The 138,125-nt window shown below is 53.6% G+C and overlaps 6 protein-coding genes across 8 annotated transcripts in view; 4 read left to right on the top strand and 2 right to left on the bottom strand.

The window, feature by feature from the left end:
* VAV2 (vav guanine nucleotide exchange factor 2) overlaps positions 1 to 4,019 on the top strand; it is a 122,606-nt gene extending 118,587 nt beyond the window's left edge. For both annotated transcript variants that reach the window (XM_041406870.1, XM_041406871.1), the window contains 2 exons: positions 790 to 944; positions 1,624 to 4,019. In XM_041406870.1, coding sequence (XP_041262804.1) covers positions 790 to 944; positions 1,624 to 1,671 — 203 coding nt within the window. In that variant the 3' untranslated portion in view covers positions 1,672 to 4,019. The remainder of the gene's footprint in view (positions 1 to 789; positions 945 to 1,623) is intronic.
* Positions 4,020 to 7,264: 3,245 nt separating this feature from the next.
* On the top strand, positions 7,265 to 30,351 carry SARDH (sarcosine dehydrogenase). The gene is made up of 21 exons (XM_041406761.1): positions 7,265 to 7,329; positions 7,982 to 8,297; positions 8,826 to 9,004; positions 9,450 to 9,629; positions 9,971 to 10,094; positions 10,279 to 10,379; positions 11,496 to 11,600; positions 11,989 to 12,118; positions 14,095 to 14,181; positions 14,297 to 14,387; positions 16,429 to 16,570; positions 18,031 to 18,114; positions 19,129 to 19,242; positions 19,769 to 19,907; positions 20,422 to 20,535; positions 22,315 to 22,462; positions 22,991 to 23,084; positions 27,184 to 27,346; positions 27,579 to 27,747; positions 28,917 to 29,052; positions 30,068 to 30,351. The coding sequence occupies exons 2-21, from the start codon at positions 7,988 to 7,990 to the stop codon at positions 30,191 to 30,193; spliced, it is 2,736 nt and encodes a 911-aa protein (XP_041262695.1). The 5' UTR covers positions 7,265 to 7,329; positions 7,982 to 7,987; the 3' UTR covers positions 30,194 to 30,351.
* Positions 30,352 to 34,665: 4,314 nt separating this feature from the next.
* On the bottom strand, positions 34,666 to 45,998 carry DBH (dopamine beta-hydroxylase). The gene is given in 13 exon segments (XM_041406810.1): positions 34,666 to 34,854; positions 34,856 to 34,889; positions 34,891 to 35,064; positions 35,488 to 35,615; positions 36,296 to 36,355; positions 37,162 to 37,200; positions 37,295 to 37,438; positions 38,138 to 38,304; positions 39,520 to 39,622; positions 40,388 to 40,564; positions 41,937 to 42,194; positions 43,426 to 43,572; positions 45,567 to 45,998. Coding segments are annotated over 13 exon segments (2,052 nt in total).
* A 31,652-nt stretch (positions 45,999 to 77,650) lies between these two features.
* On the top strand, positions 77,651 to 78,401 carry FAM163B (family with sequence similarity 163 member B). Its single transcript, XM_041406990.1, has 3 exons — positions 77,651 to 77,743; positions 77,826 to 78,008; positions 78,210 to 78,401. The coding sequence occupies exons 1-3, from the start codon at positions 77,651 to 77,653 to the stop codon at positions 78,399 to 78,401; spliced, it is 468 nt and encodes a 155-aa protein (XP_041262924.1).
* A 2,455-nt stretch (positions 78,402 to 80,856) lies between these two features.
* On the bottom strand, positions 80,857 to 111,036 carry ADAMTSL2 (ADAMTS like 2). 2 transcript variants are annotated; one of them, XM_041406625.1, is made up of 20 exons: positions 110,639 to 111,036; positions 110,502 to 110,513; positions 108,998 to 109,109; positions 108,027 to 108,169; positions 107,403 to 107,478; positions 106,939 to 107,041; positions 105,225 to 105,370; positions 104,999 to 105,122; positions 103,959 to 104,039; positions 102,676 to 102,851; positions 101,423 to 101,765; positions 100,363 to 100,744; positions 95,433 to 95,536; positions 93,434 to 93,560; positions 89,388 to 89,601; positions 86,066 to 86,221; positions 84,651 to 84,821; positions 83,995 to 84,171; positions 82,960 to 83,104; positions 80,857 to 81,497 (listed from the first exon to the last, which is right to left on the bottom strand). In XM_041406625.1, exons 1-20 carry the CDS (start codon positions 111,034 to 111,036, stop codon positions 81,379 to 81,381), a joined length of 3,309 nt encoding a protein of 1,102 aa, XP_041262559.1. In that variant the 3' UTR covers positions 80,857 to 81,378. The 2 variants fall into 2 exon arrangements, with proteins under 2 accessions (XP_041262559.1, XP_041262558.1); XM_041406624.1 differs by lacking the exon at positions 110,502 to 110,513 and having other exon boundaries at positions 110,653 to 110,676.
* An 8,417-nt stretch (positions 111,037 to 119,453) lies between these two features.
* MYMK (myomaker, myoblast fusion factor) lies at positions 119,454 to 126,969 on the top strand. Its single transcript, XM_041406873.1, has 5 exons — positions 119,454 to 119,625; positions 121,940 to 122,054; positions 124,539 to 124,687; positions 125,602 to 125,718; positions 126,725 to 126,969. Exons 1-5 carry the CDS (start codon positions 119,491 to 119,493, stop codon positions 126,869 to 126,871), a joined length of 663 nt encoding a protein of 220 aa, XP_041262807.1. The 5' UTR covers positions 119,454 to 119,490; the 3' UTR covers positions 126,872 to 126,969.
* The last annotated feature ends 11,156 nt before the right edge of the window (positions 126,970 to 138,125 follow it).

The raw sequence follows: 138,125 nt of genomic DNA, 5'->3' as shown, positions 1-138,125 counted from the left end.
GGGCAGGAATGCTGAGTGCTGCCCCTGCCTTCCCCCTCCTTGTGCTTCCCCTGAGCATCCCCTGCCTGAAGTGATGGAGATCCCTGTGGCTGGGGCTGTGCTGGTGCAGCTCAGCTCCTGGGATGGCTCCTGGGGTCATCTCCTCATCCCAAGGTGCTGGTCAGTGTCAGGGTTTGGCACCATTTGGTCTCCAATGGGACCAAGTTGCCAAGGTTTCTCCCTGGCAGGGACAGGAGCAGGGGAGTTCTAGGTTAGGAGCTGGTTCCTCCTCATGGCAAAGCACCCAGGATTCACTCAACACCTCTAGGAGAACCCATTCCAGCTGTGGTTTTGAAGTAGCTTAAATCCAGGCTGATTTACAAAAGTGGTTCCATCAGGTGCCGGGAGCTGAGTGGCAGCTCCACAAGGCAAATCTCCCAGACCTGACGCTGAGAGCTGAACAGGATTTTCCCATGATTTCTTTGCTAATGGTTGTGCATTCCTATGAAATCCTTCCTTTTACCACCTCCCAGTAGTGCCCTTCACCCCAGTGACCCCCACCCAACCCCTGACCAGCAGAGAGGAGCTCCCCAAACCCTCAGAACCCTTCAAACCCAGCAGGAACCCGCTTTAACCCCAACCACCCCACCCGCGCGGGGCTGAGCAGCTCGGGTGATGCCGCCCCTCCATCTGAGCAGCTCCAGCTCTTGGTGCCGTGCTGAAAAACCCAGGTTGAACCTGTGCAAGCTTTCCCCAGGCTTCAGCCGGCGTGGGGCAGCCGCTGAGGCGCTGTGCTTTGTCCCCTGGCAGTGTTCACCCCCCGGGTCATAGGCACGGCCGTGGCACGGTACAACTTCGCGGCGCGGGACATGCGGGAGCTGTCGCTGCGGGAGGGGGACGTGGTGAAGATCTACAGCAGGATTGGAGGGGACCAGGGATGGTGGAAGGGGGAGACCAACGGAAGGGTGAGTGCGTCCAGGGGGATTCCTGCAGCGGGATGTCCTCCCTGCTGTCAGGGTGGTGAAGGGAAGGGGGGGTGTCCCTTGTCCTGCTTTTTCCTGGGTTCTGGGTGGGCTGCCACCTCGTGAGAGCCACCTCTGTGTGGCCATTTGCTGCTTTGTGACAGTGGCAGTGATATCCAGGGCACACAGGTGGGTGGGAGCACGTGGTGGGAGGGTCTGATCTTCCCTAAACCTGCCCGTGAAGGATGTCTGCAGGCCCTGCAGGGCTCAGCAGCTTGGGAAAAACACAGCCTGGTGGCTTGGCCTGGTATCCCACAGATTCTGTAGCACTGGAGACAGATTCTTCCTGCCTGATGCCTCGCGGGCAGGGTGTCCAAGGTGATGTGCTCCATCCCAAATTAGAGTGATTAGGGCTCACACCATCAGGATCTGGCACATCCAGGACTGGCAACAGCACTTGACGGCAGGGCAGTAATCCCAGTGCCAGGACAGGAGCTCTCTTATAAAACCAGAGTTGGAAGGGCCCCGCAAGGATCGCGGTGTCAACTCCTGGCCCTGCACAGGACACCCCAACAACCCCACCCTGTCCCTGAGTTCTCCCAAGTCCTTAAACTCCAACAAGCTTTGTGCTGTTCCCCTTGAGCTCCCCAGCCCCCAGCTCACCTGTCCTGTCCCCCCACAGGTGGGCTGGTTTCCCTCGACCTACGTGGAGGAGGAGGGCGTGCAGTGAGCGCGGCCGTGGCCGCTGGAAGTCGTCGAGCGCCCGGAGCCAGCAGCTGCAGCCTGAGCACACTGTCCCCGTGCTGGACACCTCCCAGGACTGCCCCTGCAGCCCCTCACGACCCCCCCTGCGTGCAGGCTGCCCCGGCCTGGCCCCTGTTCCGTGTACAGAAGATTGCTGGGCTGTGGGATGGCGCCGGTGGAGAGCCCCGGGAGAGCCGCGCTCTCCCCGATGGACAGAGCTCAGAGACTCTGGGTGCCCAGCAGGGCCTGGGCACTGCACCCCTCTTGTGCCAGGGGGTTTTAAAAGCCACCCTAGGCATGCTGGAGGGAGGCTGAGGCTGAAGGTTTTGTGCCTGGGTGAGAATTTGGGGGGTCTGGGGAGGGAGCCCCAAGGAGGCAATGCAGACCCCCTGCCACAGCACTCGGGGGGTTCCCAGGTCAGGATTTTGGCAGTGGCCCTGGCAGCCATGGGCAGCACTGTGCTGTGGCCAGGGTGAGGGGCAGGGTGGGGACACCTGGCCCGGCAGGAGGAGAGGGCTGTGACCATTTTAACCCTCAGGTGTGGGCTGGAAGTGGACCTCCAGGTCAGCCAGGAGGGCAAAAAGCCATTTTGGCACCCCGAGCCCATTTTCTTTACAGTCACCTCAGTCCCACCAGCCTTGCTGCAGGCAGTGGGGTGCCCAGGGAGCAGACTGGTCCCACTGGTGAGCAGGAGGTCTCAGTGCATTGCAGGACTGGAGATGTGCTCCACACAAGGGCTTCAGAGGCCACCAAGGCACCAGGTCCATGCAGAGGACGTGTCCCTGGGTCTGTCCTCCCCAGGCCAGGCTGATTTTCCTTGCAGCTGTGACAATTCCCACCTCATGAGCTCAGGGTGAACCCACCTGAATAAGGGCTATGGTATCAAGTCCTAAATCCTGTCCCTGAGCTGTGAAAGCATCTCCTCTTCCCAGCTGTGTGCACTTTTGGGGGCTGGCAGCGTTGCCCCTGCTCTTCCTCCCACAGGCTGTTCCTGCTGCTGCTGTCAAGTAAAGGTCCATGTGTTGTGACATTCCCACTGTGTCCTGAGCACCCTCTGTCCTTCCCAAAGTGCAAATACAAACAAAATACACGTGTGGGAGCGTGGCAGGGAACAGCTTCCCTGTATCTGAGCCCCAGGAGCTGCCTCTCTGAATTCGTGGCATTTTGAGCTGGTCCTTCCATGCCCTGATGTTGTTCCCCTGGGATTTGGGGTGTTCCTGCTGTGGGATCCTGCTGCAAGTCTGGGAGATGCCAGCGTTGGCTGGGTGAGCAGTGCTGCTGGCACGGGGCTCTGCAAACAGAGCAGCAGAGCCATGTTTGGGGTGAGAAATGGAAGAGTTTGAATCTCTCAAGGATGAGGAAGTGATGCTAACTTGGGAATTCCATGCTGCTGCTCAGTGAGAAGCCCAGAGCCACCCTGCTTTGCTCCTGGAGCTCTGGGTGTGAGGTGGGTGCAGCGGGGTCAGGCCAGGGCAGACGGGAGGTGACAGGGACATGGGGGGCTCAGGGCATTCCCAAGGTACTGTTTGGTGCTAACCCCTCCCAGCCAGCCCCTCCGTGCTCAGCTGGAGGGGAGCAGCCAGCAGGGAGCTGACAATGCCCTGTGCAGAGCAGAGGGTGCCATTGTCCCATTGCAGGGGCTGTGCTGGAGCTGAGGGCACAATTTGGGTGGGTGGGACACACAAACTCCTGCTGGCTCCTGTTCTGCCTCGCAGCCTAAAGCCTTACAGCCCCTCCTGTTTAACGTGGCCGAGTCTGTAAGGTGGCAAGGGCATCACCTGGGGTGAGCACAGCCCTGTCACAGGGACCAGGGCACCTGTGTCCCCCATAGGGACCCCCACCCTCTGCCTGCCCTGCCAAACCCCCCCACCCTCCCGAGAGCTCTCCCTCTTGTGTTTACTGGTGTAAGAAACTTGTTAAAAAAAAAGATTGTTCTGTTTGTAAGTAATTATTCAGCCATTTGCCACAAATATATCTGTGAATAAGAAAGGGAAATGTTTTTTTTATGATGGCGAGGAAATTGGATGTATTATTTTAGGTCGTCGCAGATCATTCGGAATTGCAATGGGATATGTTGGAAAATAATATGTAAATTCCTTGGGTTTTTCCTTTGCACTGCACTAACTGGGGTAGGGTGGAGGGGGTTTAAAGATAAAACTGTTTGTTTAATGGAATAGTTTATAGCTGGGAATTTGGAAATCATTTGGAATAGCTTGTAATGCTGGAATAGAATCTTTAGCTGCTACTTAGAAACCCTTTTGCATGTGTTTTTTCCAGGCCTTTTTTTTTAAGTTACAATTCATCAAAGTAAATTCCCCAACGGAAAAAAAAAAAAAAAAAGAAAAAAAAAAAAAAAAAAAAACACCAAAAAAAAAAAAAAAAAAAAAATAAAAACCAAAACCCCAAAATAAAGTGTAATTTTGCTGATAGGTTTTTTTTTCCAGCCATGGTTTTTAATGTGCCAGGGGTGTCAGGGTCAACCCCCTTGGCTGCACTGGGGCTCAGGGGTGGCTTGGCCCTTCCAGGGAAGACGGCTGCTCCCAGGAATGGATCCTTCCCGATTCCTGGCATGAACAGTAAGTGCTTTTACCCCTCCAAAATTTGGAGTAGATCCCCCCTATGGTGCCTGTCAGGCTCCTTCTCATTCCTGGAGCAGCTGCCACTCCTGCAGTTGTCCCATCCAGGAGCTTTCCTGTGACTCCTCTCCTTTTCTGAGCTGGACCCCTGCAGGGTGAAGGAAAGAGGCTGATTTTCCATGGCTTATAGTCACTCCTGGATATCATATTCCAGAATCCCACCTGGCCCTGCAGGCAGCAGCGTGTTCCAGAGCAATAAATAAGCTGCAGAGCTTTTTATAAAAACCTGAGGTGTTCAAGAGACCTCACCTTGAGCAGGGATGTGATGTCCCTGCGAGCTGCCGTGTCATTTCATTGAGAACATTCATTTTTCCCACCCTTGGAGTCCCCAGTGCTTCACTTTTCCCAGGGTCAGCTGGAAGGGGTTGTAGCAGTGAGCAGAGGGGTTGTACTCAGACAATCAGGACTAAATTTTGGATGCTGGTTTTGGAAGGTGCTGCCCAGCCAGGTGTTAAGCCTTGGTCCAGGTGCTGACCCTGTCTGGGATAAGCCCTTTCCTCGTGGCTGTTTGGTCTATTTTAGTGGTGAATCTCCCCAACACTGACCACTAAAATACCAGGTTTAGGTGCCCCTGCTGCTGCTGAGCCCCAGCCTGGCCCTGGGTGGGTGGGATGGCACAGCTGGGCTGTCAAAAGCAGCGCTGGAACCTGCAACCAAGGGCTGGGCAGTGCAAAAATCTGTTCCCATTCTGTCCTGCCTCTGGGGACATCCCTGCCAGCCCGGGGCTGGGGACACTGAGCCCTTGGGGAGTGGCTGGAGCTGGCAGGTGGGTGCCTCCACAGTGGCTTCATGCCAAAATCTTCTCCTGGGGGTTGCTGCAGTGCAGGGTCTGACACTCAGGAATGAATGGGGCATTGATGCAGCGTGCCCAGCCACGGCCAGGTGCAGTAACCAGAGCAGCAGCGGCGTTCCAGGGGCATTAACAGCAGAATAAATTCCAGCCAGCACAGCTGGTTCCATCCTGCACAGCCCCTGGCCTGTCCCAGGAGTGGGGGGACACACCAGGCACGGGGTTTTATTTATTATTCTGATTGTTTTTCCCCCCAGCTAGAGCAGCTGCTGATGAAATCCCAGCCATGAGCAGGGCTCTGAGCAAACAAGGCCTGGGGGCTGCTGGCTGCCCCAGGAACTCCTGCTCCTGTCACAGTGTGACAGCCACCTGCCCTGGCCCTGGCACTGCCCCTCCAGCCCCCAGGCCACCAGCCAGAGCGTGGCCACCTCCCTGTGAGCTCACTCAGCCCAGCCCAGGGCACCCCAAAACCAGGGGCCAAACTGCTGTGCCACCAGGGTGGGGAAACTGAGGCAGGGGGAGAGCTCAGCACAGCCCTGCCCAGCAGCACTCTGTGGGATTGGGGTGCTTTTGGTTCAGTGCTTCCCAAGCCCAAACAGGTTGTGGGGCAGAGCTGCTGAGGATGAGGGTGGGGATGAGGGCTGGGGTGGCAGAGGCAATGTTGACAGTGTGCAGCACGCCTGGCTGCCTCAGCCCTGCATTCACCACGTTTTCTGTGACCTAGAAAACTCCAGCTGGCGCCTGAGCTGCTGCGCTGCTTTATTTTAGAATTAACCTAAAAATTATAGGGGGAGATTGAACTGTGTAGGCTCCCTCTACACTGCACTGATCACCCCAAAAATTAACCCCCCTCATTCCTGCTCTGGAGTCACATCAGGGCTCCCAGGGGCTGCAGGAGCTGCCACTTTCCCCACTGTCCATCCTGAGCCTGGTGAAGGGCTCAGGCTGCTGAAGTGGACTTGGGCTTGTATTGTTCTAGGTCTGGTCTAACCCAAAGGTCATATTTATAAATTTGGACATGCTGATGAAACGGTTCTGGCCTGTCAAACAGAAACACTCCACTGCAAACAGGAGTTTAGACTTGTTTGCAGCCCTGTGGTTGTTCTGAGCAATTTAGTCCGTGGAGAAGCCTGCAGGAACTGGGGCTCTCTCTGTAACACTGAGAAACCGGTTTTGTCCTTGGGAGAAGGAGGGGAAATGCTGCTGGAGAGAGGGGATAAAGCTGGAATAAGGGAACCCCTCAATTCCTGTTCAAACCCTTCCCAAGCTGGGGCAGTTTGGATGCACACTGGGTACCACAGGCTGTCCAGCAGGCAAGAGCAGAGGGATTGGTATTGGTGAGGAGCAGAAAAGGGGCACTTCCACTTAAACTGGATGCTTAAAATCCCCCATAAAACCATCCCATGGCTGCTCAGAGCTCTGCAGGGGTGGGAGATGCTGCCTGGGGGACCATGATGCTGCTGGGACCCCAATCCCTCCCAACCACCAGCCAAAGCCTGACTCCACCCCGACTTCTGCTTCTCTGAGATACCAGCACAAGGCCCTGTAGCAGGACTTCTGTGTCCTGCCCAAACAGGCCCTAATTCCAGGGCTGAAGGAACAACAAACTTTCAGGTTTACAGATCAAAATCAAACCCTTTTTTTCCTACCCAACTCCAATTTAATATATATATATTTTTTTTTTAATTTTTTTTTTTTTTTTTTTGGTGTTGCCACCTTCACTTTGAGCTCTTGGGTCTGGCTCGGGAGGGGTGTAAATTAATTTTATCTCTGTTATTTGACTGGAGCCACTGGGAACTGCAGCAGGGAGGTCAGATGGTGCCTTTCCTCACCGTGTTTGCTCTCTGGCATCCAGCTGACAGCTCCAGCCAGCCCGGGAGGCTGCGAGTCCCTCTGGCCCCAGCTGGGCTGTTTGTTCTCTGCTGGGCACCCAGCCGGGGAGAAAAGCAGCATTTTCCTCCCTGTTTTGAATTTCTCCGCTCTGCCAGACTTTTTGTCTTGCCTGGGAAGCAGCAGAGCCACGAGGAGGGAGACAAGGAGGTAAGTCCCTCTTTTCTGTTGGCTCAGGCTGGCTCTGCTCGCCTCCAAGTGCTGGTTAATATTTTTTGCAGCAGGGGCCAAGAGGACGGAAGAGGAGGAGGAGGAGGAGAGCATCAGAGGAAGGCAGGGGCCCCACCACATCCCGGCAGGGAAAGCCAGCCCGGAGAGAGCCTTGCTGGTGAGTGGTGCCTGGTGGGAATGTGCCGTGGGCTGTCACCAAGGGGGAGTCTGAAGCTTGGGGGACACTGGGGGGACAGCGGGTGCTCTGGTGGCCACGTGGCAGCAAGCAGGGGGTCCCAGAGGGGGGATCCCCAGAAAACACCTTGGTCATGGCCTGTGGCTTGTGTAGGGGGGTCTGTGTTGGCTCCACTGCACCCCAAAATCTTGTTTCAGCAGCAGATCCCCAGCCGTGTCCTCAGCCAGGAGCTGCGCAGGGGTTGCAGTGTCCACAGGCAGGACCTGTCCCCAATTCTCCCTCAGCAGCCACTGCCCCACCCTCTGATCCAGAGCAAACCTGGCACCTTCTCTGTGGCCAAACAGCTCCTGAATTCCAGTGGGGAAGAAAAAAAAAAGAAAAGAAAAGTGATTTTTGAGTCATGAACGAGCACAGGGCGCCGTGCCCTGGGAATTCCCAAGCCCCTTCTTAAAGGAGGGTGCTTGGGAGCTGCACACACGTGCAACTGGGATCCCAAATCCTGCTGGGAAAGAATCCCAGCTGCTGGAAAAGGATCCCAGGATGTGCCCAGGGCTCACCAAACCTCCGCCCAGCACCCAGAGAGGTGAGCAGAGGGGCAGCCAGGGATCCAGCCAGGCGCTTTTGGGATGTGCAGGTGGAGATGTCCTACCTGAGCCGTGCCTGGCGGGTCCCCCACCGCCTGCCAGCCCCCTGGAGAAGCCCCCGGCCCTTCAGCAGCTCCTCGGGCCCCACGGCCAAGAAGAGCGTGCCGTACCAGAAGACGCTGCAGGAGGAGGGAGCCGGGAGCGGCCAGCCCAGCCGACCCCCGCCCGCCTCGGCTCAGGTGGTGGTGGTGGGAGGGGGCAGCCTGGGCTGCCAGACCACCTACCACCTGGCCAAAATGGGGCTGAGCGACGTGCTGCTGCTCGAGAGGGACCGCCTGACCTCGGGCACCACCTGGCACACGGCGGGTGAGTGGCGGGCACGGCTCGGCTGCTGCCCGGGAGGGATGCTCGGCTTTGGGATGCGCTGCGTGAGAGTTTTGGGCTGTAAATGCCGAGAATTTGTGGTTTTTCTTCTGCTGTAATGGTTTTTTAAAGCCCCCTAAATTTGCTTTTTTCGCTCCCAAGGTTTATGTGGCTGCAGGAAAAGGAAACATTTTATTTCCACAGTTTCCACCCCTTTTTAAAAGTCGCTTTTATATGGCAGGGAGGCAGAGCTACATAAGATTTTTTCTATTTTTTTCCCACACTTTTGTGGCCCATCCACTCCATAACCCCTTTCCCCCATCCATTTAACGCCCGAAGGGAGCAAAACCCGATGGTTTGTAGCATTCCCACAAATCCACGAGATGGAGCACGAGCCCCGCAGGGTGACACAGGACACACGGGGACCCTGCAGGGTGACACAGGACACACGGGGACCCCTCCCCTGCATCCCGCTCCGGGTGATGGGGAGGTGACAGAGCGCCTGTGGCACCCTGTGCGTGTCCCCCGCAGGTCTCCTGTGGCAGCTGCGTCCCAGCGATGTGGAAGTGGAGCTGCTGGCACACACCCGGGATGTGGTCAGCCGGGATCTGCCGGCAGAGACCGGGCTGCACACGGGCTGGGTGGAGAACGGGGGGCTCTTCATCGCCTCCAACAAGCAGCGGCTGGATGAGTACAAAAGGCTCATGTCGGTAGGGAGGAGCCCCGGGGTGTGTTCCCCATCAGGGTGGGCTGCAGGAGGGGTTTGTTGTGGTCTCTGAATGTTCCATCCCTCACTGCTTTCCCACCCGGACAGCAGGTCCCTTCCAGGGCAGCTTGCTGACTTGAATAAGGCGGCCAAAATCTGTCAAATTCCTCCAAATTTGGCGAAATCAAATCCAGCCTCGGATTTTTGACTGTTTAAATAGTGGTAGCATCGTTTTCCCCATTGTGCAGCATCATTTTTCCAGCTGCACAGGCAGCTTGAATTCAAAAACAGGGTCACAGTCCCTGAAATCTAAGCATCACACCATGCTGGATTTCGGGTTTGGGAGACAAACATGTCCCGGGAATCTCCTCCTCCTCCTCCTTCAGCAGCAAGTGGTGAACAAAGCTTTTGTTCCTTACTGAGCTCTGGGTTTTGCTGTCCCTTGGCAGCTGGGGAAGGTGTATGGTGTGGAGTCCCACGTGCTGACCCCGTCACAGACCAAGGACCTGTACCCTCTGATGAACATTGATGACCTGTATGGCACCCTGTACGTCCCCAAGGATGGCACCATGGACCCCGCTGGCACCTGCTCAACTCTGGCCAGAGCAGCGACTGCCAGAGGCGCTACGGTAGTTCTTAATTAGTGATTTACTCATTAATGCCTCTTGGTTTCATCCTCTGCCTTCCTCACCTCCTGCTTTCCCACCGGGGCAGAGCTGCTCCTGCAGATTTGGGTCGTTCCCAAGGAGGGTGTTTTCCTCTTGGCTGGGTGACAGTGACAAAGCTGGCAGGAACCATCAGACCCAGGGAAAACAGAGGGTGGAAAAAAGACCTTTAGGAGCAACACAAGGCGCTCAGAACGCTGCTTAGGTTCTCTTTTCCCAGATTTGGAGGCTGCATGTCAGGTGAGGTGGGCTGTCCCTGCCCTGGTGACCCTGCTGTGACTCTGCCCCCCTTCCTGTGCCACCAGATCATCGAGAACTGCCCGGTCACGGGCATCCAGGTGAGAACTGATGATTTTGGGGTGAAGAGAGTGCATGCAGTGGAGACAGCCCACGGGACCATCCAGACTCCCTGCGTGGTGAACTGTGCAGGTACGTGGGACAGAGCGCAGGGGAAGGGGTGGCACAGGGACAGCGGCCACAACTCACGGCTGGCTTTGCTCCCGTGAGGAGGAAAATCTGCATCAGCCCTTGTCCCTTTCGTGGCTGTCCCCTGCAGCTGCGTGGGGGCGTGGGGGATGGAGAGGAGCTCAGCACGGGGCTGTTGTGTCTGCAGGAGTGTGGGCACGGGCGCTGGGCCGGCTGGCAGGAGTGCACGTGCCGCTGGTGGCGATGCACCACGCCTACGTGGTGACCGAGCGCATCGAGGGCATCCAGGTCAGTCCTGCCCCTGCAGCTTGGCTTCTCTGCTCCGGGGGACAGGGATGGAGAGGCAGAAAGACCCCTGCCCCTTCCAGGGACCCCCAGAGCTGTGGGACCTCCTGATTCCTGCCAGGTCAGGCTCTGCTGTCAGGGGAGTGCACACCCTCAGCAGGGCTGTCAGACACCTTGAACAGAGCCAGATTTAATATTTAACGAGGTCACAACTGGCAGGATGGTTTTTTCCCCCTCAAGATCTCTGTGTTTGGTGTCTGATGGCAGCATTCATAAAGACCCCAGACCTTTCTGAGCAAGGCCCAGACCTGGCAGGCAGACGTGTAGCTCTCCAAGCATTTCTAGACTGCCCTTATAAATCTGTTCCTGCCATCTGGCTGCGGAGAATTGCTTGGGAGTTGAAGGAGCCTTCATCCTCCCATGCCCCAGTGCACTGGGGGTGACACATTAATTAGTTTCCATCCTGCTGACACAGTCTGTGCCTGCCCTTTCAGCACCAGTTGCCTCGTTGTAAAAAGTGCTGTGGTCCACGGTTGCATTTCTGTCCCAGTGACTCCACCGTGCCCTACACAGCAAGAAAGGCTCCAGAGGAGAGGCTGCAGCTCGCAGACCTCAGTGCCTCCTGCTCAATCCACTTAATTCCACTTGTCAACACGGGTTGCAGTAGGCCCTACACCGATTCTTCAGTGTTATCTAAACGTTTCCCCATCCATTATTCACAAGAACAAATCCCTCATTCTTCGTGCACCGCTGCCTGCACCTCGAGCTGCTGCATCCTCCTGCGGAGGCGGGTGGCAGAGGAGTGATGATTCCTGAGCCAGGATCAACCACAGGGGCTGCTCCCCGTCCCCAGGGCACCCTTGGATGCTGCTCAGGTGTCTGTGTAAGCTGCTCTGCTCATGCTTTGGCCAAGTTAGCTGGAGCTGAGCTGGGTGCTTTCCTCTTAGGCTGCCAGATTTCGGTGCTGAGGGAGCACCCACAGAGCCATCGTGTCCCATCCTTGACAGGTCGTTGCTGCAGGTGCCCACCTTGTGCCCTGGACTTTTCTGGGTGCCACAGGGGTGTCCCCACGGCTCTTGGCCTCCTCTGACCCCTGCACTCCCCCTGCCCGTGTTTCAGAACATGCCAAACGTTCGTGATCACGACGCCTCGGTCTACCTGCGTCTCCAAGGCGATGCCCTCTCCGTGGGTGGATATGAGTCAAACCCCATTTTCTGGGAGGAGGTGAGTGGAGCCGGGAGGTTTTCTGGGGCAACGAGGCAGGTTTCCAGGGAAGCCACCTCGGAGGAGTGGGCGCAGGCACAGCCCCTGAATTCTGCAGGCACCAACCTCTGGTGGCTGGTGGGGAGAGCAGGGTGAGCATCTCCCCTTTGGGGCTGTCTGTGACACAGATATGCAGTGCAGAGGCAACAGGAGAGCCAGAAGCTGCTGTGCCCATCCCTCTGTCCTTAATTCAGACTACTCTTTTGTCTGCGTTGTACAAGAAAAATCCAAAATCCCAGAGATTTAATGCAGCCTTGATTTATCTTCTCCGAGGCTGCCGGAGATGAGGTGGTCTCACACAGTCAGCCATCCTCTGTTCTGTGCCCTGATTCTTTTTTCTCCTCTTTAGGTATCTGAAAAATTTGCTTTTGGCCTCTTTGACCTGGACTGGGATGTTTTTATGCAACACATTGAAGGTGCTGTCAACAGAGTGCCAGTCCTGGAGAAAACAGGAATTAAATCCACTGTCTGTGGGCCAGGTAACATGGCTGTGGTGACCACCGTGGTGGCACCATGGTGGCTGGGTTTTTCTGAAGATTTTGCTGGAGGAAAAGGGAAACTTTATAACATGAGGAGAAGAAAAACTCTCTAAATGCAGAGAAAGTGCTGCTGGTCTGGCTGCAGTGGTGGCATCTTCCAAGGGGTGGCATTCCAGGCCTTGCCTGGGTGGAGAAATAGAATCACACGTTCAGAGACTCACAGAATGGTTTGGCTTGGAAGGGATCTTCAAAGATTATCTAATTCCAGCTCCACTGCCATGGGCAGGGACACCTTTCACCATCCCAGGGTGTTCCAAGCCCCATCCAACCTTGCGTTGAACACCTCTAGGGATGGGGCAGCCACAGCTTCTCTGGGCAACCTGTGCCAGGGCCTCCCCACCCTTGTTGTAAATAACTTCTATCTTAGAATTTCGTATAATCTTCTCAATTTCTTATAATCTCAATTGTCCCTCTTTCTGTTTAAAACCATTTCCCTGGGGAGCTGACTGCCTTGATTTAGTCTGGTAATGAATGGATCTCCAGCTGATGGTGTGGCTGCTGGACTGGAAAATTAAGAAGCAGATGTTTTTAAGCAGTGGCTGTTATGTCACCAAGTGTTATCTCCTAAAATTATTTTTACTACTTGCTCCTGGTCTAGTGAGGTTAGATTTACCCAGATTCACATCCCTGGTGTGGAGTTAAAGCCATCCCTGCAGTGGCAGCTGGAGGTGGTGCCAGACATTGAGCCCGAGCCTTGTGCACTTGGTTTGCCCTTAAAATCCACTATACACCAAGAAATCAACTATGATAAAAGTCCTTTTTGCTGAGGCACTTAAAGGGAAACTCTTTGGGTTGTGTGAGGGGAAAGTAGGGCATGTCTCGTGCCCTGCAGCAGATCAAACATGATTTGTACGAGGTGGAGACCTTGGCCCTGGGTCCACTGGTTTGATTGCACTGTGAGCAGAGCAGAACTGGCTGCTGGTGGGTGAATGTCTCCTCTTTGTCATGCAATAATGTCATTTTCCAAGGCTCAGCTCTCCTCCTTTTCTCCTTCATGATTGAAACCAGCAGCCTGTGGCAGCTGAGTCATGCTGGGCTGATCAAATGGCAAAGGCTTTGTCCCCTCTGCTGTGGTCACTGTGCCAAGGTCCCTGGAGCCCTCCCCACCCATCCAGGGCAAAGTCAGCTGTGCTGGCAGGAGAGGTGCTTTGGCTGTTGCTCCATTAACTCCCTGAGTTTGTAGCCTGGAATATCTGTACAGGGATACTGGCATGTGAGGAGCTGCTCTGGTGGCAGTGGAAATATCCTGGCTCTGCTGCGTCCTCTGGAGCAGTGGGATCAGGGGAAACAAAGTGGGCATTGCTAAGTGGGGGAAAACCACACTGAACTCAGTTTTCCCTCTCTCCTTTTCCATGGATGGATGGATGCACCATCCAACAGGGAGGAGGATTGCACACCTCTGTCAGGGGCTTGCTGTTCTCCCTGGTGAGGATTTATAGAGGGATTGCCATGGCTGATGGCCAGTAGAATAGCACTGGCAGCAGGAGACATTATGAGGACAGGAGAGACATCCCCGGCTGAACCAAGTGGCTCAAAGTTATGGAATTTCCCAGCAGGAATTGGCAAAGGTGGAATACACCATCAGGAAACAGGGCCCAGATGTTAAAATGGCTACAAACAGATCAGTGCAGCCCCCTTGGTTGGGGGATTGGGAAGGAAAAAAGAGCTCTCACAGTGCCTCGTTCACCTTCTCTTGGGGAATTAATTTTGCTTCCCAAATTTTCAGTCTAACTCCAAAAACCTGTGCTGGGCAGTGCTTGGTGTTGGTCCAGTGTGCCCCCACTGACCTCTCTGGCAGCAGGACGAGGTCAGCACGGGAGGCTGCAGGAAACCTGTTTGTAAAGTGTGTGACATCTCCCCAAATGTGTGATCCCCCTGTCCTGGCCTCGCTGGCACATCCCCTCCCTGTTTTCCAGAGTCATTCACAGCTGACCACAAACCACTCATGGGAGAAGCTCCAGAAGTCCGAGGCTTCTTCCTCGGCTGTGGCTTCAATAGCGCCGGTAAGAGAGACCTGAGGGGGCCACACCCTGCTGGCATGGGATGCCAGGGATATCCTGGCATTCCCCAGCCCTGCTTGGCCTCCTGGCCCCATTTGCATCCTGCCCTGTTCCCCAGGGATGATGCTGGGAGGTGGCTGTGGTAGGGAATTGGCTCACTGGATCATCCACGGCCGGCCGGAGAAGGACATGTACGGCTACGACATCAGGCAAGTCACCCAGCTGCCTCCATGGGCATCCCTCATCCCTGCTGGCCCTTGGGGATGCCTTCAAGGCAGGGCTGGCATCAGGAATGGGTGTCCAGGCAGCGTGTGTGTCCCTCCAAGGAGCTGGAATCAATTACAGGCAGTGGCTTTAATGAATGCACACGTGGGGTTCGTCTCGTTTGCCTCATTCCACTCCCACACAAACAGCTTCCATCAGGCACAAGGAGATCGTGGTGGTGGGGAAGGATGGGGTAATTATGTTTGGGTTTTGTTGTTCAATTAGAGCCGTGCCTAATCCTCTGAGTTAATAATCAGGGGGATGATTTCAACAGCACAAAGATTAGCTCGGCCCCCCTCTGCAGCACCGCCTGGGCTGGGAGTTGTGACCGTGCAGATGTTGGCTCAGTAATTGCTTTTGACTTGCTTGATTGTCTTTGATTGGGTTTGGGCTTTCTTACAAGGCTGTAGTGACAGCAACCACCTTCAGTGGTGGTTGCTGTCACTTCACAGCTTTGTCCCTTCAGTCAGGGACAAAGCTGTGAAAACCTCACGTTGCTTTAGTGGCCGAGCTGGTAAATGCCACCTTGGCTTGGGCTGTGGGAGTGAGGGAGCTGCAGAGATGGGGAAGATGCCTCCAGCTGCCCCATTCCACCAGCTGGGCTCGGGATGGGGATGGAGAGATGGAGAAATGCCAGTCTGGGCACTGGGTTGGCACCAGCACAGCCCTCCTGACCCCAAGGGACCCCAGCCCTGCTCAGAGCAGCCAGAGGCTTTCCACCCAAACATCTCCCATGTCCCATGTGCCCTGTCATCAAGCTGTCAGTCCCATTCCTTCCTTTTGGTGACAATTACCAAGCTCCTCTTTAAATAACTCCCTTTTCTACACATTTCAATATTTATCCTCTCAGAACATTTGCTTGTAAATATTTCATCTGGCAGCTGTTGCCTGCTTGCTGCTGTCAAAAATTCAGCTCGGTGGTGAAGGGGCTGAGGCTGATGGGGCAACCAGAGGTGCTGGTGACATGCCATGTGCCACCTTGTGCCAGCAGAAGAGGCAGCTGCTCTCACAGCTCTTGGGGAGCATCACTTGTATTCCTTGCAGGGCTCAGCCTCATGCCCTGCCTCTCCTCTGCACCCTGTCAGCCAGGAGGGAAGCTGAAAGTAAAAAAAAGTCCATAGAAAATGGAATTTTGTCCTTTCATCTGGCAGCTGTTGCCTGCTTGCTGCTGTCAAAAATTCAGCTCGGTGGTGAAGGGGCTGAGGCTGATGGGGCAACCAGAGGTGCTGGTGACATGCCATGTGCCACCTTGTGCCAGCAGAAGAGGCAGCTGCTCTCACAGCTCTTGGGGAGCATCACTTGTATTCCTTGCAGGGCTCAGCCTCATGCCCTGCCTCTCCTCTGCACCCTGTCAGCCAGGAGGGAAACTGAAAGTATAATTTTTAAAGTCCCTAGAAATGGAATTTTGTCCTTCATGCCCAGCCTGGCTCCCTTTCTGCAGCCCTGGGAAAGGTGCCACTTGTGCCCAAGGCTGCTCCCCATGAATTACAGGTCTCTGGGATTAACAGCCTGACCATGGGCTGAGCTGGCACATTCCTTCAAGGAGATTTTCTGTTTCAAAGATGGGAATACTTCAAATGAATTAAAGATTTTGGGTTTTGTTTGTATTTCAGCCCGGGAAGAATTGGGTGAAAAATATAAGGAATGTCCAGGGCTCATTCCCTCATCACGGCTGTGTTTAAGCCTGAGGCTTTTCCCATGCTGAAGTGGGGCAGAATTAACCCCAAATTTCTTTTTTTTTTCCTATTTCTCTCCTCAGCAGGGCTGTTTTCTGCTTCCACTTGCTCTGGGGTGGGGCAGCTCCGATGGTCAGCACCGCGGCGTGGCCAGCACCGAGCCCTGCTTGCCTCCTCTGCTCCTACCCATGAAACTGGAGCAGGAATAGCAATTTTAAACCAGCAGCTGCATCCACCCACACCTGGCTCTGGTCCAGAAGGCCATGAGCTGGTGGGCTCATCCAGGTGTTGCCATCTCCTTGCCTTCCAGGAGGTTTCACCACTCCCTGACCGACAACAACCGCTGGATGCGGGAGCGCAGCCACGAGTCCTACGCCAAGAACTACTCCGTGGTCTTCCCCCACGATGAGCCCCTGGCAGGACGCAACATGAGGAAGGATCCCCTGCACGAGGTGAGGACACGGCCTGGGCTGGCCCTCACAGCAGCAAAAAGGAGCTCACAAGGAGTGGCTGCTGCTGTGTCATTGCCCAAAGCCTCTGTGCTGCCATTTATCCATCCTGGGAGATCCCTGCTAGATCCCAAAGCTCACTGTGAGGGTTCTGGTGCCGTGGGTGGTTTAATGGTAGAGAGCCTGAGAATTCCCATATTTAACTCAGCAGATGTGGATTAAGAACCTGGTGATGATCAGTGGGCAAGGGAAAAGGGGACAGGAGAGCCCCGAGGTTGAGTCCATCCCAGAGGAGCTGAGAGGGCTGAGGGTGCTGAATGCTCACAGGAATCTCCTGCCCCTGCTCACCGTGTCCTGCTCACAATTTAGCAGCAATTTCTCCCCAAAACAATGTCTCTCATCGTGGAGTGAGGCTGGGCACAAGGGAAGAGGGATGTGCCTCTGTGGAGGTGGTTTTGCCAGCACCCCCTAAGTGGCTTTGCTCCCTGGAGCCACCAGGGCTCCCTCCTGCTCCAGTCCCTTCTTCACACAAATATCCATAGGTGAACACTCTCAAGATGCAGCACTTGAGACAAAAGCCCAATTCCCAGCATTTTGCTGCACCAGCAGCTCAGAACCCCCCAAATCCCTCGAGACACTCAGCTTGACTCAGCACCGGAGCCTCATCCCACTGCCAGCCCCAGCCCCAGCCCTGGCAAAGCCACATTTCCCAAGCCCATTCCTGCTTCTCTCTGACTGACATCACACCATTCCCTTTCCAACTGGAGGACAGAGGCTCGAGCAGTAAAACAGACACCCCTGCCCGCCAGCCCCCGGTGTTTGGTTGACAGCTCAGTTGTTTTCTGTCACTGAGGATGCAATTTATTTTTTAATAGCACGTCTAATAAGTGATGCCCACTTGACTGACAGGCTGGTATTTATCCATGCAGCTCCAGAACATGTGCTGTGTTTTATAAATAGGCACTGAATGATTTCTGAGATGTTCAACAAAATCTATTCTTTTCCGAATTGAGGCTCCAAACAAAAATGTCTTAATGGATCCCTAATTAATTGCATGCAGAGAGGTTTTCCTGTGAGCTCAGAGGAGGAATGAGAAGGTTGCTGTATAAATATTAAATGTTGTTATATAATTACTCTGTAAACATGGTGGGGAATCTTGCTCTCTGCATGTAGCATCTCTTGGTCAGCAATTTGGGCACCCCAGGGCAGGTTTTGGTGGGGTGCTCTCTGCCTCTTGACCCCCCTTGAGGAAAATATCCTGCCTGAGAGGGACAAAAATCAGGCAAATTTTAAGTTTGACACTGTTTTAAAAGGCAGTTTGGCTGTTGATAGCCAAACCAAGGGGTCACAAATCTGGTCTTGAGCCCACATCTGCACCCCAGGAGGGCAGCTTGAGTGCTGCTCAAAAAGCTGTGAAGGGAATTTTTAAATAAAATCTGTTTGCTCCCATTTCTCCTGTGCAGGAGCTGCTGCGACAGGGCTGTGTTTTCCAGGAGAGGCACGGCTGGGAGAGACCTGGCTGGTTCAGCCCTGGGGGAGCAGCCCCAGTAAGAACACCTGGGGTTTCGGGGGGTCTTCAGCCTGGAGAGACCAGCTGTGGGAGAACCCATCACCATGGGCAGGGATGGGTGGGCAGCCATCACTGAGAGCAGGGATTTTTGGGTGGGGACCCCTCACCATGACAGGGATGCTGAGGGTGGGGATCCATCACTGAGGGCAGGGATATTAGGATGGGGATCCATCACCGAGGGCTGGGATGTTGGGATGGGGATCCATCACCGTGGCAGGGATGTTGGGATGAGGATCTATCACCAAGTGCAGGGATGTTGGGATGGGGATCTATCACTAAGGGCAGGGATGTTGGGATGGGGATCCATCATCATGAGCAGGGATGTTACACTGTGGCTGGGATGTTGGGATGGGGATCCATCACCGTGGCAGGGATGTTGGGATGAGGATCTATCACCAAGTGCAGGGATGTTGGGATGGGGATCTATCACTAAGGGCAGGGATGTTGGGATGGGGATCTATCACCAAGGCCAGAGATGTTGGGATGGGGATCCATCACCATGGGCAGGGGTGCTGTGGACTCCTCCCCATGGGCAGGGATGCTCTGGTTGGACCCATCCCCATGGGCAGGGAGGTTGGGATGGGGATCCATCACTGTGGCTGGGATGTTGGGATGGGGATCCATCACTGAGGCTGGGATGTTGGGATGGAGATCCATCATCATGAGCAGGGATGTTGGGATGGGGATCCATCATCATGAGCACAGATGTTGGGATGGGGATCTATCACCAAGGGCAGGGATGTTGGGATGGGGTTCCATCCCCATGGGCAGGGATGCTCTGGCAGGACCCATCCCCATGGGCAGGGAGGTTGGGATGGGGATCCATCCCCATGGACAGGGATATTGGGGTGAGAACCCATCTCCCTGGTGATCAGGGATGCCAGGGTGGGGACCCACCACCCAGCCATCTCTCCAGGAGCGGGGTGAATGTGACAAAGAGTCCTTTGGCTTCAGCCTCACATCCTCTTCCTCCCTGTGCCCCTGTCCCCAGGTCCTGGACTATGATTACTACGGTGCCTACGGCCACCAGCGCCACAGGGACTACGCCTACAACCGCCTGCTGGGGGACGAGTACACCTTCGACTTCCCCCCTCACCACCACATCGTGAGTGGGGCTGGCAGCCCCTCCTGCCCTGCCAAAACTCCCAGAGCGAGCTGGGGGGACATGGAGGCAGCAGAATTTGTGCCCCATCGCTGCTTTTGGGGGAGTTGGTGATGCTGGGAGGGAGGGGAAGCTCTGAAACGGTGAAAAATGTCTCAAAAATATGAAGGGAAATGTGTAGCCCGTGCTCAGAAACCTCAGGGGAGAGGCCATGGGAGTTATGTTGCTGCTTTCCTGAAGTGATGAGAGCAGCTTGGGGGGAAAAAAATCCAATCTGATAAAATTTGGGTGTTATTAATGACAACTGTCACTGAGTCAGCGAGGTGAGGAATGGGATCAGGCACTCAGGATGGCCTGTCAGGCTGGCTCCAGCAAATACCTGATTCTTTCAGGAGCCTTTTGAAGCCTTTAAAGGCACCAGGAGAGTGTCCTGGCATCATTTCCCATTATGTAAATGGTTTGATTTGTGTTTCCCTTTGTGGGCTGAGAGCACGGCTCAGCCTCAGCGCTGTGTTTGCTCTAATTGCAGATCAAGAAGGAATGTTTAACGTGCAGGAACGCCCTGGCTCTCTTTGACATGTCTTATTTTGGGAAATTCTACCTGGTTGGACCTGAAGCTACGAAAGCAGCCGACTGGCTGTTCAGTGCTGATGTGAGCAAAGCTCCAGGTACAGCCTCAGCTCCTCCTTTTGCTGGGGAAATCTCACCCCAAAGCAGCCCAGGGGAACCCAGACTGGCTTTTCCTCTCAGTGCTGCCTTCGCAGAGGGTTTGGGAAGAGGCTGCTCTGCCTGTCCTCACCCCTGGGTTCTGCCTCCTTCACACAGGGGCTCAGTGCTCTGAGCTGGGGGATGAAGGAGGGAGGTTCCAGCTGTGGCTCACATCTGGAGGTGCGATGAGTGCTGAGTAAATCAAGCACAACCCTCAAACAAGCCAGCTGTGGCTTGTTGTCCCTTTTCCTAGGCTGGGAAGCAGCTTTGGGCATTTCCAAGGATGCAACATCAGCTCCTCACACAGGAAAGGGACAAAACCATCATTCCTTTCCCCATGCCGGTGCTGGCACACGCAGGCTCGGTCAGGGCAAAGCCAGGATCGGTGATTTAATGTCGGGCACACCTTTTCCCGCTGCCCAGCGGCTCCGTGCCGGGCTGGCTGATGGGCAGCGGTGCCCGTGTGCCCCGCAGGCTCCACCGTGTACACCTGCATGCTGAACCGGCAGGGCGGCGTGGAGAGCGACCTGACCGTCAGCAGGATCAGCCCCGGCACCCCGGGCTCCCCCCTGGCCCCCGCTTTTGAAGGTAAAAACCCCGACTTCTGGCTGGGTTCACCCTCCCTGAATTCCCAGGTTTTCCCGCTGTCTTTTCAGCCGTGTCAATGCACACAGAGAGTTTTCCAGTCCTGGGCAGGTTTGTGCCAGCATCTCCTCCCTCTCTGCCCCGCTGGAGGGGCTGCAAGCACAGGGCTGATTGGATTTTCCTAATGGCAGCCACCTGGCTTTTTCCACCTCTCTCCTCCGGTGCCTGTAACCCGATTATGGCCCCTGTCCCCAGGGCCCTGCGCTGCTCATCGCTGTTATTGGGTTTGTCCAGCCCTGCCTGGCAGCTCTGACCTCTGTCCCAGCCCTTATCAGCTGCAATTAAGGGGGACTGAAAGGCAGCAGAGCAGCCCTGGGGGCAGGAATGGCATCAGGCAGCTGCGGAGGAGGATGTGAGCTCTGTCTGGCCAGGCACAGGGTGAGAGCTGGGTGGCCACAGAGCCCTGTCCCTACGCTGTGTCACCCTCAGGTGTGCCATGGGGCACCCTCACCACACTGTGTCACCTTCAGGTGTGCCATGGGGCAATCTCACCATCCTGTGTCACCTTCAGGTGTGCCGTGGCAATCTCACCGTGTGTCACCTTCAGGTGTGCCACAGGACACCCTCACCACCCTGTGTCACCCTCAGGTGTGCCATGGCAATCTCACCCCCCTGTGTCACCTTCAGGTGTGCCACAGGACACCCTCACCACCCTGTGTCACCCTCAGGTGTGCCATGGAAATCTCACCATGTGTGTCACCTTCAGGTGTGCCATGGGGCAATCTGCTGTGTCACCTTCACGAGGCACCCTCACCATCCTGTGTCACCTTCAGGTGTGCCATGGCAATCTCACCCCCCTGTGTCACCCTCAGGTGAGCCATGGCAATCTCACCATGGGTGTCACCTTCAGGTGTGCCATGGGGCAATCTGCTGTGTCACCTTCACGGGGCACCCTCACAACCCTGTGTCACCTTCAGGTGTGCCATGGCAATCTCACCATGTGTGTCACCTTCAGATGTGCCATGGCAATCTCACCATCCTGTGTCACCTTCAAGTGTGCCACGGCAATCTCACCCTGTTTGTCCCAGCAGCGTGGGGTGCCTGTGATTTTTCCCTCCCTTGTGGGAGAATCCTCCTTGCCTCCTTCCCTCCTGTCTGGGACACTGGCAGGGGAAGCAGGGTGGGAAGTGGCTGGCAGAGCTGCAGGCTTTGTGGGGCACTGGAGGTGTTTAATCACAGCAAAGTCTATTTTTCCAATTACAGTAGGTGGCTGCACTTATTATCATTATGACAGAATACCAGAGAGCAATTTCGTAGTGGCAGGAAAGACAGAGGGAAGATTGATTACATATTAATCAGCTCTCAAACACCGTTCCCGGGGATTTTTTCACCCAGGATTACTGAGGAGATGAAATTCTTCCTTGCACACAGTAGGAATTGTGCTGTAGTGGTTATGGGCAGCATTCCCTGCTCCCACCTGTCCTCACAGCTCCCTCCACACTTGAGGGGCTGGACAAAAGTGCAGATGATTTTGCTGTTGTTCTCAAGGAGTTTTTTTCTGTGATGCTCACACATTAATTCTGTTAATGGTTTTCACTATGCTGAGCCCCACAAAAAAGCAGAACCCCAAAGCCTTCCCTAATCCCAAAACTCTTTAACCCCCCCTTTTATTGGCAGTCCCCAGCAGGGGCTGTGCAAGCTGGGGATGCTCAGGGCTGCACTTCAGGCTGTGCAGAGCAGATCCAGCCCAGCCCTGAAAGGCTGCCCGGGGCTGTGTTCCAGGGGATGGCTACTACCTGGCGATCGGCGGGGCTGTGGCTCAGCACAACTGGTCCCACATCACCACCGTGCTGCAGGACATGAAATTCCAGTGCAAACTCCTCGACTGCTCGGAGGAGCTGGGCATGATGAGCATCCAGGGCCCTCTGAGGTGAGAGGTGTGAGCCCCTCCCTGCGACCCGACCGGGGAGGGAGGGAGGGACTGAGTGGTGGAGGAGGGATGGAGGGATGCAGGGATGGAGGGAGGGATGGAAGGAGGGATGCAGGGATGAAGGGAGGGATGCAGAGGTGGAGGGAAGGAGGGAGGGATGGATGGAGAGGTGGAGGGAGGGATGCAGAGGTGGAGGGAGGGACGGAAAGAGGGACGGAGGGATGCAGGGATGGAGGGAGGGATGGGATGGAGGGATGCAGGGATGGAGGGAGGTTTCCCTCAGGTGCAGCTCCCCGTGTTGGGCAGGGGTGGGTGTGAGCCCCATGCCAGCGAGTGCTGGTGTGGCTGGGGTATCACTCCATTTTCCATGGAACTGAAATTTTGAGGCTCCCACAGCACTGCACATCAGCCACCTTAGCTCCTCTTTGGAGTGAGAAGTCTGTCTTGCCAGCAAGATGAGGGAGCAAGATTTGGGCATAAAACCCAGCTGAGTGCCCTCACTGCTCCCCCTTTGCTGTTTCCCCACAGCCGTGCTGTCCTGCAGGAGGTGCTCGACACCGACCTCAGCAACGAGGCCTTCCCCTTCTCCACCCACAAAATCACCACAGCTGCAGGATGCCAGGTAGGAAGGAGCCACTCCTTGAGCTGCCCAGGGAGCTCTGGGCTCTGTGCACCCACCAGCCAAGCACAGAATCCCAGACTGGTTTGGCTTGGAAGGGACCTGAAAGACTGTTGTATTGCACTAAGTGGTTTCTTTGGTTATTTTTTTTTTTTTTTTGCACTGGGTTTTGTGTTTTGCACGGAATAGTATACAAAAGATCATCTTGTTCCACCCCCTGCCATGGGCAGGACACCTTCCACAGTCCCAGGGTGCTCCAAGCCCCATCCAGCCTGGCCTGGAGCACTTCCAGGGATTCAGGGGCAGCCACAGCTGCTCTGGGCTGTTCCATCTCCCTCTGTTAGGAATGTGTCTGCCTCCTCTTCATTGCAGAGAGGTGTGGTTTTTGTAGGAAAAGGCCAAAACCCAGGGTGAGAAAAGGGCGTTTCCCTCCCTGACTGCCTGGCAGTGCCACCCTGCTCTCCCAGCCCTCCCAGGGGTGTCACAGCACTGAGCCTGGGGAAGGGACAGGGTGACTCATGGCTTTGCAGTGATGCCAGAGGAACAAGAGATGCCTCCATGGATTAGGGTAAGCCCTGGTGATGAGATCTACCTGACACTCCAGACGCTTTCCATTTCCCCCTCCTCACAAAAAACCAGGGACAATTTAATGCAAAGCCTGTCAGGTACTGGCAGTAGGGACTGGGCAGCCTGGGAGCTGCTGTTTGATCACAGGAGAAGCCTGACAGCCCTAGGCTTCCTGTACAGCACGGATCATCCTGCTTCTGCCCAGGCTTCAGGGCTCACATATGCCCTGAAGCTGTTGATTGAGCTTGAACACCCTAAATAGAAGAGTTGATGACCATGAAGTGTCATTTTTCTCAGAGGAGAATGTCCTGGGAAAACCTGCTGCTGGCAACTTTGGGTATCAGAGAAAAGCTTTAGCAAGGTTTCCTGGAGAAACCTTTTCAGTGATGTTTATCCTGTGTGGAATATTCCTATGGTTGTAGAATATTCCAGGTAGAATTTGTACCTGCTCCTTTCCATGGGAAGCCTGGGCAGGCCGTGATCCCAGAGCATCCCTCTCCTGCTGGATGAGCTGGCTGGGAGGAGGAACTGTGCCCAGAACTCGCTCTGGTTCTCAGGCTGGAGCCTGGTGGGGGATGAAGGAGGAGAAGGTGAAGCAGTAAATCTCATAAAAGGCAGCAGGAGAGCCAGGAGCTGCAGCAGGCTGGATGTTAAGGAAATTGGGTTAAGCCACGTGCAGCCACTTTTCATTCAGAATTAAAATGGCTTTAATTCGACTGCAGCTGCCTGCTGAAGAGATTGCAGCTAAATCAAATTAGAGCCTCTTGATTTGTGAGCTACAGCCTGGTCTGGCCTTAAGGTGGTTTAACTAAGGGTCAGATCTTGCCCAAGACAGATTAATCTCCAAACCATTGCCATCAATGCAGGCTGGGCTTTGGGAGCCCAGCAGCTCAACCCACAGTGAGTTCAGTGTCCCTTGGAAGGCCTGGGGGACTTCAAAGCCAATCCACTGGTGCAGGTTGTCCAAAGTACTGGATTTTAGTCTCCATCAATCCTCCCCACACCCTCCCTTGTCAGCCTGAAGCAGACTGATATCATCTTGTAATAGTCTGCTTCTGCCCTAAGAAAGGTGTAGAAATGTTCCTGTCTCCACGGGTGTGATGAGTTTATTTGCATTTCACTTCAAGTTTGTTATAAATAATCCAGTCCTTCGAGGAAGACAGAGCTGGCAGAAGTTTTGTGGATTCTTTGGAGTGTAAATTGCCTGATGGACAGAGAAAAGCTCTCCTGCCTGAGGGGTGTGAGCTAGGAAGGGACTCCCTGCTGCTGCCAGGGCCACCCTTCAGGAGGTCTCCTTTGTCGCACTGGACAATGAGCAGCAGGGACCCCATCCCACGCTGGAATTAGAGTGGGAGGATTGCTCAGGGCAGCAGGCTGAAGCCTTTGCTGATATTATCACCTTCCAGGTGGATTAAACTGAACCCAGCATCTTTAAAAAGTTATCACCGAGATTTTCCTGCATTAACTCAGTAGTTGAACAAAATCAGCTGGAGTCAAAGGAGAGTTCCAGCAGAGTTAATGACTCTGGAAATTATGGATTGGTTTGTGAGTTTATATATAGAGTCTCTCATTGTATGGAACAGCAGAGAAAGGTCCCCCTTTGAATCCCACTGCTGGAGACAGGCAAAAATTCAGGTTTTCGTTTTCTATGGTACCTAGAACGCTTTTGAATTGCTGCACAAAAACCCAGGAATGGATGCTATTCCACAGCTCCAGCTGGAAGAGCTGTTCCTATGGGAATCCAGCAGAGCTGCTGGGTCCAGCCCTTAGCATTCCCCTCCGTGGTGGGATGTGAATCCTGCCTGGGGTCCCCGTCCCTGTGCTGAGCTGATCACCGGCACCCCAATTTTCCAGGGCTGCCTGTTTCCTGTAGGGCACTGCTCCTGCTGGGATGCTCATTCCCCTGGAGCACTGGTGCTTTGAGAGGAAGTTTCTCCCTGGAGTAAGTTGCTCTTGATTGTAAGAGCACTTTAGCTGCAGTCCCAGGCGGGGTTAACGAGCCGGGAAGTTGCCTGTCAATCCCCGGAGCATCTCCTGCCGCAGTGAAGATGGAAGCTGGCTGGCAGCAGCCTCTTCTCAGGCTGTTCCCTAATTAGATGACACCTTTGTGTAGAGGAAAAGGCTTCTCTGAGCCCCTTGTGTCCGTGCTCCTGGGGAAGGGAGTGCCAGCCTTTGTGCCCGGCTGCGGGGCTGTGCCAGGGGCCAGGGCAGGGCTGGCTCCTGGCACCTCCAAATAAATCCCCCATCCTGTGTTCCTTCCTCCTCCCCACTCCTATTGCAGAGGTTAAGGCTTCTTACAATTTAAAAATTGTAAATTCAGCTTGAGGATGTGATTTTGGTGCTAGGGGAAGCAGGAGTGGATTTGGGTTGCCAGCTGTGCCCCCTGGCCATGCTGGCAGCACAGAGCCCAGCCCTTGGGCACTTCTGCCTGCTTTGGGCAGCAGCTGCTGGTGTCTGCATTTGTCCCCGGGGTTAGAGAGCTCTGCTTGGGGCAGGAGCTCAGCAAATGGTAAAATGCAGCTTCTGCCCCAGCCCCAGGCAGAGCCAGCAGGGCCAGGCCAGCCCGAGGCCACCAGAGCCAGCCTGGAGGTGTGTTCTGAGCTTTGTTAACAGCACAGATCACAGAGCTCTGGAGTTATTCTCCCTCCCGAAGCCAGCTCTGTGTCTGCAGTGGATGTGTATCCAAAGGGAAGAACCAGAGGGGTTTTGTGGGGGAGGAAGTGGAGGAACACAATGGGATGAATCAGAGGGAAAGGCAGCTCAGACTCCAGGGCTGTCTCCAGGGAAGGTGCCTGAGTTGGGCCGGCCCCAGCTGGCCTGGAAAGCTTTGGGAATGGAGACTGTTCCAGAGGGACAGCAGGAAGGTGCCTGGGTGAGAAGCTGGTGGAATACAGGCAGGGCAGGCTGTTCCCTGGGACTGCAGCCAGGCTCCATCCCGGGGAATGAGGCTTCTCTGGAGAAACACCGAGTCCCCTGTGCTGATCTGCTCATTCCTCCCTGGGGCTTCTGGCTTTTGGTGTGGAGCTAATGTGACAGCACAGCTCTGGGACACTACCTCCACGGGAACCCTGAGCATCTCCTGGTGGGACTGGGATGTGCCCAGGAGCCTTGGGCTGCCTCTGCTGTGGGAGCACTGTCCAAGGAGGGAACATCAGCAGTGATGAAGTGCCCCAAGAGCAGGACAGTCCTGCTGGGGACCAGCTTCCCTGTCTCAGTGGGTCAGCAGAGGGAGACAAAAGCTTGGCTGGAGCTGGAGCATCACATCTCACCCCAGCCCTGGAGTCTGTAGCCAGAGCATGCTGCAGCAGCCACCTCTGCACGCTGGCACTGATGGTAGCTGGGTTTGAAGTGCCAGGCTTAGGATGTCCAGAGATGAGAAATTCACTCTGAGCCTGTCTTGCTGCAAGAAAGGAGAGCCCAGAACTGCCTTCCACCACAAGGTTATGTGACATTCCTTTTCCCCTGACATGGGGGAAAGGACAGCCCTGCACAGCCCAGCTGCAGCGCAGGAATGTTTGCCCTCTTGCCTTTGCAGGTGCGTGCCATGAGGCTGTCGTTCGTGGGCGAGATGGGCTGGGAGCTGCACGTGCCCAGGGCTGACTGTGTGAAGGTTTATCGGGCGGTGATGCAGGCAGGAGCCCGGCACGGCATCGCCAACGCCGGCTACAGAGCCATCGACAGCCTCAGCATCGAGAAAGGTCCTTGCTGTGCTCTCAGCAGCTCTCTCTGCTTCTCTTCCAGCCGGGGGACCAGGGCAGGGAGCTTTTCCTCAGCTTTGGGGTGGTCAGTGTGAGTGGAGGGTCTCGGAATGCTGAGGATTCCCCTGTGGGCTCCTCTCCAGGGTGTTTTATCCACGTGAACGAAGGGCAGTGTCAGGGGCAGGGGTGCTGTGACAGGCCCAGTGGGTGACCCCGTGCTGGCTCCCTGCAGGGTACAGGCACTGGCACGCAGACCTGCGCCCCGATGACACCCCGCTGGAGGCAGGGCTGGCCTTCACCTGCAAGCTCAAGTCCAGCATCCCCTTCCTGGGCCGGGAGGCTGTGGAGGCACAGAAAGCCAAGGGCATCTTCCGCCGCCTGGTGTGCTTCACCACTGAGGAGTGAGTACCTCAGGGGAGAGAGTGAGTACCACTGAGGAGGGAGTACCACAGGGGACTGAGTACCACTGAGGAATGAGTGAGTACCACTGAGGAGGGAGTGAGTACCACTGCGGAGTGAGTGAGTACCACTGAGGAGGGACTACCACTGAGGAGAGAGGGAGTACCACTGAGGAGTGAGTACCACTGAGGAATAAGGGAGTACCACTGAGGAGGGAGTACCACTGAGGAGGGAGTGAGTACCACTGAGGAGTGAGTGAGTACCACTGAGGAGGAAGTACCACAGAGGAGAGAGGGAGTACCACTGAGGAGTGAGTACCACAGAGGAGAGAGGGAGTACCACTGAGGAGGGAGTACCACAGGGGAGGGAGTACCACTGAGGAGTGAGTACCACTGAGGAGGGAGTGAGTACCCCAGAGCAGTCAGTATCACTGCTGGCTCTGCTCCCTGCTGCAGCTCCCAGCCCAGGAGCACCCCTGGAGCAGCACCTCCACCGAGCCCACCTGTTGGCTTTCCTGGCTTTTACTGAGAGGTGTTTTAAAAGATTTTATTCTATTATCAGTTTTGATGAAGGGTGAGATATAAGAGATGTAAAACCCAATGCTATTTCATCAAATGCTAACCTATTTCTTGGTTACAATATTTCCTAAATCTTTTTCAGCCTATCAGCTTTGGCTACACCATGCTGTTATTACTTCTAACACCAGTCACCTCTATTTTTACCCCAAGTGGTCCTGCTACCATGCATCTTTCACACTTCTAATTCTCTAAAATATCTGGTCTTTTTGCAAGGCCATATTTTGAAGCTTGTTTCTACTGCAATGTCTCTCTCAACAATGTAATCTTTACAATTCTTTACAAATCCATTTCTCGCACACACACACACACAGGTGCCACACCTGGACAGCTGTTTTCCATGCTCTTATTCCATCTCTAATTTAAATCCCACTGCAAACTCCCAGTTGGGTGTTCGGTGGGAGCTGCAGGCACTGTGAGTGTTGATCTTGTTTCACCCTGAGGTTTTGCAGGTTGGGCTGGAGGCACTCTGGGTTCAGCACGGAGAGGTGGATGAGCCCGTGGGCAGTGGGAGCCCTGGCACGTGGGCTGGCCTGGGGCAGAGCCCTGTGCCCCTGGAGGGGCTCTGCTGTGGCAGCTGTGCCCTTGCCTTGCAGGAAGGTGCCCATGTTCGGCCTGGAGGCGGTCTGGAGGGACGGCAAGGTGGTCGGCCACATCCGCCGGGCAGATTTTGGGTTTGCCATTGACAAAACCATCGCCTATGGCTACATCCGAAACCCTGCAGGGGGCCCGGTGAGTGCAGAGCCTCAGGGTGGCTGTGCCTCCTCCCCTGCAGTGCCACAACCCCACTGTGTCACCTGGGGTGCCAGATGGGACAGCAGCTCCCTCGTGCAGGCTGGAGGGTGAGGGGTTGGTGACAAAGTTGGTGTCACTGTCGCTGTGTGAGGCCCATGCACGGCTCAAGTGCTGCCTCGGGTGTTAATTGCAACCAAATATTTAATTGCAGCAGCAAATTCACTTATGTTGTAGGGAGCAATGACCAATAGGAGCAGGTCAAGGTTTTAATTAACCCTGGGAGACTCCTGGGTAATCAGCCATGTGCCCTCATTAAGCAGCGTGCTGTGGGGACAGAGGTTGGGGTGACATCTCCAGGGACCTTTCCTGTGCCATCCAAGAGCTCTGTGTGTGCTGTGATTCCTGCTCTTGCTTGCCTTGGCTTTTCATCCTGCATCCCTTCAAGAGTCCCAAGGCAAGTGGCTTTGTGGGCCAGTTGCCCCAGGAATGCCCTTTTCTCCCAGTGATGGATGTTCCTCCTTCTCCTTCTCCTTCTCCTTCTCCTTCTCCTTCTCCTTCTCCTTTTCTCCTCCTTCTCCTTCTCCTTTTCTCCTCCTTCTCCTTCTCCTTCTCCTTCTCCTTCTCCTTCTCCTTCTCCTTCTCCTCTCCTTATCCTTCTCTTCTCCTTCGTCCTCTCCTTTTCTCTCTCCTTTTTCCCTCTCATTTTCCCTCTCTCTTCTCCTTTTTTCCCTTTCCCCTCTTCTTTCTTTTCCCCTTTCCCCTTTTTTCTTTCCATCATATACCTCCACAGGGAAAAAAAAAAAAGGAAAAAAATTTTCAAACACTCGTTTTGTTTGTTTTTTTTTAAACAGGGTACTTTTAACAGTTCTCTTCCTCCTTTCCACACATCCTCTCAGGATGGCAGAGCTGGCTTTTCTGCAGAGAGCAGATGTGTGGGGCGGCTGGGAGCTTTCCCAGGGGTGGGGCTGGGATGCTGGCACCCTATAGGGGTTTTTCCTGCTCTGCCTCGCAGGTTTCCCTGGATTTTGTGAAGAGTGGCACCTACGAGCTGGAGCGGATGGGAGTGACCTTCCCGGCCCGAGCTCACACCAAATCCCCGTTCGACCCCGACAACAAACGCGTGAAGGGATTTTACTGAGGGCTGCCGAGAGGGCAGAGGAGCTGCGGGCTGAGCTCCCGGCCCCACCTGCCCCCAGGCTCAGCTGCAAGAGCCGGGCAACCCCCTGGAACCCGCCGAGTCAGCGTGGGTCAAAGTAGAGGGGACAGGAGGAAAAGATTCCAAAAAGTGCCAAGACTCTGCTGCTCTGTTTGCCCACTGCAGCAATAATTCTTTTCCGTGGGTTAATTGGCCTGCAAACAGCGTTTGGTCTCACTGCGTGTGAAGTGGTTTCAATTTTTGGCTTTGCTGGAAACTCTTTCCCCTCAAATGTAGTTTCGCTCTGTCTGGGAATGAATTTTTTTTTAAACTAGCTCTGCTGTTCATACATCTGGAGCCTCCCTCTGGTCCCTTGCTGTGTCTGTCCCCACATGGGTGTCACCTCATCCTGGGGACCCTGCTGGGGTGGGAAGGGGCAGGAGTGCAGAGTCACTGCCCAGGCTCAAGCTGAGGCTTCCTCTCTGCAGGGCTGTTTTTGTGTCATGGAACCATGGAACAGCTTGGCTTGGAAGGGACCTTAAAGCCCATCTCATGGGTTCCATGGGCAGGGACACCTTCCACTGTCCCAGCTGCTGCAATCCCCATCCAATCTGGCCTTGGACACTTCCAGGGATGGGGCAGCCACGATTTTTCTGGGCTGCTCCAGGCACAGGCTGTGGTGTGAGGTGGCCATTGGGGACACTGAACCCACAGCTGGCAATTCCCTGGTCCCTTGTGGCATCTTCCCAAAGGTCACCTTGGAGGTGGCTCCTTTCAGCTGCCAGCAGAGAGGGGGATGCTGGCAGAGGCTGAGCCATGAGCTCAAACCCCTCTGGCAGCTCAGAGCCAGCCTTGGGGGCAGCAGGGAGGGCTGCAGGGGGGTTTGCCTCACACGCACACAGCCTGTGCTGATGAATGATCAGCAGCTCCCCATCATCATCACGTGCTCTGGGCCCCTCACTGGGCTCTCTGCTGGAGCTTTCACCCGCCTGAAGAAATAATCTCACTCCCTGCTCTTCCCTTTTTCCCCCTTGACTAGGTTTGCTTGGGTGACAGCCTCTTTAGAGCTGATTTCAGTTCCTTGCCCTCGTGCCACGAGCGCCACGGGCAAGAGCGTGACCTCTGAAATGCTTTGGTTTTACTGAAAACATTAAAAACCAAGATTGAGATGAATTTTTCTCTTGAATAGGAGGTGACTGCCCTGCCTCTGGCAGGCAGAGGGCAAGGGAGGGGGATGGCTGTGCTCCTGTTCTGAGGGAAGGAGCTTTCTGCCTCCCTGCTAAGCCAGTGCATCACTCTGTGGCTGGAAGATCAGGTTTTGCTTAAAAAAGCTTTTTCTGGTGTGCAGTGCTCTGACCTGAGGTTTTTCTTACCACCCAAGGTGGCTGGGAAGGAATTTTGGGGGCCACCTGGCCTGGATCCCACCTGTCCCAGGGCAGCAAGGACAGGCAGCAAGCTGGGATGGACATGGACTCTCCTCCACCTGCACACCTCCAGCATCTCCTCTGCTTTTCCTGAATGTTCTCCATTCAGAGCTCAACAGCAAAAAAGCAATTTATTTTACATTTAGATATTTAATGGAGCAATTTTTCCTGACAAAAGATTTGTCATTCCCCCTCCTCCCCTCCCCTTTTCCAAACCCCATCCCAGAGGTGTCGTTTGTTCCCAGCCATTGGCCTTTGGTGGCATTGAGAGGAACAATCTGGAGTGTGGAGGAGTGGGGAGGGGAGGGAGGGGAGGGCTGGGTGGGTGTTGTGGCACCCCTCCATCCCTCCCTCCTTCCATCCATCCATCCCTGCATCCCTGCCACAGCTGCCAGCATGGGAGAGCACCTGTGGAGCCATCCTGAGCTAGGCAGGACCGTGGGACACCAGCAGGGCTTTTGTGCTGCTCCCACACATCGCTTTGCTCTGTGCCTCAGTTTCCCCACAGGCAAACAAGCTCCTTCCCCCCTCCCTGGGGCTGCACAATAGCAAACCTCGCCGTTATTATTCCGGGGGTGGGAAGCAGCATTACTCAGAGCCAGCATTGCTAATAACACACTAAATATAGCTCTTCCCATCCCCGGAGGACTTGCCGAACTCTGCCTGATGAGCTCGAACCCCCTCCGGAGGCAGGGCCAGGGCACCGGCTGGCATTGCTGCGTGGGCAGGGATGTTCCCCACGGATGGATGCTCCTGCCTGGAGGGGCTTCCCGTCCTGGTGGCAGGCAGTGTGTCAGTCCCTCCGGAGCTGGCCCAGCTGGAGGGGGACGGGGGCAGCGGGCTGAGGTCCCGGGGAGGGCGGGCAGCGAGGGCTGGGCTCCCGCAGCCTCTCGGTGATGCTGGGAAGTGGCTGCTTCTCCCACTCGCCCTGCAAGAGAGGCCAGCACCCTGAGAGCACGGCGGGTGGAAGCATTCCCCCAGCAAGGGAGGAAGGTGTTGGAGGCTCGGTGTTTCTGTCTGCTTGGAGAAAGGACACGAGTTTTAACGTCTGAAGTGGGTTTTAGCCCAAAGCAGGGTGTTTTCTCATGAGACATCACTAATTATTCCTAGCACAGAAGCACCTACACATCCCCTGAGCGGCGCAGACGTCTGAGGTGTTCCACAAATCCACCCCAGCTTGGGAGTTTCCACCCCAAAAAGTATTACTTGCCAAGTCAGGTGGAGACAGCTCAAACCAGGGAGTGCCACAGGCCCACCACTCTCTGGAAAACCAGGTACTGGCAGGAATTTCCAGCAGGGATGTGCCCATGGAGCAGGAGGGATGCAGCAGCCTGGCCGAGGTGCCATGGAAGGGCTGTCACAGCCATCAGGTGACCACGGCCAAGACAAATGTGCCCACTCTGTGCATCCGTGGTGACACCTTGTCCTGGGGATGCTCCCTGCAAAGAGCGACCTGCCAGGTGTGGGCAGTGCCCGGGGCTGAGCCTGCTGAGCAGGATCTAGCTCAGATTTGATGTTGGCCTGGCCTGGTGGCTGGTGGAGAGGTGGGCAGGGGCTGGGAGGGCACGGGGGGCTCAGCTCTGGGGTGGCGATGCTCTGGCTGGGCTGCCAGCTGCGTGTTCGTGCGGAAATGTCAGCGAGAGGCTGAGCCACAGCGTGAGCAGGAGGAGGGAGGTCTGGAGAGGAGAGGTAGAGCCGTGAGTCATCAGCGAGATGAAAGTGAAATTTGTGTTTTCTGCTGAAATTTCTCCTGGTTTGTCAAGCGAAATGGGCCAGAGCTGGCACCATCACCAGGAAAACCCTGGGGAAAGATGGAGTGGGATGGAGGGGCCTTTCCAAAGCTCATGGGGAGTGATCAGAGAGGGGACAGCATTGCAGGGGAGCACCAGCTGGAGGAACAACTCCTTTCCTGTGCCCTTATGGCTCAGGGGAGCAGTTCAGCATCCTTAGGGTGCGCCTGCTCCTGGGCTCTGCTCCAGCCCTGAGCCCATCTGCTGCGGCGTCTGCCCTGCTGAGACATCCCAAACCCTGAGCCTACTTCTTGTAGAGATCAAAGGCATGTGGAGTGTCTTCATAGTTGTTGTTTTCAGTGCTTTCAAGTTGAAACCTGGGCAGAGTTTACTGTGAGCCCTTGTGGGTGCAGGGGAACTTGGGGACGGCACCGTCCCCGCTGCCATTCACAAGTGTTACCTTGAGATTTGGCTCAGTAATTAACAGCACTCAGTTCCTTCCAGAAATCATCAGATTTGGGATCACTGAACTGCAAAAACATGAGCTTAATTAGAAGCTGGTGCTTTTCTCTTGGCAGAAACAGCATGGAATAAATGAGATGTCTCCAAGTCGGGCTCGCTCTGAAACACCAGCGGAGCAGAGGCTCCTTCGCCCTCACTGCGATGCTCATGACCCACTTTGTGCCAGCATTGGCTCTGGACTGCTTGAGGCCCTTCCTGACAGCCCCCAAGACCTCTCTGAAATCAAGGGAGTTGTCTGGGTCATAAATTAAGAGGTTTAATTCATAATTCTGCTGCTTCACAAAACTTCCACACCACTTCTGTCCCTGCAGCAAAGCCCTGCATGGCTGAGAGGTGCCTGGTGTCCAGTTCCAGGAAACTGGAAAGGTTTCTGCCCACCCCAGAGTGAAACTTTGCTAAAGGGCACTTACAGTGGCAGCAAGCTGATGGTCATCCCTGCAATGAGCTCAGCATGCTCCTGTGCTGCAGTGGATAGCACTGGATCCAGGCTAAAGGTATAATCCAAATTTATTACACTGATAAATGGCGTTGGAAGCTGATGCCAGCAGTGGTTTTAAATCCTCACCACCATCATCATCATCATGTTCCTCATCTCTGGGCCTGGTTTTATTTTCAAGACCTCCCAGTCCTTTATCCTTCACATTTTGCTGGATCACCACATTTGGAAGCTGCACAGATGCTGTGTGTAATGAGCTCGCTCTGCTGGGACCTGGGGTGATTTGCCAAAGTCCTAAAAACCACCTCACGTTTCTCCTTGGATATGGCCCTACTTTAACAGTCAGCAAAAGGAGCCTCCAAATCACTTTATGCAAATGCATCTCCTAATTGGATCTGGTTGGGAGCATCCATGGTGGGCTCCTGATGTATTGTCTAAGCCCAGGGCTGGGCTGGGCTCTGTGTCCTGCTGATGCCAGGGATTCCCAGGCAGCTCCAGCCCCCTGCCCTGAGCCTGCTGGGTTTGGATGTGTCCTGAGCACCACAGACCCAACCTTACATCTGGGAATTCTGCAGGGAAGCTTTGGGAAGGGCTGTACCTACCGGGAAGCGGACAGCAGAGGATTTGTTGCAGTGCACGGAGATGGGAGCAAAGCCGTAGAGGGATTTCAGCACATCCCTGTTGAACATGTTCCAGGGGATGGAGTAAAACTGCTGTGGGACAGACACCTGTGGGCACATGCAGATCTCCTCATCGTTAAACCTGGGCAGGAGAAAGGCTGGGCTGAAGCACAGCAGAGCTGTGCCCTTCCAGAGCTGGGTGTGACCCATTCCTCCCTGCCTGAACCTGGAATGGCTCTGAGGGCAGCTCTGGGCACAGGGACAGCCTGCAGCAGCCAGCACCTGCAGGATTTGGGACCAGCCCGTGGGTAGGACACCCTCTGCAAGGTCAGCACCTCCCCTCTCCTCATGGGTGGATGGGCTGCAGCCTCCTCCCCTGGCGTTGATCCATTGAGTTTGCCTCAGAAACATTTTGCATTTATGCACTCAGCCACACACTGACTCTTGCTAAGAAGTCCCTCCCTCCATTCCTGGTGGTTGTCTCTACAAAGCCATCCCCCAAACCCTGGGTTTGGCTGTACCAGTGGTCCCTGTGCCCCCAGCCCCACTGTGCAGGGCTCTTTACCTGTTGACAAGGTTGAAGTAGCGGTGCAGGTAGCCCGGATCCACAGCGCTTTTGCACAGCTCCAGCTGGGTCTGGGGGTAGTAGTGCACGTAGTTCACACACATCTCCTCCAGGATGCCAAACCCTCCCTGTGGCACAGCAGGAAGGTGATGGAAGCAAGGCCTGGCTGTGCCCTGCTGGGGCTGCACAGGGGCGGGGAGGGCAGGGGGGCACAGAGCTCACTCACACCTCTGGGTGCACACTCACATGGATCTGTATCTAAAATCTGTCTAGATCTATATCTGGATATCTAGATAGACAGAGATGAGACAGAGATGGTAGAGATAGGTATTCACACCCCTTCAGGTGCCTGGCATGGGCAGCTCTCTGCTTGTCTGCCCTCTGTGCAAGGACAGACTTCCAGGCTAGACCGTGTGGTTTACATTAAAATGCAGATTTCCTATAATCCTTCTGCTATATTTAGCCTTGTCCCTGTTGATGGTACCTCTGACAGGCTCTTTTATATTTTTTTCTCCGCTGCCTATGTAAGGAAATAACATGCACTGTCAAAAAATGCCACTTCTCTTTAATTACAATTAATCCCTGGTGGAACAGTTTGTGATGGGAATTAGAGTGACACATGCTACTTGACAATTAGCACCTTCACATCCCTGCTGCAGGCAGCAGAGCCTTGTGAGTTCCCCTCTTCCCACCCTCCCTTTGCTTCTGGCTGTGATTCAGCCTGGCTTCATGCAGGTGCCCACTCTGGGGGTGCCCCCAGCCCACCCTGGGGTGCCCTCAAGGGCAGGGGAGCTGCCCCTGCACTCACCACGGTGGCTCTGCTCCGATCCTCCGTGTTGTATGTGCAGGTGGTGATGAGTTCATCGCCCTGGGGGGGTTCAAACAGAAAAATTTAGGGATTGGGGAGTGTTCCACTTTAAAATCTCTGCTCCCCATAACAGGAGCCTGCAACCCCACAGGAGTCCTTGCTAAAACTGCATCCCCTGCGGAGATTCCCAGGGCTGCATCCCAGGGATGGTGTTTCCTGCTTTCCTCGCTTTTTAAGGATTTCTGCGAGGTTGAAAACACCTTAAAATTGCACTTAGGCAAGAGCTTGAAGTGCCAAAACCGGGGCTGACTTGATGGCACAAGAGCCTCCCTGCCACAGTCAGTGCTGAGGAGCACGGGGACACCCCAGGGCACACCCTGGGCACGGCTCCAGTGGGTGCTGGGTGCTTTGAGCAGCCTCGTGGGGCTCCAGGAGCAGCTCCAGGAGCTGCCCCCAGCTTTGCAGTCAGGTCCTTCCCCACCTGAGGAGCCCTGGGGCAGGTTCCACTCCTGTTTTCCCACCCACTCCCACTCTGATGCCGAATCTCTTCCTCTCCTTCCATCAAGCAAGGCCAGAGGGCAGCATCATGGCTCATCCTCACCCCCCGAGGAGCCTCCCTCTGCCAGACGAAGCCCAGCTGAATTAGGAGCCTCATTTAGCTCCTGGCTGCCCACACACCAATTCCGTGCCATATGAGAGGGGGCCTGCTTGTCCCCAAAGTATCTGCGTGGAGATGGCACATATGACCCAGGGACCCTCACTCAGCCCCCCTGGGAGTCCCCAGATGGGATGGGGGGATGGAAGGAGGGAACTCAGGGCCAAGGGATCAGGATGTGCTGTTTGGAACGTTTTTTGGAGCAACTCACCGGAAAAACTGCAACAACCTCCTTCAGCATGCGGATCTCCTGGGAGGGGAGGGGAGGGGACACATCAGAGCAGTGCCACAGTGGCACTGTGCCCAGGGGCGACACCCAGCCGTGCCCCCTGCAGCCCCTGTACCTGGAAGTGAGGGCTGTAGTGGCTGTCAGCGTTCACAACCTGCCGCTCCCTCCCATCCCGGGCCAGCACCGTCACCACTTTCCTCCCTGCCAGGTGTGTGTGCAGCTGGGAGGCGAAGATGCGGATGCCAGCAGCGGGCAGAGCCTGGGGGAAGGAAGGAAGGACAGCTCAAGCCCCTGTGGGAGCCCTGTTCCCTCTCACATCCCCTCCCTCACATCTCCTGGCTGTGTGCTGGGAATTCGCTGGCCCTGTTCTGGCTCTCACACGGGGTTTAGGGGATTGCTGTACCCCTGGAAAAGCAGCTCAGTGAGCTCCTTGCAGAGGGACAAACCCTCACTGCTGCCAAAGCAACGCTCCAGGGCAGCAGGAGCAGCTGAGGCAGATCCTGCTTCCTTCCCTGCCCTCCTTGGTGGTGGCACAAGTGATTCCTTGTGGGCAGACCCTACAAAAACACACACCAAAACTTCCCTGAGAGAGCAAGGTGGGCCCTTTGGAACCATCTTTGAGGGAGCTCTTGGCAAGCTCCTCTGAAGCAGGAGCCAATTTTCCCAGCCCTGTGAGGGAAAGCACCACTGGGACACGGCCAGCTCGGCAGTGAGTTTTATGGGAATGGTACCCCGGGGAGCTGGAGCAGATGGCTCCCCAGGAGAGCTGCTTCCAGGGGGATTCAGCACATCCCAACCAGCTGCTCTCTGTTTATTGTACACAGCAGATTTTTCTTTCCTCACGGTGAGTTTAAAACTTCAAATTGGCAGCCTGCAGATTGGTGCTGCCCGGAGCCAGGGAACACCACGGGCAGCATTTCTCCCCTGAGGTGCAGAGCCGGAGGGGACAGGCACTCACCAGCTGGGTGCATTTATCAGTGCAGTACCCCGTGAGGATGAAGCTGTCCTCTCTAGGGGGAATGGCCATCACTGGGGTGTACACCAAGCCCAGCTCCATGATTCCAGCGTCGTGGGGACGAAGGGTGGCCGTGTAGTACAGCCGGATCCCCGAGGAGTCACGGCGACCTGGGGGGCCAGGGGACAAGGACAAATCACTGCAGGGACACGGTCAAAAGGTGAAAGACATGGACAGGTAAAAAACTATGCTTGGCTCTCTATGAGCCTCTCGCTCCCAGCTTCCTTCCTCTGTTTAAAATTGTTTTAAATCCCATAGGTTTTTGTGGAAATCTTCACTGAGTGGCCCCAGATGCACCTGGTTCCCTGGTGAGGGCACTGACCTGAGGATGAGGACAGCAAGGTAAGGGGTGCCTTTGGAGAGCCCAGAGCAGAAGGACAGAGCATGGGGCTGCTTTGGAGGACTCTCTCAGGAATGTAGCTCACTGCAACTTCTTTAATCCCAAAATCCCAAAGGGAAGGAACAGGTTCAATAGGTCAGGAGGGGTTCAGGGCAGCTCTGAGCTCCCTGTCTCCAGGCTGGAGCCCACCCAGGGATAAGAATAACGGGGGAGACACTATTGGTTAACAGGCAAAAGCAGATGAATGATGGAAGATGTGAACTCTGTATTTATAGCCATGTTTCTTCTCAAGTTGCCGAATGTGCTATGATTGATCCACAGTACATATGCTCTGGCCTCCTAAAAATATCCTTGGGTAGTCAAGAAGCTGCTTGTTTTTATGTTAATGAAGAAACTGGGTTGTTTGGAATCCTTCTTTTTTTTCCAATGTGTCTCCTGACAATGTTATCGAAGCAGGAGAACAGGAATACAACATCCACATCCCCCCTCCCCAGGCAGCCTGGTCTCTCTGGTGACTTGGCACTGCTGTCACTCTTGCTCTGAGCTCAGCCCCAGCCCCACTGAATCTATAATCAACATAAACAACTGACAGAGCTGATGAAGCCACTCCCCACCACCTTGTGTGGAAACTGGGGGCACTCCTGAGACAGCCCAGCTGAATCCTGGTGTTGCCCTGGATCACATCCTTGCAGAAACTCTGTGAGGGCAATTTTCTGCCTGCAGGCTCCTTTCCCAAGCATCCTTCCCCATCTCTGGACAAGCACTTCAGTGAGGATGACTTTGCTGAGACCAGAAAAGCAGCAGCATGGTAGGGATTTAATGTATTCTTCCTGCAGGGAGAGATCTGACCATCAGCTCTCCACAAAGCTGAGAACAGGGCCATGGTTTAGGCCAGAGGCCTCCCCAGAAGGTGGCAATCCTTCCCTGGAATTTCCCCAGCTCTCCTGCCATGGTCACACAGGTAAAGCAACGGGCAGCCCCTCACCTTTGAACACCAGGGGATTGTGGTAATGGATCTCCAGACGCAAATATCTGGAGGAGCCTGGGCCACCAAAGGCAAGACCTGCTTCTTCAGGGTAATAGAAAGCCTGGAAGCAGAAGGGAGGGTGTTAGGGGAGCAGTGGGGCGGCTTTCCTGGGAATAAAGCTGGAACGCCTAAAGGAATATGTGGGTGTAATCCTGACCCACACCATGGGCTGAGGGACATGACTTGTGCCCTTGGTTGTGCTTGGAGAGCTGCCCTTGCTTCCAAAAGCTTCTCTCATTCCACATGCAGTGGCACAACACCTGAATGTTGCCATAAAATCATAAAAATACCCTGAGTTGGAAGGGACCCATGAGGATCATCAAAATCCAGCCCTGGCCCTGCACAGGACAGCCCCAGGAATCCCTGAGTTGGAAGGGAACCACAAAAGGATCATCAAAATCCAGCCCTGGCCCTGCACAGGACAGCCCCGGGAATCCCTGAGCTGGAAGGGAACCACAAGGATCATCAAAATCCAACTCTTGGGCCTGCACAGGACAGCTCCAAGAATCCCACAAGTGCCTGAGAGTGTTGTCCAAAACCTCCTTGAGCTCCCTCAGGCTTGGGGCCGTGACCATTCCCTGGGGAGCTCTTCCAGTGTCCCACCCCACTGATTTATGGCACCAAAGAGGAGGAGAGCTGGGGACACATAGAAAATCCAACACATCCAGGAGGGGTTGGGAAGCTCAGACAGGCCTGAAGCCAAACCCCAGCAGAGACCTGGGTGAGGGCAGCCCCTATGGGGCAACCCCAAAGTGGCACCGGGATGGTTTGGGAGGCAGCAGGGCCCTTGTCACCCAGGGGGACGTGTCCCCCTTGTCACACCCACCTGTGCCCCCATGGCCCAGGCTGCCAGCACGTGCCTGCAGTAGTTGAGGCGCTCTGGCTTCATCTTGGAGTCGCAGGGCCCGTTGTAGAGGGGGAAGCTGTCGAACTGGGCCGCGCACTGGAAAACCTCCATGTGGTGCACCAGAGCCTCGTTGCCCGCCGTGACCACTGGCTCGTACTGCAAGGCAGGTCCAAGGAGGAGAGGACACAGTGAGAGCCCCTCCCTGGGGCCTGCAGGCTCCAGGAGGTGCCAGGGCAGGAGTATCTGTGAGCTGGTACCAGTTTCTGCCACGGGATGGGGAGGGGAGGTTGCTCAGGGCATGAGGCACCGAGGGCCAAGAGCTTTCCCCTCATATTTTGCTTATGGCAGAGTTAAGCACCTGGGTACTTCAGAGGGGAAACAACTTGTTATTAGTGCCCAAGAAGCATTTAGGTCAGTTGTGGAAATATTTAATTTCTTGGCTGGCTTAGGGACCAACCCAGAACCCACCAGAACCCACAGAGAACCAGCTCATCCTCTCTCCAGCAAGAGATGGGGATCAGCAGAAGATCTTGGTCAGTTTTGTGATGACCAAATCCTTTACCAGGGGTAAAGGTGGCCCTGGGGATGTTGCTTTTTCGTACAGAGAGTCCTGGCTGTGTTGTTGTTGTAGCTCTGCCTGCCCTTGGGTTTTGTTTCTGTCCAGCAGCTGCTTGGGGCACAGGGAGGGAGATTTGGGGTAGAGAGAATGACTCAAGCCTGAAGTACATCTCTGGCTAAAAGTGCCAGCTGCAGAAGTGATCTGCAGCAGCGGGAAGGTATCAGGAGTTACACACTTCTTACTTACACACAGATGATTCACTTCACACCATCTGTCAGAGAGAAAATCCTCCTTCTGAGCCTTCCTTTGCAGCACCGTCTCTCCCCTCGCAATCACCGAGCGCTCGCTGCAGCTCGAGTGTCTGCAGGTTCTCCTCATCCCCGTAGTGTTGTTTTGACTCTGGATGTGCCAGGTCACCTCCTGAGCCACCCCCACACCTGCTGGGTGCTCTCCCATCCTTTCCTTGGGGTTGCCAGAAGGTTACTGCCTCTCCTTTGCAGGAGATGGACCAAGCAACACGTCTGGCAGTGCCCACAAGTTTCATTTACGTCTGTAACTCTCTTTTTTCGGACTATGCCTCATCCTTTACATGCTAGTTTCCATCCTGGCTGGCTCTGCCCTGCTCTCATCAGCCCTGTTCCTTTGTTTCCTGCGGTTTTATGCTCCTCATGGCTCTCTGTGTGCCAAAATCCTGCTGTGGGTCTGTTCCTTCTGCAGGGAGTCAGCTCTGAGCCTGCCCTGGAACCTGCTGGATGTGCCAGGTGGGAAAACATTACCTGGTCCCCTCCTGCTGAGACACTCTAGGAGACAAGAGGCTGCTACTGACTGGCGGGGTGGACCTGGAAGAGGTTTTGGGACCACATTTGGATGCCAGGGCCTGAAAGCCTCCCTGTGAGGTGGAATTTGCAGGATGTGAACACAATTACTGACCCACCCTGGGGAAAGCAGCCCTCTTCTCCTGCCTCTTACCATGATAATGTGGTGCTTGGGGAAGCCCTCTGGGAGTTCTGCCATGTAACACCAGTAGGTCGTCTCCTGGCTGGGAATGACAACATCTGGGGCTGTTATCTCCATGGTCTTCATGTCTCTGGGCAGCTCAGGGATGCTGATGTTGGGTTTTAGCAGCTGCACCCTCTGCAGCCCCCCGCGGAGGGCAGAGATGTTGATGGCTTGCAGGGAGTGCACTGGTTTCTCCAGGATGCCGTAGATCAGGTGCACGGTGCCATCCTGAAGCCAGAGCAGAACAGACCTGTGGGTTTTTCATGCAGAACAGGAGCTGCAGGGACCATTAGCACCAGCACTGGTGGCATGAAGCCAGAAATGGGTCTTGTGATCCCACCCTGACTGCACCAGCAGCTCACTCTGCTGTGCTGTCCCAGGAAAGCTCTACATTCCAGGTGTTTCTCCGGCTGATGTGGTCACTGAGGGTTTCCTAGCAGGTTCCCCATGAATTCCAAAAGGGTGACACATCCTCTTTGCCCCTTCCAAGCCCCTCATGAGCTCCAGGCTGGGACAAGCCCATAAGTGCAGGGCTCATCCTCCCCTGCAGCCCAGCAATAGTCTGCAGGGTAACAGCAGAAACAAAACTTCTCCTGAAGCCCTCCCTTTTCTTCCAGCTTCTTTTCAGGTGGAAGGTACCACAAGAAGCTCTGCTGAAAGTCTACTGCAAGCAAGAACACTGAGGGCTCTGGACAGGAGATAAAGGAGAAAGGAAAAAGAGAACAATATTTTCCTAAAGGATCAGAGAATAAAGACCAGCAAGTGTTTTCCTGGCTCACACACACAGATTGTTCCCTCCAGGGCTCTCAGTGTTTTGGCAGACGGCAGACACTTCTCACCACAAGAGAAGCTTTTGAGCACCAGCAGCAAAAACTCGAGGACACTCTGTGCCCACGTTGGCTCTAAAATATCCTGCCCACAAAGGCTTTCATGTGAGATGAGCCTTGCACTGATTCCAGAGCCTGTAGCTGAGCCCCGGAGCTGTCTGACATCCCCCACTGAGAAGGTTTACCCCAAATCCCAGCTCAGAGAGGAGTGGTGGATGCAGAGCCAGGGAGACACCACAGAGCAGCACCTCTATTTGCTGTCCCTCTGTCCCAGCTCCTGTCACCACCCTCCTGTTTGCCTCCTGTTGATACACCAACCCCTCTTCGTGACACTCCCAACAGTTGGCTCCAGACTGTCAAGCAGAGTGATGCAGGAAGGATTTATATAGACCCAATGCATGCTCAACAGGAGCTGATGATGCAAACGAGCTAAAAGCTCCACTTGAGAGAGCTTTTGAAGGGGTTGTGAATAGATGGTGCCAAACATTACTCATGGGCCAGGGCTGACATCTGTAGCTCACTTCCTCTGCCTCACACAGCACCAACACCTGATGCTGTGCCCAAAGAGGGACAGGGCTGGAGCTGTGCCCCAGGGCTGGGGGTGCCACAGCAGAGTGAGGGTGATGCCATACCTCTATCAGGTAGTCCTTGGGGTCACAGGTGCTGAAGGCTCTTCTGAAGAGCAGGTAGAGCCCCTCAGGAGCCCTGCGAGCCCCGAGGAGCTGGTAGTCCTGCTGGGAATCCATGTGGAGCTGCCCCTTGGCGTCACTCCAGGCATCCTGTGAGAGAAAGAGCAGCCTGCTCAGCCAGGAGGTGCCTCCAGAGGTACCACAGGTCATCCTTCTGTGCACCCTCAGCACCCCAGGGCTGCAGGATGCCTGTGCTTTGGTTCATGCCCACCTCCAGCAGCTCCTGGGCAGATCCATGCTGGAATGGCCTCTGCTACAGGATCCCTGGTGCTCAGACAGACCTGGGAAACACCTGACCCAGCACTAATAGTCTGCAGAAAGACCTTTACAAGCTGAAATGTGAGGAGGGAAAAGTCAGGAAGGGAGGAAGGAAAGCCCCCAGGGACAAGTGAAGGTGTTGCATTGGTCTGTGCTATATTTTGGGTGTGTTTGTCTTGGGGCGACCCTGTGGAATGGGGTGCTGAGCTCTGCAAAACACTTGGCACAAACCAACCTCCCTCAATTCAAGACCAGACTCTTGCTGGGCTAAGGATTTTCTGCAAAATCCATAAATTTTTTTGTGGTCAGATTTTTGTGGCAGCCCAGCACAGCCTCCCAAAACTGCGTGTTGTAGAGGATGGTGACAAAGCCACCCCAAGAAGCAAAGCAGCAGGGTATTCCTGTGCCTCGGGGTTTGAAGGTTTGGAGTATAACATCCTGTGATAATTTGGATTTGATCAGGGATGTTTCTTTGATCTTTTGTTTCTCCTGTGTGTCTCCTGTTTACTCAGAAAAGGCACCCAGGAAGTAGCTGGCTGTATGCACACAAGTGGCACTGCTTCTCTTATCTTGGGAGGAAAAACCAGAAGAAAAAGGATAAAGCAACTTGGCATCATTTCAGCCAGAGCTATAGAGTCATATTTCCAGAACATATTGTCCTTAGAGGGGGGAGAGGGAAATCAGCTCCACGGAGCTCTCATGACATTTGTTTTCGTAGGAATACGGAGCGCAAGTTAATCTCATAGTACATGGGGGGCTGAACAAATGTGGATCTCTTTAACAGCCAACACACTTATCCAGAAGAAAAGCTGCTGGGAGAGAGAAAAGCAGAGCTGGAGAGATTTATAGAGATCTCCTGCAGGATGCTGTTCAGCACCAAGTGAAAGAGAAAACCTGAGCGCTGCCGGGTGTTTCTATTTGTCTTTGGGTGAGCACAGGAAGGCAGATTAGAAATCATCCTTTATATTTTCTTTACACGATGCTGTGAAATCCTGGAGCATTTGGCCCACCACAGACCCTGAAAGGCTGGTAATTAGCAGGAAAACAGCACAGATAATAAACCCTTCTTTTCATGCTTTCATTGCACTGCGGATTGCATTGCGGCTGATTGCGAAAGAATGTGTTTTATGGTTAATTTGAAGTAAGCAGAGAGGTAAAATTTAACTCACTGGAAAGCCTCACATGGGCAAAAATGGGAATTTCTTTCTGCAGCCAAGCACAATCACAATCAGCCTGATGTGGTGGGCTGGGGATAGGGCTGGGAAAACCACCCAGACAGGAACCCAGCAAACAGACAGCGACAGGAAGGATGGAGTTTGCAGCAGCAACAGCAGACAACACAACTGAAATCAGTTTTCCCAAACACATTTGCACCTCTAATTTCTGACAGCACCCCAGGCTGCCCTGTTATCCCATTGATCCCCCTGGATGCAACTCCCAGCCGGGTTCCTCCTGCTGGCAGGAGCAGCCTCTCAGCCTGGCGACTTTTGCCCTGTCTCAGAGCCATTAATGGGAGCTGTGGTTAATTTTTAATGTGGCTGGCAGCAGCACACGAGCGAAGCAGGGTGTTGATGTGTGTGTCTTTGCAGCTGAACACAGCAGAGACACCCAACTCCTGGCTCCCTCAGCCTTGCTGATGTGCTGCTGTGTTTATTCTTTTCTCTTTTGGGTTAATCCCCATGCCAAACCCACAGCGTGGATCCGATCTGGGGTAGAAACCCCCGAGACCTTCTGGACCCTCCACCAAACCACCAGCTAGATTCAGAGAGCTGCATTGCCAGGGAGGGAGCCCCAAAATCACCCATGCAAACCCTCAGGTGACTCACCCCAAAGTAGGAGTTGCGCCCGTCGCTCCAGAGCACGGCCAGGTCGGCGTTCTCAAACTCGCCCCTGTCCGACATCCCGAAGAGGAGCCCGAACTGCAGCTCCCTGATGAGCAGCTGGAAGTGCACGGCTTGCTCGGGGTAGCTGACATTCCAGGAGAGCTCCAGCAGCCCCTGGGGATCCAGGGGCACCTTGTAGGGGAAATCACTCTGGCGGGGCACCGAGCCCTGCAGGGCCACCACCAGGATGACCAGGAACGCTGCCACCATGGTGAAGTACATGGATGCCACCTCCCGCAGCTTGAGGCTGGGGCAGGAGCAGGGCTTGCTCCTGGAGCTCTGCATCCTGCCAGGACAGCACCCGGCACCTGGCTGTGCCCATTTATGTGCTGGTCCTCCTGGGCAAGCTGGGTAAGTGATAGTCTTTAATTGCATTTAGTTGTTGGGAAATTGGGCTGGTGTATTGACCCCCTGTCAGCTCCTGGCCAAACACTTGTCATCTGCTGTCTCCCCTTAATTGGCTCTAATTGCACATGGACATTATCAATAGCAATTGGGTTTGACTGGGCTGATGTGATTCACTCTTAAATCTTCTTTAGTGCCTGCGAAGGGCTGCTTGCTCACAGGCTGCTCTGGCTGAGCCCTCGTGGACATGCTCTGCACTGCTCGTGGTGCCTTTGGCCTGGGTGTCCACATAACCCAGCCTGGGATCACCCCAAAGGTGGCCAGACCTGAGAACAAAGGACCCTGAGCCTTGTCTGAGCTCCCAGGCATTAAATAATACTGACAGGGATTGAAATATTTTCCCTGCAAAGCTCAGTGCCAGAGGAAATGCTGATTTCCTGAAAACAGCGAGAAAAGAGATGTCTCCTCTCCTCTCTGCTCTCGTCTTTTGCCTTTGTGGGATTTAATTCTGTCCCTTTCAAACCCAGCAAAGCCCAGCTCCTCTCCCACCCTGCTTTGTACCCATTGAACCCCCACCTGCCTAGACCACTGGATATATTCAATATTTGTTCTTTGTAGCAGGTGGGACTTTGGCTCCAGTTTAAAGACACATTTAACCTCTCCCCCTCCCGCTTCCCATTTGTTTAAAATCTGATGGATTCTCTTTCGCTTATTAACTTTCCCACGTTAATTGGAATTATAATGAACTGCCTGGAGCTCTTTGATGCACACACACACAAACACACATTGCCTGGCTTTAGCCTGGGAGCCGGTGGCATTGTTTTATTAATGCCACCTCTGTGCTGTCGGGTGCCACCCGTGCGGGGTCCCCTCGGGGCTCGGCTTTCACTCCTGGTCCTTGCAGCAATGTCACAGGGGCAGATCCACCTCCCCCAGCCCTGGGGAAGGAGAGGAAATGGATTCAGCTCGGCGTTTTAATGAGTCATCAACGCCAGCATCTCCACGTTAAACCCGAGGAGGTTTTACCGTCCTAAGACACAACCATTACTCAGGAATGCGTCAATTGATCCCGGCCGCCTCTCCTTGCCGGGTGACCTGCTGCTCGCAGGGTTTGCTCTCTCTCGCAGCCCCACCAGGCAAAAGGCCAAGCACAGGGAGGGATGGAGAGCTGAGCTCTCCCAGAGCAGCGTCCCCAGCCCCATCCCTCCCCCGGTGACTCCAGCGCACAGCCCAGTCCCACACCAGCCCTCCCACAGCTGCTGAAAAGCCTTAAAAGCACGCCTGGATAGCAGGAGGTCGCTGGAGCTGCCTGGGGATGCTCCCAGCATGGCAACTCTGGGGTTCTGCTCGCTGGATCTGCATCTCACCCCAGCCACGGCTCTCTTCACCTTCCTGAAGGAGGATGCAGCATTTTCCCCTTTTCCTGAGGCTCCTGGACACACTGAAGGCATCAGATGGATGTCCCTCATCCCCCCGATGCTCGAGAATTACACAAGCCTGGCTGCCTTACAAAAGCCCCATAGGACAGATTTTTGTCCTTCCCTATCCCTGATCTCCTCCAAGCAGATTCACCCACTTGTCCTCCTCTCTTGGCTTCGTTTCCTCATTGTAAAGAGAAGATGCTGAGCTGCCAAGCACGGCAGGAAGGCAGAGTGATCCTCACCGGGGGCAGGAGGGGGTCCTCAGCTAACAAGCTCTGCCTCCCTCTATCAGAGATGAAACCCCAGGTTGCTGGCGTGTGCAAGTGGAGCTCCTGAGCTCTCCTGTACAGGGGGAATTTGCAGTGGAACAGCAGAACACGGGCAGGTCAGCTTGAAAACAGCTGAACTTTGCAGATAAGGCTGAGAATTTATTTGAAGACAGAGAAAAAAAATTATGTACATGTCCCTCTCTCCTCCCTTTCAGTTTCTCCTGAGTCGTGGCTCATAAATCCAGGCAAGGAGTGAGGATCCAGCTTTACACTCATTGCTCGGGGTGTTTATTTTAAGACTTCAAGGAGATGTAGAAACGCCAGAGTTTCCTGACTGGGAAACTCATTCGGGAGCAGCGTCCCACGGGAGGGCTGAGGGGTGGGAGCCGCGGGTCCTGCCCTTCCCTCCAGGGCAGAGCAGCCACTTTGTGCCCCTGTGGGAGCTCCTGAGGAAGGGAATGCCGGCAGGATTGTGCTGGAGATGGGACTCGAGTGTCCCCGCAGCCCTCATGCCCCTCTCCAGGCAGAAAAGCAGAAAAGATGCCCGGGAACACCTGGAGCGGGCTGTGAGCCCCAGGGCAGGGCTGCTTTGGGCTGGGCTGGATGCTCAACCCGGGAGCTGCAGAGCCACACACCCAAACCCTCCCGGTGACAAAAAGCCGAGTGGCTTTCCCTCGCCACTTCCCTGCCTGGCTGCAAAGCTGGTGGCCAGCGGTGCCAGGGAGGGCTGCCCCCCTGGAACAAAGGCTGCCTCACAGGTACGGAGTTTAAACACAATTGATGCTCCGAATTAGGGGCTGAAGCAGGCAGCAGCCCCCCCGAGCTATAATCCATTGCCTCGCTAACAGAAATGGAAATTCAATTTGGGCGATGGCAGGGAGGGATGGCAGGGAAGCTTTGTGTCTGCTCCCGCGGCCGGTGCCGCTCTCCGTGCCCCGGGGCTCTGCTGTGCACAGCCCTGCCCAGCCCCAGGATCGAATTTGCCTGCGTGCTGATGAGGTTTGGCAGGGTCTGACTCAGGCTGGAGCCGTGTGTGAGCAGGGGAAAGGTGGGCTGGCACACGGGGGGATGCTCAGCTTTGGTGACCCTGCAGGGGTCAATGTGGGCCACTCCTCTGGCCAAATCCAGCCCTCAGACAGCAGATCAGGGCCGTGCAGCAGCCCCACCACTCACAGGATCTGTTCCATCACACCCCAGGGTGGGGAGATTGTTTATCATCCTTCCCAAAGGATCTCTTTGCCCAGTCCTGTTCCCATATGGAATCAGAAGGGATATGCAGGCTGCTCATGGGGTTTTTTGTGCACCAGGAGGGCGCTGTCCCTGCCAATCTGAGTTCCAATTGCCCAGCAGGGGTACAGGTGAGTGTCTGCCCTCTCTAAAGTAGCTTTAGTGTCCCTGTGCCACCTGGGCCACAGAGAGCTGTGAGGTTTTACAGGGAACTTCCACGTGTGACAGCAGCCTGAGCTGTTTTAACTCACAGATGTGCCATGTGCCAGCCAGGACAGAACCCTTGGAGGTGACTGGTCCAGCAGGGATGGGTGGGAAGAGCCATTCCTTCCTCCTTGCACTGACTTTGTGCCTTACAGCACAATTGCTGTAACAATCCCCCTTGCCAAGCCTCTGCTTGTTCCAGTTTCTTGCTTTCTCCCAACCTGTTTTGCCTTCCTCAGGACCAGATTTTCTTTTGCCTCATTCCCCAGGAGGATCACATCCAAAGGGGAACCAGCCTCAGACCTCCCCACTGAGCCACTCACCCCAAATTAGGGACAGAACTGGACCTGAGCTGCTCTTTACATCTCAGTCTCTGCTCCTGCTCTGGCACTGAAGGTGAGGACTGCACTGCCCTGACTGAGAAGCTCCATCCCTTCTGCCTCTCCCCCTGCTCCAGCCATGCACCCACAGATCTGCAGAGCCAAAGGTGGCTGTCTGGGCTAAGCCACGGTGAGCTGGTGAAGGGACAGCAGGAGAATGGCCAAAATTACCCAAAGGAAAGCACTGGTTGCTCTCTGGGAGGTGGTACTGCTCTGCCAGCTGCTCCAGGCTGGGTGAGCAGCCAGGCCCCTTCCCAGCAGAGCATCCCAGAGAAATTCCCTCCCCAGTGCTGCCGCAGCTGAGGCACCTAATGAGATCTCCTCGCCTGTGCATGCTATATTAGGGTTTCCATGGATATGGTGTCACAAACACTGGGCTGTGGCTTTGTTATATAAACAGGAGAGATTGCCACAAATACCCAAAATATCTGAAAAGGACAGGAAGAGACAAAAGCGTTCTCTGGGTGTGTTTATGAAGCGTTGTGTGGTCCAGGGGATAGTGCCAGTGGGAGGTGGGAGAGGTTTGAGTGAGCTTTGGGAAGTGGAGTTTATCTGAGGGGTGGTCTCTTACTCAGCAGCTCTGGAGACCCACCCTGATCTTCAGTGGGATGTTTTTAAATGAACAAAAAGGTGCTGCTGGCTGGGCTGCTCCTGCTCTGCTCGTGCCTGAGGGCTGGGCTGGGCTCCTGGTGTGATGGACATCCTCCATGAGCAAGTTCTTCCTCTCTGAGCCTCACACAGATCGTGGTCATTCCCTATTCCTGCCATATGCAAGGAAATCCTGGTTCCTGCTGGGGCCAGGGGTGCTGATGGTGGTGGGGATACACACCAACTCTCCCAGGACTGCCCACACCTGACCCTGCTCTGCAGGACCAGCTCACTTTTTTACCATTTCAGGTGCAAAAAGTCCCTTTTGTACAGTCAAAAGGATCGTGTAATGTGAGGAAAAAGCTGCTCTAGAATGGAGGTGGGATGTAAGGGACACAGAGACATCAGGGTGGCTAAAATTGTATTGCACTCCCACTCCCCTGCCAATAACAACACCAGAAATAAAGTGGCTTTGCAATAACCATCTCCACGCATTGGAACACAGATTCACGTGTCCCCGCAAAAGATGCTCCAGGCAGGATCAACTCTGCTCCAGCCTCGCTCTGCAGGAGAGGCATGGGAAGCTTGGCCCAGTCCTCCCAGTGGTGGTGACTCTTCCCCCAGCAGGTGCAAGCCCAGGTTCCCAGTATCCACCAGTGCCTCCCTTTTCCCACCCTCCATGCTCACCTGTGGTGACATTCTCAGCCCGTGGCTGTGTCGGCTCATTCCAGATGCCTTCCACCATGGGATGAGCATCCATCATCCGTCCATCCATCCATCCATCCATCCATCATCCATCCATCCATCATCCATCCATCATCCCTCCATCCATCATCCATCCATCATCCCTCCATCCATCATCCATCCATCATCCCTCCATCCATCATCCATCCATCATCCCTCCATCCATCATCCATCCATCATCCCTCCATCCATCATCCATCCATCATCCCTCCATCCATCATCCATCCATCATCCCTCCATCCATCATCCATCCATCATCCCTCCATCCATCATCCATCCATCATCCCTCCATCCATCATCCATCCATCATCCCTCCATCCATCATCCATCCATCATCCCTCCATCCATCATCCATCCATCATCCCTCCATCCATCATCCATCCATCATCCCTCCATCCATCATCCATCCATCATCCCTCCATCCATCATCCATCCATCATCCCTCCATCCATCATCCATCCATCATCCCTCCATCCATCATCCATCCATCATCCCTCCATCCATCATCCATCCATCATCCCTCCATCCATCATCCATCCATCATCCCTCCATCCATCATCCATCCATCATCCCTCCATCCATCATCCATCCATCATCCCTCCATCCATCATCCATCCATCATCCCTCCATCCATCATCCATCCATCATCCCTCCATCCATCATCCATCCATCATCCCTCCATCCATCATCCATCCATCATCCCTCCATCCATCATCCATCCATCATCCCTCCATCCATCATCCATCCATCCTCCATCCATCCATCCATCCATCCATCACTCCATCCATCACTCCACTTGTTTTCTCTCCTCTTTCTCTCCATGTGAATCCAAGCTGACACATCTCCAAGATTCATCCCCTGACCTGTGGTGGAGAATTCCAAATTCCAAAAGGACAGATCTGTTTTATCCTTTAAAAACCACACCAAATCCCCTTTCCCCCTCTTCAGACACAGAACACCCTGCACTCCTCCACTACCAGCCATCCCTGATTTCACAGGACCACTCTTAATTTCCCTGAAGAGTTCTCTCCCACCTCTGCAAAGGCAGGGGAGAATTCTTCTTCACTTAGGTTGGAAATGGCAGCAAAAGGAGCTGGAATTGCTGTGGGCACAGCTCCAGGGCTGCCTGCCACACCAATTTCCAGGGGACAGGCTGGTGCTGAGCCCTCCTGCATGGGGCTCTGCACTCAGTGCCAACCTTTCTTCTTGTTCTTCCTCTGGCCCTCATTTGCTGGCACTGAGCTGCTTCCTGAGGATCCCACAGCAGGCTGGATCAGCATGGAGAGGACATGGGGCCAAGAGAGCCTGAGGAGTTTGGAGATGCAGCTTCATCAGCTTAGAAAAGGGCTGGAGCATTGGATGGCAAAGGCTGAAGGCCCTGCTCTTTGAGGTTTGTGATGCACAGCTTAGCAGAAGGACTAATAAAGATTAGAAATTGTGGATAAAGGAGATTTCCTTTGGTAAACTCAATGTGGCTTCTGTACAGGGAGGGTTTGCCCTACAAACCTCTTGACAAGCTCAGGAAGCTTGAAGGGGAAGGTGTTTCCAGGAATCCTTGGATTTTCCAAGGCTGTGACAAAAGGCTCTGCCTTTTTCCCAGCGTTGCCCAGATACTCATGGAAGGATTGATCTGTTAGCCAGGTTCATCCTTTGGCACCCTGAGGTTGTCACCTTCAAGGGCAGACACCTCTCAGAGTGACACGTGGCTGATGTGTCCCCAGGGCACCTTCAGCTCCTGCCTAAAGCCATGGCACTGGATGCAAGAGGAACACCAAGGGGTGCTCCAGTTTGGGGCAGCTGTTTGGGCTGTGTTAAAAGCCAGGTGGTTCTGACATCGTGGGGGGCTAAAGCAGGTGCAGAGAGGTGGCTGTGGAAGAGCACAAAGCTGGAATCACTGCTGCTCTCAGCAATATAAAATTCAGCATTAAATCCAGTGAAGGTGACTGAGGTGCTGCAGACAGGAGGAGGAGGAGGAGGCAGTGACTTTTCAGGCTGCTGCCATGAATATTTGGGATCAGCTCAGAGACCATCCAAGAGAAGGAATCTCCATAATCGTGGGGAAGAGGCAGAGAAAAGCAGCTGGTCCCTCCATGAGGACCAGAGGGTGGCTGGCACTGTGAGCTGAGCCTCAGAGCATCTGCTGCAGCTGCATCCTCCTGCAAAACTCCACACACGGGGTCCTGTCACTGCCAGGGAGCTTCAGGTAAAAACAAATGCCAGAGAGAAGCTGAGGAAAAAGCTCTGTCCTTAGGAATGGGTAAGGAGGGAGTTTGGCAGGTGATGCCAAGGTTGTGTTGTCACTGATCCCAAACCCACTCCCAGGGTTTGCCACGTGCAGGGTTGGGTTAGAGAGCCCTTACTCTGTGTTCTCCTCATGGAACAGAGCCCTGCAAAAGCAGTGGGATCTTTAGCAATATTAAGAGCCTTTGGCTGCTGTATTTCAGTTGAGTGTGTGTTTTATTGCATCTCTGGAAGGCCACACGCTTGATGTGTGTCACATCCACCACACTCCAATTGCCAAAGGAGTTTTGAGGATAAAAACATCACCAGCATCCCCCAGGCTGGTGTGCTCCCCTGGGAATACACCCAGGGAGCTGGGCAGTGCTCCAGCAGCCCATTGCTCCCAGCAGTGCCCAGGTTTGGCTGTGGGTTGTGCTCACAGATCAGTCTCAGGTGGGAGATTCCTCCAGGGCCAGGAAAACCAAAGGAGAGCCTTCCCTGGGGATGGAGCAAGCTGGAGGTGGGGCAAAAAAAAGAGAGCAGCCTTGGATGCTGAGTGATGGGAAGATCATAAAATATTCCTGGGCAGTTTGATGCCAAGCTGTGAGTCAAAGGAGAAAACCAAGAATTTGGGGTTGCAGGAGTGGGAGGGCACAAAATCACCGAAGGACTGACACTGGGAATAACCCAGGGGTGATGCTGAGGGAAGCAGGTGAGCACAACCTGAGCACTGCACTTCAAACCCACAGATGATTTGGCTCCTGGCTGCTGCTGGGTCTGTTTATCCCACAGACTTGGCAGGCACAGGACACTTCCCAAATGTTGGGGTTGATGAAAGTTGTGGCTGGCCAGCTGCCAGGTCTCGAGGCTATCAACTGGCTCCCAAACTGTGGATGCTAATTAGCACTTCCCTTCTGTAAAAATTTCTGTTCCAAATTCTGGGGAATCCGTGTTTGCACAGCCCAGACCGTGCTCACCATGGAGGTCTTGTACATCAGTGCAATACAGAAATACATTATAAAAACATTTTTCTCCTTCACAGAATTCTGATTTCCCAGAATTGCTCTTAGGGTAAGCAAACCTCATGTTAAAGTCCAAAAAAAAAAGCTCTGTACTCTCTCAAGGCAACCCAAGCATTTGCTAAGTCCTTGTTATAACATTGCTTTTCCTTGCTTCTTATCCTGGGCTCAGCTCCGTGAGAATTGCTTTGACATCTCCCTGGGAAGCAAGGAGGATGTTTATTGCAGTACCTGAGGCCAGGCATTGAAACCAAAATGAATGGGCCAAGCAGAGAAGCTCCATAGTTCATATTTCTGAGCAAGGATACAGTGACAAATTGCCAGACAATGACGTTTGACCTGCACAAGTAATAAAAAGCTAAAATTGGTTGGGTGTTTTTTTTTTTTTTAAAGCACAGCCCTTCAACATCTTCTGTACGTGGTTCAAGCAACCTTGAAGAAAAACTCAACAGCAATCACAACACAGTTCAGTATTAAGTGATTTGATAGAATAATTAAATAATAATTGTCTTAAGTACTCTTTAAAGACAAACTGTGTTTTTTTCCCCTCACCTTCATTTCTTGTCATCACACTGAGTGCTTTTCCTTTCAGATCTCTGCACAGGCTTTTGAACTGCATGTAAAGTGTGCTGGAATTGCTGGAGGTGATCAGTTTATTTGGGGAGCAATTAATTAAATACAACTGTTTCCCTCTGTATAGATTAAAGGAGTGCTACGAGCGATACCATCTCAAAAAGAGCAGATGTGCTATAAAAACACTGATTATTCCCATCAGTTGAGAGGGACAGAAAAGTATCGATGGGCTGGAACTGCTGATGAGAAAAATTAAGTTAGTTCTTGGGAATGAGTTTCAGTGCCAGGGAAATGAATGCTGCAGGACAAAAGTCACACAGAGACAATCCAGGGGCCTGCAGAAAGGTCCCTGCTGCACCAGGAGTTTGACAGCTTGGGTGGCAAGAGCCAAGGATGGTGGCAGAGCCTCCTGAGACACACTGAGCATCCTCTGTGCCCAGGGGAGCTCTGCAGGGAGCCCGGGGACCAGGGACTGCAGAGCTCAGGGAGAGCTGGGGCAGTGTGTGCTCCCCTGTCACACCAGCTTGGGGCTGGGGGACAACCTCCACGTCTCCTGTAGTGGTGCTTCTGCAGGTTGCCCACCTGCTAGAGGGGTAATGCCCATCTAGGATTCAGGTTTTGTCCCAAATTTTGCTTTTTCCAGCTCTGAAGAGTCATCACTAGCCCAGCATTAAGGAAACCTTGTGATTCACCGCTGCAGAAAATCACCACTTTGGGAAAAAGCTGTGGATGAGGGCTCTGAGCTGAGCTTGTGCTGGAATGGGCATGGATTTGGGAAGAGGAGAGATATTCCCTATTCTGTCCATGAAACCAAAACCAGATGAAACCCCAGCATAGACCCTGAAAAACAGAGCAGGGAACAAACTCACATCACCTGTAAAATGCCCTGGGGGCCGTGTGGGATCAAACAGGGGGTGCTGAGGGTTTGCTTTGGCTTTGTCCCTTCCCTGGGGATGAGGAGGGGGCTCCTTTTCCTGTGCCAGCACTGGGGGGTGAAGCTCTCTAATCCAAACCAGCATCCTCTGGCTCCGTGGTGGGTGACAGGGCTCTCTAAGGGGGTGACAGGGCTCTGTAAGGGGGTGGTCTGGGTACACAGGGGGTGACCCCACTCTGTTTGGGGGTGATTTGGGTATAGAGGGGATGACCCGGCTCTGTAGGGGGGTGGTCCGGGTCCGTGGCAGGATGACCCCTGTCTCTTTGGGGCTAACCCAGCTCTGGGGTGATTCTCCCATCTCCCAGCGCCGCTCTGCCCCTCCTGGATACCCAGAGCATCCCCGCATGACGGGGCTGGGACCCTGCGGCCACATCCAGGGCTGGGAATGGGGAGTGGCCCCGCACCCCGGGAAGGGAAAGGAGAGCAGCCCCGCATCCCGGGATGGGAATGGGGAGCGGCCCCGCATCCCGGGCTGAGGCGGGAGCGGCCCCCGCAGAGCCGCCGGCCCGGCCATGTGCCGACAGGGGTGGCTGCTGCCGGCTGCCTGCTCCGCGCCCGCCGCTGCCGCCCGCCTCCTCAGCCTCCTTTCTGCCGCTTATTTTTAATATATGTATATTTTTTGATCGTTATTTCATTTTTTAGATTTTTTTTTTTTTAAACGTTTATTTTGGTATTGATGCTCTGCGAGCGGGAGACTTCGGGAGACGCGGTCCTCACCTGAGCGAGCCGGCCCCATTCCCCCGTGTGAAGGTAAGCGGAGAGGGAGAAGGCACCGGCGCGGGGGCTCCGCGGGACCCCCCCCGGCTCTGCCGGGCCCCTTCTCCCCGTCTCTCCCAGCGCTGGGGTCTCTCGCGGTGTTTTTTCCCTGTTTGCTTCGCTCCCGCCCCCGCCGCCCGCCCCCCGGTGCATCCGAAACTGCCGGGGACCGCTGCTCCGGGGAACCGGCGGCGAGCCCCGCATCCCGGGGATGCCCGCAAGGAGGGCAGCAGGCACAGGATAGCCCCGCTGCCGGGAGAGGGCTGGGAAAGGATCTGGAGGGGGAGACGGTGAGGAGGGACATGGAGAACTGCAGGGCAGCCGCTCCCCCAGAGCCTGCCCGGAGGGACCGGGCAAGTCCGGCCACCCCAGACCTGCGTGGAAAATCCTGGGGTGCTCCAGGCTCGGCTTTCCCTCATCCTACAGCATCCTCAGCTCCAAAGCGTAGGAGAAATGTCATAAAAGCACCTTTCAGGGGTGGAGTGGGAAAGCTGCCCCCATCCCATGGCTCTCCTGGGTGTGCAGGTCGTGTCCTCTGCCCCAGGGACACCTCGGTCCCCTTTGCACAGTCAGTGTGGGACTGGAACCGGCCTCTCTCCATTGTCTGGACATCTGAGCCATGTGATTCACTTTGTTTCCATCTCATGTGCTGGCCCCAAAGGACATCAGAATCCCCCTCTCCACCCCAATGAGTTTGTAGGACACCCCAGTCCTGGGTTAGGTAGGAAACCATCCCATCAGCTCCCACTCAGCACAGCGGTGGTGATGGAGAGGGATGCAGGGTGGAATGCGAGGAAGGTGATGGCACAGTCACCTGTGGGTTGTTTTTGTCACTCTGCATCCAGCAGCCATCGAGGTCTGTGCTCTCAGAGCCACATGGATGCTGCTCAGCACATTAAAGGTAGCCTGAGGGCTCACGGGGGCTGTGGGAGGGAGAGAGAAATCCCCCAAGGGAAGATGGCTTTTCATTTCCCCATATCGACCGCTTTCAGACAGGATTATTTATATTTGACATAACAGATCACCAAACTTGGGAGGCAGTGGGGGTGTGCTCATACTCATTAAGGTAGACAGTTCTCTGGCAGAATAAATTCAAGGTAAGAGAAGACGGCACTTTGAGGCTCAACAGATTGTCTTCCAGCCTGAAAGGAGCAGCGAAATCAGCATAAAACCTAGAAGGGAAAACTCTGCACTTCAGTCTGTCATGATGTATGGCTGTCATTTTTGGGAACCTGGCGGGTTATCCCGATTTTTAGAGTGCAGATGGTGCTCCTGGGTGACTTCATTTGAGCAAAAGTACCCAGTGGGATGGGGTTTTTAGTCATCACATCTTGTCTTCGCTGAGGAAGCATCTAAATTACAGTGCTGTGAGGGAAAGCATGAATTGTGCATGAAGTGAGTGCCTCAACTATCCCACACCTGTGCTGAGGCTCCTGCCCCACTGCAATGCCTTGTGAATAACTGGAGTTGTTTGCAGTCTCTGTGGTTGATTTTCTTCTTGCCTGAAACAGGCAGAAAGGTGCATTAGGGGCTGTCAGTTGGTGAAAAGAGATTTTAAACACCTTAAAGACTGTGCAGCTGTAATTAGAAGTGTAACCTCCTTCTTCTGCATGTCAGGATTTCTGTGCAGAGTGATGACAGGACCTCTTAAGGAATGGTGCTGGTGCTCAGGAGAGATAAAGAACTTCAACAAAATCCCCTGCAAAGCTACTGATGTTGATTTCTCACCCTGCAGTACATTGGTTCTCGTTCAGAAAGGATGTGGGGATTTGAGGGGAAGGAAGGAAACAGCATTTGTTCTTTTCTGGTTTATTGCCAGTGGGCACAGGTTATAAACACAGGCAGCTCTGAAATACCTGTGCCTACCTGGGCACAACGAGTGGCAGAACATCCCCAGTGCTGTGGCTCCTGGTTGTGTCCTCACTGGGCTCCAGCAGAGCCTGGCAGAGGCTCTGGCTGTCACATCTCCTGACCCTTTTCCACTGAATCTCTGGCAGTCCCTAAACCCTCGTGGAGGTGACATGAGAGCCAAGCCTGAACCCTTTTCTCTGTGAGGAGAATGTGTTCAGCAATGGGTAAGGGACAGACTCACTGCCTGTGGTTTATTGACCCAAGCCTTTCTAAATGTTTCCCACTCTGACCCTACAGCCATTCCTCAGCACCCCTTTAGGGTCTTTAAAAGTTCTGCTGGGTGCCAGATTCAAAGAGATAAAGGTGCTCAGCTCCCTCAGGCATTTCTGTGCAGCCCAGAGAGCTTTGCTCACAGCCTGGCACAGTCCGTGCCACTGACCTCTGGGGTGTCAGGATGTGTCCTCAGCGCCCAGCACGTGGGGCAAGGAGGGCTTTTGCAGCTGGCCAAGCTCCAAGGGATTTGCCTGACTCAGGCTTTTCCCTCTGGCTGCGCAGTGCTGGTGGAGAAAGCAGGGATGGCTGGTCCCTTGTCACTCGGGCTGTTCCCGTACCTGGCTGTGGTGTTGTCATGGATATGGAGAAGGACATGGCCAGGAAAGAGGTGCTGCATGCTGGCAGGGCTCCTGCAGCCACGGCTGGTGATGCAGCTTGTGACTTTGAAGAGGTGCAGGGAAGGATGGAGCAGAGGTGGCAGCTGTTGGGGTTGAACTTGAAGCTCATTCCTCATTTAAATTGTGTTTTCTCCCAGGTCATTGGGTGTTATCTCCTTCTCTCCTTGTGATCTTTTACAGTAGGATTGGTTCCCCCTTTGCCTGAGCAAACAGCCTTTATCCCAGCAGTGCAGACGGGCAGAGGGGTGACAGAGAGGGGGGTGGTGGACTCCGACCCTCTCCAGACCTTTCAGCCACGTTCAGCTCACAGCCAGCACCAACCCAGACAGGCCTGGGACCTCAGGAACCTGCTAGAGCAGCCCTGGCCAGAGGGCAGCTGGAAAGGTTGGGGAACAAAATTAAAGGTCAGAATAATATTTTGAAATATCTCTGGAGCTCTTTGTCCCTGGGAAGGTTAATGACAGCCTTGACCCATTAGCAGCAGTTCAGGGCAGCAGCAGGAGGAGCAGGCTCCACGCAGATGTGATTCTCAGGGTGTCAGAGGCATCACTGAGGGGGGACAGGACTGGATTTAGGCCAGAACCACCACAGTGATGATTTTACCCCATCCTGTGTGTGCAAGAGTACAGATTTCTCTCTGGAGCTGAGCGTCAGCAGGGACAGTGTTGGGTCCAGCACCTCCCTCAGTGTGAGCTGCCCTTGGCAGGACAAGGAGTGGAGACAGGACACTAGCCAGGGGCTGGTGAGTTCTGTCACCCTCTCACTTCAGACAGAGTTGTCTCCTGCTCAGAGCTGACCTTTTACTCCATTCCCAACAATGGCACAAGACGAGCTGAGGCACCAGCAGGGCAGCTCAGCCCTGTTGACCATCTCCCTTCTCCCTCATCTCCCTCCCGCAGGACAAAAGCCACCTGCAGCCACACACATGGATGTTGTGAGCGTGCTGAGCTCCTCTGGACAGCAACACTGATGTTTTCCTGAGCTGGAAGCTGGAAAACATGTGCCATTGTCCACCAGCCCATGAGAAGAAGGAGGGAGGGATGCAGCTCCTACACGGGGCTGAGTGGAAGGTACACACGGCTCTGCTGCCCTGGGAAATAACTCTGTGCTCCACAGCTTTTATCAAGGAGATGGAAACTTGTCATATTCTTTTTGCAACCATATCTGACATTATCCAAGCAATTTGCCTTTGGTGTGTTTCCAGAAATAGTTAGGCCTACGGTAGGCAGGGGTGACATCTGGATGCATTACTGTTGAGTTCAGAAACATTCAGTAAACAAGACAGGATCTATTGTTTAAAGGTTATTTCAAAAGGCTCCCAGCGACTTCTCTGGCTGTGCAGTGGGGAAAGCTTTAATGGCACTGTGGTAATTGCCTTTTCTGAAGGACATTTTACCAAAAACCCAAAAGTAAGGCTCAGCCTGTCCCAGCCAGGTGAGGGACCTGATCCAAGCTGAAAATGTGAGGGGGTTTGCTCTTTGCTTCAGCGCTGGTGGGATCAAAGCTGGGAAATGGCTGAAGGAAGAGCAGGCTGGGGGGCACAGATGGGGGATGCAGGGGAGCTCACCAACAGTTCAACAATAAAAAAAGGTCTCAGATCAGCATAATAGGGCAGCAGGATTCACATCAGCAGAGAGGGCGAGAGAAAGAGCCCTCCTCGAGGCACTGAGGGGAAAATAAATGTCATTAGCCATGGATAAAGCAGCTGCCCCTGAGCACCTGAGCCGAGGGCGGGAGGCTCTGCAGGGGGAGGGGGCTGGGGGGCCACAGCAGGAGCCACTTGGAGCCCACGCCTCTGTTCAGCCTGTCCCAGAGCACTGAATTAATCTCTGTGGAAAAAAAAGGAAAAGTGAATTCCTGGCAGGAGCCAGGGGCCAGCTGTGCTCCCCTCCCTTGGCCCAGGTGACAGGGATGCTGCTCGTGTGGAGGGAGGGACGAGCTGTGGCTCTGCTGTCCCTCACACGGGAGGAGGCACTGCTGCCTGCTCTCCTGAGCCCCAGGGCAGGCAGAATTCATGCTCACTGATGATTTCCTGCCCCTCAGAGAGGAAATGGGTTCACATATCTTCCCGTTCCACCGGTGTTTTTCCCCGAGGGGCAGTGGGGTGAGCAAGTTCCACTCAGTGGAGCCCTGGGGCTCTGCCTGCAGCAGGACCGTGCTGTGCCGCTGCCTCCAGCCCTCCTCTGCCTCACCTGGTGCTGCTGTGAGGCTGTGTCAGTGCTGGGGGAGCCCTTGGGAGCTGTTCAGATCCCACACACCCAGCCTGCTGCCCATGCCTCCCTTTTCCCTTCTGTTCACCCACTGCTGCTCCAGCCCTGCCCTCCTGCTCCACAGCCCCGTCCTCTTCTTCCTCCCTTGCCAAGATAACAATCACAAAATCCTTAGGTGGTGAGACAGCCACAGGAAACTGCCTGAAATACAGGCTTTGGTGAAAAAAAAAAAAAACAAACAAAAAACCCCAAACAGTTTTCTACCCTTTGAATTGCTACAGAAGTCCAGCTTAGGCTCTGCCAAGGCTGGGCTGGCTGGCCTCTCCTGGGGAGGGGATAAAGGAGATGATCTTGCTCAGCAGGGGATGTAGCCCTGGGCACAACCAGCTTTAGGTCTGGCTCTGAGGCCAGGCCATGTCTTTGCTCTAGGTACGCGCTCATCTGAGCTGCAGAAGCTCATAAGCTCATTACACCGGGGGAGTTGCAAGTGCTGAGCAGGCCACACAGCTGGGATTTCCTCCCCTTCCTTCCCATCTCAGCAAACCAGCAGCAAAAGTCCTGGGTGGTTGCATTTTTTCCAATCTTCCCATCTCAGCAAACCAGCAGGAAAAGTCCTGGGTGGTTGTGTTTTTCCCAGTGCAGAGCTGGTCCCTGGACCACGATGGTGGCCTCTTGTAGCAGTGCCTTGTCCCCACAGAGCTGGCACCAGGCAAAGCCTGCTCCTCTCTTTACTCACAGAGTGTTTGGGACTAAAGGGGGAACACTATCAGTATAAATGCCAGAAAAGTGGCTGAGAGAACCCCCCGGACTGCTGGGTGATGGAGCTGCTTTGAAATCCCCTGGGGATCACCTCAGCCCTGTGATGCATCCCTCCTCTTCCAACCTCTCCCCAGCTGGGTTCACTTCAGCTGAACGCGATCAAAAAATGCCTTGAGGTTCAAAGCTTCACCGATCACAGCACAGAGATGAGGACTTTGTTGTAAAAGATGCCACGGAGGCTCCGTTGGGGCTGGAATTTGCTGTGATGCTGCGGGAGCGTGCCGGGAGCGAGGAGGATTTCACAGGGAAGCGTCAGACGAGTCCCCGGAGCGGCTGCAAAAATCACAGTTCAGCTGAAGCATCACTCACAGGCACGGCTTCCTGCGAGAAAAATAACTTACCTACAGAGGGCTTGGCTCGTTTCTCTTCCAAATATTCCTCCTTCGCTTCTCTCTGGGGTGTTTGGGTTTTTCTGCCTGGGAGATGCTGTGGTATTTCCGAGGTGACCGGCAGGGACAGTGCGATCCCGGCAGAGCTCCTGCTTGAAACCCGCGTCTGCTTCTGGTGTAGGCAGAGGGTGCTGCCTGGGCTTTGCCATGCCATTAACTCTCTCTCCTTTACCTGCATCTGGGGTATGCATCTGGGTTTTCTGCTCTCCCTGCCTGCATTTGGGTTTAGATCCATCATGGATCTTCCTGCCTGAGCTTTGGCAAACCATCTACTCTCTCCATTACCTGTATTTGGGGTTTGCATCTGGATTCCCTGCCCTCCCTGCCTGCATTTGGGGTTTTCATCTGCATTCCCTGTCCTTCCTGCTTGCATTTGGGTTTTGATCCATCATGGATCTTCCTGCCTGGGCTTTGGCAGACCATTAACTCTCTCTCCTTTACCTGCATCTGGGGTATGCATCTGGGTTTTCTGCTCTCCCTGCCTGCATTTGGGTTTAGATCCATCATGGATCTTCCTGCCTGAGCTTTGGCAAACCATCTACTCTCTCCATTACCTGTATTTGGGGTTTGCATCTGGATTCCCTGCCCTCCCTGCCTGCATTTGGGGTTTGCATCTGGGTTCCCTGCTCTCCCTGCCTGCATTTGGGGTTTTCATCTGCATTCCCTGCTCTCCCTGCCTGAATTTGGGTTTAGATCCATCATGGATCTTCCTGCCTGGGCTTTGGCAAACCATGAACTCTCTCCTTTGCCTGCTGCCTACCTGCTCAGAAGGTGCCAGGGTGTGCAGGGACGGAGATCTCCTGCACTGCCGGCAGCGATGCTCCTCCTGCCACTCTTCTTAACACAACGTGGAGTGACAGGGAAAACTGAGTTTTCCTCTAGACAGAAGGCATTTTGTGTCAATCCAAGCCGTTTTCTGGGAGGAACTGGAGGTGTCCCAGCTGTGGGAGGGTGGCTGAGGAGATGCACGGCCTCGCTGCTGGGGATCTCTGCCCAAATTCTCCACCAGTGCAAGCAGGGATTTGCAGGGATGCAGGCTCTCCTGGGGAAGGGGAAGGATGTGTCTCGGTCTGATTGGTGTTGCCTGCTGGGAAGCTAAGCCCTGGGAAGATTAGTGGTGGGATCTGGGGGAAAATAGCTCTGCTGAGAGAGTGGGAGTGGAGTTGGGAGGGGAAGGATAATGAGCGTTGATTTGCGTTTGTTGTTAGGAAAATTTAGTGGGTTTATTGTTATGTTACACAAAGGAGCAACTGGGGTAATAATTCCAACTTATGGCTGTCCCATGGGCTTCTTGTGTGGCTTTTTCCTTGTGCAAACAGTGACAGGCACCAAGCTACCACTGCCTGTGGCTGCAGCTCTGCCAGCAGAGCAGAGCCAGCCCCACTTCCACATCCAAATGCATAAAAATGCTTGAAAGGAGTTTCTCAATGCTTTCCAGGTGATGTCTCCCATCCAGCTGTCACCAAAACCATTTTCTGAGCGAGTGTGCTGGAGTTAAGGTCCACCCAGAGCAGGGAATGTGCTCCTGGCTGGGGGTTGGACTTGGTGACCTGTGAAGGTCCCAAACCAGTCTGTGATGCCAAGGGCAGCTCGGGTCCCCAGCCCTGGCAGCACTGAGCTTTCAGGGCAGACCTGCTGGGCACCAGCGTGCCCAGAGCAGCTGTGGCTGCCCCTGGATCCCTGGAAGCGCCCAAGGCCAGGCTGGACAGGGATTGGAGCAGCCTGGGATGGTGAAAGGTGTCCCTGCCCATGGCAGGGGATGGACTGAGAAGGGTTTTCAGATCCCTCCCAACCCAGACCAGTCTGGGATTCTGTGATCCCTGTGACCAGCACTGGATGTGACATCCCATGGGCAGGCCCAGCCCCCTGAGATGAAGACAAGCACAATGAATATTAGACAGTTCCAGATGATTTTTTTCTGATTTGCAACACTTCAGCTTTGCTGTTTTCTCGAGAGTTATTCCTGATTCTCACAGAAGCTCGTGGGAGCAGATTCAGCCCACAGAAAGTGGAGTTTTCTTAGTTGCACCTATTTTCCCTTGTGTTTCTGGCACCACATTTTTGTTTATGTTGTATTTTCAAAGAAAACAATGCAGGTTACAGAAAACAGAAAACAGTGGCACCAGTTTCTGAGAAAACAAGCACTGATCTTACCTGATTTCTGGATACCATTATAAATACTATATATTGTTGAATGTTCAGATTGGCAGGCAAAGGGTTAGTCTGTAAAACACTGTCTGACTTGATGGGTAGTAAATATAAAGTGTGAAGATTGCTGGGCTGTGGCAGAACTGTTGACTGCAGAGGATTAGAGTTGCTCAGCCCCAGGGATGCATAAAACTGGAACATGCTGCTGCTGCTGCTGGAGTTTTGCTGGAAAAGAGAAGGGTCCCAAAAATTAGTACAGGTTTTCCAGGATCTGAAATGAAAAAGGTTTTGTTTGATTGGGCTGTTAACACCACCTTGTAACCCAAATATCACAGGCTGGTGCAATTCCATGATAATCCCAATTAAACCAACCAGAGGCAGCACTGAAGCACCCTGAGCTCCCAGCAGAAATTCCTGGGTTCCCACATGCTCCATTCTCTGCTCTGTCAAGCCCAGGAGCAGTGTCAGCCAGGTTGGAAGGTGTTTTTTAACCAGGCCATCAGCAGGGATGCATTCCTGATTCCCAGAGGAGATTTCTGGTTGGTTGGACTTTCCTAAGGGGCATCTCAGGAGCTCTTCTGTGCCAAGGGGCACTCCCAGGCACTGGGCAGGGAAGATGCTCACATTTTTACAGCTCTGGGTTTGTCAGACTCAGACTTCAGCTCTGTCTGGTTCACGTTGAGGCAGGATGGTAATGAAGGGCTCCATGGGGGAGGTGATGCCTGCAGAGCTCAGAAAATCAGTGAAGTCTTTGTTGATTTAGTTCTGGGCTCCCAGTCCATCCAGGCTCAGCTCAGAAAATCAGTGAAGGTTTGGTTGATTTGGTTCTGGGTTCCCAGTCCATCTCATCCCAGCTCAGAAAATCAGCAGCTTTGCTGATTTGGTCCTGGGCTCCCAGTCCAGCACATGAACTGTGTTATTTAGCAGAGAACACTCCTGCTTCCCAAGGAGTTCCAACAACTGTGCTCAGGCAGAGCCAGCTCACGGTGCAAGGGAGGAAAGCTGGAATCCAGCTGGGATTTGGGGTGCTGGGTGAGCCTCCTCCTGCTTCCCAGGATGCTGGAACCATTTCTGTGGGCTCATCCCTGGGGGCTCAGGGCCATGACCCCTCCCAGGGCTGCTGTGGGTGCCTTCAGCCAGGCTCAGCCTGGGATTCAGAGCACTGCTCTGAGGTTTGCCTTTCTGACAGAAGCCCCCTGGCATTTTCTGCTCCTTTGAGGTGCTGCCAGTCAGCCAAGCAAGGAAAGGAGGAGCTGCAGCCTGCTCAGGATGCTCCAGCACCAAGCAGAACCTTCTGATCACATTCTTCTCCCTCACCTGCCTCAGTTTCCCACATTTCGGTGCAGCATTTCCCGGGCTGGGCACAGCAAGGAGGTGGCAGATGAGGATCAGGAGCCACTGCCTGGCTCTCCAGGGCCTCTCCAGCCCCAAGGAGTCATTTCAAAGGCAGGGCTGGTGTCGTCCCCGTGCTGACGAGAGGCAAGAAGATCCCTGACACGTGTTCTGCTTTCAGAAAGATGCTGTCCCTGGGAACAGTCAATATCTCCTCAAACATTTGATCCTGGCAGTTCCCAGCCCACGTGGGCTTCAGCAGAGCAATTCGTGTGAAGGTTTTTCTCAGTTTCTTTATTCTCCTAATGAGGGTTTTCAGCTGAGCTGTGTGAGTTCCTTTATGTTTTCCACTCTTTCACTTATGATTTTGTTGTTGTGGGGTTGTCGTTGTGGTTTTTGGTTTTTTTTTTTTTCCTCTGAGTTAAATCTTTCCCTCTCTCATCTCCCAGGAAAAGCTGTAACAAAATTAAGGTGAGGAAAAAAGGGAAAATTTACTGGAACTGGTTCATGGTAAGTTGCCAAGAATCTGAAAATTACCCTCTCAGACGGTCTGTATTAATTCCCTGATGCAGCAATGATAAATCCTTATTAAAGAGGATAACATAAGGAGATTTTACTGCCTATAGAAAAACTCCAGGGTGCAAACAATGAGGAACCCCTCTCCCTCTTGTCCACAATCCCTGGAAGTGTCCAAGTGGAGTCTGGACATGGCTTGGAGCAACCTGGGATAGGAAAGGTGTTCCCCCATGGGAGGGGGTGGAATGAGATGAAATTTAAGCTCCCTCCGACCCAAACCAGTCTGGAATTCTGTGATTCTGTGATCACTTTGCAGATGCACGTGTGACAGTGCTGACACCAGCCCTGAGGGGGTGACATTACATGGAACAAAGGCCACGGAGGGGAAGCCAGGCAAGTCCCCTGTCCCAGGTGCTGTGGGCAGTGGCTCTGCCCTGGCAGCAGCCCTAAACCTCTGCACTTCCCTCAGTGCTTTCCTGAGGTCCAGCCCCGGGAGCAGCAGGCAGACAGGAATTTAAAAGCAGCAGTTTTTGTCCTCTGCCCATGTGGAACAGCCTGAAGGTTCCTCTCACCCACTGTGTGATGAGTGAGGGGCTCCTTCCCCCCCAGCCCCAGTGCAGCTCATGCCCTGCCCAACACCATGGCAGGGAACATGTGCCAAACTCCAGTCCTTCACATTTATGTGTTATTTCCAAGATCCCTGAGCTCCCCCTCTCTTCTCCTCTTCTTTATTCATGCGCCATGCTGCCTTGCTGGGCTGGAGTGGGAAAAAACACTCTGCTTGTGCCTCATTACAGGGCTTGAGCCAGAGCCTTCACCAGAGCCATGTAAAGCTGTAGCTATGGAAACTCCCAACCCCTTTTTTTCTGGTGGTTTTTTTTGGTTTGTTTTTTTTTTTTGCGAGCAGCAACGTATCTCTGTTTGGAGATCCCAGGCAGGGCTGGCTGCAGCACCCAGGGAGTCCCCTGGTGTCACACAGCAGCAGCAGGAGCTGGAAGCACAGAGCTTCCAGTGTTCCCAGGGCACAGGAGGGGGACTGAGGAGGAAAAATGGGTTACATGGGAAGCCAGAGCCCAGGACAGCTCAGGGGTGCTGGGGGGAGCAGTGTGATGCTGATGGAGATTTCACCAGCTGCCAGGCAGCCACCCACAGCTGGCAGGGGTGGGCAGGGACAGAGGGGTGCTGTCTGAGCAGGGATGGGATGAGCACAGCCCTGGGGGATGCAGGTGGGAATTTGGGATCTCTGAGGCATCTCCAACACCCAGGAGGACCCATCTGCTGTGGATGAGGCTGGGAATTTGTGAGGAGCACTCTCCCAACGGGGCAGAGCAGAGAGCCAAGTGCCCTCTGCTCAATATGACAGAGGGGTGTGCTGGTGGCTGGGTGGAGGGTGTCCCTGAAGCTCCCAGGCTGCTGCATTTTATTTTAAAAGAGCTGCCTGGTTCCCAGCCTGGATCTGTGCCTCCTGAGCAAAGGGAAGCAGGATGTGCAGCTTTAATCTGCTGAGGATCTTCCCATCGCACGGGGATGTGCTCACAGCCCTTGGAAGTGCAGAGCTGTTGGATTTGCTGCTGGCTGGCAGTGCCCACTGGATGTGCCCTTCCTCCCCACTGATCCCTGGCTCAGCTGGGGATCCATGGCTCCTTCAGCTCCCGGGACATCTGTGGGGTCACCGGGTCAGGAGCCCCTTCCCAAGCCCTGCTCTGGGGCTGTCTGCAGCATGGACCTGCTCCCAGATCACTGCTCCCCCTGTGCCTGGCCAGGTGGAAGCCACCTCATCTGGAAATGGGCTGCAATTTGATGGGTTTCAGGCAGTCTGGCTTCAAAAGCAGAGCAGTGACCAACTTCCCTGTCTGAAAAAGGGGTGTTGGAGTAGCAGCACTTTCCCTGTGAGGTATGGCACTGCCAGAGCCAGAGAGCCAGAGCTGCTGGGGTGGACAGAACTCATGGGGTGGACAGAGCTCCTGGGATGAACCAGAACTCCTGGGATGAACCAGAACTCCTGGGATGAGCCAGAGCTCCTGGGATGAGCCAGAGCTCCTGGGATGAGCCAGAACTCCTGGGATGAACCAGAGCTCCTGGGATGAACCAGAGCTCCTGGGATGAGCCAGAGGTGCTGGGATGAACCAGAGGTGCTGGGATGCTGGGATGAGCCAGGGCTGTATCCCAACTGTGCAGGGAGGCTGAAGGTGCAGCTGGGGCAGTGTGGCCGGGCAGGGCTCTGTGTGGCTTTGGGCCTGCCTGAAGCAGAAGCCAAAAGGTGCAAACAGGAGCTCTGAAGCATTCAGGGCTTCCATTAGCACAGGCCTGGATGGCAGCAGAAGTGCTTCAGCCCATGGTTTCCCATAGGGATGGCTCTCCATGCAGAGGCTGTGGCATGTGCAGAGCCACAAATCCCAGGAGCTAAAGCAGCCACAGGGAGAATTTCTGCTTCTGTGTGGCCATCAGAGGGTACCAGGACCTTGCTGTCCCTCTGTGCAATGTCCCTGGCCTGCAAATCCTTGTTCCCAAGCTGGTTGTGGATGGCAGTGCTGCTCCCATCCCATCCCAGTGCTGATGCCCCCAGGAGCAGAGGCAGCTCCAGCTCCCAGCCAGGGCTGTCGTCAGCTGGGAGCTCAGCTGGTGACTCTGTGTGAGTGTTTGCCATCCTCATGGCCCAGCAGCCCTGTCTGAGCCATGAAACCCTGTTCTGGAGGCATTTCCCGGGAGATGGGGCAGCAGGAATGCTGGAGTGAGCCCCTGGTGTCAGACAGCAGCTCCCACAGAGCTCTTGGAGCTTCTGGTGCTCAGCGTGAGGAGATTTCAAAATCCGTGTGAATGGAGCAATTCTAGAGTCACTCTTTCAGAAGAACAAATTCCTTTTTTCCCACCACTTTTGGTGCATTGGTTCAGCAGCTCTTTCTGACAATTAAGGCTTTTTGATCTCTCTGACTGTGCCTTTCTGGGGGACTGCAGTGAGCTCTGCTGTGAGATGTTGGAAAGCGAGCACTGCCTGTTGGGTGGATGCAGCAGGGAAAAGTCCTCATCAGGAGAGAGGTTTATATTTGGCTCTCAATGAGCTTTTCAGGTTGGCCAAGGAATGTTTCCAGCCTGCAGGATACCCTGCTGGAGAAGAGCCTGGGCAGGGCAGTGGGTGCTCCCTGCTCCCTGACCTTTTCCCCCTCAGCAGTGATTGCAGCACCTTAGCTCCGTCTGCTAATTCCCAAACCTGCTCTGTCTAATGTTTAATATCTCCAGCTGCTTAAGCCATACTCAAGAGGTGATTAAATGATGCAGGATGGAAAGGCAGCCCATCTTTATCTTTTTCCCTTTTTTTATTTATTTTTTTTAAGGAGTTTAGACTGCTTATGTGTGTTTGGGATTACAGCCTGCTTCCCCAGCTGATGGATGGAAATAATTCCTGGTGCTTAAGCAGAGTGGGATTGTTTGGGCAGTGAAAGGTGGCACTGGGGAGGGTAAAAGCCTCTGGAGTGGTTTGAGAGCAGTTCTGAGATCACAGCAGAGCCTGGCTGTTGTCAGACCTGGGGTGAGTCCATCACTGCTGCACCAGTTCCTTGGGCCTGGTTTTTGGATTTACTGTCCTGGACTGATGCCAGTGTAGGGTTGGTGTGCAGGGGTGCACTGGTGGGCATCCCCCTCTATTGGTAAAATCCAATACCCCTGGATGTCTCCAGCAGCCCTGCCATTATCACCAGCACCTCTCTCGATGTCACCAGCATTCCTCTCGATGTCACCAGCTTTCCTCTCAATGTCACCAGCATTCCTCTCTCGATGTCATCTGCACCTCTCTCGATGCCACCAACGCCCTGTGGATGCTTTCAGGATGTGGCCGTTCATTTCCACAGAGGGGCAGAGCAGGGTGGGCACTTCATCAGTGCAGAAATGTCCACAGTCACCTTCCCCAGTCACTCTGGAATGAGGCCAGCAGCACTTTCAGGGTGGCCCCTGAAGGGGACATCCCCAAGGGCAGCATCCAGGTGATTCAGCGATTCCCCCACCCTTCCAGCGGCACAGCCTCTCTCCGCGGAGCATCTGCAGTCATTGAAATTCCTGCCACTGTGCTTAGTAAGCCTTCACGGCACTTTGATGAGCTGTGCAAATATTGTTTCTGTGAGGCGTGATTTGCTTGTGCTCAGTGCCATTAGTGCCTCATTAGTGCCGAGCACACATTACCGCGATGGGCAACCCCTGCATCCAAGGAAACCTTCGGAAGTGTGCTGGAAACTCAGACTGAGAGCTAATCTCTGCTGTAGAAACTGCTGCGAGAGGATCCCTGACGCTGCCGTGAACTTCTGCTTTTTTTAACTTCAGGAAACCCCACAGTTTGCAGTGGCTCTTGCTGTAGGATGGATCTCTGGATCAGCCTGAGCCTCCCCTGCTGGGTTTTGTTGTCAGCGAGCTGCTGTCGCACAGCAATGCAGCCTGGCTGCTCTGGCAGGTTGTGGGGGTCACACCTGATGACCTTTAAAGGTCTCTTTAACCCAAAATTCTGTTCTGTGGCAGGGACAGCTGCAGAGGTTCATATACAGTGTGTCCCTGGTATTTGGAAAAAGCTTATACAACAAGGAGTTGTTGGTCTGACACGTGATATTGAACAAAACACTTTTCATTATAAAATCTAGGGGGTTGATTATCTGTAATACCATTTTTATATGTGGTTGTATTGAATTATAACGGGAGCAGGCAGAAGGAGCAGCTCAGGGTGACCCATTCCCCACCTCAGCACTGCTCTGGGAGCACTGGGGGAGATGTTCTGGCTGCAGAGGGCTGAGCTGAGAATGGGCAGAAAGGAGAGGAACAATTCCTGGTCCCTCCAGCCCTCTGGAGGAGTTTATTGTGTGTTCTGATTGATGCAGACACGGGGGATACATCCCCTAAATCCCCCAGTGCTCATCTGTGTGATCCTGATGTCCCTCCAGCCTTGGTGGCACTGGCAGGGCACTCAAACCTCTCCTGAGCAGGTGTTGTCCTGCCCTCAGCCATCCCCAGGTGTCCCCCGAGCCCTGCCCAAGCCTGGGATCCTGTTCTGCAGAGCTGAGCACTATTCCAGCAAGGTCCTGGCTGATAAATAATTCATCAGGCACTGGGGAGGAGTTCCCTTTTCAACGTGTGGTTTCTGCTCTGGACATCAGTGGGAGCTGAAGCACCAGGGGCTGTCCCAGCTGCAGGAGGGCTGGGGGACTCTCTCAGGAGTCTGGGCTGTGGGTTACCCCTGTGACAGTGACCTCTGTAGTTGGCTTTAAGGCTCTAAAGCCACCAGAAGGGGACAGGTGGATGTGGAATGTTCTGTTCTCCGTTGTGTTTGCTGTTAAAAGCCCATGACAGCATTACAGGCATCTCCCAGCTGGTGGAGCCCTCCCTGATGTGCCACAGGCTCACAGGATTCCTTCTAATTCTGGGGATCATCAATAGTGGTACCTTTGAGGGTGGGGAAACCGTCCTGAGTGCAGGAACTGCTCTGCCAAGGGCAGTGTCTGAGCAGAGATGGGACGAGCACAGCCCTGGGGGATGCTGGTGGGAATTTGGGATCTCTGAGGCATCTCCAACACCCAGGAGGACCCATCTGCTGTGGATGAGGCTGGGAATTTGTGAGGAGCACTCTCCCAACAGGGCAAAACAGAGAGCCAAGTGCCCTCTGCTGATAAAACATTCAAAAACCCCTTGTAGTGCCTGGGGATGGGGTTACCCATGGGGACAGCCCTGCTGCTGGGCTGGGCCAGCAGGGGATGGTGAGATGTGTCTCCTTGTGTGGCGAGTGCCCAGCTGGCCTTGCCAAAGCCAGGGGTCTGCAGTGACCCAGCCCACCCACAGCCCAGCCTGGCTGTCTGAATCCCTGCAGGATCATCCCCAGGGCAGGAATGCTGCCCTCAGGAGGGGACAGGGAGCACACAGGACTGATGCAGGCCCTCTGGTTAAAGTGTTTTTCATCTGGAAAGCCATGTTCCCGCCTGTGTTTCTGGCAGCTGCCCTGTCCTGGCTCTGGTGATGCAAAGTCTCCTGCTGGCACCTTGCCCGGCCGTTCCCAGGGCCCAGCTCTCATTCATTGACTGGGTAGGATTACAGGAACTGGGGGAAATGCACCAGGAAGGCTGGATTTGCCACCAAACTGCTGTTGGCTCCTGGTTTATTTGCTGCTTTCCCACCTCCCAGGCTGGTGGCAGTTCCTTCACACCGAGGCTCTCTGGTGTTTGCCTTTGGGCATAGCTGCGGCACTTATGGAGCTCCAGGGTGAGCACAGAGGAGTGTAAGCCAGGCTTATCCTGAATTTACAGCATCAAGGGCTCGGATCCAGTCTGCTCTGCTCTGGACAGTTTATTGCAGTGGGATTTCTTGCTCTGATTCAAAATCCTTGATGCTGTCTGCACCCAGCTTGGGGACAGAAAGCAGCAAGGCCCAGTGGCTTAGGGCAGTGGCATCTGGGACAGCCAGCACCCCTCACATTTTTCCCTGGCATCGTGCTGAGCTCTTTTTCTTCCTTCTGAGGCAGGGCCTGACCAGCAGTGTCAGTGTCAGGCTTCGTGGCAGGTGGATGAGCTGGGAAGTGGCTGCATTGCCCAGCCAGGGCAGGACCTGCAGTACGCAGGGTCACACTCATCTGCCCCCCACTCAGCTGCTCAAGGTTCCACACAGAACTCCAATCTCCCCAACCTCCTCATCACCCCCCCCATTGAGCTCCTTCCCTTGGATCTTTGCCAAGCACCCCGGAGGAGGGTCAGCCTGGGGCTGTGCTGGGGTCAGTCCCCCCTCAGAGGCCTTCCAAGGTGCTGCAGGACACCCACGCACTCGGTGCACAAACAGCTTGTCCAAGCCCAGAGCAGAGCCAGGGATGTGCAGAGCAGAGCCAGGGATGTGCAGAGCAGAGCAGAGCCAGGACAGGCAGCGTGGTGTCACTCCAGGACACAGCGCTGGCCTCCCCTGCTCCCTGCCGAGGGTGGGATTGGGTGTTTTCCTTTTTTTCTCCTTTCTCTTCTCCATCTTGGCTGCCTGGGAGCACGGGGCAGAGCTGAGCCCTGCTCCCCTGCACAAACTATGAGCCAGGGGCAGCGTCTCATGCTGAGGTTAGAGCTGAGTGTCCCTGGAGCAGAGGGTGTTTTTATGTTTGTCCCTGTGTGCTCACCAGGGCTCTCAGCTCCCTGTTGTCCCCTGGACCACGGGGTGTATGTCTCTGTGTGTTCACCAGGGCTCTCAGCTCCCTGTTGTCCCCTGGACCACGGGTTGTTTGTCCCTGTGTTTGTGTGTTCACCAGGGTGGGTTCTCAGGTCCCTGTTGTCCCTTGGAGCAGGGAGTGTTTTTATGTTTGTCCCTGTGTGTTCACCAGGGCTCTCAACTCCCTGTAGTTCCATGGAGCAGGGGTTTTTCTGCCTGTGTTTGTCCCTGTGTGTTCACCAGGGTGGGCTCTCAGCTCCCTCTAGTTCCCTGGATCAGGGGATGTTTCTGTGCCTGTCCCTGTCCCTGTCCCTGTGTGTTCACCAGGGTGGGCTCTCAGCTCCCTCTAGTTCCCTGGATCAGGGGATGTTTCTGTGCCTGTCCCTGTCCCTGTGTGTTCACCAGGGTGGGCTCTTGTCCCTGTGTGTTCACCAGGGCTCTCAGCTCCCTGTAGTTCCCTGGATCAGGGGATGTTTCTGTGCCTGTCCCTGTCCCTGTGTGTTCACCAGGGTGGGCTCTCAGCTCCTGCCTCCTCCAGTGCTGGGCACCAGGCAAGATCATTTGTCCCTGTGTGTTCACCAGGGCTCTCAACTCCCTGTAGTTCCATGGAGCAGGGGTTTTTCTGCCTGTGTTTGTCCCTGTGTGTTCACCAGGGCTCTCAGCTCCCTGTAGTTCCCTGGATCAGGGGATGTTTCTGTGCCTGTCCCTGTCCCTGTGTGTTCACCAGGGTGGGCTCTCAGCTCTTGCCTCCTCGAGTGCTGGGGATGGGCAGGATCCATCCTGCCAGCACTCCTGACTGTGCTGCCAGCTGGCATTTTGTACCCAGCCTGGCTGTTTTGTCTGAGTCTCCAGCTCCTGGAGACAGGTGAATGAGGGCAATTCCCACATTTCTGGTGAACAGAGGGCTGTGCTGCCTCTGGCTCCCAGGGCTGCTGGGGGATGCAGTGGCAGTGCAGAGGGACAAGCTTTGGGATACAGCCCTTGGCATGTAAGACATGATCTCCTTGTGCAGGCACAGCTTCAGTAGCACCAGCATTCCTCTTCTTTAACCACTTGCCATGGCAGCACTTCCAGCTGCTGCAAAACTCTTTGGAGTGACTTTGTTGCCCTGCAGATGGGAGTTGGGGTGGGATGGGACAGCCGAAAGCCTCATTTATTTAACTGCCCAGAAGATAATTCTTAATCCCTGCAAACCCTACAAGTTGGCTTAACTGGGTGCTCAGAGGAACCTCGGAGCAGTTTCCTTTTCCATCCCCATTTCCTTCCCCACCCAGCTTCAGCAGGCAGGATCAGGCCAGTCCACACGAGCCTCTGGACCTGGAGCTCAGCTTTTCAGAGCTGGAGCCTTGGTTTGGGCTGAGCTCAGCCCCCCCAGCTGCTCGGAAGCCTTCCTCCCACGCAGCCCTCCCTAGAGGCTGCACAGAGCCAGGAGCAGCTGTGAGCAGCCTCTCCCCACACTGGGCACCCGTGCCGGTCCTGGGGCCGTGTTCAAGGTGCTGGGGAGGTGGAAAGAGGATGATTTCTCATCCCAACCCTTCCTCTCCCATTCACTGTTGCTCAGGAGAAGCTTCCCCCAGCCCCTGGGTTGGGCAGCTGCTCATGGCAGTGCCCAAGGGAAGACAGGAGCAGAGGCTGAGGCAGATCCAGCCCTTAGTGAACGGCTCAACCTCAAAATCCACATCCTCAGCCATGGCAGGGACATGCAAAAGCAGGCAGGTGGCACAGGGCTGTGTCTAAAACCAAACAGCTCCTGCAGGACCTGCATCTGGGAACTGTGAAGTGGTTTTGGTTTGTAGCAGCACAACCTGTCCTTTTCATTCTGAGAAAGGAGAAGTTTTGCATCAAGCCCTGCGTGCTCCCAGTAACCCCAGGGCCACCATCTCCCCATGGCACTGGGGACCACCTTCCTACAGCAAAGGGCTGCTGGGCTGGGGGCAAACAGCCTCTGTGGTGTTACACCCCCCCTGCAGCCCCTTCCTGCTGCCTGCCAGGGATGGATGATGTTCTGGGGGCTGAGTTTGGATGGGTTCAGGCATCCTTGGGAGCTGGAGGGCTCCTAAAGCTGGAGGAAGGAGCTGAGCTCTCCCAGGACTGAGTCTCCCTGCCTGTGCTCCTCAGAGCAGGGCTCCTGCATACCTTCTCTGAGACCACAGCAGAGCTGCAAAGCACTTCCTTTTACCAGGATATTTATTGCTAAATATATGAATCTGGGAGCCTGTGGAGCGTGAAATTAGGAACAAATGTAAAAAGGAGGTCTAGACAGGAATTGTTCAGCTTATGGGCCTCCACATGCTCTGCTTTCCTCCCCCTTTGCACGCTGGAGGGTTTAAAGCTTCCAGGTATGCAGCTTTAATCAGAGAAGTATGTTTGGGGAGGGGAGAAGGGAGAAATGCAAATGGTCCAGCTCCGGAGGGAGCAGTGGCTGCGATGCCACGTCTGGACAGGAACCATGGAAATTGGCTCAGTGCAGCCCTGGCTTGTGCCCCGGGGCTTTAATTAATGGCTGGAAAAGCCAGAGAGCCCTCCCTGGCAGAGCTCTGCCTGCCACCTCCCATCTCGGGCCGGCAGGGAGATGCTGATGCTCTGTGATGGGTGCAGCTCCCATCCCTGAGAGCCTGCAGGGTTGAGTGGCCACCCCAGAGCCAGGCTCCTGTCCCAGCCCTGCACCCCCTGCCCTTGGCTCTGGGGCAGCGTGGGGATTGCAAATGGGAGCAGCCAAGGACCCAGGGATGGGCATTTCCAGCTGGCACCTGGCCCAGCCAGGCGCCTCCATCCCTCTTTAAACAGCAGCCAAAGTTTCTAAATCACTAATGTGTCATTTGCAAACCCTTCCCATGGCTGTGCTGCTCCCCCTGAGCCTCCTCAGAGCGTTTCCCCCAGGAATGAGGGCAGGATTTGGCCCAGCTCTTGCCTCGGGGCCGTGGGGTGTGAGAAGGGTGTGAGAAGCCGTGGGGATAAATTCCCTTCCCTCCTCCCGAGCTGCTCAGCAGCAACATAAAACGTGATGCTGCTTTATCCATTCAGCACTCACCCAACTTTAACAGGACATTAAGTGCCTGAAAATATGGCACAGGTTTGTTTTCTTTGGAAGCAGGTTAAATCCCTGACAGATACAGTTGCTTTTCCTCGGGTGCTGAAGTAATTTGGGGCTGGGGTGGCTGGTTTTTGCTTTAACCTGATAGCACGAGCTAGGAGCCAGCTTTGTTAAAGCACTTGGAGAGTAGGTGGTCAGGGTAGGATTTCTCCCTTAATTTATGTCTCTCCTGCTGCTCCCAGCCTGAACTAAAATGTTGCTGGAGTTTTATTTGTGCCAGTTTTAGTGCCACTGTCTCCTAGCTGCTGGCAGGTGTGTGAGCAGGCAGGTACCCTGTCTCCCCAGCATCATTCCTGGGGCACAAAGCTGTGTCTGATCCTGGGGTGGGGAGGAACTGGAGGCCTCCCGTGAGCATTCAAGGCAGGGATGCTGAGAGCAAACCCCTGCTGGTGTTGCAGGGCTCGTGCTGTGCAAGATACACAACATCTGTCCTCTGGAGAGCCCAGCAGGGACAGGGACAGAGGGACAGGGGCAGGGACCTTCTGCTGCTCCCTGTGCTGTGCCAGCTCCCAAGTGGCATTCCAGGAAGAGAAGAGTGCTGGTGGTACCCCAAAATGCAAGCTGAGCCACAGATCTCTGTGATGTGCACTGACAGCTCACCTGGGGCTGTCAAACATCATCCTGGGGTGCCCCCAGAGCCCCCCAACACTGTGGGTGAAGTGGAGGATCCTGGGCAGGTCCTGCTCTCAGGGAGGGCAGCACCCAGCTGCCTGCAGTCATTAAAGGCTCACTTAGCAGCCAAGGTTATTCCAAATTCAAATACCACATTGTTTTCATGGGGAAAATGGATTAGAGGCTCAGAGAAAAATGAGTGCAGATCAGAAATCCTTATTGCAAGGCTCCTTCTCCCATCATTTCTGCCACCAGGTAGGAGCTGGGAGAGTGCCCTTGGTGCCTGGTGTTATTTCCCTTGGCTCCCCCTCCTGAGGGCAGATGTGACCCCAGAGCTGCTTCTCATTCACTGCATGAAATTTTTTAACCCTTACACCTGCAAGGTGGCATTTTTGGTGACTCCCTGGTGACTTACCACAGCTGCCCTGTGGATTCTGATTCTGCCCTCCTGCTTTTTAGCCCACTTCAAAAGGGGGCAAGCAGAGAGTTTGGGGCTCTGCAGCCCATCCCCTCACCCCGTGCACTCAATTTTGCAGGCTGTTAATGGAGAAGAGGGCGGATGACAGCCGGGACCGTGGTCATCACAGGTGGAATATTAGCGACTGTCATTTTACTCTGTATCATCGCCGTCCTCTGCTACTGTAGGCTCCAGGTAAGGCCGGGGGGTGCCTCAGCGGGGAGGGCTGATGGCCTGGCAGCTCTGGGGGTGCCAGCTGAGCCCCTTCCCCTTTCAGTACTACTGCTGCAAGAAGGATGAATCCGAGGAGGACGAGGAGGAGCCCGACTTCGCCGTGCACTCGCACATCCCTCCGCTGCACTGCAACCGCAACGTAGTGCTGACCAACGGCCCCTCGCTCTACTCCTCATCCCCCTTCGCCAAAAAACCGGCCCAGAGCCGGCCCAGCTGCCCCAGCTGCGCTCCCTACGAGCCCCCAACCTCCTTCCTCCAAGAGCCCCCCACATCCTTCCTCCAAGAGCCCCCCACATCCTTCCTCCAAGAGCCCCCAACCTCCTTCCTCCAAGAGCCCACCACATCTTTCCTCCAAGAGCCCACCACCTCCTTCCTCCAAGAGCCCACCACATCCTTCCTCCAGGAGCCCCCCACCTCCTTCCTGCAGGAGCCCCCCACCTTCTTCCTGCAGGAGCCCCCCGAGGAGCTGCACAACGGGGGGGACAGGGTGAGCTACAAGACGGTGAGCCAGGAGGACCTGGCGCTGCCCGTGTCCAACCTGCAGGCGCTCAACCCCAACCGGCTCTCGGCCATGCGGGAGGCGTTCTCCCGCAGCCGCAGCATCAGCACCGATGTCTGAGGTGCCGCCGGCACACCCAGCCCCAGGGGCATTGGACTGGTTAAAACCTAAACAAAACAAACAAAAAAAAAAGTGAATGTATTTTGACGGGCTGGTGGTGTAAAGGGGGAGCAGAGCAAACTCAGGTGAGGAGTGTGGGGGTGAAGCTGGAACAGGAGGTTTCTCACTGCTGTGTTGCTGCTTGGTTTTTTCTTTTATAAAGAGGATTTAGATACTGAGCATCCTTTTCTACAGAGGAGCTGCCCCTCCTCGCCATTGGGCCGGGGGTGATGAGCAAATGATGGGGCTCATGGGTGGCTGAAAACGGCTCGTGCTGCAGGTCAGCAGCAGCTGCCAGGATACACTCAACCACCCCAGAATGTCCTCTGGCCAAGCAAGGCTGTCACTGCCCACCCTTCTGCCAGCCTGTGCTGCAGCCGTGGGGGTGGCTGCGGGTGTGAGCCCTGCAGCATTCCCAGCCCATCCCACTGCTCCAGCCAGGCACAATCCCAGGTGCCAGGCACAATCCCCTCAGGGTTAGGATGGTGGCTGTCCCTGGAGCCCCCCAGAGTGGCCTCATGGAGCCCCTGAAGGATGTGGGCTGGGGTGTAAAACCTCTGCATTACTCAGCGATGGAAATAACACACAGCACACCTTGGGATGGAGGAATATCCCTGTGGATAATCAACATCCCTGCTCCAGGTGGTGCCACACACAGCTCCTGACTGAGGGCTCTGTGGCACAGGGGTCACTGTGTGTGTGCCCACCCCTTGCATGCACATTTTTACACACATTTATTTGTTTGGGAGAGGTTTTTTAAACAAAAATAAAAGGAAAAAAAGGACACTTTTCCCCCAAAAACGCTTTTAAATTTAAACAAAACCTGCAATTTGCATTTTCCACGGAGCCATTTGCCATGGCTGGGCAGCCTGGCTGTGGCACCAGCTCTGTCCCACGCTGGATGCAGCAGGGACAGACAGCCCTGGGGCAGCAGCAGACACAGAGCTGGTCCTAGATGTGCTGCAGAGGAGCCCTTGGGCTTACTCAGAGATTTGGGAGAGGAATTGCAGCACTGAGGGGTTCCTCCTGCTCTGGTTTCTCCTGGCTGTCTCCACTCCTCTCCTCCGACCTCAGCACACTCCATGTGACAGAACTCCCTGTTTCTCCTGGACTGGGCATTATTCAGGTTAAAAGCATCACCTGGGGATGGCTGGTGAGGATCGACTGGCTGCACAGAGACTCAGATGGCCTCAGGGCTGTGCTCCAGGGGGATTTTCCTTTTTAAAGATGTTCTGGGAAGATGCAGCCGTGCCTGCAGCCCCCGGGGGCTCACGGACACTGTTTGGGCTGGGTATTTTACTTCAAACCACGAGGGCTTTTAATTCCACAGGAAACCTTTTGAAGTACAAGTCAGTCTTTGCAAATGAATATCTTTGACTTTCTGGGGGGGTTCTGTTTGGGGTGGGGAGGGCTGGGGTTGTTTTCCTACGTGTTTAATATTCCGGGCTCGGTCCCTGTGGCCCAGCACATCCCAGAGGGATGCAGCCACTCAGGCCTTGTCCCCATGTACAGTTCTCACTGGGGTTTGTTCCCATGCCTTGAGCCCTTCTCTTCCTGTTTTTTGTGATTTCTCCTACCAGCCTTCCTTTCCTCCTTTTTTTCCCTTGTTTCTTTCCCTTGTAGCTTGGAAATTCAGCACATGGTTGGCTTTCACTAACCCTCACCTGGTGATCTGTTGTACAGGACTTTGGGAATCTCAGATTTGGGGAGGGAAAAAGTAAAAAAAAAAAAAAGAAAAAATAATAAAAATAAATAAATTACTTTGACATGGGGTTTGAGGTTTTTTGTTTAATATTTTTTTTTTTTTTTTTTTTTTTTTTTACCCCTGCATCTGCAAATTTGGGGTGATGTTTGCAAAGCACTCAGGAGCTCCCTGCTGCTGAGGGAGGGTTCCAGCAGCACTTGGGGTGCACAGAGAAGTTTGGGGGATGCTAAAGAGCCTTTGGCTCAGTGTCTGGGGGGTCACACCAGTAAAAACACAGAGCAATAACCCCTTGGGAGCTCAGAAAGGCCTTTTTCTTACTGGCACCATGTGAAATCTCTCTTTTCCCAAACCCCTGAGGAGCTTCAGGGCTGCAGCTTCTAAAGCCTCAAAACTCCAAAGGGCCCCCAAAAGTCCCAAAATCCCCCCACTGTTGGGACTTTTCCTTGCATCAGTGCCCAAGGAGCTGTGATTCTCCTAATTTAAAGCTGCTCTGCCTCCCCTGGGCACCAGCAAATCCCCAGCCCCAATTGCAGTGTTCCCAGCACTCCACTACAAACTGGAGAATAAAACAAAATACCACCATAAATATGACAACTTTATTAAAATATACATATGAGTACAAATTAATGATTATATGGATAAAGTTCACTGTCTGTAAACAAATATATTAAAAAAGAGCACGTCTTTTTTGTGATATAAAGTGCAGTTATGTTTCCATATTATATACAATATGTCAGCATCGGGGGGGGGGAGGGGGTTTGTAAGGACTATGAAACTAACATTTGATTATAAGATAAAATTCTCTGAAAAAGTATACACCTACATATTACAAAAAAAAGGGCTGGAGTTCATTTAACAAACGAGGATCAGCTTCCCACCACGTTAATTCAGCTAACGAGAGCCTGCAGGCCTCGGGATAAATCAGGAGAGAGGCACCAAGCCCATTTTGTGATGGGAAACTTGCACTTCCCAGAGTTCACACCTTCCCCTCGCCAACCCCAACCTCGCACCGAGGGAAGAAACAGGACAAGAGCTTGGGTGTAGCTGGATTTTGGGGGGGGGAGGAATCAAATATACACGATTTCTGTACAGCTCTGAGCCCGGGGGGCTCCCAACGTCCAGCGGCCAGGAGAGGAGTTCTGCTTCGGTGGGGACACCAAAACCAGGCCAAAAGCATCCTTGTCAGCAGTGTGGGCAGGTGGAAGGTGGAGCCCTGGCTCGGGCAGCCCTGCCCTAGGAGTGGGGAGCGCGGCAGGAGCGGCAGCAGGCTTTGCTGTAGTACCAGTGGCTGCACAGGTTCACCTTGATGGCCAAGGCACAGTTGGTTCCTGCCTGGTCCTGGCAGCTGTCGTCTGCAGGGAGAGAGAACACTCACGCTTTCAGCAGGCTGAAAATATGGCACGGGTTTGTTTGCTTTGGAGGCAGGTTAAAGCCCTGACAGATACAGTTGCTTTTCCTCGGGTGCTGAAGTAATTTGGGGCTGGGGTGGCTGGTTTTTGCTTTAACCTTTGTTAAAGCATTTGGGGAGTAGGTGGTCAGGGTAGGATTTCTGCCTTAATTTATGTCTCTCCTGCTGCTCCCAGCCTGAACTAAAATGTTGCTGGAGCTTTATTTGTGCCAGTTTTAGTGTCAGTCTCGTAGCTGCTGGCAGGTGTGAGCAGGCAGGTACCTGTCTCACAGGGTACCCTGTCTCAAGGCATGGCATGGAAAAGAAAAAGAAAATTAACAACTGTGAGCTCATGAGGTCATTTTCCTCCCTACACAGCTCTAAACACCACAGAATGAGCAACAACATCAGCCCAGCTGTGGCTGCCACCTCCCTGACATCCCCTGGAAAACACCATGGAGCTTCTCCAGAAATGTCACTGTCAACCTGGGCAAAGGCATGAGCAGGCTGGTCTGTTCCTTCACACCTGGCCAGGCTTGGGGAGGCTCACTTGGTCCCAGCCCTGAAGCTCAATGTCCTTGCTGTAAAACAGAGCTGCCCAGGGGCTGCTGGAGCCACCAAGGCACTGAGCTGTCCCCAAGTCAGGGGCTTCCCCTGGTAGGAATTCACAATTCTATCCCAAAGAGGCTATTTGAGAAAGGGAATGGATGTAGCAGTGTCACATCCAGAGTTAGGGGCAAGTGAGATGCTGGAGAAAGGGATGAGGTTACTTCAGCATTCTCCCAGCTCCTTTCAGTGCAATATTTTGCTTCAAACCCATAGTATTCATATTTTAATATATATTTTTTAATTAAAATCCATGGGATGCATGAAACCAGGTTGCTCCCAGGGCAAGGTGGCCATGAGGCAACTCCCAAGCTCCATGGATCCTAAGGGAATGGGCAGCTGACAGCACCCAGAACTGAGCCAGGAGCTGGCCCCAAATCTGTCACCCATTTTCATGCTTTTCTCCCACTCTGTCCTCATTCCCAAATCCTATTAAAGGATTAGAACTGTGTGTTTGCTAAAGATCACAGGGACTCTGAGCCAGCAGACGAGTCAGATAACGAGATAGTTACAAATCCCCCAGGACACCCGAGGACCAAAAATCATTAAAATAATGGCACAGACAGAACTTCCTCAGCTCTAGCTGGAATCTTACAGAAGCAGCACCCAAATCAGCTCTCCAAAGGCCCCTTTTATCTTCAGGTCAGAGCATGATTCTTCCTCTTAATTTATCTCCAGAAGGAGCCTGTGCATTACTCGGGCACAGAGGGAGATGTCCCTGGCATCCTCCCTGGCATGATAATCCTAATGGGGCAGGGGAAGATAAGATGCTGGCGGTGCTGCTGGAGGGATCCATGGAAAATCAAGGCTGTGGGGCTCACCTGGGGGCTCTGTGGGGCAGGGCTGCAGGTCACAGGTCTGTTTGCCCACCGGCTTCACCAGCGGGTCACAGCCCCGCACGATGTCCTTGCCCTGGTAGCACTTCACATCCCGCATCCTCACGCCGATCCCGCAGGTCTTTGTGCACTGGGGGACAGAGAGAGGGGGTGAGGCAAGACTCTGCCATCCCAGGGGACTGTTCTGAGCCAGAACCTGCTCACTGGAGATGTTAGGGCAGGAGGAGGATGTCACATCCCAGTGCCACACCGCTGTCCCCTCGCGCTGTCTTTGCTGCCAGCACCATCAGTTCTGCCCAGGGGTTGGTGGATGTGGTGCCATCCCCTGGCTCTGACATTCTCCCTCCTGCTGCTGCCCTTCACAAGGGACCACAAACAAGCTGGCCCAGTCCAGGTGATGCTCTGCAGGACATGGGTGGCCATGGAAACTCCAGAGCACCAGGAGTGGGGTTGTGGGGTCTCTGTGCATCCATGGGGGGCTTGTGGAGCCATTGCTGGGCACCAGCACTCCCTGCCTGCTGCCCTTTGGATGCCTCGTGGAGCTGGGATTACAGCAGGGCTGCTTTGGCTAATTACAGGGGTTGCAAGACTAAAAATGAGGCTCGTGGAGCTCAGATCAGAGAAGTTGCATCCAGGAGGACTTGCAGGAAGCCCATGGCTTGGACCCTTGGCTACTGAACCTTGGCTGCCTTTTGGGTTGTTCAGGGTGATGGAGCATCCCTAAATTCTGTATCCCAGGGGCAGCCACCTTGTGGGATCCATGCACACCCCCAGCCACACTCCCAGGATAAAAATAAAGAAAAAAAGTAAAGCTACAGCTGGCCCAAACAGCCCCTCTCAATCCTGCTCTCCCTGAGCACAGACAGCCCCAGCTGCACCATGCAGGAAAAACACCCAGGGTGTTCCCTCAGGGACCACATCCTGCAGGGACTCACCCACCTCCTGGGGGTTCTGCAGGCAGAGGGACCCGTGGTGCAAAGGGATGGGGCAGCACAGCCCTGGGGCCCCCTCCTCGCTCACCTCAGACCAGGGGGTCGTGTACCACTTGAAGCAGGGCCTCTCGAAGCACGTGCTCTCCTCCACGGGCTTCTTGGCCACGTCACAGTCAGCGGGGTTGCGGGTTTTGATCTTGCCATTGACAATCTCCAGGCAGAGCACAATCCTCTTCTTCACGCCCCGGCCACACGTGGTGTTGCACTGTGGGGTCATGAGCAGGGACACCTGAGAGCTGCACACCCCATCCTGAGCCCCCTAGGGCACCCCAAAGCACAGGAGCTGCACACCCCATCCTGAGCCCTCTGAGGGCACCCCAAAGCACAGGAGCTGCACACCCCATCCTGAGCCTTCTAGGGCACCCCAAAGCACAGGAGCTGCACTCCCCATCCTGAGCCCTCTGAGGCACCCCAAAGCACAGGAGCTGCACACCCCATCCTGACCCTTCCAGGGCACCCCAAAGCACAGGAGCTGCACACCCCATCCTGACCCTTCTAGGGCACCCCAAAGCACAGGAGCTGCACACCCCATCCTGAGCCCTCTAGGGCACCCCAAAGCACAGGAGCCACCTGAGAGCTGCACACCCCACCCCGACCCCTCTAGGGCACCCCAAAGCACACCTGAGAGCTGTAACCCCATCCCAACCCCTCTAGGGCACCCCAGAGCACAGGAGCTGCACTTACCCGCTCCCAGTCCTGTGCCAGCCAGTGCGAGGGGCAGTTCTTGTCCCCACAGGGGTGGATGGCCAGGGGCTTGGTGTCCAGGTTGCACTGGGACTCGGGCACCACGCGCCCGTCGCTGGTTTTGCAGTACACGTGCCGGATCATCCTGCCCTGCCCGCAGCCGCCGCTGCACTGCAACCACAGCGGGCACTCAGCGCCAGGGATCCAGCCCTGAGCCATCCCACAGCAGGGACAGAGCCCCCACAGGGCACAGCTGCCTCCCCACACCCCCCTCCCCCAAATTTCAGAGGGGTTTTTTGGGGCTTAAAACACAGGGGTGCTCAGCGGATCATTCCTGCTGCCAGCAGAGATTCCGCCGCCATGGAATCCCAGACTGGTTTGGGTTTGGGTTAAAAATCATCTTGTTCTAACCCCCTGCCATGAGCAGGGACACCTTCTGCTATCCCAGGTTTTCCCAAACCCTGTCCAGGGGTTTGGAAAAGGATAGGTTTATCCTTGGACACTCCAGGGATGGGACACCCACAATTTCTCTGAGCAACCTGTGCCACAGCCCCAACTCCCAGCCTCTCTCAGGGCAGGCAAAAAGGGGAAGCACCACGAGCAGGGAACCCCAGAGTGGCTCCCAAAGTGGCCAAGGACCAAGGAAGTGGCTGCAAAAATTCAGCCCCCAGTGCTCAGAGCAGCCGGTGCTCCCCGTGGTTCCGTGGTTGCTCTTGCAGAGACTCTCGGTGTTTCCTAGCACTGCTGCTGCCATGGAAACTACTTATTTTTAGCTGATGTGAATGTATCAAAACCTGGGTAAAAATAGCTTGGGATGGAGGGGGTCTCTGGAGCAGAATTGTGCAGGGAAGGGAAAAAGCCGGGAGGGGGGGGAGGAAAAAGGAAAGAGAGAGCAAAAGAGAATAGAAAAGAAGGAGGAAAGAAAAATAGTGAAAGGGAGGAAAGGAGGAAAGAGAAAAGGTAAAGGGGAGAGAGGGAAAAGAGAAAGGGGGGAACGGAAAATTAAAAAAAAAGGGAAAAAAGTTAAAAGGTTCAATTTCTGGGCATGGAGCATCAGCCTTGCCAAGGAATGCTGTGCAGCAGACAGACAAGAGGATTTTGACACCCACTAAGGCCCTCAGCCAGGTCTCTCAGGGTTTAACCCCTGCCGTACCACATCCCCCACAAGGCAGGAGGGAAGCAACAGGATCCACTGGGATGCTGGGTCACCCCCAGTGCCCGAGCCAGGGGTGGCTCAGGGTGGCAGTGCTGGCAGAGGTGACCCGAGAGAGCCAAAGCAGTGGAATTATTTCAGGCCAGGCTGCCTGCAGCTTTGTTGGGCGTGACGAGCCCAACCCCAACACCCCCAGCAGCAGGGACAAGCCAGCCTGCAGAAGGACACGGCGGCCACTCAGGCGGCCACGGCGGGGTCTCACCGGTCCCCAGTCGGACACTGTCCACTGCCGGTCACACGGTGGCCCCGTGCAGTTCTTCTCGGCCAGGGGCCGGGCGCTGGCATCGCAGAGCTTCTCCTCCTCCGAGCAGCGGATGTCCCTGGTCACCACGCTCCGCTCCCCGCATCGCGCCGGGCACTGCCGGGAGGGGACAGCGACATCAGCCCCGGCTCCCGGCGCCACGGCAGCGGCGGGGGCGGCCTTGGGGGTTCCCCCATATTTGAACAGAAAAGATAAAAAGAACACGCTGGAAATGCGCAAATGATTTGCCCAAACCCCCTCCACAGCTTCAGCTGCGTCCTGCCCAGGTGTTGTGCTCCCCAACAGGTGATGCCAGAGGGGGGAAAGGGCTCCAGGGGTGTCAGAGCTGAGCATCTTTAGCTGTGCTGTGCTCCCCAACAAGTGATGCCAAAGGGGGGAAAATACTCCAGGAGCTGCTTTAGCTGTGCTGTGCTCCCCAACAAGTGATGCCAGAGGGGGGAAAATACTCCAGGAGCTGCTTTAGCTGAGCTGTGCTCCCCAACAAGTGATGCCAGAGGGGGGAAAATACTCCAGGAGCTGCTTTAGCTGAGCTGTGCTCCCCAACAAGTGATGCCAGAGGGGGGAAAATACTCCAGGAGCTGCTTTAGCTGAGCTGTGCTCCCCAACAAGTGATGCCAGAGCGGGGAAAATACTCCAGGAGCTGCTTTAGCTGAGCTGTGCTCCCCAACAAGTGATGTCAGAGGGGGGAAAATACTCCAGGAGCTGCTTTAGCTGAGCTGTGCTCCCCAACAAGTGATGCCAAAGGGGGGAAAAGGCTCCAGGAGCAGCTTTAGCTGAGCTGTGCTCCCCAACAAGTGATGCCAAAGGGGGGAAAAGGCTCCAGGAGCAACTTTAGCTGTGCTGTGCTCCCCAACAAGTGATGCCAGAGCAGGGAAAAGACTCCAGGAGTGTCTGCTCAGAGCTGAGCACCTTTAGCTGAGCTGTGCTCCCCAACAAGTGATGCCAAAGGGAGGAAAAGACTCCAGGAGTGTCTGCTCAGAGCTGAGCAGCTTTAGCTGTCACTTGGAGACAGGGTGAGATCTCCCTCGCCTCCTTCCCAGGAACAGCCAGCTCCTTTCCACCTCTTTGGAGAATGTTTTCCCCCTCCCCGACTGCACAACTGAGATTTTTATGCTGTGGATAAATTTGGCACCGTGCAGCCCAGTGACATTATTTAGAACTGGATTTGAGTTACTACAGTCTCACATACACATTACATTTGCTCCATGCATAACGTAAAGCAGGGAAAAGTGTCAACAGCACAGGGCCCAGACGCACCGTGCCGAGATGTTAATCCTCAGAGCCCTGAAATGTGCTTTTTTTAATGCCTATTTCCCCAGCCAACTTGGCACCCCACCTCTGATGGGATCCAAAGGAGATTAGCTTTGCTGCTGGCTAAGAACAATCTACTCCAGCACTGTCTCAAGCAATCTGTCCCTGACAAATGCTGGAGGAGAATACACATTTCTGTAAAATAAACCACTCCAGTTTGCTACGCTGGACAAAATAACACTCCAGCACGTGCTCAGGGAGCTCCTCTCTACCAGCTGGGAAAGTCAAAACATCCTGCACCACCAGGGAATGCACCAGTCCCTCTGTCAGCTCCAGGGAAATGATGCACACCAGCTTGCAGGGGAATGGAGACGTTTAAATTATGACTAAGATGAGTTTTTGGGAGCTTCCCAGGAGGAAGAGTCATATTCCTCGTGATGCAAACCATGGGGCAGGTTGGCACCCACGGACAGCTCGGCTCAGAGCTCATCTGCTCCTGCTTAGATGAGGTCTGTGCTTGATTTGGGAAGAGGCACCCCGAGGAAGCAGCCCTGGTTTGGTTGTTTCCACGAGTTTGTGTTTGTAAAGGATGTGCTGGAGCACTGTCCGTGCTTGGGAAGGGATTCAGGGGCACAAACCCTCTCCACAGGTTTTCCATGGAAAACAGTGAGCGTGGAACCCTCCCCAAACCATCTCCCAGAGGCTTTGGGAACTGGCTTAAGGCACAGCTAGGGAAAGGTTTAATTCTGCATGTGGTGCAGAGGAGGTGAGGAAGGAACGTTTATAGGGATGTAATTCATGTAGGAGTCAGGATCACCTTCCTGGCACTTTGGGTTTGAGGAGGTTGCTGAGGAAATACTGATGGGGAGATCTGAGCCATGGGCTCCTGCCCTACCTGTGAGTGACCAATGGCCTCCCATCCTAAACTGGAGCCAGGCCTTCGTTTTAGGAGGAAAAATATTGATGCTCAAATTTTAGTGGGAAAAATATTGATGCTGATTGATCCACATCATTACTGCAGGCAGTATATCCTGAGAGACCGATGGCTGTGGATGCTGTGGATGAGGATTGATGCCTCAGGGTTTAGCTTTTGTATTTTTCAGATTCTGTGCTGCTTTGGTGTGCAGTTCTGAGCTTCACATTAGGGGATGGTGAGCTCTCTGCACAGAGCAGGGAGACAAAACAATTCCTTCTCAAGCTTCTCTAGCTTCTCTAGCTAGGGGACCAAGGACAAATGATCCAAATCTCAGGCCCAAGAGCATAAACAACATGGGCTGAAGAGAGAAAAACAAGAAGGATGGTAACCTGAAGCTGTAATTGGACAATGAACTGCAAAATGCAAATGGAGCAGGACTTATAAAAGTGAGAGACCCCGTGACTGGTTGAGCATTTTGTGACCATTTTGGTTCATCTTGGGGTAGCCCTGGCTGGGCTCTTGTGCTGCCCAAGGTGGATCCATTGAGGATATCCCCTTTTAATAGATCCCTGCTTTTTTCTTTGATGTAGTTATGATATTTTATGAAAAATCCTTTGCTAGGATTTTTCTCCTATTCTAGCTGAGAAGCCTCAGAAAAGAAATGTAAACAATTAACTATCTGCTGCTGTGGAATGCAACAGGTGCATCTGTGATTGGTGCATGTTAGTTGTTTTTAATTAATAGCCAATCACAGTCAGCTGGATCGGACTCTCTGAGAGTCGTGAGCCTTTGTTATTTATTCTATTCCTATTCTTTCTAGCCTTCTGATGAATTCTTTTTTCTCTATTCTTTTAGTATAGCTTTAGTATATCATTTTAGTATAATATACATCATAATATAATAAATCAGCCTCCTGAAACATAGAGTCAAGGTCCACATCTCCTCACACAAAGTATCAACCATACTTTAACTCCCCCTTGCCCTTCTTTTGGTCACATGGTGACCTAAAAAAACATCAGGACCCACAAAGCACCGGGATAAATTGGAAAAGGAGAGAATCCCAGGCTCAGGTGTGCCCTGGCCAGCAGGACTCACCTCAGACCACTCGGACATCTCCCACTGGGGCCCGCAGGCGGGGTTCTTGCAGACCTTGCGCTCGTCGGGCCGGGCGATGTCGGCCGACTCGCACAGGTCGCTGTAGACGGAGCTGTCGAAGCCGGGCGAGATCATCTTCCAGCAGCGCACGATGCGGAACTGGTAACCCTCGCCGCAGGTCCGCGAGCACTCGCTCCAGCTGCTCGTCTCCCACCTGCAGGGAAAAGCAAGGCGACCTGTAGCAGGCACAGGGCCAGCAAGACCTCCTTGGAGTCAGAAGACTGAGCTAGGAAATGCCAAGTCATGATGACCGGGCCTTAGAAGCCCCTCTCTTCTGCCTTTCGGACCTGCTTATCTCTCTGTAAGCCTATAGGTCACTTTCCCCTGACCCTTACTATTGGACAATTTCCAAAACCCCTGTAGGGTATAAATACCCCTAATTCTGCCTGGTTTGCCAGAAGAGCTGTCACTGAGAACCTTCGTGGAAGACGCCAGTAAAGAATCCTACAGAACCTTATACAGCGCTTCTCCTCTCTCTCCCCGCGTCTGCTGCAGCGGCACAAGCAAGCTAAAGAGCTGAAATCACAAAGAGCTGATAATCACTGAGAGCTGAAATCACTGTAGCTTGCTTAGGCTGCCTGCAGCTGGGAACTGCTTGGGAGTTCGGCCGCGATGCTGAGCCTCCATGGAGTTATCCTGGCCACGGCAGCCCAGCGGGCACAGCCCGGCTGGAAACTGCCGCCATAGCGACCCCCGCGTCTTGCCACGTTTCTCTTCACAGAGAAAAGCAAGGCACGGTTCTGCACAAGAATGTTCCTGGGACTGACATTCTCTGAACATCAGAGAAAGAAAGCACAATTCTTACCACTTGCTGTGCCCGCGTTTGTGCCAAAGTAGAATGCAATATGGAGATTGTTCACCCAGTGTGTGTGTCCGGACTGTCACGAGACAGTCACGAGAGAATCAGAGATGAGTGTAGTTCTGTGCAGTTGTGAGCAAGGGTGAGTGCAAGGCAGATTCAGTTTAGATGCAATGTATATAATACAGTATAATAAAGGAATTATTTAGCCTTCTGATGATGGAGTCAGATGCATCATTCTCTCTCCTTCATCGGGGGTTGCCTGTGCAGTGATACCCCTGTGGCAGGGAGAAATGACGAGGAGGACTCCATGGGTATCAGAAGGCTAATTAATTACTTCATTATACCATGCAGTCATATTTTCTGGAAAAATCCCTTTGCCCACGATTTTGCTCCTGGGAAGCTGAGAAGCCTCAGAGAAAAAGGAAAACAATAATTATCTCATTGGTTCTCCTGTGTTTTGCTGCTTTGGAATGTGGTTGGACATTGTTTACCAACGGGTGGTTGCTTCATTGGTTTCATGTGAATTGTTTTGACTTAATGACCAATCATGGTCAAGCTGTGTCAGGACTCTGGAAGGAGTCACAAGTTTTCATTATTATCTTTCTAGCCTCCTTTAAGTGTATTTTCTGTATTCTTTGGTATAGTTTAGTATAGTGTCATAAAATAATAAATTAGCCTTCAAGAACAAGGAGTCAGATTAATCATTCCTTCCTTTGTCTGGGAACCCCACAAATACAATATTATACTATATTATTCTATACTATATTACATTAAATCTAAACTGAATCTGCACAAAGCACTCAGCTGCCCAGAATCTTGTGACTGTCTGCTGATCAACAATCTGCTTGGCCCTGATAGGCCAAGGAAACAAAACCCCATCACTTTGGGTAAATAATCTCCATATTGCATTCTACTTTGGCATAACACAGGAGCAGAGAATGAGATAAGAATTGTTTTGATCATTCTTTTCTCTGCTTCTCTCAGTGCTTCTCTCAGGTTCAGAGAATGTGAATTCCACACACCTGGGCAGGGAACAGAGCCCGTCACTCCATGGAGAAGCCCACGGGAAAGCCCTGCCTGCAGGGAGTGTGAAACACATATTCTCTGAGCAGAGAGACATAGCTGTCCCAGGAAAATCCTGGGAAGTTGTGGGATGTCACCCTTTTCCTCTAAAGTTCTCCTAAGCCTTCTGATGTTTACATTTTTGTAATGGAGTTTCTCACGCACTTTTTGTGTAAATAATGATTGTTTTGCGTTCCTTTCTAGAGGAGGAGAGAACTGATGGACTGTTGGTTTGACCAGTGTGGTTGGAGAGGTAGCAATTTAATCCTCCAATCCATGGTCACTTTTAGAATTCTATAAATATCAAGATCCAGATATAAATGCATTTTTTTTGCCTTAGACATCTCAACGTGTGAGTGTCGTTCATTTCGTGCCATATTGCGACAGTGGGAAACTTAGAGAAAATAATTCAAACAATTCTTATCTCTCTTTCTGTAACCATTGTTTGTAGATATGGCTCTCCAGAGTGTGCTGTTCATAGCTCACCAATACTGTGAGAGGTTTTTACTTTGAGACCAATCAAGTCTCACCTTAACGAGTCACATTATAAAAGTTGCACTACTTTTCATTAAATTGCCTTCTGATTCACCTCATGAAGACTGGAGTCTTTCATTCCATCCCTGACTCAACAGCATCAAGGGAGGAGTGAGCTGCAGCCAGGCTGCCAGCTCCTGAGAGCTTTTCCCAAGGGATGGGAAGCACCAACATATGTTGGGCTCACCCTGCATCCCCCAGCTCGTGCCTGAAGTTGAAACCAGCTTGTCAGGAGGAAGGGTGGCATGACAGGGCCTGGCCCAGTGTCCTCAGTGACAAGTGAGCGTTTGTCACCACAGGCTCTGCCAGCACATTTCTCTGTCAGGCTTTTTGCCCGTGTTTGACCTCTCCTTTTTGCCTGCTCAGCTGAAGTACGGGGAGGACACGCCATCCATCACCCTGCAGATGCCAGCAGTAATGTCACACAGAGCCCTGGTGGGACACACGTTCATGTCCCACCATCAGTCTGACTCTGCTAAGCACAAGTGACAGGCTGGCAGAGCTGGGATCTGCTCCAAGGACTGCCTGTCCTTTACTGTCCCCTGCCACCTCCGTCCTGACAAGAGAGAACCAGCTTGCAATCCAAGGAAAAAAAACCATAAAGGTCATGTTTTTTACAGCACAGGAATATTGCAGCAATTAAAGAATGAGCTAAAAATCGGAATGGATCAGAATTCCCAGCTCCTCTGGAGGTGGGAGCCCCCAGGTCCCCACTGCTGCTGTTCTCCAAGCAGGAGAGCCCCAGCCCCAGCTGCCCCCAGGCCTCCCACCCCATCTGGGGCTCCAGGCACAACAAGCAGCTGTAGGGAGATGTCACACATTTGAAGATGTCATTTAGAGGTGTCATCTAGCTTCAGAAGGGAAATGAAACAAAGGACTTCCCCATCCAGATCACTCAAAATTAACATTTTTTCTTTGAAAAGCCTTGCCAGCCCAAACATCTTCCTGTCTAACCAAGTGCTGGTGGCTACCCCATGAACTCCCAGTGGTCCCCAGTTGAAGCCACTGGTAAACCACTGGTAAATACCCCTTCCTCTGCCAGACATGGGTCTGTCCTGCCCAAATCCTCTGTGCCCTGCACGCCTCCCAGCCTCCACACCAGCTGGACAGCCTGGCTCCAGACTGTGGTCACTGCATGGATTCAGAGCTACACCAGAAGGAAAACTTTCCAAAGGACTTCCAGCACAAGCTCCTCTCTGCACCAGTTCTTGCCCCAGCACAAGCAAACCCCGTGAGGTTTGGGATGCTGGAGGGATCACAGGGCTGGGTTTGTGGCACAGCTTGCAAGCCCAGCCCCTCCACCCAATTCACTCACACCTTTTCCATGTGCCAGGCAGGGCAGGATGATCCTGAACTGCTCAAAGCTGGACCTGCTGGGAGCCACAGGTGCCAACTCTGCCAGGATTTATGGAAGTTTTAACCTTGAGCTAAAGCACTCAGGAGGAAATTCTTGCCGCCTCCCAGATGGAATTAAGGGAGGAGGGATGGGGGTGCTGTGGGCCATTCCTGCTGCCCCCCAAATCCACACCAACCCTCCCCAGGGCAGAGAAAGCACAGATACTCCAGGAGTGCCCTGTGCAGGTGGTACCTTGGCTGGCACTCTCTCCCAGCACAGAACTCATGGATGGGCTCGGGCCGGGTCATGGCATCACAGTAGGTATCGTCCACTTCGATCCCATCATAGCGAACACACATGGCATATGTGGACATCACTCCTGGGGCCAGAGAGAACACACACACACAGCAGGGTGCTGGGTGAGCTGCACATCCAAACTTTTTTTGTTGCGTGTTTGAGCCCGGGGAAATTTTTTTTTTTTTTTTTTTTTTTTTTCTGGTTTTAGCTGCATTTCTCAGAGCTTCCTCCCTGTGGAAAGCAGGAAGCTGGAGTTCCTGTCCCGTGGGATGGGTACTGCTGGGAGGGAATATCACAGTGGCCACCCCACCAATCTGAGCAGTGTGGTTGAGTTTGGCCAGCTCAGAGGAGGGCATGGCATGGCCACCCCTGCCAGGGCTTGCCACCAAAACCAATATATGACTAACACATTTTTATAGGAAATACTCAGGGCCACGAGTCTGCTCGGCAGACAGGGTGGTGGCTGGAGGCGACAGCAAACGGTCCACAACCTGCTCCATCCCCCACTCTCCCTGGCCATTACACCCCACTCTTTGCACCAGGTGCTCCCCAGGTGCTACCAGAGCTCCTGGCCAAGGCAGGGATCCTGGAGATTTGGCAAGGAAGGTCCTGCCCCTCCTGCTCCCCCTCCGAGGCAGCGGCAGCCGGTGCCGGCAGAGCGAGACCTTTTCCCCCACAGCCTCCCGTGCCAGAGTAAATGTTGGGAAGTCCATTCTGGGACCTGGCTGGGGACCAGGAGGCTGCTCTGGCTGCAGGTAACAAGAATTGCAGTTCTGGGGAACATATGGTTTACATGAAACTAAAAAAAGATCTACAGCTCTTGACATGGCCTTGCCTCTCTGCGATATGTCAGTGAGAAAAGGCAGCGAGGAAGGAGAAATTTGAGTTAAACCTCTCGGCTTGCTGCAAACCAGGGCAGAGCAGGCTGGCCCAGCCAAGGGAGAAATTTGTTCAGAGGGGATCAAAGAAGTCAAAAATCTCCCAGAACATGTGGATGACAGGATCCTGGGGAAAGGGAAGGCTCACAAAGCTCCTGCTGCAGGCACGAGGCTGATGGACCAGAGCAAACGCTTAAAATGTAAAATCCTTACATTTGATCTTTTAAGATATGTCCCCGAGATTGTAAACTCCTCTCCCACTCCTTTCCCTCTTTTTAATTCCAGAAGCACTGCAGGCTCTGGATAATTTCAGGGGCAGCACAGACAAGTGCACAACCCACATGCCTGATTCATCCCAAGGGATCGACAGGACCCCCTAACCAAGGAGTGAGGGAGGAGATCAGGTGCCTTAGAGCTTTTCAGGGGGCAAAAAGGGAGGAATTAATGCAAAAAGAGGGAATTTCTGCCTGAAGAATAGAGGTTCAGTTTTGATATCCCTGGCATCTCTGTCACTGTTCCAGATTTACACCCTCGCAGCCGAGCTCAGGCTCCAGGGTAGAAGGAGTGGGAGAAACAAAACATAATCAAAAAGCCAAATGCTATTGTGTTTCCTGCCAGAGCTGAACAATCTTTAAAATTTCTCTCTGCAGGGAAGCAGCTGAGCTTTTCAAACCCCTTGAAGCTGTCAAAAAGGTGAGGAAGAGGGGAAAAAAAGGAGGCTCAGGACAGGTTTGGGGATCCTGCTGAGCCCCAGGGGGGACAGAGAGTGATGGGAAGTGAAGGCAGTGCTCAGAGCTTCCCAAAGGTAGGGTGTTTGAAGGGATGATGGACACATTGGGCACCACCTCCTGGTCCTCAACACACCTGAGAGCTCAGTGGGGTTTGCATGCTCAGCCCCCAGCTCCTCTCCCCACCTTTGCACCCAGGCACAGCAGAGCTGGGGTCGTGCTAAAGCAGAGCTCATGAGATCCCCTAAACATCACCAGCTCCTTCCCATCCCTGACAGACATAAAATGGACTCACACACCAGGTGATTTCAGCAGGTTGTGCAGAATTTGGCTGCTTCTTGTAACTACCTGTGGTGCATGTAGAGCTGCAGGGTTCATGGGAGGAAAGCTTCCACCTGTACATGTCAGCAGCACTCACACCTTGCCCCTTTCTTAACAACTTCAATCTGTTTCTAGCGATAAGCAAACAAAAAAACAAAAAAAAAAAGAAAATAAAAGAAAGAAAAAAAACAAAACAAAACAACAAAAAAAGGCATTTACAAGGCGAGCAGTGACAGCCCACGACAGACACACACATCTGGCTGCAGTTCGGTTGGGTTTGGGTTTGGGAGGGGATGTGCTTGATTTGGCTTTGGTTGGGTTTGGTTGCTCTGATTTTTTGGGAGGTTCGTTTGTTTGAATCAATTTTTAATTTTTTTGAGTTTCACAACATACCTGTCCTGAGCCCCAAGTAGAATCCCCAGCCCGGTTAGAGGCAGAGCTTCCACTGTCTAGAAATAGAGAGAATGGGATAAAAATACCCACAAGTAGAAACAGTTCAGAATTTAACAAAAAGTTTGCATTTTCTGCTCAAATACACCTGGCCCTCGGCACACAGTGACTAAAGGTGCAGTATCTCCTCCCCTGTGTCTCCAGGGCTGGGCAAACCCACTCGTGCTGCTCAGTGCAGCAGAGATTTTGGCTGCTCCAATCTCCAAAAGCCAGCACAGGAGTTTCTGAGCTCGCCCCTCAAAGCCCACTGATTTTGCCATTCTGGTTTTGGTCTGATTTATTTTGTTGGATGTCAAAGTGGGGAATTTGCATCTCTCAGCTCCAAGTTGTGCTCAAACACAAAATGCCACGGGGAGAGGAGTAACAGAGTCAGCCTGGTGTGAGAAAAAACATTTATCCAAGTAAGAATTGCAGCTGCTCCCCGTGCTGGGAGGGGGGAACACCTCAGGGATACTGCACCTTTACAACAAAAGGCTTCGGTTCTGTTCTCATACCTTTGTCCAAACCCTTGAAACAGCTACACTGGAATAGTGTACAAGGTTGTATCCTCACATCCAGTTGTCTCTGGCCTGGCAGGATATGCAGCTTGTATGATTTCTAGGCAGCAGAAGCTCTGAAATTGCCTTATTTAGTTGTTTGTAAGAAAAAGTTGAGGTCCAGCCTATCAAATCAACCTTTAAAAGGACACTGTTGAGAATCCAGCCGTTTCCTTTCCGACCCACCCTCCTTCCACCGCCAGCACTGAGCCTCCAGAAGGATTAAAAACAACAACAATCTCATTTTCCCTGTTGATTTTGCCTCTGTCAGTTTGGCAAATGGTCACTTCCTGCGCTTGAAATGGAACTGAAATCAATGTGACTTTTTTTTTTTTTTTTTTTTTTTTTTTTTTGTGGAAAAATAACAACCTCAGCTCACTATAAATAGTGTTTTATCTGCCACAGCAGCTCTGCCTGGGGACCCACACCAGCTCCTGATCCCTGCCCTGTGCCACCAGCTGCCACCCAGCCAGGAGAGGGCTCACAAATGACACTTGTCATTAAAACATAGCCAACATCTGCTTTTTGTACTTTAATTTGCCTGGAAATATTACCCAGATCCTCCAGTCTATCCCCTGATCTCCGAGGCACCAAAGTAAACACCAAGTTATCCTGTGACCAGGACTCCTCTGTCTTTAAAAGGATAAAATCTTCAAAATAAGCTTTATCCAACATCTGAGGACAGTAAATCTTTCAACAGTGTCCCTTTAGTGTATGTGACCCTAAATAAAGAGCTTCTATGCATGACAAGGTCCCAGGGACAAGATCTTTCCAGAGGAATCAGACATTTGGGCACAGGGCAGCTCATTTCCAGCAAAGACAAAACTGTCACTTTGTTCTCCTCTCAAAGCAGACAGCAGCCCATTGTCCAACAAAACTGGGGGCATTTTCTCTTTTCTTTCAATTTTCCTCTTTATTATGAGCTAAATAATAAAGTCACGCATTTGCTACTGGAGCTTTTAATCAGCTTTTCAAGCAAGATACAGCACCAAAAATTAGCACCAGCTCCTCACCCTTAACTGAGTTCTGGGCTGCCCCTTTTCCCAAAACAGTTCCCACAGAAGAGGAATAACCCTGACAAATGCACACAAATCCACCACAGATCAACATCCACAGTCCCTGGCTCCCATTTCTGTGTTTTATTTTGGTTTTTGTTCCTAAGCAAAGGGACAAACTCGTGGCTCCTGTTGCAGGCCCAGCCCTGGCTGCACACTGGCATGGAGGGTGCCTGGATCTGTCCCAACCCACCCCAGAAAGGTTTTCAGCTGCTCCAGGAGAGGAAAAGCAGCACAAGAGCCACCAAGCCATCCATCCCAGCTGGATTTGTTTCCAGAGAGGAAACAGGACACCCCACACTGGTGCAAGGTGCTCCTGGGTGCCTCTGTCCACACTGCAGTGGTTCAGTAAGAAATGAACTCCTCCACCTCTAACCACACTGTCCCCCATGGGCACACTCCAGAGAGCTGAGCTTCCCCTGCTTGTTCACTGGCAGGGAATGAAAATGAGCAAAAAGCCACAACCCATCCCAAACTGATCTTGGGAAGGATTTGGGAGGTCTCAAGTCCAAGCTCCTGCCCCCAGCAACAGCCTGGGCCTGCAGGGCCTTGCCCTTTCCCAAGGATGGGAATCCCTCTCTCTGCCTCACCCCAGGACAAGAGATTTTCCTGGTGTCCCATCCCTGTTTCCTCCAGCACGGTTCTGTTTGTCCCCTCCAGCTCCCTCTCTCCTGGTGGGACAGTTCCAGTCCCAGAGCTGCAGCCCATGACACAGCAAACCCCACATCCCACTGCCAGTATGGGCTTTATCCCCATGCTGGTGCCAGCAGGAGCCTTAATCCTGCCCTCAGGGGCTGAGCTGGAGCTCCTCATCCCTCATCCCCACCCTGGAGATCCAGCTTAGTGATCAGAGTTACAGCAGCAACTGGGCTTGAGGAAAGAAATTAAAAATTGGGAGATGCAATAAAGCCTGGGAACAACCAGGCTGTGCTGACACATCCCATGCCACCCTCTGGAAATGAGGTGCAGGTTGTTTTGTTGCCTTCTTCTCTTCCTGCCTCTTCTTTTTGTCTCCAAACAGAGGCACCCCAGCTGCCCCCAGCCTACCTGCACTGATCTTTCAGCCCTTCACCAGAAAAGGATGGAGCCAGAAAGGACCTGAGCAACTCTCAGCCTTTTGGCTGGTGCAAAACTAGTCTGGATATCAATGTTTTGATCTGTAAAGTTTGTGTTTTGTTCCAGAGAGAGAGAGAGATGGGAGAACAGGGGACACTGTGGAACAAAACCAAGGGAAGAACAGGTGGAAAAAGATGTCAGTGCTGGCTGACATTCCTGAAGGGGTTTAAATCACTGTTATCAATAGCTGGGCAGCCAGGGACAGCGCAAGGACCTTTTCAGCACCCAAAAATCTGCACTGGAGCCACAGTGTTCTGTGACTGTCCTGTAAAAGCCAAGCTCCCTGTATTCCCAGGAGATAGGGAAGCACTGTCCCCATTTCACAGCTGCTGGGGCAGAGTTTTGGGGTACAGGGTGGCAGCTGAGGGGACACAGGGAGTGTGACGGGGTCCAGGGCAGTCCCCTCCTTGCCCCAGGGCAGGGTAAGGGGAGCTGAGGGCTCTGCCCTCTCTGTCAGAGAGGATGAAATGCTTGCTTTGGCAGCTGAAGGCAGCACTCCCAAGCCAAGCCATGAGGAGAGATGATAGATTCAAGCCCTTGGCAACGTTTTCATGTTCTTATCATTAAGAAGTTTGTTGATCCATTTGGCTGCATGGCCATTTTCTGTAGCACGAGTGTCTTTAGCATAACGTAGTGGAAGTTGTGGGTAAATCCAGCTAACTCTAACTAGAGGGAGCATCTGCTCAGGGCTTTGCATCTCCTCAAGCTCAGCATCTTACCCTGTGTTTTACAGGTCCAGGAGGAGGCTGACAGGGGGCTGGGGTGCCATGGGGATGCACAGTGAGACCCAAATCCACACCTGGCTCTGGGACCTGGATATTCCCAAGGCCCCAGTGTCAGCTCAAGCTGCCCAGGGAGTGCTCTCGTGGGTGGCTGACCATGAGGGAGGGCTAATTAAAGGGCTAATTGCTGCTGTGAGCACTGGCCCCATCTCAGTCCCTGTGTAGCCACACTGGGAATGAGTTCTGAGCTGGGAATCAAGGCGGCTCCCCAGAGAGCCCTGGGACATCTCAAAAGCTGATAGATACAGGCCTGGGGATCAGCACCTACCCAAGACTTCCTTCCACCCTTCCCCAGAGCAAAACCTGCTGCTAAAGCTACATTAGGCCTTTCTTTACCTCCCCACTTCCACTCAAACCAGCCATCTAAAGGAGTCCTGAGGTGATGGTCCCAGTATCAACCAGTGAGCTGCTACTGCAGAGCTTTTGATATTCCTGTCCAAGCTGTCACTCCCCGAGCTGCTTCTGCAGCTGCTGAGGCAACAAATCCAGGCTGTTCCTGCAGGACCTACAGTGGAGCTCCTGGTGGCAGGGCCATGCCTGGGAGCTGCTGGAAGCATATTCCTGCCATCCCAAGTGAGGAGGATCATGGGTGGCACTTGACAGGGTGGGTGAAAAGGGGCCAGGACCAACTTCTGCTGCATCAGAACTCAGAGGAAAGGGCTGGGGAATGGGAGCAGGATGTCAAGAGAATTCAAAAGGAAGAGGCTTCTTCATGGCCGTGGCTCTGACAAGAAGCTGTGACAGCACAGAGCAAGGCCCCAGCTGACAAACATCAGCATGGACTCCAGCATGCCCACCAAGGGGGACACGGAGATTTCCTCTTGCTTAAATGCTCTCGTGACTTCCTGCTCCCAAACCTCTGTCCCTTCCTTGCAGATTAACTCCCAACAGAACATTTCCACCGTCCCACCCCCACTTACCTCCTGCTTCCAAAGGGATGGAAACCATGTATTGAGCGCAGAGTTATTACAAAACAGCAATAAATTGGATTTACTGTAATTAAAGGCACGTCTCCTACCTTGCTTTGTGGGTTCTGTTCCCTTGAGGGCTGCTCATGGTGGCGGTGGCGTTGGAGAAGGGTGACTCTGCAGAGGTGTTGGTGGCTTTGCCATTGCTCAGCTCCATGAAGGTGCTGTTCACCGAGTAGCTCACGAGGCCATCGCTGTCCTCGTAGTCCACGTAGAGGCTGTCAATGGGTGACCCCACCGCGTTGGTTGGGTCTCCCTGGGCGAAGATGCTGTTCATGGTCATGTTGAGCAGCAGCTCCTTGGAGTCCGAGGTCTTGCCCAGCAGCTTGTCGGTGATGGCGTTCTCCAGAAGGAACTCCCTGGAGCTGAGCCTGGCCTCGGGCTCTCTGTCGTCATGGTCTGTCTGGTAAGTAGACCTGGTTACGTTTGAATCTAGATTGGAGCCAACAGGGGGGAAACCACAGTGACAACCACAAAATGCATCGAGGCTGGGAGGGAGAAGCAGCCCGGAGCAGCGGGGACGCGCCGGAGCCTGAGCAGCCACACGGGGGGCCAGAGGCAGGGGAGGGGGCATCTCATGGGGTTCTCAAGGGTGTGCAGCTTTGGGAGGGCTTATCCTGCTATGGTATGGCCAGAGGGGAGCTCAGCACCCACCAGCACTGCCCAAAGCAATAGCAGAGGTGAAAGGAAGGTGCTCCCATGGCCCCACAGCCCATGCAGCCATGCTGGCAAGGCACTCCAGGCACTTTGGGGGTGGGATGCCCGAGGGACTCAAACAAGAAGGAGTTGCTGGGGGCTTTGGAGGGGTGGGAGGTGATGGGAGATGTTGTGATGGGGAGTTTTGTGCACCCAGGGCTCCCTCCTGTCCTTGGCATGAGGTAAAGCACAGCAGGGCACCAGCGGGGAGATCTCACCCGGGGTCCACCCCCCACACGCCCCCACCAGAAACCAGAATCTGAAGGGCAAAGAGGATTTGTGAGCAGAGATGTTTTAAAGAACTTTCCGAGGTTTCCAAAACACAAACCAGCAGAACCACCAGAGGTAGAAACAGAGCATTTCTCAACAAGAGCTCTGAGAAGCAGAACAGTGAGGCCCAAGTCTCCTCCTTACCTTGGGGTTGTTTGCCCTTCAGTTTTGGCTCACAGTCAATTGTTTCTGCTCTTTCATAGACCTCATTGGTTTCCTGACCTTTGCTCAAGTTTAAATCTTCCTCCGTGTCCTGCCTTCCAAACACCTGGTTCTCCAAGTCTATCCTTTCCCTGGAGATTTTCCCAAAATAGGTTGCATTGTGCTGGATAAAGCCCAATGGCACGTCTCCATCGAACTCTCGGCTCTCCTCGCTCTCCGACTCAGAGAAGGTGTAGTAGATGGGCTGCAGATTCTTTGAGTGTGGCTTCCTCAGGAGAGTGTATTCAAACGTGATGGATGGGTTCTTGCCATTTTGATTCCAGACCTAGCAAAGAAATCAAGTTATTAGTGGGTGTAGGGAATTTGTGGCAGGCAAAGCATGGGATTCATCTTGGACCTGGCAGTTGAGGAGCATCTATTTTGCTATTTCCAATCTGTTTTCCTTCACAGTGCCAACTTCTTCCTGCTGGAGCCCTGCATGATTTCCCAAAGGTTATTTGGTAGTGCTGCCATGGGGATTAATCCCAGGAGACACAGGTCACACTTCCTCCTTGGCCACTGAGTGACCAAAGGCTTGGGGCAGCCACTTCGCAAGACCATCACTTGCAAAGCCACTTTTTGTGGTTTTATGAGGAGCACACCCTCCCCTGCAGCTACTACACCCCACTGGGGCTGGTGACTCCCAGCTGAGACAGCCTCATAGTGGTGTAATGCTTTTTAAGCACCCCAGCAACCATCCCTTCCCCTTCCAGAGGAGCCTGGGGCTACATGGAAGATGTCAGGAGTTGGGCTCTGGCTGGCTGCCCAGAAGAAAATTAAGGGACTTTTCTCCAAATACCTGGTTTTACATGGTTTGCTTTTGAGAAATAATTGGGGTTTAAGGTTTATGGACTTGTCTAAGCTCTCTGGCCCAGTTTCTTATTTTTGCTTTTCCTGCCAGGTAACTTGGATAAAAATGCCAAGGAGCAGAGGAGAAATCCCCTCGCAGTGCCTGAGGCATCTTCTCCCTGCAGAGAGGAGTTACCAAGCCCACATTCACCACTGACAGCCCTGCCTGAATCCAAGAGCACTGACACAAATAAAATAGGGTTGGCAGAGGAACTGGGCAGAGTCACTGCTCCCATCCCCTCCTCATGTGAAGCCATGGCAGGACTCTGATCCCAAGCTCACCCCTTCCTCAATCCAAGGCAGGTTTTCTCTTCCCTACCATGAGAACAGGAGAAGTCAAAGCTCACCATTATGTTCAGCCCTTGATTTGTGGGTCCCTGGGCAACGATGTACTCAATCCCAGTCTCGTACACATCCATGGGCCGGCGGTACTTGAACACCGTGCCTGCAATGTTGAAGTTCTTTGGGCTGTCCACTTTATAGTTCCCATTGAAGAAATAGTACCCAGCTTCATCAGCCACAGCTTCAAAGGAAAGAGAACAGTCAGTGCTGTCACGTGCAAGGGCAAAGCTCTGGATGCAGCCCCTGGTGTGTTCAGGGGGTAAAATCAGTGCCACAGCAATAAAACAAGAGATTCTCCTACATGGCAATGCATTGGTCACCTCCGCCATGTGAGGATGTACCCAGAGTTCTTGGCCATGTGTCCCTCCACATCGCAAACCCCTGGGAATGTGGCTCACATTTGCCCCTGGCTCTGTCACCCGCTTGGCACCAGCCCATCAGGAACATTGAACAGTCCCAGCTCTGCAGAGAGCACTGGCAGGTGGCCAAGGGCAGGAGCTGCCTCCTTGGGAGCTGGTGTGCCCTGAGCCAGCCCAGGAACTGGTAACCTCATCAAGCCTTTTTCATCCATAGAATCCTCCTAGAATGGTGTGCATTGGAAGGGACCTTGGAGCTCATCTCATCCTGACATGGGCCAGGACGCCTTCCACTGGACCAAGCTGCTCAAAATCCCATCCAGCCTGGCCTTGAACACTTCCAGGGAAGTGACAGCCACCTTCCAGAGGCCACAAGCCTCTGAGGCAGCAAATGTGCTTCTCTTTGGCAAGTCTGGATTTTTCCACACTGCTCTGAGCAGCTCTGTCACCTCCCCCGTGAGATAGGTGTGTGGTCACCAACACATCAGCAAGGCCACACGTAGGTCACATCCCCTTGGTGCTGTTGTCATTGCACATTCCCCAGGCAGGGGAATGTTGAGGGGATCACCAGAGAGGTGAAGTCACTTGGCCATCTGTGATCCAGCAACGGGGCGTCTGTCACACCCTGCTGAAATCCCAGTAATATTCACCAGCATTTTCTGCTTTAAGGCAATCAAAGTGTTGACAAACACAGCCCAGGTGCTCGGACTGCAGAGAGGAGCAACACCCTGGCTTGGACAACACGGATGGATTCACATTGCCTACGGGTTTAACTCATGTCTGCAGCAAACAGACTCGCTGATCCCTGTGGGTCCCTTCCAACTCAGGTTATTCTGTGATTCTATGACAAAACTACATCCAGCTCTGCATTGGAAAAAGCATTAGCCAGCATAGGCATGCATCCTAGGGAAGTACCAAGAGGTTATACACACCCAGAACATCTGCAGACTTTTTCCGTTCCACTATCTGGATATCCCTCGCTCCGGCGGGAATGTGCGTTACCAGGGAATAGCCTACGGGAAACCACGGATTAACCAGAGGACCTTTGGAACCAGTGATCTGAACCAAACCCTCCTCAGGCAGAGCTGCAATCTACCCTGGCCTGGACCCACATTTTTAATGAGCTATGGATTTAAAAGCCTGACTCTTTGTGTTTTAGGCTGCAAACAGGAGCTTATCCGTAACAGAAAAGAAAAATGTGCAAAATGTGTCCTGGTTTATGGAGGAAAAACAAATCCAAGGTGGGGAAAGGATTCAGTTCTTACATGCACAAATATCATGTTTATCTAAACTGGTGTAAGAAAATACATCTGCAGATGGTTTTATTAGCTAGAGAAGCTGTTGTGTGGTGCAGTGTTGATCCCTGTATTAGCCAGCATTCCCAAAACCCCAGCAGGAGATGGGAGCTGGTTTCTCCTCTGACTCCTCTTTGCCTAGCACCAGACAAGACATGGGACAGGACAAGTCCTCCCACAGCACTGAAGTTCCTGCAGTTTGCTCCATCTCAGAGAGCATTAATCATAATTCCTGAATTAGATTGTTATATTTAGGACATGTAGGTTCGGCTGCTTTACATCACACTGATTTTTGAAATCCTGGTCTTTCAAGACATTGTTGCTTCCTGTTATTACAAGCAGTTTATTTCTAGTCTTACTGGGTCATGAGCGTCCTGTTTTTGGCTAAATGACTAAAAAAGACTAAAATAGATACCAGCCTCTTGCATAACCCTTTTGCACCACTCATCATCAGAGACCTCTGGCTTCTGACAAACATCAGGCAAATTTCCTGTTTTGTTTTGGTTTTTTTTTAAAGAAGGTTTTCTCTGCCCAAACAAGCGGCATTAACACGCATAGAACATGTGGGAAAAACTTAAAGTGGGCAGTTGGTAAGACCTGAAAGCAGTTTACCAAAAAAATGAGTCCATTTTAAACCCACCCGTCTCAACTCAAGCCCTCAGTCCCCAAAGCCTTACCAAGATGAGAATTTCCTTTCCGGTAACTGCCGGTTACGTGGGTGCAGCTGCTCCCATCTCCTTGGCAAACTCCACATTTATCCAAGGTGTGGGTGGAAAAGAGAATGCCATCACAGCCAATGGGCTAAAAAATGCACAGACAGAGCGCTGAGGGTCAGGCAAACGTCGCACCCATTGCGATTCTCTGAATGCTACTAACGAGATTTTTGCTATAATGTTTAACAACCTCACATTTTCCAGACACGCAAACCCCTCGGAAATCCGTGTATTTGCAGGATGTTCCATCCCTGGCCTGAACCATTAGCTGTCTCTGACCATCCACAGTGGTGCAATGAAGGTCACAGGGCTTGCTAGAAATGTGAACATAGTCATCTAAGGGGAAAGGATATAAAGAGAGATTCAAAAACAGCAGAAACACCACAACTTTCATCCTACCCAAGCCAGCGAATCTCTGCCAAGCTAAACAACAGCAGCACAACTGTAGAGCAGTGAGAGTTCAGAAGCTGCCACCTCTTGTGTTTCAGGATAGGAAGGCGATGGCACTTGGACAGTGTGGCAGCCTGTGCTGGAAGAGATGCCCCAGGGATGCCAGGGGCATCACCAGCACCAGCCCAGGGCAGGCACTGAGGCAGCAGCACTGCTTTGTGCAAGGACTTGTGCATTACACAAAAACATGCACCTGCACTCAGCAGCACTTGATACATGAGTTAAATTTACACATACATTGTTGGAAATACACATGTAAGGCTATATGCAAAACCATAGCAACTCAGCATTTTATGATCTATAACTTTTCCATAAACATTCACTCAAGATGGACTTAATTCACCCTTTGCTTTCGGTAGAAAACAACTGGCTGGCAGCACCCACCAGCACAGTAATCCCACATTTTATAATATCCACAGGAAGTAGATGACAAAATCATATTTGCATCAGAACCCCAATGCCAAGTGTTTGTCTCCACCAACTCCTGAGCAATCAGAGACCCACTGGCCTGCACACCCAAGCAAGGCAGCATCAGTGTCAAAATATTCTGCTGCAAATCCCCCAGGAGTCACATGAACGCCTGCTCAAACACAAAACAACTCTCTGGTGAGTCAGCTTGAACAGCAAATGTGTTTAAGGGAATTGTCACCATTAAGGGACAAAAGCCACCAAGGAAAAATAACTCATGGACCAAGTTCTACCTTGCTGACCCTGCAAGGGCTGGAGAGCCAGGGGTTTGGTACACAGGGAAATTGATTTGAGGAAGATAATTGTTCTTAGGTATGTACAGAGACCCCTAAAACAAAGCTGCAGTAGATCCCATCTCATTTTTTAGGCACTCAGATGTGAATCTGAAGAACCTGAGCTCAGGAGCCTCCTCAGGAGAAGGGTCCTGACTTCCCAGCAGCTCTAAAGCTCCTCCATGGCTTGTGTTTAATGCTTGGTTTTGATGGGAGTTCAGTGCCTAAAAGTTCAATAAAAGCTCAGTTTCTGAGTCCCAAGTTGTTTCTGCAGCTCTTGCTCACCCCAGATGACCAAAGTGACCGGCTACATCTCGGTGACATTTGACAGAGCACACAAAGGGCGTGGGAGAGACCAAATATCACTGAAACAGCACAGCCAGCAATGGCCCTGGCTCAAAGGACACTTGTCAGGGTGAGCCTGACTGTCCCTGCCAGCACAGCCCTCACATCCCCTGCTCTCACATCTCCTGCAGCCTCTGGTCCCTGGGAGCTGTGACCAACACAGGCTACAGACATGAATTCATGTTGTTATTTAATTTTCAAGCTACCCTGCAGCTGCCAAACAAGCCTTTGAACTCGGGAGACAGCTGATTGTGCCTCTGAAAAACCACTTTAAAACAGCAGAGGAGGAGCCTTCCTGCGGGCTGTAGCATCATAACTATCAAAATATTTGGCTGAGCATTATGAAACACACAAAGAATGTCTTGTTACCAGGATATAAAGGTTTCCATTGATAGGTTCTGCCATTATACACATGGGAGTTAAATGATGAACACTGCTCCTCTCGAAAGCTCCTTCCGTTCACAGGGCACTCCTAGAATGGGATACATTAACATCCTGACGGAAACAAAGTGCGGGAAAGGTTTCTGGCACATCACCACCAGCTGCAAGGAGTGTTTCCATCACCTTCCCCAGCCAGGCCACATCCTCCTCCTCCTCCTCCTTCTTTCCTCCCCCACTTCAGGAACCCCCTGGGAATTGTTGCCAGAGCCACTCTCTGGTTTTTATGGCAAAATTCCCAAAGCCCAGACACTGGTGATGGGCACCAAAGAAGGGAACCCCCAGCTGCTTGGAGGGGCAAGAGGGTGACAGCTACAGGACAAATGGTGTCCCCTCTCCAAGGGACCCAGAAATGCCATACATGACTTTCCCAACAAGACAAAGGATATCCTTACTTGGACTTTGCAGAGCTGGTATCTCTTGGATGTTCCAGTGCAAGTTTTATTAGCCAGCCCACTCACTGCCTTCCTTCTGAATAAGGAAATGGTGGTTAGATGGGGAGCAGAAATAATTTTCCCTTGTTTAAATACATTTGCTGTCTGTAAGGTCGGTGTCCACAGAGCAAAGGCACCCAGAGATCTGTTCCTGGAGCAGGCAGCAAAGGTCTCTGTGGCTTTGTCACCTGCACCACCAACTATTCCAGGAGGTGTCATGGAATGAGGGCCTGGGAACAAGGTTTACAAAGTGTTTTTTGGCAGCCACACTGCCCAGAGAGGGCAAAGCCAGACACAAAGCAGATGGAATCTGTCCCCAACCAGCCCTGCACCAGGGGCTGTTGTGCCCCAAAGCCTGGAGAACAGGCTCACTCTGTGCCTGCTGCCCCTCTGCACCAACCCCTGCTGGAGAAACTGCACAGGAATCACTCAGTGCTGCTCCTGGCAGAGATGCCCAAAGCTCAGGAAATCCCCTCCTGCTCCAGCAGGGTTTGCCCAGACACATTTCCACCAGTGCTTCTCTCCGAGTGGTGACCTTTGGGGTCAGGCAGCTGCAGAGCCCCTCCCCAGCCCACGGTGCCGTACCTCTGCCTCAGGCAGTGCCTCTCCTGGGATTTGACACCTCCTCCACAGGTCCTGGTGCACGCTGTCCACTTGGTCCACTCTCCCCACCAGTAAGCAGTGACATCTGAGCCTTCCTCCAGGCTGTTGGACGTCTGTGTCAGGTCCTGCTTGGAGCATGGGGGAAGGAGGAGAAGCAGGAGTCACATCCAAACCTCAGAGCCTGTGTGGGGACACTGAGGGCACCCCTCCCCTCCCAGCCTGCCCCACTCGACCCAGGCATTGCCTTCTCCAGCTGAGGTCAAAGCCTGAGGTTTCCATCCCTGCATTCTTGCAATTGTGTTTTCATTACAAAATTGGAATGAAGTGGCAATATTTGGGATTCCTCAGGAAAGGAAATTCTCATTGTTTCGCTCAGTTGGCAAAACTGAGCTCCCAAACAACCCTAAACTCTCCGAGACTCTTGGTGCTCTCTGACTCTTGCTCCACAGAGAATTCAGGGAGCTGCTCCACTGGGAGCTCCAACAAACCCTTGCAAAGTCCTTCTGCAGCGAGAGGGCAGGTCAGTGGGTGCCAGGGGGTGCCAGCAGAGTGCAGGAGCCTGTGTGCTCTCTGCAAGCACAGGTTTGTCACTTCAGGAGGGTCCCTGACACCCCCAGCTCCCACCCTCTGTGGTGACCACGCATCAGAGGGCAGAGGAACTGCAAATATTGAATGCAAAGTCAATGAAAGCTCAGCCACTGCAGGGAGCAAGGAGTGATGCTCACCCAAGAGCGAGGCATGGCCCTTCAGAGTCCTTGAAATGCTCTGTGAGTGCTCTTAGCCGTGGTAGGTACAACTTAGGTTAAGCCCAGACTAAAGAGTGAAGTCCTCACAATTTTTGGAGATGTGGTGCATGCACAGAGCAGCTCTGCCAGCCCAGGGAGGGGGGGTTACATCCCAGACACCAGAGCATTTTAAAGCCCAGAGAGCCCCCAAAAACCTGATAGCCTCACCTGAGCTATGACAAAGAGAACGTTGCCCATGAGAAGAAGGGCCAGGGCGCCTTTCAGCTGCAACTGAGCACTGAGGGAGATGCTGCTCCACCTCCACTTGGATATCTTCATCCTGAAAATCAACCAAACACTGCACTAAGCACAGCTCCCACCCAGCCCCATGCCCAGCAGCAGGACCTGCCTTGCCTGGGCTCCCCAGCTCTGCTCCAACATTCCCACTCAGCTCAGTGGCACCGACCACCAGTGACTGCAGGGACTTGAGCCTGAAGTTTTATTTAATTAATAGCAGCATGAACATGGTACAGGCTCACTTCCCAGCTCGGTTTTTATCTGTCAATCCACAACTTTGCACTGGTTTCCAGTGGCTGCACCTGACACTGCTCCAAGCCTGCCTTGGAATAGAGCCTGGCTTACATCGAAGCAGAGTGAGTAGCCAGAAGTGTTCCTGGATCTATAAAAGCAGTGCATTTAACTATCCCCATTTACAGGACTGCTCCTGGAAGAATGAGATGAAAGGCTTCAAAAACAAAAAAATGCAATTAACAGGCATTATTCCCCCTTTTTTCATTTATTCCACTCCAATTCCCCTCAGTTCCCAGGGAAGATACTTGTTCTTATAGAAAAGACACGACCCACAATTAAAGAGCAGAAATGAACTATCCCAAGTGTCAGCCTTTCATCTCTTTCTCCGTCTGCCTCATGAAAGAGAGTAACCCAGAATGGCATTTTCTTAAATAAAACCCAGCTCAAAACCACAATACGTTTTATTGTGAACCTCCCTGCAAGAGCCAGAAAGGAGCAGGTTTCAGGAAATCATGCTTCCAGGCAATCAAAGCAGCTCATGTCTGTGAGGAAAAAGAAAAAAAAAATCCTCCCCTAAGCTAATTTCCCTTGAAAAGCAGTTAGGCAGTATCTTTGGGAAGCAGGGGGGTGGGAGAGGTGCTGCTCCTGGGGAGAGAGGGCAGGACTGCAGACCTGCAATATAAAGAGCTTCTTTCCTACTCATTTTCGCTTGGGTTTTTTTCTCCTTGCAAAGGTTTTTGTAGCGGTTTTGAAATCACGGAATTGCCGGCAACACCAGCCCTGCTTTGCTGTCTGGCTTAGAAAAATTACCAGAGGGCTTCCAGGTCCCCAAATCCGCTCTGCAATCGCCCTGGGGGAGAGGTGCAGCATGCTAAAGAGACTTTCCAAGAGGCAGATCCATTGATTAATGGGAGCCCCGAGCGCTTGGCCGGGGATCCCGTGGACAGGTGGCTGAGCCTTGCCTTACACTTGGTTCTCATTAAGGCTCCCAGACACTCCTGACTCCAAGCCAATACCAGAGCGCGCTCGGAGTTTATCCTACAGGCGCTCGGGGCTGCGTGCTTAAATGAAGGGAAAATTAAGAAAGGGGGGAGGGATGTGGCCGAGCAGCATCGCGGAGCCGGTACCGGGCAGCCCCGCACGGGCGGCGGGAGGGGGATGCGGGGCAGGGATGCGGAGCCGGGATGCGGGGATGCAGAGCCGGGATGCGGGGCTCCATCTCGGCGGAGCGGGCAGCGGGCAAGGGTCCGGCGGGGCGCGACCCCCGCGGGGCCGGGATGAGACGGACGGGAAAGGATGGGACAGGACGTGACGGGACAGGACGGGACAGGACGGGACGGGACGGGCCGTACCTGACGGCGGCGGGGCCGGGCAGGACGATGCTCCGGGGCCGGGCGGGAGCGGCGGCGGCGGCGCGGAGCGGAGCGGAGCAGCGGCGGCCCCAGACGCTCCCTCCCTCCTTCTCCCTCTCCGACTTCAAAGGGCAGCCAAAAGCGCCGGGGCTTCCAGCGAGGAGGAGCCGCCGCAGTGGCTCCCCCCAGCCCGCGCCGGCCGCTCTTATAGCGGCGGCGGGGGGGAGGCAGGGGGGAGAGCGGGCGGAATTCACACCTCTCGGCCCGGGATGCCCCCACCCCGGTTAACCCCTCGCCTCCCCCGGCGCCGGCCCGCGGCCGCCAGCCGGTTTCCTGAGGCGAGACCGGGGGGGCACAGGCGGGGAGAGCCCGCACCGCACGCATGCGTTCCCGCTGGTCCACGCAGCGCCGGGAAGCCCCGGGAGGATGCTGTGCTCCCTCCACCCGGGGACCCTCCGGAGGATGCTCCGCTTTCCCCCCATTCCCAGGAGGATGCTCTGTTTCCTCCCCCATTCCCAGGAGGATGCTCCGCTTTCCCCCCCCATTCCCAGGAGGATGCTCCGCTTTCCCCCCCCATTCCCAGGAGGATGCTCCGCTTTCCCCCCATTCCCGGGAGGATGCTCCGCTTTCTCCCCCATTCCCAGGAGGAGACTTCGCTTTCCCCCCCATTCCCAGGAGGATGCTCCACTTTCCCCCTATTCCCGGGAGGATGCTCCGTTTTCCCCCCCCATTCTGGGAGGAATGCTCTGTTTTCCCCCCCATTCCCAGAAGGATGTTTCCCTTTCCCCCCCATTCCCGGGAGGATGCTCCGCTTTCCCCACTCCCCGGGCACTCCCTGGGAGGATGCTCTGCTCCCCGCCCCGGGACCCGAGGGAGGATGCTGCACTTCCCTACCCCCGGCACCTCCCGGAGGATGCTGCGCTCCCCTCCTCGGGCGGCAGAACGGTACCTGCTGCCCCCACCCCTCCTCCCACGCCATCATCGCAGGGCACCAAAAAACTCCCGGCACCTCCGCGGGCATTGTGCAGCCACATCGTGCCTCTGGGATGGCCGGGGGAATGGCTGGATGCAGTCTGCCAGGCTTTTCATTCCACTTGCTGCTGAAAAATGGACCAAGTCCTCAAGGTCCTGTGCTTTTGGTGCCGTTTGGTAAAGCTCAGTGCCAGTCTTGCTGCTTGAAACAGTTTTGTGCCACGCAGAAAATGGGGTGAGAAAATTGGTCTGGAGCACGTCAAGAGCCATTTTTGATGGGGACAGATCCCCTGGCTCAGCAACAGCCATGCACAGGTCGTGTCTGATCTGTGTTTGTGTGTCTGGGAGAAAAGCCTGTGGGGAAGAAGGCCACAGCTACAGTGTGTGCAACCTACATTTGATATATGATCTATCTGTCTGAGTTCTGAGGTCTGTATGTGTCAAATGTGGTGACACTCATTCCTGTGCATTCCTCAGCACATCCCAGCAGCTCTGAGCAGCCCACCTGAGCAATTCCTACATCCCTCAGACATTCAGCTCCAGCCTTTCCTCTTTCCCTCCCTGCACAGGGCAAAGCCAATGCTCCCAGCAGGGCACTGCACTCAAGGCCATCTCTGCAGGTTGCCCCTCTGGCTGCTCCTGGACTTTGAGGGCAGCATTCAGCCCTGTCACCGTTTGCCACAGGCCAGGAGCACCCATCTGCAGGGCCCTGAGGTGACTGTCCCCCCACCACGGGCACAGTTTCCCTCACAGCTCCCAGTACCCTGCAGAAATCACGGCTTTGTTAATTTGGACCCAGTCCTGCCAGGGATGTCTGTGTGACAGAGAATCCATCCCAAAAAAATTACATGGGAAATGAAGTCTCCTTTTCTGTTTGGCTAAATGTCTGCCAGCCTGTTCTAATTTACCCAGCCAGGTTGATTTGCAACTTTCAATTTTCCATCGGTTGGCTGTGACCAGGACACTGGGAAAATTTAGCACTTGAGTTCACCCAACTCCTGCATTTCAAAATATCCCAGCCCGAGACATGCAGGAGAAAACCCTTTCCGTTTTGGAACAACCAGGAGGGAAAAGTCTGAACACGAGAGGTTTTAAAAGCATCGAATTATTTCACATTGAAAACGCCAGAGCAGCCTGGGTCCCTGCGAGCCCCAGCATCCCCCAGCCCTGGGGATGGGCAGGAGGTGGCAGCCCAGGAAATGCCATCCCTGGGTGACCTCGGAGCCCATCCTGCTGCAGGGATGCCCTGGGCTGGAGGAGGAATGCCAGAGGGTGGGAATGCTGATCTGGGGGAGCCGGCAGCAGGCGAGACACGTTCAGTCTGTGCTTCACCAAAAGTTCATCAAAGCCAAAGGAATTTTTTTTTTTTAATATACTATTTTATTTTTTACTTTTTTTTTTATGAAACAGTTGAGATGACTCAGCGGTTTCTGACGCAATCCCCGTTTCATCGGAAAATTCCTAACCAGCTCCTAGTGGCAACTGATTGCTCCCATAAATCACTGTGTTATCCCTGGCCGCGGCAGCGCCGCTTACACAGCCCCGGCCCGGCCCCGTGAAATCAGCAGGAGCGATGCCATCGCCTCCATGGGAGCCCAACCAGCCCCGAGAGCAAACTGCAGATCCAAAACACGAGTTTCACACCAGCCAAACCCCGCAGCTTCAACTCCTGCCACTCCCAAACCCCCAGGGACAGCAGTGTCCCCAAAGCCCCGGGGCCGAGGGTGCTGCTGCTGCAGGTACAGCATTAATCACGGCTGGCCAGGCTCAGACAACAGCGGGTTTTATCTCCCAGTTTTTGGCAGGAGCGTTAGAAATGATTTGCAGATGTTATTTACTGCTTTTGGGCTCGCAGTAAATTGAGACAAGATGCACCTGCATGGACAACGAGAGCCTTTCCCACCCGGGACGGTCACTGAGGGCTCGTGTTGGACTTTCCCAGGGAAATTTGGGATTTGGATGAGAGTGCCTTATCCAGCTCTGCTCTCTGCATCCTGCACTTGGGCGAGGCAGCGCAGCAATCCGTGTGCTGGGCATTCACTGCCCCCCACTGCCCCAGGACAGGGGGGATGCTTGCCCTGACAGAGCAGCCACCCCGAGGGACACAGGGCAGCCCTGCCCCACGAGGTTCACAAGGCAGCCCTGCCTCATGAGGCTGCCAGGCTTTTCCACCCCAAACCGGTGCCGTGCAGAATTCAGAGTGCAAAAAAAACCAAAAAACCCCAAGCCAGCGACAGACACTCCAAAATAACCTTCTCCAGTCGGGGGAGCGCTGCCGGCGGCTGGCGGCTGGTTTGGCCAGAGAAGTGCCTGTGGAGGAAAGGAGTTTCCTTGGCTGAAAGGAGTTCAAGAGCACTGGGCTGGGCACTGGGGCTGCTGGCAGGAGCCAGGGATGCTCAGCTGAGCGGAGAGACTCGGGGTTCTGCAGGATGAGGAGCAAGGGAGGGCTGGGGGATCCCTTTGCTGGGGCAGTTTCACTGGGGCAGAGGGGCCTCACTCCTCGGCCTGGAGCAGAGTGACAGCCAGCTCTGGTCCAGGCAGGACACACTGACCTCCTCCCTGTGCTTCCCTGGCAGGACACTTTTCCATCCTGCCCCAAGCACCGGCCTGGGACCTGCTGGAGCTGACACCCAGCACCCCTGAGCCCCAAGCATGTCCCTGGTACCACAGAACATGCTCTTGGTGAGCCAGAGCCATGGATATGGAGCTTCAGCACCACCTTCCCATCCAGATCAGCCCTTTCCTGGCTCAGCCCTTGCACTGGCACAGCAGATGGGATGGCTCTGCTGTGGCCAGGCCCCCCAAAATCCCTGCCCAGGTCCAGGAGTGTGAGCGTGGTCAGGAATCTGTTGGCCCAGGGTGCCCCAGCAGCTCCATCTTCCCTCAGGAATGAGACAATTGGTTTTCTTCCTTTTTCATCCTGACTGCAGAACTGATGCATTTGTTTGACACTTCTGCAGTTATTTCCAGGCCAGACTGGTGTGGCACGGGCAGATTAAAGCTGTACCCTGAGCGTGTGAGGTCCCTGCACGACCAGAACTTCACCAAGGGGATCAAAGCCCCCCAAAAAGCCCCTGGCAGCCAAGAGCTGCAGCTGTGGCCCGCCACTGGGTAAGCAAAACAAGCAAGAGGAGACCAAAAGAAGTGTTCTTTAGAGGCAGAAGTGTTCTTTAGTCCCTTGCAGAGTGACCTGCGGCGCAGTGTTGGGCAAGGCAGCTCATCCCTGCGTGTCCCCACACACTGGGGATGGGGCTGATTTATGTCATCTTGACACGAGGGTTTGCAAAACGTCGAGTCAAACTGAACCAGCCAAAGCCACTGAGCTGCTCTCACCATCAGATTCCTGTGAAAAATATCTCTGGGCAGTCTGAAAGCCACAAGTGACCGCAGTGACCCCAGGTATGGTCGTGGCTGTAGAGTTTCATTGGTTCCAGGAGCCTCTTTCTTCTGTGCAGATTTCAATCTTACCTGTTCCCAAAGGTTGCACATTCCTGCAAGAACCTGGAGGAGCTTCCAGGCTCAGTCCAAAATTTTAGCTATTCAAAGATTGAAGAAAAAAAAAAGTACAAAGGCTTTTCTTTGAATGGAATGAATCTGACATGGAAGTTGAGCAGTATTGTGCTGAGGGCCATCAGCTATGCAGCCTTGCCAACCACAGGCATTCAAAATCCGTGAGTCAGACTCCCCAAAAACCCTAAGACTGGTTTCATTCCCTTTTTGGATTTTGAGCCTCGAAGCATGACAGCTTCAAGCATTTCTCTGCAGAAAATGACATTTTTTTGACCAACAGGGTGAGAGCTGAGACCCTCAACGTCGTTACTGGGCTCCAGGAGTTATGACTGTAAAAAAAAACCCCATTAAACACCATGAAATGAGCAATAAACCCCTGCATTGCCTCCATGAATTTGGCAGTGGGGGGCCACCCCAGGACATCCCAAGGGTAGGAGCGATGGAAAACTGGTGACAAGAAATCAGATGTCCTTATCATTAATGGTGACATGCTTGTCATGGGCCATGACAGGGCTGGGAGGAAAGGGAAGAGTGAAAAAACCCTAAGGAAAACAGCAGCAGGAATACCTGTGAGCAATATGCATAATAGGTTTATTCAACAGGGAGACAGGAAGGGGGATTTTTTTTAAGGGTAAGTATTCAGCTAAAGCTGCCTCAAATGGGGCCAGGCCTTAGGGAGAATGGATATTTTAAGTGGCAATTTATTCCACTAATAAAATGAGGAGGATGCAGGTGCTCTGGCAGGGCTGGGCCTGGGTGATCAGAGCTGGGGCTGCAGCAGTGGCTGAGCAGGGCTCCAGCACAGCTGGTGGCTCTGCCTTTATGGGGCTCCTTTCCCTGGTGCCAGGGCTGTGTCTGGGTTCCAGCTGGCCAGAAATTGTTCCCCACATCAGGATCTCAGAGACAGCAGTGGGTGGGGAGAGGTTTTATCCAGGTGCTGCTGCCATCCCTTCTCCAGCTTGGCAGGAAAGGGTTTGTGCCCGTGGGCTGCTCCACTCCTACACCAGGTGCTTCCACAGCAGGAGGATTCTTGATCAAAAAAAGGCAGGAAATCTTCACAAACTGGATGGTGCCGTGCTGGTCACATTGCTCAGGGCTCCTCAGGGCTCTGCCACATCAACCTGCTGAGCCCAGGCCACCACCCAGCCTCTCACCATCAGAGTGCACCAGCTGAAGGGCTGTGGGGATGAAAAATTAAACCCTGAAGTAATGGGAGTGATAAAAAAAGCACTTTGTAGAACTGCAGCTTCACTCTTTGTTTTTGGGTCATTATCACCAGTATTTCCAGCCTGGCACTGGCTGGTGACGCCCAACAGAGCAGGTTTCAAGTCTGCACCACAAGCAGATGAAAGATCATCCCATACTCACCCCAAGGAGGAAATACTCTCAATGCTCTCAGCTGGCACAGCCCCCTCAGCCCCTGTTCCAACACACACTGCTCTCAAACCATCACCCTCATATTAAAAATAAAACAAAACTCTCTGTGTCTCTTTCCCCCACTGCAACGTCTGAGTTGAAAGGGTAGAAGTGCTTGCAGCAAGCCATGGTTAATGTTACCCTGGAAGGATCCAGGACAGCATACCAGAACCTGGGTTTGGCATCTGGGAGCCACTTTTCAGCCATATATATCACCGTTCCTGCATGCACGCCGATCCACACGAAATTAGCCCTGTGGAATGCAGATTTTAAAATCCCCTTTCCAGCAGCACTTAAACTCAGGAGCTAAAATTTGCTCTTTCTCCATTTCCTACCTGTTTAGGAAAGAAGGAACAAAGTCCTGGCCCTTTGTTTTTTGGGTTCCTTCCCGGGAAGGTTTGCCCAACCCACGTCTGCACCGCGGTGTTCGCAGTGAACAAAGACCTTTTAAGCAGCAGCAGCTCCTGCCAGGAGCTCACCACCTGCCTGCCCCTCTCCTCCCCATTTATTCTGGGGGCTCTTTTTCAATAATAGCTGAAACACGTGTGCAACCTGATGGGAGTTTTTTGCCCTCCCATGTCTACAGTGCTGGCAGCAGCCCAACCACCAGCCCAGGGCGTGCAGCTGGGAGAGAAAAAAAAAATAAAAATAGATTAAAACCCCAACAACCTGTGGAATGTTTTCTTGCTCCTGAGAGCTCCAGCACTTCCCTGCTTGGGGAGCGCCTGCCATGGCTGGCACTTGCTGCATCCAGCAGCCAACGGGGTTTCCTTTCCAGTGGGAGCCAGCTGGATTTTGGGCGAAGGCAGGGGGTGAGGGGGATGTATTTAACAACTGCCTGATGGGATTTTTCACCTGATGCCATTTGCCTTGTGCACAAGCACCACCCTTGCACGTCCTTGTTGCACAACTGCCGTGTCCTCACAAGTGCTGTGGGGGCTGCTTTGCACCCAGACATGGAGGTTTGCCCTCAGCAGCAGTTTTGGAGCTGTGATTTCACCTCTCTCACATCCATCTCATGGCCACAAAAGCAGGAGAGATGATGTTTTCATAGCCAGGGATCTGGAGTGGCTTGTGCAACCCCTCAACCCCAAATCTGCTCAAAACCCCCCCTGAGGACAAGCCCTGCTGTGCCCCACAGCACTGTCCCCGGTCCAAGCAGATCATAAACACAGAATAATGGATTCATCTGAGGATATGGCCCAAAAAAGGAACAGGGTACTTTGGGCTGTGCTGGAGCTCTGCTTTCAGCTCAGGGCTGGACACCTGGGGAGTATCAGGGTATTTATGTGCTGGCTTGGAGGGATTCATTTTCACAGTAAATAGGGACTCCGGGGTTTTTCAATATTTATTGGTCAAGATTCAGTTTTGCAGAGTTTTGTGGTAAGTTTATAGCCTGCCCAGGCAGGAGGGCGGCTGGAGATGTGGTGCGGGCAGCATCCCGCGGAGGGATGATGCCTGCAGCCAGCCAGGGAATGCGGATGGTTCCTGCAGTATCAGCTAAAAACGGGAGCCATACCCAGCTCATCTGAGCCGTGCCCCGGGGAAGGCTCTCGGCACAGAGTCAATGCTTTAATGCTCTGTGCCATTCCCTGCACACACACACACACACAGCCCTCACTCCCCCTCCAGAGCCCTTCCCAACGTCCTGGAGTGGTTTAAAGAGGATTTTTTTTATCCTGTGCGTGCCTGTCTTTCCTCCAGACCCCCTCCCGGGGGACAGGCGAGCCCGTCCTATCAGCCCTGGAACTGGTGGCTCCTATCAGAGCTCCCAGCCTCCTCCCCAAAGCCGCAGCCACAAAGGCGCTTGCTCAAGCGGAGCATTCCTGCTCCCCGTGTCCCGGGAACAGCTGTGCCGAAAGGATGCCGAGAATCCCTGCGAGGCTCCAAGGAAAAGATATTAACTCGGGGGGGGAGCAGCAGCGATATAATAAAAAGTCATAATAAAAGAGAGAGCCACTGAGTGGATTAGCAGCCCGAACGCCGCTTGGCTTCTGGTTTCCTTTCCTCCAGCTTTTCTGCGCCGCACGACAATCCGCTCGAATTCCTCCAGCCCAGAGACGCTCGGCTCCTGAATTTCAGACAGAAATCCTGGAGGTGGCCAGGCTGCAAAGGCTGAGGGCATGGCTGGGAGATTTAGCTGCACTGAACTCCACGGAGGGCACATAGGCACTGGCAGCAGGCGTTGGGTGCTGTGTCACATCAGCTCCCCCGTGTCTGCACCCACCCCAGGTGTGCCCCCGTGGGGAAATAAAAGGCAGGTTTGGAGCTTGGTGTGTGTCTCTCAAGTGCACAAAGGTCGTCGGATACATCCCACTGTTTAAAAAAAAAACCCTAGTGCTTGCCACATACCAGTTCTTCCTTCGTGGAAATGCAGAGCAGAGAGTAATAAAATATGCAAGGGATGTGCAGAGATCACCCAGTTCAGCTCCTGACCCTGCACAGAACAGTCCCAGGTCCCATCCCTGGCCACCAGAGAGGACAGATCAGTGCCCCTCCACTTTGTGAGGAAAGAAGGTGGATTTTGCCTGCTGGACTGCTCCAGCAGCACTGACCAGGCTTGGCACAGGGACAGCAGGATGTAGGGGTGGGATGTCCCCATGAGGAGTGAGCAAACCCGGAGCCTGAGCTCACCCACCATGTCCCCAAATCCAACACCCAGCACAAGGCGTGCAAGGACAACATTCCCTCTTCCTCCTTTAGAAACACCCGGGACAGTTTTGGGGGCACAGAGCATCTGCTGCCCGGAGCCACCGGCTGTGTCAAGAATTCAGGATGAGACAGCAGCGAGGGCTGTGGTGGTGGCAGCTGTTCCCTGCCCTCAGCCCTCCTGCCACCAGGGCATTTAAATTTTAAAGCACACTCCCCACTGCTTTCTCCATTTCACCATTCCTGCCCAGCTCACAGACACCCTGCTCCCAGCTGGCCCACGAGGCACCCATGGGTTCACTGGTGGCCAAGCTCCTCCTGCCCACCCTCAGCTCCTTGGTCTTCCTCCCCACCATCAGTATCGCGGCCAAGCGGCGTTTCCACATGGAAGCCATGGTTTACTTCTTCACCATGTTCTTTGTGGCGGTAAGAAGTTCTCCATTTCCCCTCTCCCTGCATGTTTTATCCTCCCTAATGCCCCCCGTACCACTGAGAAGCTGGTTCACCCAAGAGCAGCCAGCACAACCTTTTTCAGTTATTTCCCACCGTGTGTGGTGCTGAGCAGCTGATTCTCCAGTTTAGGATGTCCTACAGTGTGGCCTTACAGAAAGTTAGTGGTGTTTTATGACTGAGATTAGGGAGAAGGTCTGGGTGCAAAGAGCCTTGACTGATTTGCAATGCTTTGGAGCTGGCTTTTCTCTTTGTTTTACAGCTGCTAAGTGGCCATGCAGAATTTAGGCTTTAAATTGCCTCCAGGATCTCTTGCTCTGCCTCTGTCATTTTAGCCAAAAGCACATAGTAGTCAAATTATTGATTTTGCAATTGCCAGTTGGGGATGGGAGCAATGCTGGAGTCAGGGGAGTTTCTGCGCTGGGAAAGGAGAGACTAAAACAGGCTGAAATATAATAATTATTAACTCTTTGTGGGTTGAAATCTGTCTTTTGCCAGGCTCTGATTCCCTGGCTTTCCTTTGTGTGGAAACAACTAGTGAAGAAATGTCTGTACATATATAAAACATTCCTATTCCTGCTCCCAGCCATGTGCTGCCCTGGGCTTTGTATCTCTGCTAATTGACTCCATACAGACACCAGCTGAGCACCCAAAGCAGCATTCCCACTGGAAAAATTCTCCTGTTTGACTATATATTTCAATGATCTGCTAAAAAGTATGAAACAGCTCAGCAACCCAGCTGATGTTGCCTTTCCCACTAATCCCCATCCATCTCAAGGCATCTCGTGAGGGTTGGCACGTTCCTTGTACAGAGAAAGTGAGGCAGGGAGTAGATAAAGGATCTTCCCAGTGTGAAAAGCTCTTCCATATAGCTCAGAATCAGGTTGGTCTCCTATTAAAGATCCACAGAACATCCTTGACCATTTGAGCTGATTAAAGCATGAGGCAGGGGGAGAAATTCTGCCAGTTCTGTAAAAACTACAGGAGCAGTTAATATGAATGCATCCCTGAGCCTCCTGCCCCAGCTCCCCAGGGAAGCCAGACATCTACAATTTCACTTTGCACTGGGTCTGTGTCTGCTCCACCTCCCCGAGAAGCCGGTAGGAAAATTGGCACGTGTTTAGATGGGAGGTGGAACAGGTCCTCTCCTAAGAGATTGAAGAAGCAAAATATCCCTGAGTGGGGAAGGGAAAGAAGGGAAAGGAGGAGAGGCAGCTGCCAGCATGGTGGGGAGGGGGTTGGAAGGGCAGCAGCTGCTGCTGTTGCATTTTTTGTAGCATCCCACTCCTCCTCCAGCAGGAGTGCCGAACAGAGCAGTGAAAGCACATGGCTGTGGCAGACAAGTGCCAGGAACACGCTCTGCCTTCCACCCTTTCTTCCCCCTGGGCTCCAGACTCCCTGAGCCCAATCTCAAGCAGGGAGAAGAATTCCAGCCGTGGTGCAATCTTTTCTAGAAGCTGCAGCCAGCCAGAGGGCTCGCAGCAATTCCCATTATAAATTATATCAGCATCCCCACCGGGCCGTGACAGCGAGCAGCGTTCCAAGGGCGCCCAGCCAAGCGGAGCAGGGACTTCTTCAGGAACAGCAGAGCTCCCTGGTGCTGCCACTGCAAAACCTGCAGGGCTGAGGGCTGGCAGGAAAAGGAGAGAGCCAGGCAAGCACTGGCAGCATTCCTCTGATTGCACTGAAAAAGTCTCTCGGAGTGGTCTGTGTTTATGTTGCATGACAATGGGGTTTTTTGCAAATAACCTAATCAATGAGTTAATGGGCAGGAACTGGTGGTTTTTAAGGGAATGCACTAATGAGTGAATTCCCCAGTATTCAGAGTCTGGCCATATAAACCCTGTTTAGCCTGGACAGTGACCTGGCATCCATACACATTTCATCAGGACACTCATTCTGAATTGTTTTACAAGAATCTTTCGCAATTAAAACCACAACCCCAGAGTCCCCCTTCTGCTGGAGAGGCCATCCCCCAGCACCCAGCTCAAAGCAGCTTGGTCATCAGATTGCACATTCTGGCCAAGAGGCAAATTAAAGCCTGTCTTAGTTTGTACTAAGAGAGAAGAATGCTGATTCTTGGGCAATTTGCAACCAGGAACGATGACATTATCACTCAAATATATTCATTACTGCATATCAGTGGTCCTGCTGTAGCTGACACTGTTCTGGCATGGCTGGCCATCCTCTCAGCAGCTACACTATTTCAAACCAGTTGATAAAAGCCTTTACCTTACTGGTATGTGAGTAAGAAACTGGTTTTCTGATATTTTTTTTTCTTTTTGAATAGTTTTACCACGTTTGTGATGGCCCTGGGCTATCAGTGCTGTGCTTTATGCGCTACGACATCCTGGAGTACTTCAGCATCTACGGAACAGCCCTGTCCATCTGGGTGTCCCTGATGGGTAAGAACTGCTCTCTGGTGGTTGCTGAAAGCTGCACCAGTGGCAGGAAAGGCTGGATTTGTCAGGATGGCTGATGGGACAGTCAGTGGGGACAGTCCCCAGAAATGCCGCTCGCTCTGAGCTCTACCTGAGCTGCCACTGAAATTGTCCTTTGTGGAAGTCAGTCTGTGCTATGGATGAATCCGGTTTTGTATCATTTACACCTTGGAAAGTCTTTGTAATTGGTGGGGTCCAGACATGGAACTGTTCTGGGTGGTGGCTGGGGACATTTTGCTCCTGGAGATAAAGAGCTGTGGCACCTGCTGGTGGTGTTGGTCGGGTGTTCCTCTGCCTGCACCAGCTCTCACACATGTCCTCTGCTAAAATGACAGTAACACACTGGCAGCCTTGTGCTGCAGTTCAAGGCAGGACACAACTATGAGATGACTGAGTCTGAAACCTCATATACCAGGGAATTTCCCATTTCTTCTTATTTTCCCCATACCAGGCCCATTAGCTTGTCTTGCCTGGCTTAGGGGCATTAAGAAATGCAGAATCTCCCACTTCCCTTGGTAGCATGAGAATCAAAGTGGTTTAGTCAAAACAAATATAACTTCCTCGTTTATCAAAAGCCTGGTCTGATGGGAATATTAGATCTGCTTAGAAAGAGCAGAAATTTATTTCACTTCCTTTTTACTATAAATCCCACCCCTTGCCCTGTTATTCAGTTTTCCTTTCCCCACATTTGTTTCACTCTCTTTTTCCTCATTTTGTTCCTTATTTATCACTAACACAAAATATAACAGAAACAGAAAAAAATACGAGGAAGACCAAAAGTTCAAACCTATCATTTTCCCATTTTGTCACCATGAGTTTTGGAAGGATGTGAGTATTGATGGCAGGAGAAGAGAGCAGGGTCAGGCGAGATAAATGTTCCAAGAAACAAAGGTTTTGCTCAAAAATTTGGACTATTTCTAACCAGTGCCCACTCCAGACAGAGTTCCCATTTCTCCCCACAATGAGCTGGAGTCAGCACTCCAATGTACAGCCCCAAAATGGCCATAGGATTTTCTCCTCTGCCCCTAGCCAGGGATGGTGCAGGACCTCCAGCAGGGATGGGGTTCCTGCAGCCTCAGATCCCAGCACAAGCAGGGGTAACAACCCTCAGCTGGGCAAATTCATCCTGTGGGGATGCAGGAGCACCCCCCTTCCAGGGCATGCAATAGGATAAATTTACCATGCAGGGAAAAATAGGTGGGAAAAATATTACCCTTAGAAATGGCTCTGTCCCATCAAAATGTGAGTCCCAAGGGGGGCTCCCCCACGGCTCAGGGCACCTCAGTGCTCTCTCTGCTCAGCTAGAAAAAATAACGAGGCAAATCATTTCCAAAGGGCATTTTCAGTGGATAACAGCAGTGTCAGGGTAGGTCAGAGCTGATCCAGACACTTTGGCTCCTTGCAGCAAAATTCAACTTGATTGCTTCATTACTGCGTTCAGAAACCTCGCAAAAAATACAAATCCTGGACTACGAGGTTTAAAATATTGACCCGCTGGGAAACAACAGAGATTAACATGCGGACATTATCCCTTAGCCAAACTCCCTATAAAAGCACGATCCAAGGACATGGAAGGTGTGGTGACTGAAGCCCAGGGAAGCCTCTCACTGTGGCTTGTAAAGCCCGAGTGCACATGTGCGGATGCAGACCCTTGGGCAAACTTCCCGGAATGCAAATCCAGGACAGCCATAACACAGCTGTGCAAGCTGGAAAAGCATGGAGCCCACTGGGATCCATAACTTTTATCAGTTATTACCCCATTCTGTGCTAAACAAAAGCCTCTAATAATTTACTCACACTGGTGTTTTCCAGCTTGCAAACCCCGGGCAGGTGCCGGCATGGCCGGGCAGCTGGGATCCCATGGCATCAGTGGGGGAGTTCCACTGCTCTGGGGTGGTGGAGACTGTGCCAGAGTGAGCTGGCAAGTTTGGGAAGGCTGGAGATGCAGGATGAACCCAAGAGCTGATTGTGGGCTTGCAAGGCATGAGGGTTTTTGCAATCGCCTCTGAATTCTGGGTCTAGTAAAAGGGAAATCATAGAGTGGTTTAAAGTGGGAAGGGATTTTGAAGACTACCTTGTTCCACCCCCTGCCATGGACAGAGACACCTTCCACTATTCCATGTTGCTCCAAGCCCCATCCAACCCGGCCTGGAACACTTCCCGGAATTGGGCAGCCACAGCTCGTCTGGGTAGGGAATCTCCTTTAAGCTTCCCCATGCAACACTGAAATAAAACCCCAACAATCATCTCCTGGACCCACCACTCAGATGCCTCAGGATGGTTTGCTTTGCCCCACGTGCCTCAGTTTCCCCAGCAGTGTGACATGAGAAGAGCAAACCAGCCACAGACGCAACCCCGGGGCAGGGAGGAGAGACCCCAGGAAGGCTTTAGGCGAGCAGCTGAAAAAGGGGGGCTGCGAGCTGGTGCTCCCTGTTCTCTGTCCCTCAGCCCTGGCAGAGTTTGATGAGCCCAAGAGATCGACCTTCATCATGTTTGGCGTCCTCACCATCGCCGTGAGGATCTACCACGACCGCTGGGGCTACGGCGTCTACTCGGGCCCCATCGGGACGGCCGTGCTGGTGATCACGGTCAGATGGGTACGTGGGGCAGGGCACTGGGGTGGGCTTTGTGGGGTGCTCCTGGTGGGGAAAGGGCTGAACCCTGCATGGAGGTGTCCAGCTTGTTTCAGGGATTTCCTCCTCAAGATGCAGCTCTCACTGTGATTTCTCCTTTAACCTGAGCAGAAGGCAGACAGCGGCCTTGGTGATAAATGCCAGATTCGATCGGTCTGAGCAATTTACCACATCTCCTGTCCCTGCATTTCTAATCAGGAGGAACGTATTTATGGAGTTTTTATGGCTACTCAGAGGCAGAGGGATCTGCTAAACTGCCCCAGATCTGGGGAAGTTGTGGATAAAACCACGGTGATAAAGTGGGGAGGAATCTGTCTGCAGTCTGCCTGAATCCATCTGGGACAGTTGGGCACAGTGCTGCAGTCTGTGCCCCACTGTGCTGTGGACCCAGCTGGGAGTGAGGTGGGGAAGCCACTGCAGGAGTGAGCAAGGAGTGATGGGATAAAAATTGCAGAAAGATGATGTCAAACACCATGGAAATACAGTGGTGCAAGTGTCACTAAGCCAGCAGCTAAAAGCAAGTGGCCACCATGGGGAGGGGATGGGCAAGGAGGAGACCAAGGCACAGAGCACCCTGCATCCTCCAGTCTGGCAAGCCCCAGTTATAAACTGTCACTAAGCCAGCAGCTAAAAGCAAGTGGCCACCATGGGGAGGGGATGGGCAAGGAGGAGAACAAGGAGGAGCGTCCTGCATCCTCCAGTCTTCAGATGCTGTGCTGGGGCCTGCTCTCCCACAGCTGGGTTTGTGAGGGCACACACTCTCTGAGCTGGCTTTGGGGCTGAATATTTTAAAAAACAGTGTTATTACAAGGAATTGGGGTGGAGTAGCCAGCTAAATCCAGGTGAATCCATTTGGTGTGCTCTCTCCTTCCTCCCAGTTGCAGAAGATGAAGGAGAAGAAAGGGCTCTATCCTGACAAGAGTGTCTACACCCAACAGATTGGTCCTGGCTTCTGTTTCGGGGCGCTGGCACTGATGCTGAGGTTCTTCTTTGAGGTACCTGTGTGCACACTAACCCTCCCTGACTCTACAAGGTGTGAGGGGCATCACCAAGAGAGGGACAGCCCCACTCAGACCACTGGGCTGCATCCAGCCCTGCACAAAACCCAGCTCAGGCATGGGGCTCCAGGGGTGGCATGCTGGAGATAAGGGTCCCTCCGTGCTTGTCGCTGTCCCCTGATCCATTCTGGGCAGGTGTGACAGCAAGTGGCACACAGGGTGATGCTCTGTCTCCTTTTCCCCCTTCAGTGAGTGACAAGGACAGGGGATGTGCTTTCCTCAGGCACACGTGGTCCTCAGAATGGCTTGGTCAAGTGCGAGCAGGGTTTTTTGGAAACTGGGCACGGGTGACTTAAGGACACCTCACAGCGATGCGGCAGGGACTGGATCCAACCCAGGCATGGCCGGATCCAGAGCTGGCTCACGCCAAAGAAAAGACTCTCAGTGACTCCCAGGGGCACTTGATCCTGTGTTTATATCCTTCTCCTCCTGCTGCTGGCCAGTCCCCCCGTCCTGCTCCGAAGGGTCCCGCCGGGCAGGCGATAACCCCCCGACACAGCTGCCGGCCGTGCCTGCGCTCAGCCCCGCCGTTACGGCTGCTCTGTGCTTTGGGAGCTGCGAGATACAACCTCACAGGCATCCCCAAGGATTATTTTTCAAAGCATTTAGTAATTGCAAATTCTAGCAGAACATAAAAATGTCACTTAGCAGAAGCCGCCTCCCCGCGCGCCCCGGCCTCGCCGCCGCGTCCTTTGCGGGGTAATGAAACACTTCATTCAAGAATCGGGAAATGTGCAAATTAGAACGTGTTAAATCCCCTTTGCTTTAAGGTGTTTTTTTCACTGGATATCCTTTCTTCTCTGACAGCAAAGGGAGGCAGAAGGTTCAGGAATCTTTTTTATCCCCTTCCTTTTGGCTACTTGTAGAAATTTAATGTCGCGCACCTCACGCGAGTCCCCAGCCCTGCTGCTCCCGCTTCTCACCGCGCTCTCCCTGCCCACAGGAGTGGGATTACACCTACGTGCACAGCTTCTACCACTGTGCCTTGGCCATGGCCCTCGTGCTGCTGCTGCCCAAGGAGAACAAGAAGGCCGGGAGCGCCGGGACCCCCGCCAGGCTGGACTGCTCCACGCTCTGCTGCTGCGTCTGAGCCCCCGGGCAGGCCGGGCACGCGTGTTCCTGCCCCTGGGTGATGGAGGGCTGCAGCCAAAAGGAAAATGCCTGCCTGCTGGGTTTTCCTCTGGCATCTTTTCCCACTAGCTCTGTGCCTGCTCTGGGATTTTCTCCCCCAGGAAGTTCCCTGGGCAACCTGGTCTAGTGGAAGGTGTCCCTGCCCATGGCAGGGGTATTGAAACAAGATGGGCTTTAAGGTTTCTCCCAAACCATCCTGAGATTCACCTTTCCACCATCAGCCCTAGCAAAGCTTTTGGTAAATATCCATATTCTGCCTGGAGGAGCACTCAGCTGGGCTGTGACCTGTCCCTTGCCCATCAGACCCCTGCCCTCCCAGGCCATGTCACCTTCTGCTGGGCTGCCAGGACCCAAGTTGTCCCCTCCGTGCAGGTTTGCCCAGCCCATGCACACAAAGCTTCGTTTGCAACACCCAGTTAACAGAACCTGTATTTTTTGTGAGATATTAACTATTTTATTTATGCATTCTCTTGATGTAAATAATATATACTAACAAAGACCTTGCCAGTGTGCAATGCCAGCATTTCTTCAGCGGGGTGGGAAACTTTCCAGCTCCACTCAGCTCAGTCAAGGGCAGATGCCAATTCCACAGCAGAACTCTAGGCACGGCCACCATAGCCCCTGAGACCTGGAGGGACCTGCAACACTGGGCACTTTGTCCTTGCAGACCTGCAGGCACAGGCAGCAGGTGCCTCATTGGTATGGAAAGTACATGGAAAATGAGAGGCAGAGAAAAGAAGCTCCTGGAGGGAGGGGGGAGGGCTGTAAGCCTATAACATCTCCTCTAACAGACTATTTACTATAGCAGAAGTGTATGATTTATTTAGACTGTCTGGGAAAAAGGCCAAGACTATATGTCATGGACAATTAGAGCAGTATTGATATACAGAGATGTCCACAGAAAGCCCACATTAAGCCTGGGTTCCTCTGGAAGAGAAATCCACCCCAGTCATTCATCAGAGCAACTTCCTGCGATGGGGCAACAACCAAAACTGAATGAGTTTCCAACAAAAATAGAAATGAATTATGAACCCCCAAGCATCCAAGAGTCACTGGCAAGCGGTGGCACAGCTGATGCAGCTGCATGCAGAGGCAGAGCTAGCAGAGAGCTTTCAAAGGGTTCCCAGCACCTAAACCAACCTAAACCACACAGCTCCATTCCTTCCCAGCATCCAGCCCCTAGGATGTTTACAAGATGCTCTCAGGGTTTGCGTGCAAGGCTTTCCTCATTGCTTGCATGCTACTGGAGCTCTCTGCTATGTGAGGCTGCTCAGGGTAGCCCCAAAAATCAAGCCCAAGTGCTCTGATTTGGAGTGAAAGAAGTAGCTCAGCACTGCCTGCAAGAGATGCTTCTGAGAGTGCACAGCAGCTTCCTGAGGGGTCACCCCCATGGGCATCCCGCAGCCATGCTGGCTCTTCCTGGGTGTTTTTCACCAAAATGCAAATACTCTACACTGATCTCGCCCCAGGATCCTGTCCAGCAGTGCCAGCAGCCTCCCTCGCTTGCTGCAGCCACTGATCAGAGCCTCCTTCACCCCACAGCTCATTCTGGGACAGTTTGGTCCCTCCTGGGCTGCAGTGACAGGCACAGCCCTGCAGCAAGCACTGGGGACATGGGCACTCCGGGCATGGTGAGAGCTTTGTGGGGATCCAGTGATGGAGGAGGGCTCTGGGTGACCACCACACCCAGCTGGGGCTGAGCATGAGGGACCAAAGGTTGGCGAACCCCATGAAAACATGGAGGGCACATTACCTGAGGAGCAGCTGAGTGGATAAAACCTCCCGCTCCCACAGCTGCAAAAAAATCCCCGCAAATTTTCTTGCACAGAGCAAAAGGTTTGCTTTGTCTCCTCCTCTCCCTGCTGATGCTCCAGGGTGATGCTCCAGCTCTGCCAGCCATCCATCCCTTCGGCCAGCACCCACCTGGGACTGACACACACCTGGGTCCCTGCCCTGGCACCAGCCCCAAGCTGATGGCATCCCAACACCGGAGGAAGATGCAGGGCTGGATCCACTACCCTGGGCAGGATATCCCCTGCAGCACCAATGCAGGGAAATATTATAAACATCTACAGCAACGTAGACAAAACAGTCTCTTGTAACCTTTTAGCGCTGCCGAGAGCTTTGCCTGTAAGAGCTCTTGAGCCCCTGCCAAAAATTCTGGCTGTTTTCATAAGAGTAGGTGTTTTCGTCTAAGGTGCAGTCTGAGTGCTGTGACCTTTGTCATGTCTGCTACTGAAATTTCCTGCTTCTCTGTTATTCTCTTCTTTGGTAAGACGATATGAAACCCAAAACTTTTATTGCCCCTTTTAAAGTGTCTTTATAGCTCCCCGTCTACTTCATATACTGTCTTACTCTTCAATGCTGGGATATTACTTATGGGATCCGGGCTTGATGCTGCAAAAGGCATTTGGGTTTCACAAAGCCCAAACCGCCTGGACTTTTTTAAGATCAGCCAGAGGGGGGGAAGAAAAAAAGGCAGAAAAAAGGAAAAAAAGGAATGAGAGGGGAGGGACTGGGCTTTCCGCTCCGGAGGCATCGGCATCTGCTACCAGCGCGGTCTCCCCCGCCTCTGCCAGGCCTCCCCGGGCACAAACCCCAAAATTTGCTTTGTGTCTGGGTCAGCATGGGGTGCCCACGGACGCCGTAGGGATGGCATTGCACAGCATCTCTTCCCCTGCCAGCTGTGCCCCAGAGCTGGCAGCTCAGATGTGGCCGGGGGTGCCCACGGACGCCGTAGGGATGGCATTGCACAGCATCTCTTCCCCTGCCTCCATGCCCTGCCAGCTGTGCCCCGGAGCTGGCAGCTCAGATGTGGCCAGACAGCACAGCTGGTGCCAAAGCCGGTGTGCAGCAGCTGGGGCACATCTGCCCTGGAGCTGGCACTGGGGGAGGCCAGCCCTGCTTGGGGGGCTCCCAAGCACGCCATTTCCCAGCCCAGTTCTTATCTCAGAGCAGACACATGGAGGATGTGTCCCTAGGGAAGGGTCATGGGTGCCGAGGCTCCGTGCTCCCAGTCCTGTCCCTCAGGCTGTGGAGCGTCACCTCCCTGTCATCCTGGTGACAAAGATCCCTTGGGATCTCATCTGCATGCTCCCCAGCATCCCCACTGAAGGGATGTGGTGTGCCAGAGGGGAGAGGGCTGGTGGAACTGTCCCTCCAGGGGACATTCCCCCCACACTTGCCTAGGGCAGGGCTGGCGGAGGAGGGAATCAGAACCTACTCCTGCTGGAGAGGAGGCTTCCAGAGATGTCTAGTCAGGCTTAGTGCCAGCTAATCTTCCAGGCAAATTTTATCCAGATCCTTTTGGCTGCAGAAAGTGAAAAACCAGCCAGACCCAAACATAAAAGCCTGGTTTCTGCTGCCAGCTGCATGGGGCACTCCAGAAAAGGCCTTATCACCATGTGATTTTGAGAGACAGCTTCAGGTTTTTTTCCTCACACTGCTCTTCCCTCCTCACTCTCCCATTATGATTCCTCCATGCATGTTCAAGTGTTGAAACCAGCCAGGTTAATGCAGATGGTGGGGCCAAGGTTTTGCTTGTGCCCACTTAGAAGCTGTCAGGCCACTGTGATACCACCCCACTTCAGAGCGTGCTGTTGCTCCATCCCAAGGCACCAGGAGTTCATTGGGAGCAGCCTTCTCCCTGGAACTGCCAAAGGAACCAAAGTTTCCCCTAGAAATTCAAGAGCAGTGGTATGTGAAGAAGCTCTGTGGGGAGTCCAAGGGAGAACTCGTGCCCTGGGGTCCTCCATCACCCTCTAGCTCTGATGTGCCTGTGCCCTGTGAGAGGGATAAATCAGATTTGCATGGGCAAAAGGAAGCCACCAGCCATGTCCTACACAGCACTGGGGCTCCACAGCCCCAGGACATGGGGCAGATGCACCGTGAGAACCCAGCCTTGCCCATCAGCCTGGAAAAAAAGGGAGATGGAGCAACTGAAGCACCTATATAGGACCACTTGGTATCTCTCAGCTTTGCTTCAGAAATCCCAGCCCCGATGAACATCCTTTTTGGGTGTAAAAAGAAGGTGTCCTGCTCTGCTGAGCAGCCAGAAGGCACACAGCAACAGCAGGATGGAGTTAGGGCAGAGGCAATCACAGGAATCAGTAAAGTGGGTCCTGTGAGGGTGCAAATCTGCCTAACCCAGCATTTATGAGAGAAAAAACATATTAATGTATTGGGATTCCACTTAAAATGCCACACAATGATCCAGCACATTTCTCTTCCCTCCTCTTTCTTGTCAGCAAGATTCCCAACCAAACCTCCCAGCCCAGTTGGTGCAGGCAGGGCAGCCCCATCCAGTGCCACTGGCAGCACTGGGGTATTTTTGGGGCACTGCAGACTGAGCCACTCAGCTCTGGGGTGTTTTGGGGCAGAGAGGAGCTCAGCTGCAGCACCACAGCCAGCCTGGTGTGCTGCAGGGAGCCCCTCACACCCTCCCAGGTGTCCTCTGTCCCAGCAGCACCAGACATGGACACAGCTGTGGACTCAACCCACGGCACCAAACCCCAGGGCAGGGCAGATGTGGCACAGCCAGACCCTCTGGGCCCTTCCAGGGATGCTTTCCCAGCTGCAAAACCCCTCTCCAAGCCCAGTTTTGGTATCTCCAGCCTCCCCACTCCTCAGGCAGAGCAGCCCCAGGTCCAAGGTTTTCTGTTTAGGCCAATCTCCCAGAAATTCTGTCATCATGCAGTGCATCACGCACACTCCCGGATCCGCATTACACAGAGCATGGCTCCGCTCCAGCGCCTCTTAAAGGCAGTGGAAAAACCCTCCCTCGTAGGATGGGAGCTGGCTCGGGCCCTGCATGATCTGACAGATACCAGGGAGTTGTTCTAAGCTGGGAATATCTCGTGGCCCCAAAGTTTCTCCTGGAAAGGGACAGGGCAGGGGGTCTGCAGAGCGGACCTGGGAAAAGCTCCCGACCTTGCAACCGCCTTTCAATGAGCTTTTAATGAGCCATCGTTATCTGATCCACGTGCTCCAAATGCAAGGGAAACGCTCAGGTTTCCAACTGCACACATCACCCGATGCCCATAAAACGAGCTGATGTGTCTGGGAAGCCCCAGACCCAAAGAAACATTATTTAAATGGAGGGGGGAAAAAAAAAGTCAATTATGCTTTTAAAACACCCGTGTGGGCAGACAGGGATGGTAGCTGCTCTTCCCTGCTTTCCTCTGGTTTTCCAGCGAAGTAAATGTTCACTGATAAAACTCACAATCTCCTTATAAAGGCAGGATCATTTTGCCTGTAAAAGGGAAGGTTTGGGGGAAGTTTTATACACGACTCTACTCTCTTTATGTCTTTATTTGCATTTTCATTTCCACAGTAGTGGAGCTAATCTGAACGGAGCAGGAGCGAGGGTCCAGGTTATAACCAAAGTATCAGGTAGCACCTTCACATCTGGAAGGGATTTTGACACAACTTCTCCCAGACTGTTACAGACAGTTTAAAAGCAAAATCTGATAAATAGCAAATGTTTAACAAGTCAATAGGAAGCTGCATTTGCAAGAACATGTGGCTCTCGCCGGCCTAGCATCGCCGCGCTGCCAAGGCCCTCCAAACGCATCCGCACACATCCCCGCAGCACGGCGAGGGCTGCTGGGCTCTGCCCCGGCCCAGGCTCGGTTACAGGAGAAGGATTAAACACAGATGTGTCTTTGTATGGCCAGACATCTCCTGCTTCAAAGCCCTGACAGGGTCCCGAGCCTCCCTGCTCTGGTGGCAGGGACTGGCTTCTACTTCCCGGCCTAAAGCGAGCCGCGCTCGTTTCCGTGAGCCACAGCCTGGTGTTTGTGGTGGGAAGGGGACAAAGGGAGATGAAGAGCCCAGGAAAGCAGCTCAGAATCCGCTGTCACAAGTCTCCTGGTGTGCTGGGCCCTGCTGCCCCTGTCACAGGAGGTTTTGGGGCCGATGAGGCCCCGCTCAGGGCGCTGCACAGATGGTCACAAGCACACAAGGTCTCACCCCTGCTTTGCACAGCTTGGCATCCATGAGGGCTCCAATCTACAAGGCAGAGGTGGATTACACCTATTTATACCAATTAACACCTTTAAAACTCCTTTTCCAACCCTTGGGAGCCACAGCCTCCCCAGGACAGAGGTCACTGGCCACACAGGCAATGCTCCCCTGAGAAAAAGTGCCACAGGACACAAAATCTTTTTCAGTGTTGCAACCCTGGTTTGGGGAGACATCATTCCCAAAATGTGGGAAGAGGCATTAAAAGGAAGAGAATTATGCAAGGACGGGGGAGCAGAGGGGGAGACAGAGGAATAAAAAGTGACCAGGAAAACCAACAGAAACCCTCCAGGATGCCTGCCTATATTTAAAGATAATGTGTCCAGCCCTCTTGCCAAGTCCCATTCATTTGGAGCCGAGCTCATGTTTTGGATTAATTTTAAGGCAGTTCCTAAAGCATCTCACTCGCACAAAGAAGAATTTTTGTCTCCTTGGCCAAAGGAACCTTTTAAAAAATCTCACTCGCTATTTTTCAACCTCTCACTCATTTAAAATTATCATTGCCCACGTGCTGCAGGGCACTTAGTGCAGACAGTTTGTGTTCTGGCATCCTCCAGCCCCACAGAGCATCCTGGGTGTGAGGATGGAGAGCCAGGGAAGGATTTCTTTGCAAATCAGAGCCCTTCCCTCATCTGTGAGCATCACTCAGCCATGCACTGAGAGCAGAAATAGCCCCTCCTGCACACCCACATCTCCCCATGCACCCACCACAGGCTGCTTGAAAGTTTTCCCTTTAAACTCTTCCAGGTACTGGGGGTTTTGAATAAAAAAAAATTCACGTGGACACATGAATGTGCTTTTTGTCTGAGGAATTAAATTACAGATGTTGCCCCCAAATGGTGGCTGTCCTGTTGCACATGGGTTTTCTGCTCTGAGCCTCCCCACAAGGAGCCACCTCAAGCTGTGCCCCAGCTGCTCAGTCTCTGCTGGGAGGATTCATCCCAGAGGTGTCATTCCCATCTCCCAGCCACAACACAGAGACAGTTTTGGAGCAGAAACATGAGAAGAGTCACTCCCCAAACCTCCATCCAGCCCACCTTCTCACCCAGGCATTTGCAGCATCCTAATCATCCCGGAATCCAAAGCACGTCCACGCAGGGATTTCACATGCTCCCCATTCAGCTCCAACATTTGCAGAATGCTCAGCCACTGACTCAGGACAGCCACAGCCCTCACTGCACCATGGCAGGACTCAGTGCACCACCCCAGAGGGGATTTTGGCCAAAAAAAAAGAGGGATTTTTGAGAACCAAGCATCCCTAGGTACCACACAGCTCTCCCAGCACACCCAGGGTGAGCGAGCAGGGTGTGGGACATGGAAGTTGCTAAATTTTTGCTGGTGATCCCAGATGTCACACTGGGGTTTTGAGGGAGTGATCAGAGCAGTGGAAGGGAAAAGCACCATCTGTGAGGGATTGGGAAAGGGGAGCTGCAGGGAGAGCTCAATGTGGGGGTGCAGAAGGTGCAGGAAGGGAATCCAGAGGCTGCAGGATGTCAGGAGCCACTCAGCTGCTGCTTGGGCTTTTGGGAGCAAAACAGGTAGGGCCAGACACTTTACCTCACACCTCGAGCCCTAAAGATCAAGTGACAACAGCAGTGATCAGGAATTGTCCCTTTGGGTGGAAAAAAACCCCCACAAATCACAAGATCTCATTGTTCCCTGCATCCAAAGGCACCAAAAGCAGCATGAGGACATCCTTCCCACAGCAGCTCTGCTGCATGAACATCTCTTAGGCCCTGGGGGAACCCAGACACACAGAGGCAGCCACAAAAATGAGACAGATATTTGGGGTTTCAGCTTAGCACGACCAGCAAGAAAAGTTGAGCTTGGGTTTGACTGGATTTGGGAGATGAAGTTTTAGGGCAGCTCCATAGTTCAACCATAACCTCATCCCACAAGGGAAATGCAGAAATTCAAGGTGCTTCTTGTGCAATAGATGCTGCTCCCTGCTCAGGCAGGTCTGGGATAGTGCTCAGAGTTTTGCTACATCCCTGTCCAGGCTAAAGGAGAGACCACACACAAAACGTTTTCAGGATGCCAGCAGCTGTGCACAAAGCATTTGGTTTACATTAATTATGTCTGGACAAAAAAAATAAAAGGGAGAGAGAAGGAGAGCAAGCAAGTGGAGGACAGGAGGGATGCAGGGAGGCTTCTGCATGGTGCTGATAAGATCTGCTCTGATCCCACCTGGAGGCCACAGCACAGGCCGGGTGTCTTAACACCTCCTGCCACCCAGAGCAGCCCTGTGAACACCTCAGGGAATGCCAAGCACAAACAGAGCCCTTGACACTCTCAAAGGCTTCGTGGGACCCTGTCCCCTGAGCTTTGCTCCCCTTCTCTTTCCTTCTTTCTCTTTCTCTGAGCAGAAGTGTTCCCAAGAAAGCCCAAGGAAGGTAAAGAAAATTCTGCTGCTGGCAGCTACCAGAGTGGGAAGCAGCACAGGAGAGGGGAAGAGGTGGATGGTAAGAGGAGTCATTAAAACCAGGAAAATCCCCTTTGCTCTACAGCTGTGCAGAAAACCCAGCAGAGGCTGAACAAAGCCCTTCCCCATCTTCTCTCCAGGGAGCAGTGGGGACTCTGCAGGGTCAGGAGCTGCCACCCCACAGGGATGGACACCAGCACAGACCTGTGGCCCCCTGTCCACTCCCCAAGGGCAAAGGAGCCTGGTGAGGTGCAGGCTGAGCCTGCCTTGCCCTGGGCAAAAAGGCTGGGTTGATCAGATCCCCAAGAAGTAAAACCCACCATGGAAGGTCCATGGTGCTGCTCACTGGGGAAGTGCTGTTCTCACCTTGGGCTGCACCAGCATCACCCCACTGGCCCAGCCCCAGGCTCAGCAGCACACAGAGGGACATCCAGACCCAGCTCCCAACAGAGGACACCTCAGGAACTGGGCCACAAGAATCTGCCTGTGACCTCCAGCAGCTGCGTCCTTGCCATGCCCTGCACATCTTCCATGCCCTGCACATCTTCCTGCCCCACAGAGCCTCCCTGGGCTCTGTGTGCCCACTGGCACTCCAGCAGTCCCTGAGCAAGGAGCTTGCTGTGACAGGAGCTGCACAAATCCTAAATCCATTCCCATCCCCCAGCAGCCACCCAGCCAAGTCCTGCTCCAAAACAAGTGATGTCAGGTGGCAGCACTGCCAGGCACAGGCAGCTGGAAGAGCTGTGCTGCCATCCCAGAGGACTGCAGTGGTCAAACCCCTCCCTGGCAGCAGCTGCCCCCTCCCAAAACCCGCTGCTCTCCGGGGCAGCCTCGCTGCTTGATGAATTTTGGCGTTGCAGCAGCAGCGTCTCAGGGGGCCCAGCCTGCGCACGCCAGAGCTGGACTGACCCATGTCAGAGGTGATTAATTTATCAGGCTTTTGGCACCCACCGCTCCCCGCCAGAAAAACAATATCCCGAATTCCAGGCCCTCCCGCCCAGCAGATGTGTCTGCGGCCAGGGCGGCCGGCCCAGCGCGGAGCAGGAGCCGCTGCGGGGATGCAGCGCCCGGGGCTCCCGTGGTGCCGGCTGCTTCCCATCCCCGCGGGGAACCCACGGCACAGCCTCCTCGGCAGCAAAACCCGGGGCTTCGAGCTGGGCTGGCACGCCGTGGGTCCAGGCTGTCCCCCTGAGGAGGAGCAGGGTGATGGGGTGTCACCTCACCGAGCCCTCCAGCCCGGGATGAGCAGCAGCGTGGTGTCACAGCACAGCACTTGGAGCATGTCTGGGTTTGAAGCAAGAAAGCGCTGGTTCAGGGCTAATTAAATTAGTATTAATCTGTTATCATCAGGAAAACAAGCCAGGCCTTGAAGGCACAGATTAACGAAGTTGTTGTCGTTAGTGGAGAGGGTCAGAGGATGGGGATGGGGCACAGCACCTCTGGGGGTGCTGCTTGAGCCCTGAACTCTCCATCCCTGCCTCTACCGGGGTTTAAAGCAGGAAATCAAGAGGGCAGTGATATCACTAGGATACCAAGAAATGGGAGATTTTTCATCCTCTCCCCCCACTCTGCTACCTCCCCCTGGGATTCCAAGGAAGGATGAGAGTCCCTTTGGAGCACAGGAGCAGCCAGCCCCTCTGCCTCCCAGCACTGGCCATGGGGAGCTCCTGGCCCAGGTCTGAGCTCACCCTGACATCAGGGCGAGGGGTAGAGAGCCAGGACATGGGGAAATGACCCATTATTTATCCCCAAAAGGTCACCGAGCACCTTGGAAGGGGCTGGAGCTGGATCCCCACGGCCCAGAGGGGGCCAGTGCCTCCTCGAACGAGAGGTTTCACAATTCATCTCATTTGCTCGCTGTGGCATTTTCATCACGGTAGTTCGACTTATGCAATTACATAAAAAACATCTAATGAAATCTCGGTGACACAAAACATGAACGTTTATATTGGCCTCCCCGTGCCGCGGAGTTGATTTTGGCCGGGCCGTCCAGACAGACATTCTGCATTCTTCAGAGATTAAGCACTGAAACGCTCCGGAGAAACCCAGCTGCCCGCTCCCCCTGCAGCCGCGCCGCTAATTCCAACCACATGCTCGCCGGCCGGGAAAAGGGAACGAATCCCATTCCAAAAACACGGGCACCACCGGGACCCGGCACCCCGGGCACCCCGGGCACCCCCCGAGGGCATCCCGGCCGTGAGCACCCGTGGATGCTCCTAAATAAACAGCGCTGAGAGCTCGGCAGGGAGCGGGGATGAAGAAGGTCCTGCAGTGGGATTGTTGTGGAAATAAGAGAAGGAATGGGTAATCCCAGATCGGGAGCCTGCCCGTGCCACACCTCTCTGGGTTATCAACCAGCCTCCAGAGAGAAATCGATGAGCCCCAGAGGCTCTGGTCAATGGAACCTTGGTTGCCACCTCCCCACTTTAAAAGTTCTTCTGCCTCCCATTAAAATTGAGCTGATCTTTAAAACAAAGGGAAAAGAAGCGGAGGATGAGGCGTGGAGGGCAGGGAGTTTGTCCTCAGCTGTGCACAGAAAGCTGGCCAAGGAGTGACAGCCCTTGGGGAGCAGACACCCCATCCTGATATTGCCCCATCACCCCTGAGGTGAGAGTGAGCCCCGAGTGCCCCAGAGCACACACAGGGGCCACTGGGTGATGCTGCTTGTGGATGGCCACAGCACTGAGGAGCAGCCACCTTGCTGTCCCCAGCCACCACAAATCCCTGCTGCCACCATGGCCATTCCTGTGTTTTAAGGCTCAGAGCAGTG

The sequence above is a fragment of the Onychostruthus taczanowskii genome, unplaced genomic scaffold (assembly GCF_017590055.1).
Source record: "Onychostruthus taczanowskii isolate IOZ18803 unplaced genomic scaffold, ASM1759005v1 scaffold25, whole genome shotgun sequence".
Taxonomy (NCBI): domain Eukaryota; kingdom Metazoa; phylum Chordata; class Aves; order Passeriformes; family Passeridae; genus Onychostruthus; species Onychostruthus taczanowskii.
The sequence above is the reverse complement of the archived record's forward strand: the minus strand, read 5'-3'. Positions and strand labels throughout refer to the sequence as shown.

Excerpts from the sequence above, each read along its gene's own strand:
- SARDH (XM_041406761.1), top strand. The coding sequence starts at position 7,988 with ATGTCCTACCTGAGCCGTGCCTGGCGGGTCCCCCACCGCCTGCCAGCC. Across the intron at positions 27,748-28,916 it reads GTGTGCTTCACCACTGAGGA|GAAGGTGCCCATGTTCGGCC; the intron begins GTGAGTACCTCA and ends CTTGCCTTGCAG. Across the intron at positions 29,053-30,067 it reads GAAACCCTGCAGGGGGCCCG|GTTTCCCTGGATTTTGTGAA; the intron begins GTGAGTGCAGAG and ends TCTGCCTCGCAG.
- FAM163B (XM_041406990.1), top strand. The coding sequence starts at position 77,651 with ATGACAGCCGGGACCGTGGTCATCACAGGTGGAATATTAGCGACTGTC. Across the intron at positions 77,744-77,825 it reads TCTGCTACTGTAGGCTCCAG|TACTACTGCTGCAAGAAGGA; the intron begins GTAAGGCCGGGG and ends TTCCCCTTTCAG. Across the intron at positions 78,009-78,209 it reads GGCCCAGCTGCCCCAGCTGC|GAGCCCCCCACCTTCTTCCT; the intron begins GCTCCCTACGAG and ends TCCTTCCTGCAG.
- ADAMTSL2 (XM_041406625.1), bottom strand. The coding sequence starts at position 111,036 with ATGCGTGCGGTGCGGGCTCTCCCCGCCTGTGCCCCCCCGGTCTCGCCT. Across the intron at positions 107,042-107,402 it reads ACCAGCTCTGCAAAGTCCAA|GAGTGCCCTGTGAACGGAAG; the intron begins GTAAGGATATCC and ends ATCCCATTCTAG. Across the intron at positions 105,371-106,938 it reads ATGGAAACCTTTATATCCTG|ATGACTATGTTCACATTTCT; the intron begins GTAACAAGACAT and ends CTTTCCCCTTAG.
- MYMK (XM_041406873.1), top strand. The coding sequence starts at position 119,491 with ATGGGTTCACTGGTGGCCAAGCTCCTCCTGCCCACCCTCAGCTCCTTG. Across the intron at positions 119,626-121,939 it reads TCACCATGTTCTTTGTGGCG|TTTTACCACGTTTGTGATGG; the intron begins GTAAGAAGTTCT and ends CTTTTTGAATAG. Across the intron at positions 124,688-125,601 it reads TGGTGATCACGGTCAGATGG|TTGCAGAAGATGAAGGAGAA; the intron begins GTACGTGGGGCA and ends CCTTCCTCCCAG.